Source organism: Rousettus aegyptiacus, unplaced genomic scaffold (assembly GCF_014176215.1).
Source record: "Rousettus aegyptiacus isolate mRouAeg1 unplaced genomic scaffold, mRouAeg1.p scaffold_m13_p_6, whole genome shotgun sequence".
Taxonomy (NCBI): Eukaryota; Metazoa; Chordata; class Mammalia; order Chiroptera; family Pteropodidae; genus Rousettus; species Rousettus aegyptiacus.
Genome location: NW_023416309.1, coordinates 59,297,715 through 59,437,733, shown reverse-complemented (window position 1 = coordinate 59,437,733; position 140,019 = coordinate 59,297,715). Strand labels below are relative to the sequence as shown.

General features: G+C 58.7%; 2 protein-coding genes, 1 long non-coding RNA gene and 3 pseudogenes across 7 annotated transcripts; 3 read left to right on the top strand and 3 right to left on the bottom strand.

Moving 5' to 3' along the window:
- Window positions 1-63,306: 63,306 nt before the first annotated feature.
- GLRX3 (glutaredoxin 3) lies at window positions 63,307-91,588 on the bottom strand. Of its 2 annotated transcripts, none has more exons than XM_036222235.1 (11): window positions 91,551-91,588; window positions 85,857-85,965; window positions 78,809-78,883; window positions 77,793-77,994; window positions 73,007-73,179; window positions 72,710-72,771; window positions 70,619-70,676; window positions 69,033-69,085; window positions 66,612-66,651; window positions 66,434-66,526; window positions 63,307-63,584 (listed from the first exon to the last, which is right to left on the bottom strand). In XM_036222235.1, exons 1-11 carry the CDS (start codon window positions 91,571-91,573, stop codon window positions 63,531-63,533), a joined length of 942 nt encoding a protein of 313 aa, XP_036078128.1. In that variant the 5' UTR covers window positions 91,574-91,588; the 3' UTR covers window positions 63,307-63,530. The 2 variants fall into 2 exon arrangements, with proteins under 2 accessions (XP_036078128.1, XP_016013038.2); XM_016157552.2 differs by lacking the exon at window positions 91,551-91,588 and adding an exon at window positions 90,816-90,964.
- On the top strand, window positions 83,560-83,697 carry LOC118604253 (annotated as a pseudogene).
- Window positions 84,918-85,036, top strand: LOC118604235 (annotated as a pseudogene).
- Window positions 91,589-96,072: 4,484 nt separating the features above from the next.
- On the bottom strand, window positions 96,073-102,451 carry LOC118603799. Its single transcript, XR_004951280.1, has 3 exons — window positions 102,375-102,451; window positions 97,063-99,256; window positions 96,073-96,810 (listed from the first exon to the last, which is right to left on the bottom strand). It is a non-coding gene; the product is annotated as an uncharacterized LOC118603799 (long non-coding RNA).
- Window positions 99,889-100,007, bottom strand: LOC118604830 (annotated as a pseudogene).
- Window positions 102,452-103,118: 667 nt separating the features above from the next.
- Window positions 103,119-129,264, top strand: CUNH10orf143 (chromosome unknown C10orf143 homolog). 4 transcript variants are annotated; one of them, XM_036222239.1, is made up of 7 exons: window positions 103,119-103,262; window positions 111,107-111,271; window positions 111,378-111,437; window positions 115,733-115,860; window positions 121,129-121,265; window positions 126,303-126,451; window positions 127,882-129,264. In XM_036222239.1, exons 1-7 carry the CDS (start codon window positions 103,146-103,148, stop codon window positions 127,999-128,001), a joined length of 876 nt encoding a protein of 291 aa, XP_036078132.1. In that variant the 5' UTR covers window positions 103,119-103,145; the 3' UTR covers window positions 128,002-129,264. The 4 variants fall into 4 exon arrangements, with proteins under 4 accessions (XP_036078132.1, XP_036078131.1, XP_036078129.1 ...); XM_036222238.1 differs by lacking the exon at window positions 127,882-129,264 and adding an exon at window positions 126,948-127,661; XM_036222236.1 differs by lacking the exon at window positions 127,882-129,264 and having other exon boundaries at window positions 126,303-127,040.
- Window positions 129,265-140,019: the final 10,755 nt, after the last annotated feature.

Genomic DNA, 140,019 nt, shown 5'->3' with positions numbered 1-140,019 from the left:
AAGTGGGTGGATGGATGGGTGGATGAAAGAGTTGTGTGGATGGGTGTGTGGATGCAATGAAAGGTCGATAGGAAGGAAGGAAGGAAGGAAGGAAGGAAGGAAGGAAGGAAGGAAGGAAGGAAGGAAGGAAGGAGGGAAGAAGGGAGGGAGGGAGGAAAGAGAGAGAGAGAGAGAGCGCGCGCAGGAAAGCAAGCAACGGCAGCACATCCGCTCAGGAGAAACGCCGCCGCACCCCGAAGCCGTGAGGGAGGGCGGTCGCGGCACCAATGAGCACGGTGGCCACGACCTGCGGAGCAGCCTGCTGGCCAGTGAGGACGGATGGTGAGGCATCTTCAGGCGACGCACTCTGACGTCACAGGAGAAACAGGTAACTGCATCACACACAAAAACGCGTCCTTCGTGTAAGAGGACGCGCTGTGCGCCCAGGAGGACAGCCCGCCAGGCCAGGCTGGCAGCTGGCTGTCACGCACGTCCCGCACGTGTGCCCTCGGAGCCCCTCCTGAGGGGGTCCCGCATGGCCCCCGGGGCGAGGCGAACTTCGTCGCCTGCGGGGGTGGTGGCCGCGCGGCTGTGCCCTGCAAAGGCTGCGAAGCTGCACACTTACGGTTAGCATCCTTCACACACGTCAGAGCTCAATGAAAAGAGACAGGTGTCCAGTGCACCTGTTATCAGAAGAGCACAATATCCACAAACATCAAAACTCCAGAAGAATATTTACATTAAAACATTGATATTTGGTCGACTAGGTGCTAGATAGATTATGGGTGACCTTAATTCATTTTTTAAAATCTACATATCCTTGTTTTCTCCAATTCTATGAAGAACTTGAGTTACTTGTGTGATTTTCGTGAACATTTTTAAAAGATTCGTAACGCCGTTTTCTGTCGAACCCACACTCTGCACTGGACCAGGCCGTACGAACACGGCTCCGGGTCCACGTGCCCCCTGATCCTCTGTGGGCGTGAAGCAATTGACATAATGACAAACATCGAAATGCCACGTACACCAGAGCTGGCTGCTCAGCTCCGGTGCGGCTGGTGGCTGCTGCGGGCGCACGGGGCACGCCGCGCGTGTGACCCCAGGCCCTGCCCGCAGCAGGTGCCGAGAGCAGAGGCCTCCCCGACTCCTGCAGCCCCGCCCCACCTGGCACTCCCTGGTCTCCCTCTTAAACGCGCGTCCTTTGGAGCAGGCTGGAAGTAACCACGGCGACTGGCTGGCTCTGAGTTCCTATCATTAGCACAATGTCACTTTAGGGGCAAAGAAGGAAGAAAGGCCCCTTTACTGCTGCCCACGCTGGCCGCCCGCCGCCTCCTCTCCTGCGGCGTGGCTCGCTGCTCACTCTCCCCTCGGGGGCGACTGGCGAGTTACGGCCACTTCTGTTTACTGGAGCAGATAATTCTCACATCTCATAACCTATTCATTTCGTTTGGATCAGCACAGTTTCACAGACTTCTTCTCAAAGCCACGAGCAATTATTTCTACATCCTCCCGTTTATAGCTTACTGTCAATGGACTCAAAACAATTCTTTGACCTGCAGCGTTGGACACGAGATTCTCGGGCTGGGAATTCAGGCGGGGGTTACGGACCGTTCGCTTGTGAGAGGGGGAATTGCCCGAGCTCTGCCGGCCCAGGTCATTGCATTCTGCATTTCTGGATTATTTCAACAGGAAATCTTACCCTGTAATGGAGGATGAAAGTCTCCTAGGAGTCAAGAAACTGCATTTATTGACTTGCTACAAAGCACCAAAAAGCCGATGAATAAGTCCCTCTGATCTTATAAAAACATAGAATTCAGGGTCTGCACTTTATAGAAAATCTAGCTGCGGAACCTCATGGATCTTTAAAGAAGCCATACATTAAGTCTCTTTTAAAAACAAACAAACGTGTATTGACGGGGTCGTAGGTTTCGCCTGGAGCCCAGCTCAGGAGCCAACGGCACCACATGAGCCAAAAAGGGGGACCGCGCCCTTGAAAGCAAACGAGGGGCTTGGTCGCCGAGAGCCCATCTGCCACGGACCCCGGCGGGCAGGAGCCGTCATCGCTGTGCGGCACCAACATCCTGCCTGGCTCGCTCCACGCAGAGAGTCAGGGAAAACGTAAAACCGACCGCGGACGCCGGGGGACCGAGGCCCCCGCCCCAAAGGCCGCTCCGTGACGGTAACCGCAGAAATCGGCCGGGCGCAGCTTAAGGGTTTCGATCGGAATGACGGACGGTGGTCGCTGGGCAGCTTATCAACGCGTTTAGAAACAAACGTCTTTGATTTTTTTTTTTCCCTCAGGAGAACAGAAACCGGGAGGTCGGATGGCGCCGAGGACGCCCCGGCTGGAAATCTCTGCCGCAGCGGAGGGGACGCGCAGGCCGCTCTGCGGCTCCCGGAGCGGCCCGGGAGGAGCCCGGGGGGCCCTGCGCCCCGTGACGCGCTCGGCCGACCCCTCACTTCGCAGGCCGGGGAGCCGGGGCCGCCGGGGACCTCGGCCGCCAGGCGGGACAGCCGCTCAGGCCGCCGCCTTGCCGGCCCCGCCCCCCCGGAACCCTCCAGAAGCTGTGTTCACATCTCATTGACTGAAATGAAGGCAACGCACTGACCACAAGTAAGGGACGAGCCGAGACGTGAACTAGAAAGGACGAAGGGAACGCAAAGCCACGCGGCCAGCCCGGCAGCCGGGACGCGATGCGACGCCGGCCGCCCAAAGGGGCTCCGCCCCGCCCCTCCGCCCGCCCCGCCCCTCCTCTCGCCTCCGTGCACTTGACAAAGACGATGGGGTGCCACCCCCCGCGTTTTTCCTGTAAACACACCGTGAGAACTTCATGAAAGGAAGTTCAGCGAAAGCCTTTCGGCTCCCACCTCGCTGGCACTTTGGATCGACACGGGTCACGGCTGCTCCGCCCCGACCGCTGGGTAGGGGTGCGGGGGGAGGACACAAGACCCCCGACCGCACCGTGCGGGGGACGCCGGGCCCCCCACCGCGCCATGCAGGGGGACGCCGGGCCCCAAAGGCAGTGAGGGGCGGCACCTGCTCTGAGGCTGGTTTCATAGTCCTGGGCCCTGTGCCCCCGAGCGAGCCCTCCAGCGCCCTCCCCATCCCCACCCCCCGCGCAGCACCTGGTGGGGGGTAGGGGCGGCACCAGCTTCCCGTCGCTGCTGTAACAAGTGACCACGAGCTCGGAGGCCGGAAAGCATGCGCAGACTGGCTCCCTTCCGGGCCTGGAGGGCAGAGCTCTGAAACCCGGTGTCGGGGCGTCTGGCCCGCCTGTCCCTGGCCTCGTCTAGGCTCCAGAGGTGCCTCGTGCCTGGCCAGGCTCCCCCTCCACCTGAAGCGCGCTCCTCCCGCAGAAGCAGCCTGGGGCTTCACCGCGGGGCATCACCGGCCTTTGAGCCTCCTGCCGCCCCGTGAAAGGAGCCTCATGGTCACGCGGGGGCCACCCACGCAGTCCAGGGCCACCCCCGGCTCAGGTGTTTAGTCCCATCTGCAGAGCCCTCTCACGGTGGAGGGTGACAGTCACGGGTTTCAGAGGTTGGGGTGAGGACACGTTTGGGGGGGCCGTCATCCCATCTGCCACAAAGGCAGTGCTTGGTTTGGGGACTATCTGTCCTCCCAGGTGGTGGTGACGGGCGGGTAAACTGACGCATGCCAGAGACTATGAGCAAAGCAGGCGGCCGCGAGTCAAGAGCGTTCACGGAACCCAGAAAGGAGGGAGGCGCCCCGCCCCCGGGGGCCCGGGGGTGCAGCTGAGTTCCACAGGGACCCTCCTGCGGGGGGGGGGGGGGGGCACGTGCCCAGCAGTGCGGCCGTCCACACAGTGTCCCAGTGCGGCGCCGGGGACCCTGCCTCCTCCCCAGAGGGCGGCCGAGCCAGGTGAAACGGAGTACCGGAAACCAAGGGGGGCACCTGCGTGGCCCTCGTCAGGGCGGGAGCGGCCGGGGGCGCGGCGCGTCTCCACGGGAGCCTGGGGTGGAGCCCGGCGCATCCTCTGCGTGTGCCCGCGAGGCGGCCGGGCCCCAGGGGGCCGCATTCTCACGTCCCAGCCCAGCTCAGGGCCTCCCCAGCACCGGCCCCCGCGTGGGGACCGCCAGCCGCCGGCAACCGCGCCACGGCGTCCGCGGAGAATGGGGATGGAGCCCTGAGCAAGCGAAGCCTGGCAGAAGTGAGCCGTCGGCCCGGCACCAAACATAAGGTCCTGAGCCTTCGGGGCGCGAGGCGCAGCCTCCATCCGGGCAGGGTGGGACGGGGTCGGGGGCGGCGGGGGGGGGGGGGGGGGATCACGCCCCAGCAGCGAGGCCACCCGTTGCGGTTTCTTCTCATTGAGCAAGTAAATTGCTGTTCAGAATTTGTTTCTGTAAGTGATTTGTGAAGCTATGTTTCTCTTGTCTCAAAATTCACAAGTTTGGAAGATGCCTCGAAATGTCTTCATTAACGACTGTCACCAAGAGAGGCGTGAACAAGATAAATCCGTCACTGTGCAAACCAAGCTCGGGAGGCGTGAAGGGGATGGCGGTGGGGGCCACGGGGTGCAGGAGAAGCGCCCTGCCGGCTGGTCAGAGTGGTCCAGGCTGGCCCCCCAGGGAGCGCTGGACCGTTCTCGGGGGCATCAGCTCCCACACGTTTGTGAACAGGCTAAATCCAGGCTGCGGGGCTCGGGACATCACCATCAACACCACAGCACGGGCAGAGGGAGCAAGGGTGGCGAGCGAGCCCCTCGCGGGTGCTCACCGTGAAGCGCACACTGGCGCGGGCATCCTCACCTCACGAGGCGCCTGCTCAGCACCCAGGTGAGGACGTTGAGGCCTGGAGGAGGAAGGGGCTGGCCCCCGGCCCCGCAGCTGGGAGGTGGCTGTGAGTGGCGGCTGCCACACCCGCCTCTGAGTTCTGAGCCCGGCGCTTTCCGCCCGGGCCATCACCTGCATGAGCAGCACGGTCACTGTGAACGGGACGGCGGGAAGCTCGAGGGGGGGCAGCAGCGTGTGCGCACGGGGGTGTCCACGCAGCCCCTGCCCCGCGCACGCCCCGTCCCGGCTCGGAGCTCCAGCCCCGTGTGGCCGAGTCAGCAGGGACTGAGGCGCTGAGCCCGCAGACCTCGCCGAGGTCAGCGCCCTGCTGTCCTCTGCGCCCCCCCCCCCGTCCCTGCGTCTGTTCTCTCTGTGTGTTCTCATCTCTCCTCCTGAGAGCAGCAGTCACGGGATTCCGGCCCCGAATCAGACGGCCTCGTAGTAACTACGCCCACGAAGACTCAGTTTCCAGCTGAGATCACATTCTGACTCCCAGGGCGTGGGACTTGAGCACGTCCTGGGGGACACGTTACAGCCCGCCGCAGCAGGACAGCGGGGCTCGTCGCTCTTCCCAGTGCTGAGGGCTCTGGGAGGCGGTGGCTCCTGCTGCTCCCTGTCTTCTCTGGGACACGAGGCTGGGGACCCCAGACCGCCCCCTCATCTCCCCAGAGGCACCCAAAGCCGACCTTCTCCATGCCTCACGCTTCCACGCGGTGTCCGGGGGCCGCAGCCGGGCGTCCTCCCCAGGAGCCCCCGGTCTCCCCTCCGGCTCGGGGTGTCTCATGAGCTGACCCAGGTGACCCCCTCCTCCCACACGCTGAAGCTACGCCAGAGACAGGAGGGCTTCGGGCTCCCCTGGCCTTACGTCCCACCAGCCCTCCGCGAGGCGGCCATGGGCCGAGGCGGCCGGGTGTCTGCAGAAACAGCCGGGGAGGCACGAGCGAGGGGGGCAGGGCCAGGCCAGGGCACCGCTGAGGAGGGGGACCCCGGGGCCTGGGGACTCACTTCTCCGTTCGCACTGACTCCCAGTGTCACGGGCCCTGGAGACCTCTGCCCCAAACCGGAGCCGAGCTGGAAAAAGTCGCGCTTCGGCATAACACACCGGAATCGAGGTGCTGAGCTCAGAGGAGGCGTGAGTTCATTCCGCGCCTCTCGAAAGCCGCAGACGTCCCAGGTTCTCTTTTATTTGTCAGATACCGAGTTCCCACAGCTGACTGCCGCTTGACCCTGAGAAGACACCGGAACGCTAAAAAGATACCAGTTTGGTTCTTTAATTTAATTCAAAATTTGCCAGTGTTTTATATATAAAGAAAACATGAAATTTACTGACACCAAAATGATTTGAGAAATATTTTACCAGAAATATGTTGATGTTTATGAGCCCCTTAGATAACTATACACACACATGCAAACACACGTGCACACACATACATGCGCACACATGCATCGACACAGGCGTGCACACATGCGTACATATACGTTTGTGCACACACATGCACACACATTGAAAAAACGAAGTGAGGATCCAGGGAATCCAGGTTTGGTAAATTAAAACAGCAAACAAATAAGTACTATCAGAACAATCTCAGCTTTCTAATTCCCTTTGGCATAAAGGGGAATAATAAAAATTGTTGTTTATTAAAGAACAAAAAAAACCTCCTGTGGAATTGGAAAGGCCCGAATGAGCCGAAACGACACTCGCGAGTGCCGGCCGCCAGCCGTCCCATGGGGCTTGGCCTCTGAAGTTTAAGGCTTTGCGTCCTCGCACCTGCCTCCGGGTGACAGAGACCAGGAAGGTGTTTGGCGGCGCAGCGCAGGCCCCAGACCTGCCCCCGGCGACCGTGTCCGGCTGCAGCTCCTCCGCCCTGACCACGACGCTGGCAGAGGCCGAGTGCGACACACGCAGCAAACAGCGCCCGGCAGTGCTGCTCAGACCCCGCGGAAGCCCACCCGCCGCTGACCCAAACCACGGCTCCCCGGCCCCGGCTCAGGGGGAGCATCGGGTCCTGCGAGTGCCGCTGTGCGTCAAACGGGGACCAAGCTCCCTGTGAAGGGGGCCCCCGTGCACGGCGAGCGCCGGTGCTGTCACTCGGGCTGCGCGTGGATGTGACTTAAACCGTGACTTAAACCGCTGTGAGTGAGGAGGCGTCGGCCTCCAAACACCATCCTGCCAGCGACATAAGGTACATTCAATTTGCTTTAATAATGTGGATAATTACGAGCATTTCAAATTTAATTAAGAAAGATGCTTCTGGCTTTATTTGTGTGGAGCTTCGTATCCCCACTCATCTAAGACTTAGGGATTAACAAGAAAAAGGAACTGTTTACACAGAATCCTTGGGCACCGGAGAGCACGATGCCTGCTTCTCTGCAGCGAGACAGCCCCCTCCTCCCAGCGGGGGACGTGGCGCTTCCTGCCTGGGGCTCCAAGTGTAATGGGGAGGCTGGCGAGGGCTCTGGACAAGGTGCTGTGAGTCTGGGCTTCAAAGGAGGGTAGGGGGCCCATCAGATGGGAGGGCGGGGGAGGAGGAGATGGATTCCAGGGAGAGGAAAAATTCTCTGTAGAAAACTGGAAATTGCGGGACACTTTTGATCTGACCTCTTGGGTTCCCAAATAATGAGATGAAGGTGGGGGGGGGATGTGAGAAACGTCATCGGCCTCAAGACACCCAGAGCGTGCCACACGCGTGGTGGCCGGCAGGGGTCCTGGGCTCTGTGACTCTCGCGAGCAGCCTGCAGGTCCGCACAGCATGAGCTCTTGTTCAGTCGCCTCCCAGTTCTGCCTCCCTGCGTCCCCGTCAGAACCCAGCTGACCAGGGGGCAGGAGGGGAGCTCCTGCTGTTTACCCCGAAGGCACCTTGTCTGGGGTGGGAACCCACGAGGCTCCTGGGATTCTAGCTTACGTGAAGGTTCAGAGACAGCGAGTCACTGAAGTTCTGCCTGTTGGAGGGCTGGCTGCGGATGCGGAATGGAGCAGAGGTATGAAGCAGCAATTAGGCGGAAGCCTAATGTAATAAAAGCCAAGCCGGTTCTGCAGACCAATATCCAAGTGCATTCTGGGAAGCTTCGGTGTCAGATCTGGAGCTTGAACTAAAGAAAGGAAGAGGCGGGAAGGGCGGGGAGGCCCTCGACCAGGGCACAGATAACAAACGAGCAGCTGGGGCGGGCGTGAGGGGAGAGCCAGAGGGGGGAGGTGGGCGGACGGGCGGGGAGCCGCAGGGCGCGAGCCAGCGGATCAGGGGCCCCGGGGGCTGGGGAGGGCACTGGGGGGTTGGGCTCAGGCGTGCTGAGTGGGGATCAAGATCGGGGCGCGCAGGCGGCGCTGTCGGCTTCAAACACAAGTGAAGTGAAGCCTGATGCTGCAGCAAGGGAGCCCCAGGCTCCGACCCCGCCTGGCCACCCCAGCCACAGCCCCGGCACCTCGAGACCGAGGCGAGGACGGGGAGGCCGTGAGCCCCTGTAACCGGGAGCTGGCGTCACCACCGCCGCAGCGGGTCTGGGATCCATGGCGCACAGCCCAGAGTCACAGCGCGGGGGCCTCGAGAAGCCCAGGGCGAGGCGGCGGCCGGTCAGCACCACGGAGAGCGCCCGGGCTGCAGCGGGCTGGGCGCGGCGCATCCCGTGCTCCACGCAGGGAGGTCGCAGGGAGGACGATGGGGAGGCAGAAGGCGGTGGTGCCATGAGGCTCCATCAGACGGGAGGGGTGACCAGGTTGGGTGCCTGCCTGGATGCCTGGTGCCCGGCTCTCGCTGAGACCCCAGGCCTGTGGCTGCCTTTTCTAGAGCCACCCACGCAATCAGGCCGGGGGCGCTGAGGTGCCAGGAGCAGAGCCAGCCACAGGTCTCCTGGCCACCCTCCACACCTGCACCGGCCGCGGCGGGAAGCGGCTGCCCGGATGGATTGGCGCGACCTGCCGCCCCGCCAGCTCGGCTGAGTGGCTGTCAGACTGACTGACAGCCTCGTTTGGAGAAAGAGCCTCTCCCTGGGGAGAGCCGCCGTCTCTGACCCAACGCCCTGGCCTGGTGCCCGCTCCGGAAGAGGAGCCTGGTCGACTGGCCTGGCGGAGTGAGGGGGACGTACCCCCCCAACATGCCACCGCAGCACAGGAGAGCGCCAGTGATCCGTGAGCACCCACACGTACCGCGCCCGGCGCCCGGTGCGCCCCCGAGGCCGGCGTGTGCTCTCCCAGTCACGCCCGCAGCGCCTGCCTCGAGGAGGGGCAGCGACCCCGCACAGCAGGGCGACGTGGCCACTGCCGGCCTCGGTCACCTTGTTTGGTGAGGCCCGAAAATGCAACACCTGATTTAGAAAGTCACCTGCCGAGAATTATTCTTTAACCGATGCCGGCGCTTAGAAGAAAGCTGCCTTTTGCCTTGTGATTCAGATCTCGGGGGACAGCACCTGCTCGCGGACACATCTGCCAAAGGGAGCCCGGGAAGTGGTGTGAGGCCAGGGTCCCCAGCACATTAACGGGGCTCCCCCAAGGGATGGAGAGCTGAGCTTCAGGCCACGGCACGGCCCCTCCTCCCTGGGGTCAGGGTCCCAGGCCACGTGGGCTGCCACCCCCTTCCCCAGACGTGGCCTTTCCAGGGACAAGACAAATGATGAGGGGCCTCACCAGGGAGCTTCGGAAGCTCGCCGGGGATGAAGCATCGGAAGAGGACAGCCAGCGAGCGCGGGAGCCACAGGCCCGCAGGGCTCACCCCCGTCCCTCCCAGGCGGGCCCCCCGAGGCCGCGGGCAGGGACCGGCGGCGGGACCACAGACGGCTCCCGGGACGCTGGGCTTCTGGTGCCCCCTCCGCTCAGCTCCCGGGAAGGGGGACGCTGGTCTCCACACCAAGTCCTCTGATCTGAAAGGACATCCCTGCTGAGTGCTCGTCACACACACACACACACACACACACACACACACAAACAGGAGGAGGAGGACTCAGAACGTGATCTGTGGCGAATGAAGATCACGTTCCCGCGAATTCTCAACAGGATCCGCATTGTCTCCCATGTTATAGGTGTCCTGGTAATCACTCGTTTTCACGACGGTCTCAGAAGAGCAGGTGAGGGGGGCCGTACTGAGTTCAGAACCTCCTTCCTGATCGTCGCCATCGCTGTGCGGAGAAGCGCCACCTTGCCCAGCACCCCGCAGGCAGGAGCCTGAGGGCCGGAGCCTGGCTGGCCACCCCGTATCCTCAGTGCCCACACCACCCGGCACGTGGGAGACGCCCAGGCAAAGGTCGGAAGACGCAGGGACGGCCGTGCCCCAGACGGGAATCGCTTTCCTAAATTCATGCCCAGAGGTGACCGGCGTGGTCCCGAGCGGCATCGAAATCCACGGGAATCCCGCCTGCCCCCCAGTGTGCCCCCGGGGAGGGGCTTGATGGACACAGGATTTACGTCCCTGCGCCCGGCACACCCGACCCCGGGTGTCAGTCCTGTGACCTCGCCCCCCACCCTGCAGCCCGCCACGGCTCTACCCGCTCTGGCCTGGGAGGCTCGGGCCTGTGGGGACACACCACACTCGCGGCAGGTTTGGGGTTTTCAGGCTATTTCTGCCAAAAAAACTCGTCACTTGATTTTTCTAAAATTCATATTTAAATAATCACACGTGGTAATTGAGAGCATTAGAAAACATGCTGCGTGCCAAACAGTTAATTAAAACTAGGAAAGCTTGCAAACTGGAAAGCTCTGTCAGTTCAACACTTCGCGCCGTGGGCGGTGGGCGGTCGTGCCAGGCGGAGGCAGACTCGCCGCACGGGGCCTGCCCCCCAGGTCATGCCTCCCCCCCCCCCCGTCGCTGGGGCGAGAGGCGCGCGTGGGAGGCTGCGGGGACCGGCGGAGGGACGGCCGCTCCCGCGGGTGCCCTCCGGGGCGAGCCCGGCAGTGCGTTCGCTTTCTGAGGTTGCTGACGAAGTACCTTGGGCTTGGTGGCTTCAAACGAGAGGTCTGTTCTCTTGCCACTCGGAAAGCCCCAAATCGAGGGGTCGCCGGGGCTGCCGAGGGAGACCCCGCCCACCCCCTCCCCGGCCTGCGCCCCTCCCCGGCCCTCGCCCCTCCCCGGCCCTCGCCCCTCCCCGGCCCTCGCTCCTCCCCGGCCCTCAAGACCGCAGAGGCCCCTCCTTGGCTTGTGGCCGCTTCTCTCCGCCCTCCGCCTCTGGCATCGCACGATTCTCTGGGTCTTCTCATCTTCTCGCGAGGACGCGGGCCGCTGGATCTAGGGCACGCCCTAGGGGACAGCCTGACCCGGTGTGGCTTCGTCTTAGTCACGTCCGTGGACGTGGGTTGGGGTAGGGGCACACTGTGCAGCCCGGCACTGGAGCGAAGGCAAAGCACGAAGGTCAGAGGATGGGCGGCTCCGGGCAGGTGGACCGCGACGAGGTGTGAAGAGGCGAGGGACATCACAGGCGCATTGCTCACTTTAGCTTCTGCAGGTTAGGCCGAGTGGCTCCGGGAGAGCCTTCACGCCTAGGCGGGCTGGGCCCACGGAGCGTGACGTCACGGAGGAGCTCCTGCCAGCCAGCCCCGCCCCGCGGGTCTGCGCCCAGCACCGCCGGCTTGCGACGCCCTGGCCCCTGGCCCCTGCGTGGCCGAACCTGGCCCCACCGCGACGGGCGAGCGTCCAGGTCATGCCTGCACCTCCCTTAGTTGACAACCGCATGGCTACTGTCGCCTTTGGGAAGGGCACGGATGTCATGAGAAGCCGGCCGGAGCCCGCCAGCGATCCTGAGCTCTTGGCGGGTGTAGAAGACACTGCGAAAGGTGCCGCGAACTGGGGCATTGGACGGGCGCCTCCCGGTGAGAGACGACGGTCACCTCTCGTCGGCCTCAACACTCGCACGGCCACACGCCCAGGCAGGCGACGGCGCCACAAATCTCTCCCCTCTCGGAGGCGAGGCGTAAGTCGGCCATTACCATGGGTCGGCTGGGAAAACGGACCGTGCTCCACCTAAACAGGTCGTCATACAGGGGTGGCCCAGAAGTCAGAGTGGATCTGCCAGGTCGCCTAACGGGGACGCGCCAGCGTGCCGCGATGGGCAGTTTCACCCGCCCGCCCGACGGGGCCACGGGGGCCCCGGCGTGGTCAGCACGATTCCAGGGCTGTCGCGAGGCGTCCCCGGGGGAGCGCGGCACCGGAGGCAGGGGACCGAGGGAAGCCGGCCGCCCTCCCGTGCGGTGGGCCTCGCCCGACCAGTGGAGGCTCCAGGAGAGCAGAAGGGCCGACCCACCCACGAGAACGAGGGCTCCCGCCTCACCGCCTGGAGCCGGAACTTGGTGTTCTCCTGCCCTTGACCTTGGACGGAAGCATCGGCGCCTCTGGGGCCCTGAGCCTGCTGGCTGAGGACCGGAATCGACGCCTCGGTTATCACTGAACTGGCTCCACACACATGTGACTCTCCGTAGGTCCTGTGTCTCTGGAGAAGCCGGCAGACGCGGTGGGTTCCGCATTCAACGATGTCACAGACGTCCATGAGCACCGCGAACGACGGCTGTCTTCACACTGAGAGCTGACCGTGCGTCCTCCAGAAACAGCACCCCGACCGCTCCTGGAAGCCGCCCGCTGCTCGCTCTCCGTCTGTGTGTTTGGCCGGGGGTTGACCTCATGCCCCTGGCCCCCCACGAGTCAGGGTAGGCACATGACCCGGGCCTGGCAAACCCAAACTCCCTTGCTGGGGCCACAGGGGTCGGTGTAGGCCTGGCCACGCGACCCAAGGTCATCCAGTTACAGACAACCCAGCACCCCAATTTGGAAGCATCGAGAGGAGACGCTCTCTGTTCCTACCGGAATTTCATAGGCAGACTCGGCCCACGTGGAGCTGCCCACAGGGACCGACAGGAGCCATGGCAACGCCGACGGAAGCAGAGGACACCCGGGGGCGAGGCCAGCAGCAGAGGCCGGACTCACCGGGCTTTTCAGCTCTCTGTGCAGGCACATTTTCTCCTTGCTGCTGAGAGAGGGGGGTCTGTCACTTACCGCCAAAGAGCCCCACTTTGGGCCAAGCGCCCAGAGATGCTTCGCCGAGCACTGGGAAATAAGACGGACTTCACTGGGCTTAACGGAGCTGAATTCAAAGATAAAAGCGAGTGGACCCGCTGTCCGGTACCACGTGTGTGTCCGAGACCACAGACCACCTGTCCTGTCCAGATACGGAGGCCGTGCAATGTCACGTGGCCAGTGCCCGGTCACAGAGCAGGAGGTGAACCAGAGATTCAGCCGAAGGTCTCCAGCGAGCGGGCCTCCCTCGCCACCCCGAATGACGATGTCCTGGGGAGAACAGCCAGCTCCTGCCAGGGGGAGACCTGGGGTCCGGATCAAGAATCCGGAGCCCGCCGACCGCGGGGTCCAGCGCGAGTCACTTCCAATCGCCTGCCACTGCGTCCCGTCTCGCTAACGCCACGTGACGTGAGACCTCCTTCTACCCAACGTGACGACCTGGGAAAACCAGGAGAGAGGAGGCACGGGCCGGGGCGGGCTGCCTTGGTGTCTTCAAGGACACGGCGACTGGCCCACCTCAGTTCCACGGGCGAGTAACCGATTCGGCCCTCGCCGGCTCAGCCTGCGTGATGAGCTCGCACACTTTTAACCGTCGATTTATTAGCCCAGTGTATCCAAGCTACTCGTGTGAGAGGCCTGTCTTCCTCAGCTCGGGACCTCCCTTTCATGAAACCCCGGCCACCCCACGGGGCTCCCCCGCCCACCACGAAGCAGGCGAGAAGCCGGGCAGCGGCTCGGTCTGCCGGGGGCCTGGGCGCAGGGCCCGCTGCTGGAGCAGACACGTGGCGTGGCCCTCGGCCAAGTGCCCAGCAGGGATCCCGTCCAGCCCAGCGCCTCCGAGCCGGCCCGCACCGCTGGCCGTGTTGGGGGCTCAGCCCTTGTCACTTGCGCCACGGGAAGCCAGGCCAGTGGGCAGCCCTCCACGGACAGTTCTCGTAATTGACACGCACAAGCACGATTTTCCCGCGGCGAGCCACAGTGCCCAGCGGCGGGGTCAGAAGCCACACCCTGTATTCGGACATAGGACATGGTTCCTTTCTCAGACTTTGGGGAGGGACACGTCCTCGGTGCCCAAATGGTGAGGTTGTTGGCCAAGGTGTGTCATTATGAGGGTGCCACCGTCAGCAGAGGTGGGGCGGGGGACAGGCGCTGAGGGGTACACTATTCCCGTGCCCACTCCGGGGAACCAGAGACAGCCCCTGCCACAGACGCGGTACCCCAGGACTCTGGGGGACCGCCCCTGCCACCCCGGGGACATCGGGAGCGACTGCTGCGTCTCCACGGCCCCCAAAAGACAGCCGCGATGACGACGTAGCGTGACGCCGGCCCTCTGCCCAGAGCCGGCGGCCCCGCCTGGGCCGGGGCTCACGCCGAGCAGTGAAGCGCCCGCTGGGGAAGGCGCGTCGTGCGCTCGGATGCGCCTCACGGAAGGCTCCGTCCCCGGCAGTGACAGCCGCAGGCCCCTGGGCCAGCCTCCCGGCTCAGCTGTTCCGCAAGGATCACATTTCATCACGTTTCCTACTAATCGGCTTCAAGAGCAGAGTGCAAAGTTAACTCGAAGTGCTTCCGCGCTCTCGGGGAGCCTTCGTCTTCCACGTGACGGTGCTTTGCAGTCGCTGCGTGGCCCCGCGGTGTGATGGGGGTGCCGGCCGCGGACGGCTCGGCTCGCACGCCGCAGCGGTTCCCTTCACCACGCCTCGAAAGCCCGTCTCCGTTTCAGCATCGCGCCCACAGCACGCAGCGCTCGCTGCTTCAGGAGCTTCGACGCTGCGCGTGTAATCGGCTAAAGGCCTGTTCTCTAAAGCGTGGTTCAATGAGTCGGAACCAATTTAAAAGACAGTCTGCCTTCAAATGCCGGAATCTGCCAAATTTAAGACTTGCAGAGGAGCATCGGACTCTTCCTTCAGGTAAGCGAATGCCGCCCCGTCGAGATCGGCACGCGGGTCCCAGCGGCAGCCGTCACCGGGCGCCGGGCGGGGCGCGCGCTCGCGGGCTGCGCACCGGCTCCCCGAGATCGGCACGCGGGTCCCAGCGGCCGCCGTCACCCGGCGCCGGGCGGGGCGCGCGCTCGCGGGCTGCACCTTGGCTCCCGCACGCCGGTTCGCTCCCGCCCACCAGATGTTTAACCCGCATTTGCCCGAACTTGTCCCTCGAAAGCCAGCAACGAAGCAAAGGACCGCCCTGCTTATGGGAGCTTAACAACCATGCACGTAGGTAAGTTCTGGGGTCCTGGACAGCCCCGTGTCCCCGTCAGACACCAGAAGGACGCAGACATCGAGACGGAACGGCGTGGGCGAAGCCGCCTGAGCGGCACTGGCAGAAGGGGGGGGGGGGATGGCCGCAGCCCGCATGGAAACCGGCCTGAGTGGCACCTGAGTCCCTCCCTGAGAAAGGACAGCCGCCCGGGCAGGCGCTGGACAGCGAGGGCGAGAAGCGTGAGCCACGGTCGGAAGTGCCTCCCGGCGGGCGGCGTGCTCAGTGCTGCCGGCCGCCCCAGGGCTCGGTCAAGGTGGCGCGCCCGGAACCCACCAGGCAGGCGGGGACCTGGTTTTCTGGGGACGCGTTCCCGGCACACAGGACTGTCGGGTTTAAGTCGGGGAAGTCCGGGGCATAACCTCCACCCGGTCATGCTAACCCAAGGCCACCACAGTGACCTCAGACTCTGCCGCCGAGCCCAACACGGCCCTTCTCCGCGAACTGTGGCCCGGGGAACTCCTGCCGGCCCATCCCCAACGCGCTGGAGCAGCCCTGGGCCCGGGAAGCCACAGGCGGTGAAACATACCTCGCACCCGGCGCGAAGGTGGAGGCCCCGACGCCTCGCTCCTTCCGCGCGGCCCGCGCCTCTGTCACACTCCAGCAGCTGCTCACAAGTGGCCGAGTCGTGTGCCTGCGCCGGAGCCTTCCGGGTCGCTTGGCCTCCGGGAGGCGGCAGGCAGCTGAAGGCATGGACCCCCAGGGTGGGCCCCATGTCTGCTGTTTACTTTGAGCAGAGTAGCAGGGATTCATTTTGCACTCCAAAAATAATAATAATAATAATAATTACAGCTCCGGCAGCATTAGCATTTAGGTATAAAATACTATGGCACCGATGTCTAATTAACATAGTAATTAGACATATTAATATATTTCCTTCTTCATTTCAAATCCATAATCTACGCTAATTGCTTTTAATGTACTCATTTTGGATGGATGCTGATATTTTCGAGTGTAAAATTATAACCTACTCCATTAACTAACGGCCATGGCAGCACAGTCGTCCCTAATGCGATTACACTTCTCGTCTGTGGCGGTACCAGCCGGCGGTCTGGAGAGACAGGGATGTTTGCATTTGCGACTTACCTGAGCAGCACGGGGGATTCGACTGGGTCCGCGGTGGGCGGAGCGTCCGAGGACACCAGGTGCGGCCGTCTCTCCCCCGGGTCAACGGCAAAGGAGCAGCACGGCCCAGAACTGTCCCCGTCGGGTTCCTGAAGCTTCCCCAGGCCCTAAGGGGAGGAGCAGGCCGCGAGCCTCCGGGACCGGGGTGTCGGGTCGTGTGCGGCTGACGGTGAGCCCTCTGCAGTCCGCGTCCCGTGTGGCTCCTTGCCACCACAGACCCGCGCCGCCCCGGCGCCTGGCACCGCACCCCCCACCCCTCTGACGACCCTGCGGAGCCGGTCCTGGTGTCTCGGGGTCTCCTCGCCCCTCTCATGCGTGCTCTGGGGGTCGCTCCGCCGCTCCCAGCTGACTGACGGGCCCCCTCGGGGACAGGAAGGTCCCCGAAGGCGAGGACCCGGAGCCCTGCACTTCGGCGGGGACACCGAGCCACACGTCCCCCGAGCCGCCTGAGCCAACCACACATTCACCTCCCTGCCACCTGCTGAGGGGCTTCGTCCTGCACTGAGGGCCACATGGCCTCGGAGCCCAGGACCGTCTGTGAGGGAGGCTGACCTGACCGCCACCGGGAGCACCCTGCAGGGAGCCTGCCGAGCGGCCGGGGCGCCCTGGCCCCAGAGCTGGCACTGAACGTGACCCCCAGCATGCCCCTTCTCCTCCCTGAGCCTGTGTGCTCATCGGGAAAGACGGGGTGCAACAGAGGCCTCCGGGCGCCTTCCTATCTTCACACTGGCTCAAAGGCCAGCTGACCCGTGCGTTCATTCCTGTGGCCCGGACAGGCTCCAGGTGGGGTCGGCCCCTCCCTCCAGCACACTGGGGCTCCTGCCTGTGACGCGCCTGAAGTGACCCTCAGCGGGCGCATTTCCTGCGGGGCCGGGCCCCATGCGCTCCTGCAGGGGGAAAACGGATTCTTCGACCCACCATCGGTCCCCCCGGAGGCCTGGGCCCTGTGCCCCAGACAGAGTGGCAAGAGACAGAGGCGCAGGAGCTCCGTGACTCGTGCGTGCGCACAGGGACCCTCAGCGAGGACCCCTGGGGGGCGGGCGGAACTCGGGCGCACACGGCGACGTGAGGGAGGAACGGCACGTTCGCAGAGACAGGGCGAGGGGAAGGAGCAGGGCTTTTCGGGGCGGGGGCCGCGTGGGGACGGGGACTGGAAGAGGGGGCTGGCAAAGCTTGCGCTCGTTTCTCGGGCCACGCGGGTCTCGAGTCGTTCCAGGCCGACGTCCCGCCGCCAGGGACAGGGAGCGAGGACAGAGCTTACGCTCCCCCGCCGTCGTCAGCTCGGAGCAACTGCCGCGCCAAGGCGGCCGGCTCCGCGGCGGCGTGTCCGGCTCCCTTCGGGGCCTGGCGCAGAGCCCGGGGCCCCGGGCTGCTCGGCACCGGCCTCCGAGGAGTGTGTGTGTCCATCACCCAGCCTCACTGTGCAGATGAAAATCCGCTGGAAGTTTCTCCTCGTTCCCTGACGGGCTGCCTCAGACCCTGTGAGTCTCCGCAGCCAAACGCTATGCTAATGAACCATCGGCGCTCCAAGTCCACCCTCTGATGTTGGCGAGGTGCATTTCATTTTTCAGTTAAAAGCTGATTTTCAATGATCTTCCTTGTTCCAAATCACCACTGCCTCTTTAATTAATTTAGCATCTCTCCGCAAGCGGTTGCTAAACTGCCCAAGCAGAGTTGGGGACAAATCTGAAGGGCCCCCAGCCCAAGGCAGCCCCTCTGAGCCGGGAGACGGCTGGCCCTCTGAATAAGAAAGCGTGCATCTGACGACACTTGGCTCAAACAGCAGAGGTCAAAGGAAAAACGAGGCCAGCAAAGGGCCAGTGGCCGTGGGGCCAGCCAGGGGACCCCTTCCGAGGCCACACCTCGCCTAGCACTGAAACGGACGCTGAACCAGCCCCCGGGGGAGGCCAGCGCTGGCATTTCTGGGCTCTGCCGAAGCCCTTCTCAGCACTCCTCGGGGTGCTTCGGCTCTGGGTTAATCCTTTTTTCTTTAGAGCAACAGCCCTTCGAGGCCAAGTCAGAGGAGACGTCGCTCCGAGTGGCCCAGGCCGACAGGCATCTGGGCTCGGCTCCACCGTCTGCTCTGGTCCTGTGGCCTGGGAGGCTCTGGACACGAGTCCCAGGGCCACTCGGACCAGGGTCTCCGTTTAGAGGGGCCGCGGAGGCGGCTCGCGGCCCCACACCAACCCACATCCCAGCCACTCTCCTCTTGTTAAAAAAGAGGAAGAGGCTGTGCCTTAGCGGACACGTCAGAGCCACCGAGTTGTCAGGACGAAGAGGCCCGCTGCCCGCCCAGCAGCGGCGTGCCCTGGACACTGGGCGTGGAGGGAACACGGACCCCCACAGGACTGCACTCGGAGCCGCCTCGGACCAGACTCCGGGTGCAGGGCCTCCCCAGACCCGCGGGGTGGAGCGGGTCCCCACCGGGCATGGCGGAAGCTCTGCGGTGACTGCAGTGTGCAGCCGCTGCTGAGACGTCCCCACCAGGACAAGCCGGCCCACCTCCCCCACTCACCTGGGCAGGTGAGGCTCCGCGGCTGGAGAGGAACCCCACACGGCCCCCCACCACCACCCCACACCAGGACGCCAGCCCCTCATCGGGAGGCATGGACCCCTGCTGTGCGGACGCCCCCCCACCCCCTCACCGCCCCCCTGTGCCCACGCCGAGGGCCCGCGGCAACCTGCGGCCAGCCGGCCAGGTACGCCAGAAGCCTCTGCCCCCTGCAGAGAGGCGCGCACGTGCCCCACCGGCCTGCCAGCTGGGCCTGACTCTTCCACCCTCAGCCCAAGGCCTGCCTTCCTCACGATCGAGTCTCGTCTGCTGCAAGTTACAGGTCACTGTGCGCCACTCTACGAAGTGCCGGAGACTCTTAACGATGCAGGCAATGGAATGCGAAATGAGTTTAAAGCACAGACCCGCGGAATTACAGATGAGGGCCGAAGACAAAACCATAGTTACGCTGCTTAATTGGTGCTGAGCTTCCTACCCATCAACGTGAAGGGACCGTGTTGGTCGAACGTCTGTCCTGGAGGAGAAAGCTCCGGGGCCACGAGCAGGCAGGGGTCCCCGCCTCTGAGCCGCACTCCCTGGCCCCAGGGCGCCCCCTCTGGGAGCAGCGCCACCTGGCGGGCACGTGCTGCTCTGCAGCCGTCCACAGCCGGAAGTGCTTCTGCAATCACCATTCTCCCACGGATTGGGTTCAAGGGGAACCCAGGTAACCCCGCCCCCTTCCAGTGCTGCCCAGGGGCTTCCTGCTGGGTGCCCCCTCCTCGACCAGGTGTGCAGGGCCCCCGCCTCCTCCAGGACTCACTCTTGGCCTGCAGGCTCCAAAGAAGGGGCTCCCACGTGGACTAAGTTAGGGGACTGAGCAGAGCCTCATGGACCAGATGCGATGCCAACCTCACCCAAGGGCACCCTCTCCATGTGCTGGTGGGAAAAAGCTGGCAGGGCCTCTGGTCCCGCAGGTGCCGGCACGGGGTCCAGGGTCCCGCAGGTGCAGCATGGGACACCCGCGCTGGAAGGCGGCAGAGGGTGACGCGGCGGGAGAAGGGCCGCCAGCTCCGAAGGCCGGTTCCCGCCCTGGTGACTCCCGCTGACATTCCAGCCGCACCACTGTTGGGACCCCGGCCGCTGGGCACAGCCGCCCGGCCAGCCAATCCAACGGCTCCCTCGGCTCCCTCTCCTGACCCAGAGGGACTCGGGGCTGGTGCCCCAGCTGGTCATCTCGTGGTCACGCCGGGCCCCGGACAAGACCCCCGGTGCCAGGCCTCGAGTGAGCCAACCGCTTCATTCCCTCCTCCCCGGACCCGCGAGCTCAGACGCTCCGGCACGACAAAGGACGGGCGGAAACCGGAAGAGCCGCGCGACAGAGCCCGGAGCCTGCGTGGAGACCCTGCGAGGCCGCAGGGGACGCGCCCTCGGGCGTGCGAGACGCGGGCGAGGCCTGCGACGAAAGGCCCATTCGCTGTCTGGACCGCCGAGGACCGGACCCTGCTGGCTTCCTGTCCTGCCTACCTGTCTACCTGTCCCGCCCTGACCAGTGCGGCCAGCGCGCCCCAGCGCCTCGCGCCGATGCACAGAGGTGCGCACACGCCCCGCCCACCCCAAGCCCCGCCTTTAGGAAAAGGGTGTCCAGGCGCCAGGTGGCTGCGCCCCGCGCACAGCCTGCAGCCTGCGAGAACTGGCTCCGTCTCTGCTGACGACGGACCCCTGATGATCACGGTATCAGAGAAAAAGGGTCACTAAAAGCCTTAAAAATCCATGTTAAAGTTTCAGAACAAAGCATTTAATTAGTTTTCACACACTGTGGCAAATTTCATTTTAAAATGGCCTCTGCATTAATATGAATTCCTCCTGGACGCCTCCGGTAAAAATATCCTTGTCAAAAACCTCTCTCCGAGAAACATAACCAGAACTATCACGCTGTCACGCCATCTGCAAACCTGCCTCATCAGCCCCCGCACAAGTGTATTTACGAAGCCATTTCAAACGCACGAAACCTGGAAACAATACATCGCTTCTTACTGAGGCCCAGCAAAGGGGCGTAGTAAGGATCCTCCCATGCTGACTTTTCTGAAATCTCTCAAATTCCCTCTCTCCAAGGAGAAATTGGTAAGTTCACCTCTGCGTTCCCATCCTATAAGCCAAACGAAAATGAATGAGGTTTCTGAAGAGTTCAATTGAGTTTCGTATAAAGAGCATCAAAGTTCAATGTCTTTATAGAAAAGTGTCAACACCAATTTCCAGGAGAGGAGGAGATACCCAAATGTCAAAAAAAATTATATCTCAAAGTCCCCAATAAAAAGGGACATGGTACGGAGCAGAGCCAGACGGTGTGGGTGGCGCTTTGAGTTTTCTTTGTAATATGTTCTCAGCGATCACACTGGATGGATGCAGGAATCTTACCATGTTCACGGGGCATGCACCCCGCACCCGCCCCGCGCCCACTCTGCGCCCGCCCCGCGCCCGCCCCATGCTCACTCAGCACTCCCCGCACTCACGGCACACTCACACCCACCACGCACCTACGCCACGCTCGCCCGGTGCCCACCCTGCACGCACCCCGTGCTCACGCCGCACCCACGCGCACCTGCTCTGCGCCTGCCCCGCGCGCGCCCCGTGCCCGCCCCCGCTCACTCAGCTCTCTGCGGGAATGAATCCCATACATTTCACCAACACCAGGAGAAATCAAAACACTCACAAACACATAAAGCAGACCTGAAAACTCTTGCTGAGGTTATTTTTAGATGTGAAAATATCCCATAGGTTCTTTAAGCTGATGTGAATAATTTAAAATGTAAATATCATACATAGGTCAAATAATTTGGCTTTAAAATACAACTAAAAATATCTAAGGTAGAGATGCCACATAAATCTGAAAATGAAGAGGCAGTAGCTCAAGACTGAAAGGCCGCGGTGACAGCCCGCGGTGACAGCCCGCGGTGACAGAGGATACGGGGAAAATGGGGAGGAGAAAGACTGTGCCCGGGACCAGCCTGGAAACGAGACAAACGAAGCTAAAATGACAATGAACTAAAGCACCCAGGAAGCCAGGAACCATCCGGCAGACCCCAGTGACTCAATCAGAAGCCGACACGTCTCTGCCATGATTCTATATTGTACGGATCAGCCACACAAAGGCCTTCCTGTTGTCACATCTCGGCTCAATGGAACAGCAGGAGACCCTCAGAGAGGCTGCGAGAGAGCGAGGCAGTCCCCTGAGTGACGAAAGGCTAATGCAGAACCTATTCATTCCGCTGTTTATCACATTTGACAAGAAACGGAATGCCAGGAGACAGAAATCATAACAAAACTAACACATTTCATTAGGGGGAAAGCTTAAAGCGTCGGTTAAACAACTCATCTGCCCATTTTCAATTTCTTCTGAGATCTTTGTAGGAGCTACAGTGAGTGGAGAAGGAAAGAATTGTGAGTTTCAGTGAATTGTGAGAGTCATTGGGGTTTGAAATTTGCCAGCAAGAAGTCCTAGGAGACAGAAAATTGAGCCTCAGAGGCCGACGGAAGAAGCACGCAGCACGGCACACGCCCAGCGGAGGGAAGGCGGGTGATGAGATGCTCACCCGAACTGCGTGGCGGCCGCCGGGGAGTCGGACACGCTGAATGCAAATGACAGGGTGCTGGGATAATGGGAACGGGAGGGTCACCCGCACTTGCAAAGGGCCTCATTGCCAAAGCCGGTGAACAGTGGCACAGAGACCCGAGGGCAGAACGCGGTTCGGGAGAAAATCGTGTTTAATTGCGAGGGAATTAGAAATGGCCCTCGTGCCGGCCACGGGAGGGGCGCAGCCCGCGTCCGCCCCGCACTGCTGAGGCGGCGGCCTGCGGGCGGCAAGGCGGGGGCCGCCAGCGCGTGGCGAGGGTCGCCCATGACGGACGCGGCCACCCTCCGCGAGTCCGGCCGTCGACACTCGCGGGAGGGGCCGGCAGGAGGCTGCGGTCAGGTGGCCTTGCCGGGCCCACCGGGGCAGAATCGCCACGCGCTTACTTCCACCCCGAACGGCGCCAGCGCCAGGACGCGCCCGTCTGCAGACGGTGCTCGGTGGTGGCATCTAACTCTGGACCACGCGGGGAGCAGGAGGTCACGTGATCTCCGTGCACGCAAACGGCGCCCAGCTCCCTCCCAAGCCCGACCGGGTGATCACCCTGCACACTGGCACAGTGTGTCAGCGCCGCACGCGTGAAGCGAGAGGCCAGCGAGGTCCAGCGGACCGACTCGACCCCCCAGCCAGCCCTGCCGGCCGCCCGGGATGCCGCCGGGGCCCAGAAAGACCCGCGAGCCCGGGCGCCTGCGCGCGGCCTGCGTGTGCGCCCCGCCCAGCCCGGTCTCAGCGCGGCCTTTCCTCCCGGCGCCCGAGCCCCGCGGCGCTCATCGGCCGGGCAGACTGGACCCCGCTTGCTGTGGCACAGGTTCCGCGCCCTGTCGCAGCCACGGCCACCTGCTCCGGGAGGGCGTGGGACGATCCAATCGGCAAGGAGAGGTTCCTCAGAGCTGGGGCCCTGGTTTCGAGCCCGGGAGAGGCGTGTTTTAGTAGGGACATCCCAGGAAACCGGCCGATTTTAAATTACATGGCAAAGTCACCTTAGCGCAGACCACAAGGTTTCCTGCCCCCTCCCCCCCTCCCCCGCCTCCAAACGTGGAGGCCGACGTGTTTCTACCCCCATCTGAGTTGTGCCAGCGAACAGGCAAGTCTTAATTTCATCGAACCCTTGAAATTTCTATTTCCCAGGAGGCCCCAGGCCAGCGTGAACCCAGGGCGGCCAGGGTGGCGGGAGGCGGGCGGCGAGGAGGCAGGCAGAGCTGTGGGCTGCCACCGGGCACTGCTCGTGGCAGCGGCCCCACCCGTGTGCGCACGCAGGCCAGCCAGGTGTGCCAGGAGCAAGAAGGCAGCCAAGCGCGTGACAGTGATAAACAGCGAACCCGGCTCCCCGCTTTCAGCCATGGGGGGTGCGGAGCTGTGCTGAGAGGGGGCGTCTGGGCAGGAAAGGGCCCGGGAGGGACCCGCGCCCTGCGCTGGGGCCCTGAGGGCTCCTCCCGCGCCGCCCCCTCCCCAGCGGGGCCCACCGACTCCTAGCTGTGCATGTCCCCCGCAGACGGACGCCAGGACTGCCCCCTGCCTGTCACCGGGGCGCCGAGGGCTGACCGCAGCCTGCTGGCGCGCCGCGGGAAGGCACCGAACAAGGACCCAGAGCTGTTCTCATTAAGCAGACGAGGCCCCCCCAGAAGCCACTCCGTTCGCTGCACTACAGTCACCGGAGAACCTGCTTGACTCTGTGTCACCAAGCAAGAGCAATGAACTAATTGTTCGGAGACTGCTGGAGCCTTGAAATGAAAGAGGATTTAACCCAGTGGGCGAGCGGGCTGCTCTGGGCGTCTGAGAGCCGGCCAGGGTCAGCAGGTGAGGACTGCGGGAGGCCCTGCCTGGAGGCAGCGAGTCCTCTGCAGAGAATCAGGGAAGCTGTGATTTGCATAAATGCATAAATTTGCATAGCATGTCCGTAGCTTCAGGCTAGTCGTGGTCAGTGGAAGTTAGCAGGGCAGCTCAGTGACATCGGGTCACAGCTGTCTCGGTGGCTCTGCGCCTCGTGAGGGTGGCCTTTTCCAGTCTGGGAGACAGCACAGGGACCCAGCACAGCTGGCCCCCGAGGGCCACCCTTGCCCACCACCCTAGGGCTGGGCCTTGCAGTCTCCCTACTCCCGGGCAGGGGGTGGGGGGCACCCTGCCTCCTCCCGGGACCCCGCCCACCAGAGGACTCTCCTTCACCTTCCCCAACTCTCAGAGACCCCTCTATGGGGGCCCCCAGCTCTGCACTCCATGGCAGAGCTGGGGGCCCCCACAGAGGGGTCTCCATGGCAACCCCAAGGACAGGGGCTCCCCCCTTTCAGAGGTGAGGGAACAGAGATTTGGAGAAGTGAGGTGATTTCTCGAATGGAACCCAGGACGGCCAAGGCCGCGACCGTGGGCAGGGCCTGCCCCTCCTGCAAGGCTGTGTCCCCGTCTGCCTCGGGTCACCGGACCGATGGGGACAGCCCGGCAGCAGGCCCTGGCGGGGCTCGAAGGCCCCTCCACACCCCTCCCCCCCACCAGCCTGCAGCCCAGCCCTCCGCGATGTCCCCAGGCTCCAGGAGCCAAGGTGGGGGTTGGGGAGTCACCCACCCATCTTATTCTGGGGCAGGAGGACTCTTCCTGTCCTTCACGCCATAGGCCACGGGAGCTACAGTGTGGGCATGCCAGGCCTTCCTGGGCATGGCGGGGGAGAGCTGCGGGGGGCCGGGCCCCCCAGGAGCTGGGGTGCTGCTTCGATGCCGCCCAGCCCAGCCAGGACTGCAGCTGTCATCGCCAGGTGGAAGAGCCACAGAAGGGCACCCGTGCCCAGGTGCAGCCCCTGCCCACACAGGCGAGACCCCCTGGGATGCTCCCCAGAAGCTCCCCTCCTCCTACCCAGCCCAGGGGGAGGAGGGGACTGGCCCTTGCCTCAGTTACACCTGCAAAGACCCTGACGTCCGAGCAGACGTATCTTTTGGGGGCCACAAGTCAATCAGCTACGGTCTGCCCTGTGGCCCCCAAAACTTCACGTTTGTCACGTGTTGGCCGATGCCACGGTAACCTGCTGACAAACCCGTGGCAGCCCTGTGTCCACTCTGGGCTATGTCGGAGAGACTGCGAGCTGGCCCACCCCCGCCGCGGCAGCGGCCAGCCCTGCATCCGAGGGGCCCGGGGAGCACCGGCCGCCGCGCCTCTGAGCACACGTGTCCTGTGCCACCTCGCACCGGGCCGCCCAGTCCCAGGGCTGGCGCTGGAGCCGCTGCAGATGGGGGAGCTTGGGTCCCCGAGGGAGGACCACATGGAGCGGAGGCCTCGCCAGTGTCTGACGGAGAAGCAGAGGAAGTGGGGAACGCTTTAGGGCCACGGAGACCAGGGGGCTGTTATTGCCACGCTGACACCTGGCCTCGGCCGTTCCCTAAGGTCGCACCTCGCTGCAATGCCCTGGGCTGGCTTTCTGGTGACCCACGGGAGTAAGAGCTCTTTCACCAGCATCCAGGTGTTCCGGGACCCGAGGAGAGAATCGTGTGTCCGTGTATGCGTGCGCACAGCGCAGGGGATGCGGGTGATCACGGAATTAACCGGGTGGAGCCTGCGACATGAAGCCACGTGACTCGGGAGCCCTCAGCAGGAATGTCCTGTCGGGGGAGTGGTCACGCTCCTTCACATTCCAGCCACAGGACACCCAGAGAAAGCCCCGCGCCCAGCAGGCCCCGGGCGGCGTCGGCACACGCTCCGGGGCCGGCCGGCCGCCGGTTGTGACCAGCAGCCTCCCCCGTCCTCCGCCTCACGTGGCATCGTCTAATTTACGGGGCGACTTGCTGATTCCTTAGCTCCGTCTCACCCTCTCCCTGCCAGTCCCGATCGATTTGGGAATAAATTGTGTGTCATCCCTGCATTACTCCGTGGCCATGAACGTGCTTTATTCATTAACTCTGGTTTTTAACTCCCAGACTGCTAATTACAGAAGAAAAGTTTGAAGAGCTGTCTCCATCAGCTACGTCACTTTGTCATGATGTTGGCGCCTTGCATGCAAAGTGCTTATGACAGCGGGAAGCACCTACATGCCACCGAGAAGCGGCCTCTGTGAAATGAAGCGGTCCTCGCCTTTACAAAGGACGTCATGCCTCGTTGTGGGAAGCCGGATTCAAAAGCTGCGAGAGCCCAGGCGGCACCGCTCCAAGGCCCCAGGGCGCAGTGCCCCGGCGACCTGGGCGTCCCTGGGCTGCTGACGCGCCCCTGCCTCCAGCCCCTCGGTGCCCTATCTCCGCGGCCGCGTCCCCGCGCCTCTCCTGAGCAGCCCCCTCGGAGCCCACCCGAAGCGGGTCTGGCCCCTGGCCTTCACCGGCCCTGGCCGCGGTGGCCCTGATTCTGAGTAAGGCCACATTTGGAAGTCCAGGATCATGAACTGCGGGCAACGCCCGCTCTGCCTGGGAGGGACTTCGCAGATGGAGTTGAGTTGCCAGGCAACCGACTTGAAAACAGGGAGCTGGTCCTGGGCGTCCGGCGGGCCCAGCGCCATCGCAGGAGCAGAGCGAACCGCGGAGGGAGACTGGCACAGGCGGCGGCCGCGTAACAGGGTGACAGGGGCTCTGAGAGGGAGGGAGGGGCCCGGAGCTGAGGGGTGCGGCCTCTCGGACCTGAGGTCCACCCGGACCCGTGGCCCGGGGGCCTCAGCCACAAACCCGAGGCCCCGGAGCCTGCCAACGCCCGAGCGAGCCCGGGAGCGTACGGTCCCAGGAACCCAGCGAGGCCCCAGGCCGCTGCGGGGCGCCAGCTCGCCCGTGAGACGCCGGGCAGACGACCGGCGAGACCCAGGCAGAGGGGGGGCCGGGCTCCCGCCCGCGGAGCCTGTGGGGAGGGAGGTCAGCACTGGCGTAAGCTGCCGGGTCGGCGCTCACCTGCTGCTGCGCGGGCGGAACACGAACGCACACGGGAAGCGAGAGCCGCGGCCGCCCCTCGCGCCCCAGCACACGGACCCAAGTGCCCAGGAGGCGGCCTGGAAGAGATGCATCCCAAAGTCCCGGCAGCGGTGACGCGAGCGTCTGCGGCCCGGCGCGCAGGTGTGAGGGGCCAGGCCCGGGGCGGGGCCAGCGACTTCCTTCTGTACATCTTTCCACACCTGAATTTTTAGAACAATGTTATATTCCTGTGTTGTATATGTAATTGTTTTTTCTTAATTTGGGAAATAATGGCAAACACTTGGGGAATGATCGCAATAGCTCTTCAAAGCAGGCACTGTTACCACCCCTATCTATTACCACCCACGACAGATGGGGAAACTGAGGCACGCAGTGATTAAAGGGGCCTACTCAAGGTCAGCAGCGGTCACAAGGTTCAAACCCACATCTGTGGCTCCCGAGCCAGGCTGCTGAGCCCTGCCCGCAAGGCTCTGCCTACAAACCCGATTTCACGTTTGGGTGCGGCCTGTCTCCAGCACCTGGACCACAGCAGACTCGGAGTGGGAGGCAGCCCAGGAAGGGTGGGCCTGCGTCCAGGGCTCCTGCCTTTGGATAGGGGGCAGAGGCTTCTCCAGGGGCCTGGGCGCCCACTCCTCGTGGGGCCCTGCCCCCACCTGTCAGGCGCATGGACCCTGGGCACCGACTCCGCGACTCCTCGTGGGGTCCATGCCCCCCACCTGCCACAGGCACCGCCCCCACGAGCAGGGAGGGGCGGTGTACCCCTGTGAGACCACCGTGTTGTCGGTCAGAGTCCAGGCATGAGATGCTCCCTCCGATCCAAACACCACACTGGGGCTCAGCAAGGCTGAGAGGGGCTCGTGTCCACCCGAGTCCTGACCGCACCCCCCAGCTGTCCCAGCCTGTGCACCCCTTCCAGCAGGAGGGGGAGACACCGCACTCCCCAAAGGGTCCAGGCAGGAAGCAGGGCACCCCCGAGTTGCGGTCAGCCCGAGAGCGGGTCCCGAACCCAGAACCGGCGGCTAAGAGAGCCGCCCCGCCCCCCCCCCCCGCCCCGCCCCCGCGAGCTCCGTGCTGTTTCCCTGCCACACGGAGCCCCCGGCAGCCCCCCGACGTTCACGCCCGACGGTTAGTGGCAGAGACACCCCCGTCTCCACTGCGTTCGGGACCCGCTGACCCGGAGCAGCACCCTCACGGGATAGCATCACCCCTGCCGGGCCGGCCCCACGTCCACCCCGGGGACCACCCGGCGCCACGCAAATCCTGCGACTCATCCGCCCCCCTCCCCTCCCTGCCTGAGCACCGATGCCAAGGGCGCCCCTCAGTCAGCCTCCTGTCCTCGGAGCCCCCTGGCTGTCCCCGTGCTGGGCTGGCACTCCGTGGCGTGAGTGAGCGGCTGTCAGGGCATCTGGACGGGTCGAGGTGCCCACAGCGGGCGCGGCAGGGAGGGGAGCACCCAGGAACCCCCCAGGGAGCTCCCCGAGGCCACTGGGACCAAGGAAGGTGGGATGGACTGAATCCGCCCCCCACCCGCCCCGCGGGCTCACAGAGGCGCCTTTGGGAAATGGGTGCGTGACCTGAACGAAACCAACGGAAGTCGGCAAGGCCGAGTGCTGGGAGCTGAAAAGGGACGGAAAGATGAGGAAATGGGCCACCGGCCACCGGCCTGGGGCCGCAGAGCTCAGGGCCCTGGGACGGCGCCCTGCCCACACCCCACAGCTGCTCACCTGGTCCCCAGCCCTGGGGGGGGGGCCCTGGAGGCCCACAGCCAGGCCTGCCCAAGAAACGGTCCCCAGGGGGTGATCAGGGGCCTGCACTTGCTGCCAGATGCGCCTGGGGCCTCGGGACGCACTGCCTGACCATCGCAGCTGCACCGTCTCCTCACGAACGGCCAGATCGGTCACTGTCACCTGCGTAAGACTTGCCCTCGGCGAGCAGCCGCCCCGGGGGGAGCAGCGCTGTGGGTGAGAATGTCCACGTGCACCTATGGCCCCTGCGCAGATGGTGACGTGTCCGCACAGCCTTGGGCGAGTGGGCAGTCTGGGCGCCTCGCGGCCGGGAGGAAAACGAGGGGTGACGCCCCCAGGAGCGGTTCCCCTGTGTTAAGGGTCGGGTTGCTCGGAGCCATGCCTGCACGGCCTGCCTGGGGCCCCGCATGAGCAGCCCACGTGGCTCGCCTGAGCTGAGAGGCTTCGCTGCCCTCCCGGCTGGGGCGGGGGCAGGAGGTGGTGGCCTGACCTTAGGGGGAGAGCATCCAGACCTCGCGTGCGCCCCCTCTGGTGGACCACGGCACCTTTCCTGAGAAGTGGTCATTGTTCAGCATGGCACTTTCCTGAGTCTCAAGTCGTAGCAAGTTACTGAACCTATGGGGGGTGGGAAGGGGGGGGACCCTGAACTTGCAGCGGAGTTGGGCAGATGTGTGGGTGGCCCGGGGAGCCCCGCGTGGGGCTGGCGCTGAGGCAAGGTGATCCTGTGGGGCCCTGACCTTCAGCCGTGGGTCCATGCTCACCCCGGGGACAGCATTGCACTGAGCAGCAGGCCCCGCGGAAGCATTAACTGCAGCGCGAGTCACATCAGGAGGCAGATTCGGCCCCGCCCTCAGTTCCCCCCTGCTCCCCCATCTCTCAACGGCTCCCCAGACTCCGCTTAGAGATGCTGCTCCCTCCAGGGCCCAGCCCGCCGGCAAGTGGAACCTGCCGGGGCACCGGGATTGTCCACAGGTGTGGACCTCTCGGCATTCGAGGTCCAGGGACTCGCTTTGGTGATGCGCGAAATACGAGATCAAAGCTCCATTCCAGTGACCGAGGGTGACAGCAAAGGAGACTCCACTCTTCCGCCGAAGTGACTCCACTCTTCCTCCACTCTTCCGTGCACCTGTGAGACACCGGCCAGGGAGAAGGGGCATGGGGGACGGCCACGCTTCCCTCTCAGGCCCACGGGGTTCCCACTAGTATTCCCAAAATTCGTTAATTAGACCTAACTAGTTCAGTCTCCCCAGGGCACCGCAGGCCTGAGAATTCTCAGTGTCGCCCGAGGGCTGGGAAGTGCACGGCTCCACGACAGGGCCTCACTGGGGGGGCGGGGGGGAGGCGGTGGGCGGGGGTTCAGCCCGCATGTAGCTGCACATACCCGGCAGCCTGCAGCCCCACAGCCCGTAGCCCCGCAGCCCGCAGCCCGCAGCCCGCAGCGGGGAGATGAGGGAGGAGGCCTTGCTGTCTCTCCAGCCAGCACCAGGGCAAGCCGCCCGGCCACCGAGAACGACATGTATTCCCATGGAACGGCGCCCAGGTCCTCCGAGGGACGGGGATCCGGGTCCCCGCAGACGCCCGGGTGTCCATCCACACCCCGGATCGGGCACTGAGTCAGCGACGCAGCGCGGGACAGTCACCGGGCAGCTTCGAGCCAAGGCTGACCCTTGTTTCTCACATTTTCTGTTTTCCCGTTGTCAACTCTTATCCATGTCATTGATTTCACAGACTATTAAATACTCAATTAGTCTCGATAACACACACTCCAGCGTATTCCAAGTCACATGTTAACCACCAACCTTCTTTAATATTAATCACAACACACACGGGGCTGGGGGCCTTCGATCAGCCGGAACCTACCCTCTTCATAAACTAAAACGGTTTCTCCCTCGTGCTGGGGTGGCCGGGGGGAGGGACCGCCACCACCTACGCCTCTTGACTTTCTACAAACCTGTTGCTCTTGACTGAAGAAGAAATATTTGGAGAATCAAAAAAAAAAAAGGTAGAACATCAATAGATCGGTTTTTAAAATTCATGGCATTACTCATTTAATCAAAATTATAATGTGATCACAAGAGCTCCAAATCAATAATTATTTGCACCTCTTTCTTTACTTCTGAATAAATTAAAACCACTCAGGCTATATCTTTTCAAAAATATTGTCAGTATAAATTAATCTTCAGTTGAAAAACACATAAAACATAAGGTTTTTAAAATGCGTTTAAAATAGGTTTTTCTGCTGCCATAATGAAATTTGTTTTCCAGAAAAATGTTTGTATCCTTTAAAAAATATGAATGCTGAATAGACTTGATTTTAACTTTGCCATCATGTTAGAAAAAAGTAAATCAATGAGCAGAACGCCGCCAGCTGGGAGGAGGGGGCAGTCCCCAGTGACGAAACCCACAGCAGAAGACCCGGAGGGACAGGCCCTGGCCAGGCCCGAGGGCTCCCACGCAGGGAAGCCGCCCAGAGCTGGGGAGGGACCCCGCTGGCTGCGCGGCGCCGCCTGGACGGCCACCGCGGGGCACACGCACGCGGCGTGGGGCCCGGGGCTGGAGGCCCTCGTCCCGCGCACCCGCGGAGAGCCTGGCTCCGCCTCGCTCCGTTCTCCCCCTTCCCAACAGCGCTGTCAATTGAAGAATGTCGCCATCGGAGGATCTCGCCAGGCGCCTGTCCTGGGGGCACCGTTACTTCTGTGATGGGTTTCACGCTCCAGGTGCAGCCCAGCTAGTTTCCTGGGCCTGTGATGAGCCCCAGGTGGGGGCCGCAGGCAGGAGGGGAACGTGGCAGAGAAGTCGGATCCTCGCGCACTGCGGCCAGCACCGCGCCTGCCCGCAGGCCGGAGCCTCTGCTCTGACCCGGCCGCGCTGGCAGAGTGGGGTGGGGGTGGGGGCGCTGCGGGACAGCGCAGGGCCGCGCAGGCGCAGGAAGGCTCCGCCGGGCTGGACCTGGGCGCACCTGTCGCAGCCTGGAGACGGCCAGGAGCTCAAGGCTTCACGGGGACAGAGCAAGGGGCGTCTCTGCTGAGGGGACCCCACCCAGGACACTTGCTGGCACCTGCCACGGACACCCAGGCTTCTGCAGCCGGGCGTCTCTGCAGCAAGCCCGGCTCCCGTCGAGCTAGCAGGACAAGGTCGGCGAACACGGGCAAGCTCGTGCAGGAGCGAAGTGTCCAGCCTCCGAGCGCGTCCAGACCGCGTCTCAGGGGAAACGGACAGAGTGGGCCGGACAGGCAGGCGGGATGCCCGGCTCTGAGGGGTGGGGCCTGAGGTCCCATGCGTCCTGGTTTAGGGACCAGGGGACAGGACAGTCGTCAGCTAGAGGTCCCTTCATTCAAACAGAGGCCAGCGAAGGGAGCAGAGAGGGGCCTCCAGGGGGGGCCAGTCCCAGTGATGACCAGGGAAGGCTGTGACCACTGGCTCTCCCCGCGACGACCGTCCCTCCAGGGTTTGAGAGACTCATGTCACTAACGCTGCCATCTCTGATCTCCCCCTCCCTTCCCCTCCACGGCTGCTCTCTGCCCCTCCCCCACACACCCCGCCCATTCCTCAGCAAGGCCTGCTCCGAGGCCGGCAGCCATGATCCCCCCCCCACGCACAGGGGTCCTTCTCCACGCAGATGCGTTCGCTGGGCTTGTGCACAGCCCTGCCCGCCGCTGGAAGGAAGGGCCCTGGCCGCCCCACGGCTCCCCAGCCCCGTCTCCACCCCACCCGTGGGTGTCCTGACCCGCAGCACTGCAGTCCCCAGCACGCCGAGCCTGTACCCGCAAGAGCCCGGCCTGGAGGACCGGAGCCCCCACCCTCCACCCTCGGCCAGCCCCATCCCCTCCCTGTGCTTGTCCAGCAGCCGGACCCTGCCCTACGGAGCTGTCGCCCGCAGACTGTACAGCTTCTCCTGTCAGCTCCTGCAGGCAAGGACCAGTGGGACCCTATGGGGACCCCGGACTCCCATCACCCTGAGCAGTGATGTGTGTCCCTCCTACTGAGCAGGGCACAGGAGGCACAGTGAAGAATCACAACTTTCACCACCACACGGCAGTGACGAGGCCACCTCCACCATAGTGACAAGGCCACCACCTGACAGCAGTGACGAGGCCGCCTCCACCATAGTGACGAGGCCACCGCCACGCAGCAGTGACGAGGCCACCTCCACCATAGTGATGAGGCCACCGCCACGCAGCAGTGACGAGGCCGCCTCCACCATAGTGACGAGGCCACCGAGGCCACCACCTGACAGCAGTGACAAGGCCACCTCCACCATAGCGACAAGGCGCGCTCACCCCTCTAGTGTCCGCGGAGGCCAGTGGGGACCTGGGTTTCTACACCCCCCAGGCAGCGCTGAGGCAGCACCCCACCCCTTGCCCTGCTGGAGGGGGCCTTTTTTTTTTTTTAGGACAGTTAAAACAGAAAGTTTAATAAGATACAAAGACTAACAGCATAAAAAAAAAGCCCTTATTTCAGTAGAAAACCATTCATCATAACAAGAAACAGGAACATCGCAAACTCCGTTTTATGAAACTAGCATTACCCCTGACACCAAAACTAGACAAAGAAAATATTTTTTAAAAGGAAGCCTACAGACCGGCAACCCTCATGAATACAGATGCGAAAATTCCCCACAGACCGTCCTCAAGCAGAATCCAGTCATGTGTAAGCATAACCAGGCACGGCGACCAAGGTCGCAAGGCTGGTCCGACACCGGAACACCCCTCGGTGTCACCCACACGTCAGCAGCTGAAACACAACACCCCCATGGCCATGTCGGCCAAACAGGAACAGAATCTGACAAACTTCCACACTCACTCGCGGTGTTTTAAAAACTCTCAGACACATAGGAAGGAGGCGGAGGAACTTTCCTCAGCTCGACGAAGAGAACTCAGCGTCACACCCGGCGAGGTCTGCCCTCGACACTCTCACTCTAGACAGTGTAGGAATTCTTAGCCAGTGTAATAAGACGAGAAAAGGAAGCGAAAGGCATATGGATTGAAGAGAAAAATAAACTATCCCTATTTGCGGATGCCATAATGGTCTACATAGAAATTCCCATTGAATCCATAAAAAAAACTCTTATAACAAATAGTAGATTCAACGATAGTATAGAATGTAAGATAAACGTTCAAAGTCCAATTTATTTCTGTCTACCAGCAGTGAATATGTGGACACCAAAAGTAAAATTATGAAAAACATTTAGAATTGCTCAAAAAATGAAATAATGAGATATAAATCAAATAAAATATGTAAAGGACTTGTATGATAAAAATGAAACCATGTTGATAAAATAAGTAAAAGAAGGTCTGAATAAACACAGCGAAATCATGCTCGTGGGTCGGAAGAGTCAGCAGAATAACAATGTCAATCCTTTTCAAATTAATATACAGATTTAACACGACTCCTATCAAATCCTCGCAAAAGATTTTACAAATACAGACAAGATTCCTCTAAAATTTATATGAAAAGGCAAAGGACCTGGAATAGCTAAAGGAGCTTCAAAGAAAAATAAAGTGGGACGAATCGGTCTACCTGATTTCACGACTTATCATGTAGGTACAGTGATCGAGACTGTGCTGGCCGACGGACGGACACACAGACGAAGAAGCAGAACAGAGCCCACACACAGACCTGCACGGGAGGCCAACCTGGTCTTCGACAAATACACAAAACAATTCCATGGAGGAAGGACGGCCTTTCCAGCAGTGGGGCTGGGACGCCAATCCATAAAAACATATACGTATACGAGGAGAGACTTTGACCTGTCTTGCTCCTTATACAAAAATTAACTGCAAACGGATCACAGACTTAAATGTAAAATATAAAAGTTTTATAAAATAAAACGTAAGGGAAAATCTTCACTGTCTAGGACTGGGAAGAGCGCTTACACTTGACACCAAAAACATGATCTATAAAAGAAAAGGATACGGATTAAAGAGAAAAATAAACTATACTTATTTGCAGATGACTTAATTGTCTACATAGAAATTCCCATGGAAACTATGAAAAACTCTTATAACCAATAAGCAGGTTCGAACTTCATCAAAATTGAAACTGCTGCTCTGCGTAAGACCCTGTTAACAGACTGAAAAGACAAGCGACAGATTGGAAGGAAATATTTGCAAACGATGTATTTGACAAAGGCCTAATATGTCTAAAATGAATACGGAGCTGCCAAACTCAACAGTAAAACAACTAACTAATTAGAAAATGAGCAAAAGACATGAAGAACATCTTACCAATGAGGATGTGCAGTTGGCAAATAAGCCCATGAAAAGATGGTCACTGTCACCTGCCACCAGGGGAGCGCAAATTAAAGCCACAACTGGATCATCGCCACACACTGACTGGAATGGCCAAAGTTACCAACAGTGACACCACCGAATGCTGGCCGGAATTCAGAGAAATTGGATTGCCACAGACTGGTCGGGCCACTCTGCAAGCGTTTTGACAGTTCCCATGGAAACTAAATGTTCATAAAAAGTAAACACATGGCCCGGCAGCTGAACTCATGGCCACCCTTCTGGAGAAATGCAGGCCGGGGGGTGAGACGGAAACCCATATGCGAGTATTTACAGCATCTTCATTCGTGACAGACAAACACTGGAAACAGCTCGGATTGTCCTCCAACGGACGAATGACCTACTCTGTCCGCACCGTGGGTCGCGACGTGGCAACACCAAGGGACCGACCACCCACCGCCGCGGGCGCACGCGGCGCCTCGTGGGCTCCCCAGTAAAGTCCTTTCCGTGGAAAGAGCTCGTCCCGCAGGGTCCGCACTGCGCGATTCCGCTCACACCGTGTTGTCCAAATGGCAAAAGCCAGGGGCTCGGGGCGGGGGTGAGGGGTCTGGCCGTGGGCAGCGGGAGGCCCCCGCGGTGTGGAACCGGGCGCTGCCCGACTACGCGGGCGTGGGCACCAGCCGTGACCCAGCACCGCCGTCTGCGGGACGCCTCCAGGGGGCGGAGGAACGGGACCGCGCCGCGTTGCTCCCCGTAACCGCAGGCGACTCTACGACGATCTCCAAGTAGAAATATTATTAACAAACAAGCCGACGCTGCGGCTACAACCACAACGGGCCCTGGGAACGAGCAACAGCCTTTGCCGCCCCACAAAAACGGCGGGCGGGGAGCAGCGGTCGCGACTGCGGCCGGCGGCGCACAGAGGAGCTTCGGTGCCGCGGCGAAGCGGCGCCCTGGGCAGCCGAGCCCCTGGGTCGGCAGCGGCAAAGCCAATGCAGGTTGCAGGACACACGGCTGGGCATCGCCTGGCGTGAGAACCGCACGCGCGCGCGCACCGCAGTCACACGCGCGCGCGCGCACATGCACACACACACGCACACGCACACGCACACACACACGCACACGCACACGCACACGCACGCACCACAGTCACGCCGAAGCCGGGCGCTGGCGCCGTCCGTCCAGCACGGAGCGGCCCAGACAGCCGCCCGCGCCCCGCGCAGTGCTGGGCTCTGCGTGCGGGGGGCCGGGGCCGCCGGACCCCACCTGGTCAGGCCGGACGCGGGGTCCGGGGCATGAACGCGCCGGGGCGCGGCGCAGAGCGACCAGCCTCGGGCCCCGCACGTCCGGGCGGACACCGGACGCCCCGCCGCGCCGACGCGCAGGCGCAGGGTGGAGGCCCGCGCACGGGGATGGCGGGGCGGGGTGCAGGAGCGATGTCGCGGGGTCCGAGGGGCAGGCGCGCGAGCGGGGTCACGGGGTCAGAGCCAGCACCCCGAGCGTCTCCGCCTCTATCAGGCCCGCCGAGCGCTCGCGGCCAAGGCGCCCGAGGTGCCGACACGAGCGGGAGCGACGCCACGGACGCGAAAGTGACGGCGTCCACAGCTCGGCCCGTCCAGCGGCTGTTTGGCCGCAGCGCCGAGAGCCTCAGAGCTGACCCGTCATTTCTCCTCCGAGAATTTCTGCTGAGGAGCCGGGACCGCACATGGCCGTAGGATGCCCCAGGACACGCCGCAGCGTGGTGTTCTAAACGTCAAACACCCAAAACAAATTAATACCCAAAACTAAAAGGAAAATGCCACAATCGGTCAAGGCAAAGTATTACGCAACCACTAAAAGTGACGCCGGGGGAAATTTGGAAATTTGTGAAAAATGCCTATGCGTGTGTGCGCATGTGTGTGCATGTGTTGCGTGTATGTGTGTGCATGTGTGTGAGCATGTGTGCATGTGTTCATGTGTTGCGTGTGTATATGCATGTGTGCATGTGTTCCGTGCACATGTGTGTGTGCATGTGTGTGCATGTGTGCGTATATGTATGTGCATGTGTGTGAGCGTGTGTGCATGTGTTCGTGTGTTGCATGTGTATGTATGTGTGTGCATGTGTTGCAGGCACGTGTGTGCGTGCATATGTGTGCATGCGTGCATGCGTTGTGTGCATGTATGCACGTGTGTGTGTGTGTGCACGAGTGTGCATGTTGAGAGGGGAGCTGGCGGGTCACACTTCAGAACGTGGATGCCATGGAAGGGGTAATAAGCGAGGTCCTTTCTTAAGAAAAAGTCAAAGACCCTCATTTTACAGTTGGGAGATGGAAGTCCGCACAGCGATTTTCCTTAAAAGGGCCTTCGACTGCATCACGGCCTCTTCTCCCAGTTCACTGGAGGCCAAGCCCCCAGGGGGCCCCGGACACACGTAGCCGAGTGGCCGCCCAGCCCACGGCTGTCCGTGCAGGTATTTCGTGCAGTGGGGCCCGGGGCCCAACAGTGCGCCTCGCTCTGCGGGTTTGGGGAGGCCCACCTCCCGTCCCCCACGCGCCAGGCAGAGCCAGCCCAGAGCGCCGCCTCCTTGGCAGATAATAATGGCTATGGCAGCAAATTGTAGAAACGAAGGTCAAATCACTTCACTGCAAGGTTTTTAAAAACCCCAATTTACAGATCATTTGCCTCCCACTCCGCTGGTGGGCTGACTGCCTATTAGCTGCCTGTTCCCGTGATGGGCGACCCCACTCATCATCTGCAGCTGTGGAGACAGGCGAGGGGTCACCACGGGAGGGACCTCACAGGCTGCGGTCAGCGGTCTGCCGACAGGGGTCAGCAAGAACATTGCCCTGGCCTGAGGGCGGCGGGGCACGGAGTGTCCTGTGCCTGAAGGAAAATGGCCAGGAGCCAGGGCAGGGACAGTGACTGCCCTGGGCCCCGGCTCCCAAGCCTTGCGACTGGAGGGACAGCGGAGTCCAGGGCACAGGCCTCAATGCGCCAGGCACACGTGCCTCGGTGGCACGCGCCCTCGGGGCACAGCTCGGCCTTTCGCACACAGGTCCCGAGTCACATGCTGGGCTCTCACTGTGCAAATCCGCGTGGGAAAACCACTGAACCCCCAGTTGCCCAGAGGAGGGTGCGACCAGAGTCTCCACTCACCAGGCTGCAGGACCTGGGCACAGCCGCGGGGCACCAGCTGGCGGGCAGCGAACAGAGCGGGATCCAGAGAGGCCGCCGTGAGGAGACGGCGTCCGCAGGCCGTGCAGAGAGGCCTCGGGACGCCGGCCCCGCGGGCCCTCTGCGCGGCGTCCAGCCGCCGGGCCCCTGAGGGTGACTCCCTGCTGCTTACACCCGGTCTGCAGTGCTCGTCCCGGCAGCGCCAGCGGGTGGCACAGCGGGACGCCATGCGCGAGCGTCCGCCCTGCCCTGGGCAGCGTCCAGGGCCGCCCTGACCGCACCGCGCCTTCCGGGCGGGAGCACAGCGCAGAGGCTCCGAGCTCGCCCCGCCCCGCCGCGCCGCGCCCCGCCCCCCCTCACCCCGCCTCCCCTCACCCCGCCTCAGGAAGGATGCACGCGCCCGTCACTCGGTCCTCCACCCCGTGAGTGTGGCAGGAGAGGCCTAGCGGGGCCCTTGTCCAGCTCCCCCAGAGACGTCTCGAAACGAAGTGCCCGAGACCCTCGGCTGGCCCTCAGGCACGGGGAGCCCTATCGGCCTCCCGCCCCCGCTGATGGAAGGCGCCTGAGGAGTGGGCCGGCGGGGGCCGTGTCCGGCCGCGCGGGGGGAGGCTGTTTCCCTCTGCTGCTGGCCCCATCTGCCTGGCCACTCGTCCTGACCCCAACGAAGGCCCCTGGGGGCAGGCACCTTGCCCTGAGCAGCGGGGGCGGAACAGAGAGCCAGTGCGGGGAGGCGGCCGTCCCTGCCCAGCAGGCCGGTGGCCTTTCGTCCCTACGCCCCTGCGCCCTCCAGCCACGCGGGCTCCTCGCTCCTCGGAGCCGCGGTCCTGCAGATGGGACGCGAGCCAGGCGGGCACCGCGTGGCGAGGGGCAGGGCCGCTGAGCCAGACGTCCTCCCCGCGTGCCGCACTGTCCCCAGCCAGGCCGCTGTGCCGTCGGCCGGCCGCCCGGGCCGCTTCCCACGGCATCTTCTTCTCATAAGCTCTGCTGATGGCCTTCCTATTACTGCTTTCCAGAGAAAAGATTTAGGGTAGCGGAACATTCTATGAAAACAGAATATTAGGCTCAGATTGACCATAACAAAATTATGATAAGAACTGAGCTATGAAGTTCATACTGTGTCGTTAGGCGCACACTCTGGGGGCCGCTCGGCAGACCAGCAAAGCGAGCGTGCAGACGGGATTTCGATCTCGGTGAGCAATAAACCCCGCGTTTTGCATAAACAGATTGCGCAGACTGTTTGCTCTGGCTGCCAGGCGCTGGGCTGCAGAAGCGGCAGAGGCCCCCCTGCTCCGGGGCGCGGGCAGCAGGGAAGGAAATCGTCCCTCGAGTCGGCCGGCACAGGTGAGATGGGCTGCGAGGAGGGTGCAGAGTGGGGGTTTGGGCCGTAAAGGCCGATGTGCACCCCGAGGCCCCTGGTCTCTCCCGCCCACACGCCCGGGACCTCCTGGGCCGCGCGGGCGGGACCCGAATCGGTGCACCCCACCACCCCGGCTGAGGCGGGGGTGCCGCCGGTGCGGGTGCCTCACACCGGGACGCAGAGCGAGGAGGAACAGGCCTGAGCCCTCCTCCCTCCGGCCTGGGCGGCCTCCCCAGTGGGCGCTGGCCTCTTCCTGACACCGACTGCGGAGAGACTCGCACCCAGGCCCTTGCCAGCAAGAGACGTGAAAATAGCCAAGGAGCACGGGCAGCCGCCGGGCACCCGGCCACGGCCGGGAGCCTGGGAGTGAAGATGCCCCACCCCCCCACGAGTGGACACAGGGGACATGTCACAAAAAGCGGGGCCACAGCCGTGAGCGTGCGGCAGCCCATCAGGGCACGGACTGGCCGGACGGGAAGGGGCAGGAGGAAAGTCGTGCCCAGGGCAGAGGCCGCCGGAGCCACGCCCGGCCGGCCGCGGCCGGAGAAGGCAGCGGAGATGGTGTCCTGCGGCCGCCATAACCGATGACCGCAAACCAGGCCCCTGAAGGCTGCGGACATTCCTCCTCTCGTGGGCTGAGGCCAGAAATCGGAGCCCGGGAGCGGGCAGGGCTGGGCTCCTCGTCCCCGGCTGCTGCTGGCGGCCGCGGGTGCTCCTCGGCTCGTGCCCACGTCAGCCCAGTCCTGTCCCTGGCGCCACGTGGCCTTCCCTGTGCCTCCACACGTCCTCTGCAGTCTAAGGACACTCGTCCCTGAACTGAGGGCCCACGGGGTCCCGGCGACCTCGTCTTGACCTAAGTTACATCCGAAAGACGATTCCGGGTAAGGTCAGATCGCGGTGGCGGGAGGCGGACTTGGACTTGCCTTTTGGGGGACACCATGCGCCCCCTGCCACCAGCACTGTTGTCGCCCTCAAAGTCACCTGTGTCCTTCCACTCACATGGTGGCACTTTGTGGCCCAGGCTCCCGAGCCGGGCGAGCAGCCTGCAAGTCCCCCCCAGTCTGTGCCCGGACAGGGAGCGGGTCCCACACAGGGGAGCTGCGTGGGACCCAGCGTGGGGGGCCGACAGCTGCTCCCTGTGGGAATCGCTGATCGCCCCTCGCTGCACCTCCCCGCCCGGAAGGGCGGCCGCTCTTTACCACGCCGGCGTGCAAACCCGGAGGCGTGTGGGTCTCAGAGCGGGGACCTCACCACATCTGTCACCTGTGCGGCCGGCACGTCCCGGAAGCCAGCGTGCTCTGGGCTTGGCGTACACTGCTCCGCACGCCAACCTGTGCGGGCATGGCCACCATCCTCGTCTGCAGAAGAGGGAGCGAGGCCGGGCACGTGGCGACTCTGCAGAGGCCGCCAGATCTCACTCCCGCCGGCAGGACGCGAGAGCCCACGTCCTCCGGGCCACAGCCAGCCGCAGAACTAGAACCCGGCGGCCCCGCCCCTCCCACAGCGGGCAGGGGCCTTCGTGGCCCCGCCGGGCCCGGGCAGGCTCAAGGACCAGGGCGAAACCCCCTGTGACCGTCCCCTGCTGTGGTCACCCGGGAGCCAGGACGGCGCTGCCCCGAAGCAGCTCATCCTCACAGCGTCCTTTTCAGGGTCGGGTCATGTGTCCCACACGGGCCACCACCTCAAGGTCCAGCTCAGCTCTGGGAACGCCACAGCGAAAGGCGGCGCCTCCCCGATGAGGTGACATCGTCCTCTTTCGGAAGAGGGAGATCAGGGCGCGAGGAGAGAGGCCTGCGCCCCCTGGGGGCAGCCGGGAGCCCTCGGCCAGACCCTGAGGACAGCGCCGCGGGGCCCGAGAGGACAGTGCTCTCCGGGGCACAGAGCAGAATCCGGTCTCTCACGGCACGGGGTTGAGTCCAGCTACGCGGAGCGTGAGGCGACAGGATGACTCAGCAGTCACACATGGGTGTGCGCCCCACGGGGCCTCAGGTGCCGCGAAGCCCAGCGGGCGGCTCCAGCGGCCTTGCGTGGGCAGGTCACAGGGCCCAACGTCAGGTAGCAGCCGCCGAGCCTTCCAGATCTAAACTACCGAATAACGATTGAAAACAGCCCAAGCTTGTCCACCTCGGCATTGGGACTCCTCCCTCTCCAGGGATAGTCCCGAAAGGGACCCCCAAGACGGCGAGCACGAGCGCCCTGTCCCCCCGCTGCAAAGACGCAGGGAACCCCGGGGATTCGGGCAAAGCGTGTCCGTTTGCAAGTGTTTCTCGAGGGAACCACCGCGAGCCCAGGGGCCGCAGAGGTCCAAGAGACTTCGGGTCGTCGGAACTAGCGGCAGGCCTTCTCTCAGGAGCCCCCGCGGGTCAGGGGACAGGTGTCGAGAGAAGGGAGGCCACAGGGCGGGGTCCCGGTCAGACTGCGCCCGCCCGTGATGCCACCGCGCGGGGAGCGGCTGCAGCGCCAGCCTTCCCGGCCGCGACGCGGGGGAGGCGGCGGCTTCCGGAAACACCGCTCTGAGGACACTCGGCGGTGTGGAGTTTACTGTCCGTCTCACGCATGTTCATCCTGCTTTTCGCTGCGTTTAGCGGCAAAAGGGTCCCCTCAGAAAGCCTCTTTATTCTGGACGATTCGTCATCATCATTTAATGCCGAATTAACGTTCAAAAGCCTTTGTGACGCGCGAGTTTTTCGCTCTGTTCGTTGGAACTCCGGGGGCCCCCCACGATCGCACGCCGCCCCCCTTTTCAGCGGCATCATCCGGCGCCTCAGAGCAGGTGGGGAGCGAGGCGTCCGCCCTCCCGGCCCGAGCGCACGCATTTGCACTTCAAACGGCGACACGGAGAGAAATCGCTTTCCGTAAATGATAGTTAAAGCCAATTACAAATGTGCTGTTAAAATCACACTAATTCCTCTTCGAAGCATGAAAAACAATTAAACTGCGTTTTAAAGACGCAGCGCGCCCACCCGTCTCTGCAGCTGCACACGCATCTCGGCGGCTCTGGGCGCCGCCTCCCCGCCCCCGCCGGCAGCTGGGCTGCGTGAGGATTTGGGGGCGAACGCCTCCTGAGTTCCGCCGGATGTGTCTGTCCCATCCCAGGACAGAGAGCAGCTTCGACGGAGACACGAACAGTAACCGCTACGATCGCGACGATAACCTAGGGACGCACGATGGCGGCTAGCTCTGCCTCGGTTTCCCCCGTGCCCCGCACCCCCCGGGCGAGCCAGACGCCTTGCTCCGCACCCTCCTGGCAACGCCTCGGGACTGGAGGGGGCCACAGAGCCGCGGGGCCCAGGGGCCGACGCAGGGCCAGCGAGGGCGGCCACCTCCTCGGTTCGCCGCTCGGACGTTGGCGGTAGGGGCTCCGCGTTGCTTGCTGGGCGACAGTGGACACGTCCCCTGCCACGCCGAGTCTCGGTCTTCTCGCTCATCATGTGGGCGGCCGGGAGCCACAATCTAGAGGAGGAGACGGGCTTGGAGCAGCAAATGACGTGGACGTGCCGTGTGACTTTTACAGCACGCGCATTTATGACTTTCATTAAAAAATAAAAAAATTACTGAAAAACAAGGAAGAGCGCAGATGGGTCTCGAGCCCCCCGGGCCGCCCGCGTCCGGCTCGCGTGGGACGCAGCCGAGGGCTGTTTTCCTTTGCTGCTCACGACGGACGGACTGCTCCTTAAATTCCAGCGGGGCTCCCAGACGCTGAGGAGTGCTGACTGGGGGGCCCCGGGAGCGAAGCCTCCCGGACCCTCATCTCCTTCGGGTTTCTCCTGACAGCGACCACGAGAGGTACCCCACTGCGGAGGTGGGGACACGCCCCGGCTGGCCTGCGGGAGGCGCCGGGCGCGAGCCCAGGTGGACCGCGGGGAGCTGCCCAGGCCAGCCTGCGAGGCCCCCGTCCTCAGAGCTGGAGGGAACGGAGGAAAGCTCGCCGCCCCTGCCCCCCACCGCCCTGACGTCCTTCTACCTCCCGCTGCGACCACGAACTTTTCAGGCAAAGCCGGTTTCCTGCCCACCGGCCTTCGTAAAAGCAGCTTTTATTTTTAAACGCTCTGGGGCATGCTGTATTTCATATTATTCACACCATCATAATTCCGTATTATTAAACTCTGGTTGAAAAAAAGCCCAGTTGGTTATAAAAACAAACGAACAAAATAATGCCGAGGAGATACAATAAAAGGGAATAACAAAAAGGATCCCAAACGTGGCTTTGGGGGATTAACACCTGGTAGCCGGGGCTGATCACACCCACGGCCATCCCTGCACCCCCGAAGCACGCGGTGCTCTGCAGGGGTCTCGGCTGCGCCCCCCGAAGCTGGAGGTCAGCTGGCCACTGACTGCCCGCCAGGCCCCACCCCTGCGGGAACACGAGAGTCACAGGGCCTCGGCTGGGCTCTCCTGGACCCTTCGTGGAAGCGGCCGAAACAGGAAGCGAGGGAGGCGTCCGCGGAGCCGACTCTGCCGGCGCAGCCCCCGGGCCGCCCACCCGCCCTCTGCCGTCCACTCGCAATGCCTGCTGGGCCGGGCCTTGACCCCGCGGTTAGGCCACAGGCATCTGTTCAGACACTAAAATTCCTCCTTTAAGCAATTTTGTGCGTAAAAGAACTTTTTCTAGTTGATCCACCCTTAAGCTAAATATTTTACTTATTGTCAAAGGGAGGCGGGGCCTGGTCCACGGAAAGCCAGCCGTTACCCGCGCGTTGAGAGTGGTCGCCCGGGAGCTGGCGTCTGCGGGAGCGGCCAGCATGTCCTCTCCGCGGCTCCGAAGGCGAGACCGCCCGCTGTCCCCACGGCAGGCCCTCCCCGTCCCACGCCGCAGAAAGGGCATGACTCGGCGCTGTCACTCAGAATTCCCCACGCTGCCGAGAACACTTACAAGGAAAATATTTTACCAAATATTTTATTCGTCAGGAAGACATCCACTTAATAATGGGAGAAATACAGGTTTGTGCCTGTCAAAATTATTTCCTTTGGGCTTCATTATAAATTTCTCTGCCTCGTCTTGAAGGCTCAGGGAACTTGGTATAAAATGACCCTATTTCCCCTCTAAAATCTATGTGGCCACATCAAAGTTAAAATTACTTTTTCAAATATCTTATTGCTTTTTCGGTTTGCTCTGCTTTATTAATAATACATCGGGCAAGTACAAGACTTCCCTGCCAGCTCTATTTCCTAACTCGAATAATTTGAAAATAACACTGAAACCTTTGGCCAGACACTCACGGCGCCGTGTAAGGGGCGCTTAAACGAAACGTGCCCCCCCCACCGCCAAAGCCCCCGGCACGTGTGCACCTGGATCGCGTCCGCGTCCACACTGCGCACGTGTGCATGCCCCTACACACGCACACGCACACGCACACGCACACGCACACGTGTGGCCGCCGCACCCCCCTCCCACGGCCGATCGCGGGGCGGGGCCGGGCACTTCACGCCCTCGCCCGGCTCAGCCGCTCACTGGCCCTGTGGCCTCTCTGGGCCCCAGTGGCTCACCTGTAAATGCAGGTGACACCACTGCCCTCGGCGGTTGCCGGCAGAGTCACCCGGACGGGGGACGTGGTGCCCCCATCACGCAGGCGCTCGGCTCGAGCTAGGCCCGCCCGGGTCCCCCGGTCCCCCGGCCCCCCTCAATCCGTGTTCCCCCTTTCTGGAAAGCGGCCACAGGCCACCACACTCTGGGGGGGAAGCAGCAGCCTTATGGGGCGTGGACCACGTGCTCGTCGGCGACCAGGCACTTACCTGCTCTGTCACATGGCAGGTCACGTGACACACACAGACCTGTGGGCGCGCAGTAATCTGAGTTCCCAGAGATCACCCATTTTTTAAACTCACTTTCCAAAACAGCGTCGAAAGCACCCAGTAGGTCTTCGAGTCCTGACACGAGGCTGTGGTGCCCACCGTTCCCGTCGGCCGGAACTGGCGGGGCGTGTGGGGGAGTGCGCGCGGCACCCCCACTCGGGGACGCGCACCCCGCTTCCTGTGCCCCTCCCCCTCCCCGGCGGAACTCCCGGAACCCGAGCCCGTGGCCGCCGCGGCGTGTGGGCTGCCGGGCCGACCACGCGGGGCTCGCGGGGAAGCCGGACATCCATTTACTGCGATTCTGGGCGGCCCGTGGGTAGGACGGCGTCTCCCTCAGCACCAACGGGGAGCGAGGCCCAGGACAGCCTGCGCGGCACCCACGGGGGGCAGCACGGGACGCCCCTGCTTCCGTTAATCCTACGCGCGCGCACACACGCCGGCACTTGTCCAAATGATGCCCAGGCCCCAGGGACGCGGCTGCCCCCGGGAGGCGCTCGGGCTCTGTGACGGAGGGCCGTGTCCTGACGTCTGCTCCCAAATCGGTGAGCGTGACTTGTTTGCCCACCTGGCGAAAGCAGACGGATAAGCCATCCGCTCGCTTGCCGAACGTGACGACCATTAACAACCACGGAGTCACGAACCCCGCGAGCTGAAGTCGGCGCCCTGGCTCGTGCGCTGTGGGGTGCAGCCCCTCCTCCACAGAGGCGGCCTGGAAAGGGGCTGGTTTAGAGTTCACGTCCTGGCGGAGATGTCGTGCTGGGGGGCGGGGGGCTCACTTCTCCTGCAGCGAAGGTCGGAGCACAGGCCCGTCCTTCAACAGCGCTCGTGTGAAAGACCCCGGGCTGGCGTAGCCCCCCGCCAGCCCCCCGGATCCCCGTCTGTGACAGCACGCCGAACTCCAGAGTCTAAGAGCCACACGGCTGACGAGGACAGACTCCAGCCGCCCCCGCTGGCCCCGCGTGCGGGAGGCGGGGCCGGCCAGGTGCAGGTGCAGCTCTGAAAACCCAGGAAGGCAAAGTCCAGACGAGGCCGTTTCCCTCAGAGGCTGGGAGAGAGTACCGTGGCTTCCTCGGCAGCGATGCGTGTCTAGGGAGGAGGAGTGCGACCTGCGGCCCCCGGACACCGGGCCGCGCGGCCGTGTGGCGATGCCCGCGGTCTGGTCGCCGCTCGGGCCCACGGCGCCTGCTCCTCGGGCTGCGTTGGGCTTGCTCTCCCCACGGCTCCTCTACGCGCCGCGGGTTCGTCTCGCTCTCCGCTGACCCTGCAGGGTGCCACCCACGCCCGCGTCCCGCAAAGCCCCAGCCCCAGCCCCAGCCAGGCCTCTCCCTTCCCTGCCCTCCCCCCCCACACCCCGACACTGTGCCACCGACAGAGGCCGCTTTCCGGTGGCTCCCGGACTGGGGGCTCAGGGCTACCCCCCGGTGTGCCCTGGGCCCAGGGGGGAGGCTGCGGCTCCCTCATCCCCCGGTGCGTCCGTGACCCCGGCCGGGCCGGCCGCAGGCCCCGTGGGGCAGGCCTCCAGCCGCCACTTCTATTGCCACGATTATTAATCTCGCCGTCACCCTCCATCGATAACCAGCCCACAGCCGACTGGTCTCACCGGGCGTCCGCTGAGCTGGAGCAGAGGCTCCGGCTAAGACCCCCCTCCCAAGGGCGAAGAGAGCGTCTGGATGTGGCGAGAGCGGAGAGTGAAACCGGAAACCCGGAGGGTGGAGTGCAGAGCGGGTCAGCCTAGACCCCGCCGCCCCCGGTGGGGAAATCGCAGCGGAATCGGCTGCTCGGGCAGGTGCCTCGGCCGCCCCCATCTGCGGCCGGCGGGCCGGGGAGGAGCAGGGGGCGGCTCCCTTCAGGACAGGGTCACCCTCCTCCTGCTCCCGCTCTCAGGAAACCCCTCGAAGATCCCGCTTCAACTGCCAATTCTCTAACTTCGTGCCTAGAAAGCGGGACGTTGGGAGCGTGGTCCCGCTGGGCTGTGCTGGCGTGCCGGGGACCCTGGGGGGACGGGGCAGGGAAGGGGGGAGGTGTGCAGACCACGGGACACACCCGGCCACTGAACGCATGGTCTCCTTCAAAAGGCGGTGACAGACTCAAAGGTCATCAGTGGCAGCGGGAACCCACGAGGCTCGTGAGGCCGCCGGTGCGTCTTCCCCCAGAAGCCGTCAGCATTTGGACAGTTCCTAAAAGGTCTGCCGCTTTCAAAGCAAACTTGTTTACCACTGCGAATCCCTGGGCCATTCACCAGGGAAGATGAGAGGCCGCACCCGCCTCTTATCTTCGAGATGAGACAAAGCACAACTCAGGCTGCAGAGGAAGCTGGGTGTTTGCGGAGAGCAGAAGAAGTGACAGTTTATTAAAAAATATAGGCTAAGCCGGGGAAAAAGTAATATTGGGTTTTATGATTATTCCATACTGGGAATTGTTACCTAGTTCCATGCCTGTTTATTGTATAACTACAGATTGCAATAATGTATTTCGTAGCTTGTAAAGTTCTGAACAAGCAAATTTTACATAGCTACGTTTAGTAGGTTGTTTTTTTAAAAAAGGGAGGAGGAAGCTCACGTCAGGAGAGAAAATAAGCCTTCGGGAAAATTAAAGCTACAATATTTTCCCCCGTAATTTCCTTGGCATCTGACAGACCCTGTCGTGATGGTGCTTCTCGGACATGTCGCTGTACCAAGCAGAGCTCTGCGAGGTCACAGGGTCACACGCGGTGGCCGGTCCTTCATGGAGCTTCTGACAGACCGATGGCCAGCCCCGGGACCCCTCGGGGCTGCGGAACTGCGGGCATTCTGTGTAACTTATTTGCGATGTTCCCAGGCTCCCCCTTGGCTGGGCGCCGCGGCAGAGACCCCCCGCCCCCGGCAGACACCACCCCCCAGCCACGGCCGGGCACCGCGGCAGACACTGGGCTCACAATTCTGATGAAAACGCAGAGATGCCTGTTCTAACAGCGCACAGGTGGGCAGGAAACACACATCCTTCCAATAAACCGCACGCCGTCCGCAAACTCACGGCCGCGCTCACTCCCACAAAGGCGAGCGCCCGGCGTCGGGACGCTGACGAGGCATCGGCCAGTGACCCGCCGCGTCGGGGTTCTGACCGACTCCAGCCTCGGTGCCCTGGGGCCCGAGTCTCTGCACAGAAGACGCTGCTTCCGCGAACGGCAGCATTTCAGCACAACGCGCTTTCGGGCCCAACGCGGCTCGACCCCGCCTTGCGGGCGCCTGGGCTCCTTCGGCGCAGCACCCACGGAGGAGATCGGAAGCATGCGGTGCGGCCCCACGCGTGCGTGACACGGTGCTGCAGGCGAGCCGAGGGCCAGCTCGTGGCCGAGTCCGTCCTCTCTCCACCGCGACGATCGACCACGCCCCGGAAACAGGGGCTTCGCCGGCCTGGGCCTCGGCGACCACGGCGAGGGGCAGAGCCACCGCTGGCTGGGACAGGCACGGCGCGGGAGCTCGGGACAGACCTGCGCCGCAGCGGCCCCGGCGGGAGGCCGGCTTCCACGGCGAGACACAGCCGGCCCCCCCGCCGCTGTCTGGGTGTGCGGCGAGCAGTGTGATTATTACACACGACGTGGAGCACGGTGATCGTGCTGCTAGGGACCACGATGTTCAGGGCGAAAGACAAGCAAACGCGCTCGTTTCGAGTGACCGAGTTCAAGGCCTTCTAATCCAATTTTAATTGTAGGGGCTCGTGGGTTTTCCCCTTATACGAAGCATGACTTCCCTAACCCCGCTCCCCGCACAGGCCTCGGCCGGCGACGAGCCTGCAGCATGGGCACGTAACGGCTCGGGTCGTGGCCTGCAGGCTCCGCTTCTCACTGCAGGGAACCGAGTCCCTAGAATAGCTTGTCCCAGGTCTGGGGCAAGAAATGCTCAAGATGAGCCCGAGAGCATCTTCCTGGCCTGCACACACGCACGCACGCACGCGCGTACACGCACACACTCAAAGGTCACTAGGATTTCATCTAAATGAAAGTCAGCTGGATGGGGCTCTCCCTAGAAGGGGAAAAAAATTACATCCAAAAGATAAATGTTAAACGCAAAGCAGTAACTCAGATTGGGTCCCACAGAGAGAGATGGAAAAGCTGGGGAAATCCCCTTGTAAAATCTGGAGTCTGGTTAAAATAATCGCGTGCGAAGTTGTTTTTTGTGCGTTTGGCAAAATGTATGGGACCGTGAGGAGGCCGGCGTTGGGGAAGCTGAGTGAAGGGCGTAGGGGCCTCTGAGCGAAGCTGTGGCAACCTTCCCATAAATCTAAAATTATTCCAAAATAACGAGTATATTTTTAAAACTGTAAGTGGCTCTGATGGATTAAGTTATCACAGATATAAATTTATGGATTCATAATGATACTGCAAAAAAAAAAAAAAAGAAAAACGCATTGGCCATCTCTGAAGGTTGCTAAGGAATCAGCTCATTTGTACAAATTTCAACAAATAACGGAGGAAATATTAAGAATCCACATTGCCATTTTTGTGGAAACTAATTCAGGTGAGTCGAGGAGTTAATGAGCGCAAGGTCACCTTCGCCGGCGGTCCAGTCAAACCACACAGCAGTCTTAAACAACCGCGCCGGTCCGCGCCTGCGCGGAAGGTATGGGGACATGGGGCGCAGTCACCCTTTGCTCCGACAGCTGCACCCGCAGAACCCCACCCCGGTACGTATCAGGCACATGCGCCCAGCTATTTAGCAAAGTGGAATTAGTAACGGGAAAAGGCCAGAATTCACTCAAACGTTCGTTAGCAGGGACTGTTTGATTAAACAACAGTGCATTCACAAAATATACCACGCGGCTGTGAAACAGAAAAGAAGAATCTCTCTCTATATTTACGTGGAATGATCTCCGGGATGTTATTTAGTGGGAAAATAAGCAAGGTGAACAAAAATAAATACGGTACGCACTTTTATGAAAGACGGAGATGTTTTTAAGTACGTAAGTATGTATTTGAACATACAAAATAAAGCAAATAACAAACCAAGTAAATTAATTTAATAAATGTCTTCAGTTAATAAAGTAAAAGAATTTTTAATGGTTCCTTTTTAAGAGAAACGGAAGGGAAGCCCAGTTTTTACGAAGATACCTTGTTTATAGTTTCACCTTTGCAAGCAGGTAAATATTTCATATTTCTGTAAACCAAAACTAAATTAAAATCAATCTTTAAAATCCAAAGTAAGTCGAACCATACGAACACAACTGAGTTTATGGCATAACCTCTTGGGGGTAATTATTTCAAGTAATTTTAAATCACGGCAAAGTAACCGTACCTCCCTAATGGGCTATAGTCCAAGGACAAAAAGAACTGGGAGGAAGCCCTTAAACAGAGGTCGGGAGTCGCGTGGCCGGCAGCGGCAGCTGCGCCGGAGGGGACGGTGACCGTGGACGCATCCGAGGCCGCCGCGCGCGGGGCGAGGCAAACCAGTCATTACGCTGGCGGGACTGGGAAATGGGATTTTCAACTTGGGAGCCAGGGAGACACAGGGAGAAGGCGATGAGGGTCAAGTGAAAATCCTGCATCTTTAGCTTTAATTCAAACTTCCGGTGTGAGTCTATAGTTTACTTATCGCTGAAAACGTGTGTGTGTTTCCCAGCCGGACCACTGAAAATGTCTAAAAACAAGGCCCCCGGGGCAGACGGCGCCCTGCGTCCCGTGGGATGCCACACCCCACGGAAACCGAGCGGCGCCTCTCAGGGCAGCGTCCGATTCCGCCAGACAGAAAATGTGCAGGATGCAGCTGAGACAGTCCGTCTTAGCGGGAAGCCCAGACGCTGTCATCGGGCCGCGGGGTCCCCTCGAAAACATTCAGGCTCCGACGCGAGGGCGCTCCCCCGGGCCACAGGGCGAACGAGTTCCGAATCCGTAAAGAAAAGAACTGCACCGACCTAAATGCACCTGTCGCTCAAAGCCGAGGTCATGACGTGGGTTTTAAAGCCCACTGGTCGCCTCTGGAGCGTGCTAGCGAGCCGAGTCGTTATTCGGAAAGCCGCACTTCCCGCGTGAACTCTCCCTTACAATAACTAGACAATTAACGAGAATTTTCTTTTTGTAGAAGTAGCACATCCAATACAGGAAAATTTATATTACCGGGCCGCAATCAGCTCCTAATAAATGAATGGACTGGGGCGAAGATCCTCGAGGGCTCACGACAACATAAAAAGAGAGAGCCAGACATCGACCCCTCGGGATGGCAGTGCACACACATCTGCCTGCCGCCCGAAAAACCCACCGCCCGGAATCTGATGGAACCTCTAGATCTAATTACCAACTTGCCGGAAATACAGGGGAACATGTACCACACACTCACACTCTCTCTCACACACACACACACACACACACACAGGGTGCAGTCAGCGAAACCCGAGCTGCGGGAAATGTTTTTTTTTTATCGACAAATAAATTGCAACGGGTGTGAGAGAGTGAGGGAGATGACGGGGGGCAGAAAAAGAAGGACGAGAAGAACGAAAACAAGAAGGAATTTGCAGATTGAAAGAGGTGTGTCAGCTGGTTGCCATGCATTAAGTTTATCTGGGTCAACCATTAAAAAATGGCATGAGGCAAAACGGGAAACTCTGAACTCTGACAGGACGGATTAAGGAATTACATCCTTAATCCTGCCGAAATTTTAGGTGTGATCATGGTGTTGTGATTATGTTAAGAGAAAGAGAAACGGTGAAACTACGATCTCCATTTTGACACCGCTAATGGCCCAACAGATCAAGGGAAGTCAAGAGGAGACGTCACAATAAACCGAAGAGGCTGATTGATCGGCGGCCTGGTCCCAACGTCCCCGAAGGTGGGACTGTCACACTCGTTCCTGGAGGAAATGACAGACACATGCCTCCTGGTACCCGCCAGGGTAGGGACACCCTGGATGGTCTCCTTTTCACAAAGGACAAGGATGAAGCCGATCCAGACAAGACCGTGGGTCTCGCTTCCAATTTACAGGAAAGACCTGGTGAAAATGGAACATGCTAAACAAAACCGCGAAACACACTCACCGACCCCAGGGCCCGGGGCATGCTGCAGGACAATGTCCCCGTCCCTACGGAGGTCGGCGGCATGACCGAAGGGGGAGGGAGCCGTCGTTTATCAGCAGTCACTCAACAGATGTGACTGTAAAAATACATTGTCTTAGGGAACCGGGGAGACTGAGCACGGCCCGGTTCACGGATTATAGTGAGAAATCATTTTAATTCTGTCGAACGTGATAACGAAACGCGGTCACGGTTTTCTTAAGTCTTCATCTGTTGGAGAGAGAGCGGTCGCAGGAGGTTTGGAAACTGAACTTGACCGAAACCAGGAGGACATCAGACACGAAAGAGGACACGGCTCCCGAGGCGCCCTGTCCTCTTCGTGGGGCTGCCACCCGCCGAAGCTGGTGCCGTTGGGTCTGCCATCACTGCTGGTGGCTCGTGTCAGCAGATGGGGACGGGGCCCCCAGGGCCACAGAGCCCGGGCGGGGAAGGCCCGCCACCTCCAGACAGGCCCCACCGCGGACCAGCCCCCCCGCCCCGGGCACAGGCTCTGCTCGCTGCTCAGTGCGGAAGACGAGGCCGGCGCATCCGCGCATCGGCTCGCTGCTCGCAGGAACCTCGGCTTCTCGAGCCGCAGTTTTGCCCAGACCAACGCCCTGACGGGCAGGGGCCGCCAGGTGGGGCTGCTCACGGGCCTGGCGTCGGCACTCCGAGAGCGGACCAGGTCCCCACGCTGCGCTGGCTCTGCGGGAGGCAGCCAGGGGCGAGGCCCACGAGGCCCGGCCTGCGGAGGGGCCCAGCCCCGGAGTCCTTACAGGAAGGGGGGCAGCAGCACCCCAGAGTTGGAGCCGAAACAGGGCTGGGGGAGGCCACGTCGAGGAAAGCAGGGTGGGGGGGGGGCCTCCACTCATCTCAGCGTGAGACACACACGAGGCCTGTGGTCCGCAGAGCAGTGACCCCAGAGGACGTGTGTCCGGATCCCCAGAGCCGGGGCACGTGCGGGAGCCCTCACCCGGCCGAAGGCGCTCTGCGGATGTGACTGAGCGAACGCTCCTGGGACGAGGAGAAGACCCCAGGTTACCCGTGGGGTTGGTGAAACCAGGAGGGGCCTTATGAGAGGGCGGCGGGCGGGCCGGAGCCGGAGGACACATGAGGGCAGAAGCAGAGACGGGGCGCCAGGGGGCGCAGGCCGGGGCCGGGGTCGGGGCGCCACGGGGCGCGGGTTGGGGTCGGGGTCGGGGCGCTGCGGGGCGCAGGCCGGGGTCGGGGTCGGGGCGCCGCGGGGCGCGGGCCGGGGTCGGGGTCGGGGCGCCGCGGGGCGCGGGTTGGGGTCGGGGTCGGGGCGCCGCGGGGCGCGGGCCGGGGTCGGGGTCGGGGCGCCGCGGGGCGCGGGCCGGGGTCGCAGGCCCCTCTAGAAGCTGCAAGGCCGGGGGGCGGTTGTCCTGGGCGGTTGTTCCGGGAGGAGCGCAGCCCCCCGACCCGTTTGGAACCGGGCCTCCGTCATTTGTGTTGTTTCGAGCTGCTAAACTTAGGAAACCAAACAGGTCATCGGCGGCAGCTCTCGGCGGCCTCCGGCCTGGGTGGCCTGCCCCGCCCCGGCGCCTAGGAGGGAGGGTGCAGAGCTCCTTCACCCAGTCCGGCCCCCACGGCCACTTGCCCCCTTACTAGCGTGGATGCATCCTTCCCAATTAAGGAAATTCAGCAAGGCCAGGCAGTGGGGCGGGGCCTCGACGCCCAGGGCCAGGTCTGCAGGGTTGACCCCGGAAGTATTTCATGTGGGCTTTAGAGAGAGTGGGTGAGAGGGATCTGGGCGGGGGGGCGGGGGGGCGGTCCGAACCGAGCAACACGAGGCCTTCCCCAGGCAGATGTGCCCACCCCACCTGGGGACGGGGGCGGCAGGCGGGGCCGTGGGCGTCCATCCCTGGGTGAGACCGAACCCTCCCTCCAGGACCTCGGGCGCTTGAGCCACCCTCTCAGCCTCACCCTCCTCTTCATGTCCAATCCCGGCCCAGGGGTGCTAATTACACCAGCACCTACTCTGCAGAGAACACCTGGGAAAGGCGCCGGCCGAAGCCCAAGAACAACTCTCCAGCGGGGTCGCTCAGGTGCCCCGCTCTCCCACGCCCATCCCCCTCCCCACCCCCAGGGCCCAGAATGCCCTTGAGGAGCCCTCATCCCCGACCCCACCCAGAGCCTGAGGGTGGGGGTCCCAGGGCCAAGGCCCTGAGAGCATCACCCCAGTCTTTGACAGCAGGAACGACCGACGGTGATTTGCTCTGGAAGTTTCTCCCAAAACAGAGAGAATGAAACAAACTTCTTACTAGGGCGACATTGGTTCAGCATCCAACAAACAGAAAATCACCCCTGGCCTTTAAAGGGGTGCCTTCGCCCCCGGCGGCCTTTCCGCGTGGATCGAGACGCACGAGGGCGTTAACAGAAACGCAGCTACTTACCCGAGAGGACAGAGCCTCCCGTCCCGCAGCTCGGTCGCCGACACTGCCGAGAGGGCGGGCTGACGGCAAGCTGTGTTTCCCATAGGCGAAGCCCGTGAGGGAGGACTGCCTTCGATCAAAGAAGGTGCGTTTGGCCGGCCGGAGTGCTGGGTGCGATGTTTCCCGCGCTTCATTTGCATACTGAGTAAGAACAGGAGTCACACCTCGAGTGTGCGTAAACGGCCCGAAGCCCCGTGGATGGTGCTTCTGTGAAGAGCAAACGCCCACGGAAGCAACCGCCGTCGTTCCAAGGCCCCGCGCCCGAACGTCCCCCCGCGGCTCCTCGAATCGCACGCGCAGGTCTGCACACTGAGTCTCACCCCGGCGGCAGAGACCGAGGCCGTCCGACCAGCTTCCGCGGGAGAATCGCAAACTGAAAAAGAAGACAATAACCGACTCTGAAACGCACATGGGAACATCAGAGACCATCAGGTTTGATTAATGAGCACCATTTTTCAGAAATCTGCCGTTTCCAAACCGGGCTTGGCGCCGGCTCGCGAACGACAGGAACGTGGAGAGATCGGCACACACGCCACCGTGTTTCGTCCCTGCCACGCCTCAGCCTAACGAAGCCTGAAAGCACCGAAGGGCGCGTCTCACACCGCTGCCCGAAGCCGCAGAGAGAGCCGTGGTCCTCGCCACCTGCGGCCGCACGGCGACCGCGCCCGAAATGCAGTGGCTGCAGGCGCGAAAAGCAGCCGTCACCACCCCTTGGTGTGCAGGCGACCGGGCTGGGCGGCCGGCCCCCGTGGGGCCCTTGCTCGCACACTCACACTCCTGGGGGCGCCCACGCCGCCTCTCCAGGGGCCGCCTCCCCGGCGCGGCAGGACGGCCCCGCGCCAGGCGCAGGCTCCCCGCGAGCAGCGGGTGTGAGCCTCGCGAGGCACAGGGTGCCCCTTCCACCAGGCCGCGGTCCCCCCAGGGCCCCGTCTCAGCGGCCGCGGACTCTAAGGGGAGCATGTGGCCACGGAGAGCCGCCCCGGGCCGTGCTGGGGACACCGCCTGCTCAACGCACGGCCCAGCATGTCACCAGCCGGTGCCTCCGTCTGGAGCTCCACAGCTGCACAGCCGCCGTCACTCCATCCCCCATGAGTGCCCCGCAGGCTGCAGGAACCCCGTTCCTAAGTGCTGGGGCTCACTACGCCCCCCAAAATTCATGTGTTGAGCTGTTGCCCTCAGTACCTCCCAGTGTGGCTGATTTAGACACGGAGTGTGGAAGGCGGGCACGTAAGCCGAGGTCGCACGGGCGCCCTGGTCCGGCGTGACTGGGGTCCTTGTGGACACAGAGGCGCACAGAGAGACCGCGGTGTGAGGACATGGGGAGGGGCGGCAGATACCGGCCAAGGCGCAGGCCTCGGGGGCGCAGCCCGCCGCGCCCCACCTCAGCGCCGGCTCCAGCCCCGCCGGGGACACAGGCGCCTCGCGCTGCAGCCGCCGGGCTGGGCATCGCTGTGGCGGCGGAGCCGGGCGACAGGCCTGTCACACTCGGCTCCTCCTGTGCGACCTCAGACCACGGGTGCGGCTCTCGGCCAGACGCAGAGCCACCAGGAGCCGGGGCGGGGGGCAGGAGGGGTCCCAGGAGGCCCCGGTTGCTGACCACTGTCGCGACCGCCCCGGGCCACTCATACGGCCGACGAACCCTGGGCATGGCAGCGGCTGCTACACGAGGCCGACGAGCATGGCTGGGAACAGACTCGCGCCAGGCGGAGGTCGAGGGTGGGAGCGGCTCCTCCTGGGCCCCGGCGGGGCGCCAGCGACTCCTGGGGCGGCGCTCGAGCAAGTCCAGGGAAAGGCGGGAGCCTGCTCTGAACACTCTCCACCAGCCCAGTTCACACCGCCAGGGTCATCGAAAGCGAAGGACGCCTTAGAAACTGTCACAAGAGGCACGGAAGGGGACAGGACAAGCCAATGTGACATGGGAGGCTGGGGGGGGGGGGCCGTGGGAGCGGGAAGGGGCGTTAGGTGAAAACCGGAAGTCTGAAAACCTTGTGCTGTGCCAAGGCGGGTTCGCCCCTCATAACACCGGAGCCCTGCTGACGCAGGGGGCTCGCCCGGCCGGGGGAGGGGGTGCACGGGGCCCTCCAGATTCTTCTGTAAATCCCGTACTAGTCCAGTATTCATTTGGAAACACTAAACCTCAACTGTCCCCACTGTCCCCTAAGGTCCCTCGGCTCCCTGCTTTGAGAGGATAATGATGACTTACTGGATCTAATAACAAAAACCTCACGGGGGAAGCTGACCCCTGAGAGGCAGGAATGACATGGGGAAAAGAGGGCTCACAGGAGTCTCACTGGCAGAACCTCGAAAGCCACTGGGCCCCTCGGGGCGCGGCGCCACCACCTGGGCTCCTGGGGGGCCCCTCCCGCGGCGGGGCGAGCCGAGTCGAGGCCCCGGGGCGCACGCCCTGCGGGGGTCCCTGCCCTCCCCCCGCCGACACTGCTGCCGACCGCGGCGGCCTCCGAGCGCCCAGGCGCGCGGCCGGGGTCGCCAGGGGACCGGCCCGCGCGCGCGCCTCGCAGCGCCCTCCCGGGGCCGCGTGCCGGGGGCGGCCGCGCGGGGCCGCTTGGAGCCGGGGCTGGAGCCGGGCCAGCGGGAACGCCCTGGCCCGGCTGCCGGGCGGCGTCCGTGCCCTGCGCCGGCCGCGCCTCCCCGGCCCGCCCCTCCCGGCAGCCCGGCATCTGGTTCCGCAGGGGAACCGGGACCGCGGCCCCGCGCGCCCAGGGTCCAGGACGCGCACGCTCCAGGGCGCGCTCGCGCTCCGCGCACCGGCTCCAGCGCGCTCCTCGGTCGTCGCGCGCCCCCTGGCGCCCGGTGTCCGCCCCTGCAGCCGGCGCGGGTCGGGCCCGAGCGCGGTGCGCAGCGCCCTCGCGTGGACACGAGCCGTCTCCGCATGCCCCGCGGGTCCGCGCGCGCTGACCCCTGGAATCCAACAGTGGCCTGGGAGCCAGAGCACTGGCCCTTTGGCATTCGAGGGAACTTGGGCTTGAGAGGTTTCCAGTGGCTTTTTCCGCATAAGGCGGGCAGTTCGCACCCCCGCCCGCCCCTTTGAGGTCCCCCGGGCCTCTGCCGGACTGTGGGGCGGGAAAGCTCTGCCAGCGTCACGCGACGCCCTGGCCCTACCCCAGAACTGGGGGCAGAGGGGCACCCCTGTAGCCTCCATGGCCGCGGCAGGGGGGGCGCCGAGGACAGGGACCCGACCTGGCCAGGCAGGGCTGGTGACCTGCTGCGAGCCTGGCATCTGGTTCCAGGGCCGGACGCACGGCGCGCGCTTCCCGGGGAGAGGAGCTCACGGGCCCGGCGCGGAGCGTCAAGTCCGACCCCTCCAGAAGGGGGTGCTCTAGGGCTTACCTCTCCACAGGTGGGTGCACTGGAACCGACCCCTCCAGAATGGGGTGCTCTAGGGCTTACTTCTCCACAGGTGGGTGCACTGGGACAGACCCCTCCAGAAGGGGGAGCACCCAGGCCGACCCCTCCAGAGCGCTGGCGCCGTGGGCCGGACCCAGCGGGCCAGGAGGGGGCGCGCCGCGAGCCTGCGCACTGCTCCCGCCGCGCCCGCCCACCCGAGCGCACACCGGCCAGAGCTTGGGTGTCCGGCTGGGCGTCCGCCCACGTGCCGCACACCTTGAGCACATCGAGTTGTAAGGGGGGTGGCTGGCCCGGGCCAGGCCTTCCAAGGTGCCCCAGAACAGCATCGGAGGACCAGTCATTCTGAGTTCAAATGTGCCCACCCCCGACCCCCCATCATTAGCAGGGTGCATTGTCCGGGGGACAGCGCCGTTGTAACGTTGTTTGCTTGATTCAGCGCTTCAGCGTTCACACACGGGATGTGAGGCTCGCTCCCTGGACACAGGCCTGCCCCCCAGCCCGCCCCCAGGCACGACCTCACCCCTCTGGGGCCCGGGTTACAGTGTCATTCAGGACCCACAGCTCCACCCCTGAGGCGGGAGGGGCCTTGCCTCCGCCGGGCTCCAGTCTTCCCACCCCAGCCCTGAGCACAGCACCTGCTGACCACAGTGACCACCCAGGAGGGCCAGGTCCAGCCTAGTTTGAACTCTGGCTCAACCACTTGGGCGAATTCAGCAAACTTCCGAACCCCCCGCCGGCAAAAAGCACCCAGGACGCCCCCCACCCCCCTCGGCCCTCGGCTGGCTGAGTGACAGGCACGCTGCCCCCAGCGGCGGCGGCCTTCACGAGGGCAGCCCCGGTGACGGTCAGCTTTCCCTCCCGCAGCCGGTCCCCATGCCCACCTCCCGCACTGGCCCCCCCAGGTCAGGACCCGCTGGGCCTCTCTGGGCGCGCCTTCCCCTCCCTCCCAACTCAAGGGGGAGGAGCCCGGTCGGTGACACCACGTAGGGTGACCGGGGCCAAATCCCAGCTCCGCCCGGGCCGTGGTCTGGGGCCGTGGTCTGGGGCAGTGTGCTAACGGCTGCCCCCTCTGTAAAGTGGGTCCCGTCAGAATGCAGTGGCTCACTGTGCCCAGCACGGAGGCCAGGACCTGACACGCATGAGAGCCCGGTGTTCGCTGCTGCCCCGACACGGGGTGCGCCCAGCGCTGGGGACAGCGCGGCCATGGGAGGGTCACCGGCTCGTGTGCCGAGAAGCCTCGTCCGCAGGGCGGCGGGGACGCTGCGGGCCGGCCCTCGACAGCCCGGGGCCCTCGGACGCGCGCTGACCCTGGGGCCCTCCCCGCCGAGCGCCCACGGGCCCTGTCCACGCTCCGTGCCATCACTCTGAAATCCGTAACGTTATCCCCGGACGTGTCGCACGTGAGGTCAACAGGACCACAGCGTGCGTGTGGACAGATACACGCGACACGTGTGTCCGCCTGTGTTCCTGGCACCCCGTTCGCACACAGCACTGGGGTGCCCTGTGAGCACAGGATTCCGGGGGCCCCGTGGTGGGAGGCCAGTGAGACTCGAAGCGAGCACAGGTTTAAAAGTCGGAGTCGTGATGAGGCACACGTTAGGGGACGAAGGTCAGCACGCAGTACCCACGGCCCCCACCCAAACGCGGCCCTCCCGCCTGGCTGGCTCCCTAGCGCAGTCCGCCGGCCAGGAGGGGCACTGTGGGGTGGGGCATCCCCGCCCGCTGGGAGCCGGTGCTTCTGGGTGACCCGCAGGGCACACAGAGGACAAGCGCCCCAGACTGCTCCACACCCCATGAGGCGAGGCCTCTGCTGCTGGCCCAGAAACAGCCTGGGCCTCCTCCCGGCCTGCATCCATCTGGAACATTCTTCCAGATGCGGAGAAAGGAAGGGTGGGGGGAGAGGAAGGAGGGAGGGGGGTTGAGGGGCTCTCTGAAGGCATTCGGCCTAACTTTTCACTGTATCACACAGTCCTTTATTAAAACACAGGGTAACAGCACAAAAACTACTTCAACTCCTATAAAAATGCCAAACTTCCCTCCCTTCTGAATGGACTCCCAAGTCCGATTCCAGGCCTGGGTCCTGAGGCCGGGCGGCACCTAAGGGAGACACCCCCTTACGGCTGCCACAGGCAGCACCCCCAGGTCCCCGGGAAAGGGCGGGCCCTCTACAGGTTCCCAGGAAACCTGGAGCTCCCTCAAACCCAAGCCGAGGCTCTGAGATTAAAGGTCACCTGCAAATGACCACCGTCCAGATGCAGGCGAGGGCACAGCAGGGCCTTTTGCAGTCACAACTCGCTGCATCCGTCCAGGCACCTACTTCATTTTTAAAAACTTGCAATGGCCCCAGTGAGGACGGAAAAAGTCCTGTCACTCCAGAAGCGAGGCTTCTGCATGAGGCCTGAGCGCCCGGCGGCCGGGTGGAGGGTCCTCGGGGTGGAGCTCACTGGCCAGCGCCCAGCCCCGGGCCTCGCGGGTGACTCAAGTGCACTGCGCATCCTGGCACACGGGACAGCACGGCCCGAGGGGTGCGCGTGGCCGCCTGGAGTCACGCCACCCCCACCCCCCGCCCCCGGGTCCCCGACTCCCAGGCGCTGACGGAATGCTCGTCTTCTGAAGTTGGGCGTCTGGAGACTCCGCACCCAGGGTGGCGGCTCCGACGGCACAAACTTGTCCCTAAGTCCGCCATTCTGCGGAACGACGCAGCAGAGGGCTGCCGTGCCTCCCACCCATTCCCGGAACTCGACCCCCGAAACGCGCGCAATAAAATGAACGTACCTGCCAAGAACCAACTCACTTTTATTTAGGAAAAAAAGAAAAAAGGCTTTTATTTTAGTAACAAGTACCAACTGTCAAATTTCAGAGAACTGGAAAACTGATTTTAATTAAAACATCGAATCGGAAACGGCGTTCGAACTCCGGCCACCGGCTTTCGCGTTCTCTGGCCGCGGGAGGGTGGGGCTGACGGGGCTCCCCCGCCAGGCGGGCCCGGCACCCCGCCCAAGGGCTTCGAGCGCGCTGCGGTCGGCTTTCGGAGGCCAGCTAAACCTCCTGCAGGGCCAGAATGCCGCTTTCCTTAAAAGAAGTTATTAAAATGAGGTTTTTTTCATTGTAAATATGCTATTTTAAAAAATGTCTCAACTTTTGTAGATTTCAAACGGAAGATCATCTTTAGCTGCTTCTTGAGCAGGTTAATGATCAGTCAGGATGGACAGGGCCTGGAGTTCGTGACAGAGGCCCAGAAGGGCGCAGCCGGGCAGGGTCACCGTCCCACGGAGCGACACAAGGTCTGAGTGGCCCTGCCGTCCAGTCTTCACGAGGCTGTTTTACTGGTGAAGCAAGTTGCAACACATCTACCTACTGGGCCTTCTTCAAATCCGCCCTGGACTTTAGGAAGGACACAGGTCGTGAGGGGGAGGGTTAAATGCCCTCCCCAATGCCCGCGGAGGGACAGACTGCAGTCAGAGCCACCGCGGCAGTGGCTAGGCCACCCCCATGTCCTGCTCCAGGCAGGAAAGGAAGGCGTCGAGGTGGTGACCCCCACACCTGGGGGCGCAGCCCCACGGGGGTGGCGGGGAGGACACAGACGGGAGCTCGGGCTGGAGGGTCACAGTCCTGGACGACAGAGGTGGTGACTCCCACACCTGGGGGCGCAGCCCCATGGGGGTGGCGGGGAGCTCGGGCTGGGGGGTCACGGTCCTGGATGACAGAGACCCTCTCCAGCCGGACAGCTGTGCCCTGGGACGAATGCGCACATCCCCGAGCTCCCGCCTGCACGCAGTCCTAACTCCTTTCGCTGGGTTTATCTTTTCTTTCCATTTTTGGTTACCAGGTAAACCCAGAGTTTTGAAGAGTCCACTCCTGCAGGCGTTCTCCCCAAGTGGACACCGACTCCCTCAGAATTCGTCCCTCGTCCCGCCAAGGACGTGACCTCCAAGCTGGACACCCATGTCCAGGGACCCCCGCCCCTCGTCTGAGGCCTTCCTGGCCCATGGGCCACCCCTCTACCCGCACCCCCGGGGAAGGGCGACCCCGGCGGGAGGCTGAGCCTTGGTTCCCGGGGGTTAACAGATTCAGTCACGATGCCAGTGGCACCTTGCAGACTTCACTGCTGGCTCCACAGCCCCTCAGGACGCCGCCGCGAGCTCCATCTCACAGGAGGCTGCAGAGGGCAGCAGAGCCGACGCACAGAGGGCCGGCTCCCCAGGGCCGGGCAGTGCTGCCCAGCCCCGTCCACACGTGGGCCCTGACGCCCCGAACACGCAAGCTCGCTGGAGCTCTCCCACCGCAAGTCCCAACAGAGCCGAGACATGGGCAGGGAGCCCCCACGCTCAGGACAGGACGCCAGCGCCCTGGGGGAGGGCTGGCCGTCACGGAGCCACGCGCGTGTGCGCTGCCCCTTACCCAAGCTGCCGGCTTCCACGCCCCAGTCCCCACCACTGCGTGGCGATCCGGGGAGTCCTAGCTGCCCAGGTCGACAGGTGGGGCAGGGTTAATGACCGCAGCACCGGCCGCAGGTACCCCCAAGTCTAAGGACCGTGGAGCTGGACTCGGCCGTCCTGTTAACGCCTAACAGAGCAGCTGTTTCTTAAATATGCCGGACTCGGGGTCGAAAACGCTGCTGAAAGTCTCGTGGGCCTCAGGATGTTATCGACCCATGCGAGGGCGGACTCGGTGCTTCCGACAGACACGAATGAAATAAGCCGTGATGCTCAGCGCCACCCGACGACGCTTTCCGCTGTCACGGCCGCACACTGCCTCCCGAGCGTCCCCGGCTCGCACGGCGCTGGCGTGGGAAGGAGCGGGTCCCACGGCCCACGGCGCCTCCACCTCTCGGCGCGCCAGAGGACGAGGCCCGCGCCGACTGTCCGAGCTGCGAAGAGGCCTCTGGCCAGTGACGGGGGCCATCGGCTCGGCCTGCGAGCTGTTCCGACGCAGCCGTGGACCGACCGGCCCGGTCTGCCGCGTGGAGACGGTTTTCTTAACCGCTACGAGACACCCACGCAGTGTGACAGGGGCTTTAACGTGGGGTAATCACAGTAACGTGTGTTTGACTTCACTATAAAGATACACTTTTTTACACAGTTATTTTTAATTGAATTTGAAGATGTTTATTACATTCTATTTTTGGTGGAAAAAAAACGTAACATACATTGATGTAGCACAAGCTCGTGGAACACACAGAGCGAAACCGGGGAGAAGGCCCCCCCCCCCCCCGTCCCGCTCTGAGGGCCAGCTCGCGAACGGCTCCACTCCGACCGAGTGTTTCTCGTGACAGCTCGGCACCAGGTTTAACATTTACTCGTTTCCTCCCTTCAGGACAGGCAGCAATTCGCCATTTTCTTTCAGTTCCTAAAAATTAAAAAAAAGAAGAAAAACATGTATATGTACATATAAAAAATAAAAATATCAAAATAATTACAGAACTCGTCTGTCAGAGAACAGAATTACAAAATCGAAGGGAAAAGGGATCCTGAAGCCGACAGATGACGCGGCATTCGCGAACACGGCGGCCGGAGCGCACGGCGAAGCCCCCTGCTGCAACGACAGCCAGAAAGAAGCTTGAGAGGGCGGCGGCGCGCGTGCGCCCGTGTGGACACGGGGGCCAGAAGCCAGCGAAAAGACGTACGGACTGTGTCCCTTTCAGAATTAAAACGTGGAATGCAGAACCAAGTGTTCGCTGTGACAAAGAGGGTGAGGTTTTCTAGTTTACCGTGTCAGGTGATCACTAAGCAGCACGAACAGCCATCAATCGAACCACTCAGACCCACTCACACGCCTCTGTAATTAAACCCAAACAGTTGTGATGCTGTCAAGTGACCTCGGATGGCCCTCAGGGGTGTCGTGGGGTCTCCTGCCCACATAACACGCAGAGGTCCTACTGCGCCAGGGGACAAGCAGGCCTCGGCCGAGCGCCTGACTCGGGAGGCAGGAGATGAGCAGCACCCAGGAAAGGCCGGCTGCACCCGGGACAGCCTGGGCGCGCTGGGACACGGCCTGCCCCTCCGCCCGCGTCCCCGCCGCTGCTGCTGGAGGCCGAGTGCGTCTCGAGCTGCGAAGCGCTACCGCAGGGCGTGCCTGCCCGTCCCGACACGGGGCGAGATGCCAACACGGCCACCACGGGGCACTGCCGGGGACACTGACCGGAGGTTCCAGCACGAGCTGACGAAACGCTCCAGCTGGCCGCCCAGGCCCCCGGCCCAGACGCTGCGCTGGCGAACCTCACGCCTCGGGGGGCACTGACTCCCCGGCATGGGGTAACAGCAGCTACTGTTCTTGGACGTGAGGCTGAGTCACTGAGTCAGAGTCACAGTCAATTCGCTTATTCAATCACTCATTCCACGAAGAAAGCGCTCGGCACCCCTGCAGCGGCCAGCGGGACAGGCCCCTCTGGAACACGCCGGCGCGCTCGACCGACGGCGAAGCACTGCGCTCTGCAGAAACGGACGGACGGGCAACCGGGCAGCGAGTCCCCAAGAGCAGCAGCTGCCCTCTCGGAGAAAGATGGCAGATCACGGATCTCCAGACGTGTGCGTTCTCAGCAGGCGGACGTAAAAAGTCCTGTTACGCACCCAGGAAGAAGCTGCTCGCTCAGCTCAGCTGTGGCGTTAAACGAGACTCATCGACGCATCTTCCCAGGAGTCACCGATGGCCCGGGACACACCAAAGAACGTTTGGACAGGAACGGGCGCAAAAGTGTCTGGGGTCTGAAGACTGTCTTATAAAAAAAATTATGTCTACACGCACGCATGCACACACACACACACACACACACACGCACGCAGGTCCACCTTTGCTGCTTCCGGGCACTCAGAAGCTACTAAGTTAACCCTTTCTTTCCCACCAGGAAAGAGACCGCTTCCTCGGAAAATGCCTCGCTGGCTGGCTGACGAAGTGTGGCGTCGGGCCTGGACCCAGGCAGGGGACACCTGCCTGCACGGAGCACACGCAGGACCAGCACCAAGGCCTGTGCTGTGAGCCCTGCCAGCCCACGGTGCCGGTGCCACCCAGCGCGGGCCGCGTCCTTCCGCCTCACCAAGTGCGCGCCTCAGACTGCTCGGACCGCCACCCCACGGTGACTGCCGGCAGCGTGAGCGCACCAGCCTCCGCTGGGAGCCGGAGCTCCGAGCCCGGAACTCGGCCCCCCGGCAGCCCGGCAGCCGCCCCCGTGGAGGCCTGCAGGCCACCAGGCCCCCTCCCGTGCCCGCCACCGCCACCCGCCTCCAGCACCCGGGACGCAGCCCGGGCAGGGTGCGGGTTTTGAGGACAGGAAAGCTCGGCTTCCCTCTGGGGTTTGGGGCTGGCGGCAGGGCTCCAGGGCACAGGGGTGCTAGCGTGAGGCTGGGGGAGAGGGCGCCCTCATTTCCACACTTCACGGCCTAGAGAAAAAGCCACATCCATTTAAAATGTAATGATCTTAAAGCAAAGCAAAGAAGGAAATTAGTCATCAAAGACGTGGAAGAAACCGTCCCCTTGAAATGTGCGTACGACCTGATGGAGCCGCCCGACTTCCTGGCATGGGAGCCAGAGGGGCCCCGGCCATGATGGAGGACCAGCCGCACAACTCTGTTAGGAACCGGCGGTCAGTGACCTCGGGTGACTGTGGCACTGCCAGCAGGGTCGGGCCGCCGCTGGCACTCGGGCCTCCTGCCCGCGGCCTGGTGCCCTCGCTCTGGCACCCGAGGAGAGCACGTGACCGAGGGGAACAGAAAGACCTGAGGGCACCACCCAGTAACTGTCGCAGTCCGAGCGCAGAGGGCGCCTGAGCCTCAAAGGACACGACAGGAGGCTGACAGTGGGGCCTGCGAGGCCGCCCTCGCTGAAACACAGAGTCCTGCCAGGTTTAGGACAGCAAGCAAGACCACACTCAGGGCTTGGCCGCAGCTCCAGCTTCCGGAGCCCAGGCTCCAGGTGGTCCCTCGGGAGCTGAAAGAGGTGAGCGAGCGAACAGGGCCAGGGGACGTCCAGGAGGGGGACACGGGCCAGCCCCGGAGAGACCCAAGACGGTGTGATGCGGCGGGCCCCGTGACGACGACAGGATATGACGGTGGCAGAAGGGTAATACAGGCCTAGAAATGCTGGATCCGAGGCCGCCGAGGAAAGGCGTCGAGGACAGCCCCGGGTTTCTGTTCAAAATGACCGTAATTTTGAAGCTCGCCCGACTCTCAGCTCGTGAGGGCGCCCGCAGCCGCCGGCCTTACCTTCACAATGTCCAGGCCTCCGATGAGCTCCCCCTTCACGTACAGCTGGGGGTACGTCGGCCAGTTGGAGTACGTTTTTAACCCTTGCCGAACCTACGGAAACAAGCGGGACCCTGAAACCTTCCGACCAGACCCTGGTGGTCAAAACGAGACATAGGACGCAAAGCACAGAACTTACTTCTCCGTCCTCCAGGATATCGAATGTCTCGTATTCAACACTGCGAAAAGGAGAGAACGTTTTAACAAGAAATACGGGTTTAAACAAAAATTGTAAAACTATTTTCTTTTAAATATGTCAAGTAAATAAATCATTATATTGCTAACAAATTTTATTGTGAAAAAATCAAAACTGATATTACCTCTTAATCTGTCAAAAACTACAAAGAATTAAGTCATCTCAAGATACAAATTTATCTGAGTTCTCCTCTAGGCCATATTGGGGTAGACGGGGTCGGCAGACTTTTCCTTCAAGGGTGAGATAAACGTTTAGGCTCTGCGGGCCGTGGTCGGAGGCTGGTGAGCATGGGCTGGGCTGGGCTGGGCTGGGCTGGGGCTCCCCAGCCAGGAGGAGCACGCTGCCAGCAGATGCCACCTTGTGACGGCCCACTTCCAACACAGAATAAAGTTATTTCAGCGCATACACGCCATTTTCAATGTGTATAAAACCAGTGAAAGTTGTGCTTTATGCTGTGTGCTGAGTGTGACTCACATAAATGAATGAAAAACTGTTTCACAGAAATCCGACGTCTACCCAGAAGGATTTCACGATAAGATGGTTAAGGAATCAGCAGGAACGTGTGGCTGAGCCCCTGCAGGAGACAGGGCGTGTGTGCACTGCCAAACAGTAGCCAAAGGAAACGCCACACATGGACACCGAAACCACTTCGCAAGGAAATCTTGTTTACTTAGCAAACAAGTTCCCCAGGAAACTGTCCATGGCACAAAGCAATTAAAAAAATAAAAGACAAGGTCAATCAGCAACAAATACCAAAAAAGGAGGGTTCAAAAGAGCAACAAGGGATATTAAAAAAAAGGTCCACACGACATAAGTCTCGCTTCAAGCTGAGCGGAAGGACACAGACCTCTCCACCTAAACGGTGTGACAAAGTGACGAGCCACAGGATTCCCTCCACGGGGTCTAAGTGCTGGGCACAAGTGCACATGGTTGTGTGGGGACCCAAGACCTGATCGCCTCCCGAAAGGGTGCCTCTCACATCTCAGTGGACTCCTGGGACTCAGGCCTCAGCATGTGACCTGTGGTCGGCAAAGATAAGACCAGTGCGGGAGGGGGGTGGCTGGGGGGAAGGGGCAAACGGCCTGGAGCTTTCTCCTCATGCTATGACTCCCAGCAAGGCCTTGAGGGTCCAGCGAGAAAACGGTGGGGGTCCACAGGGATCCCCAGGGCCTCTCAGGCCAGAGGGGTCAGCCAGGCCAGGGCCGGAGGGCACTCTTTCCCAAGACGCCTGTGCTCTGGGACAGCTGGTCACTCCCATCCCATCTGGACAGGCAGGCATGGGGCAGAAAGGAGAGACGAGGCAGCTTCCCCCCAAACACGGGAGCTGAGACGGCCGGTGTTGTCACGTCCTGGCCTCAGGAATACGGAGGTGTGCCCGAGGGGACAGGCTGAGGCCAGGGAGAGGGGAACCGAGTGTCTCACTGTGGACCTACGGCAGGAGGAAGACAGGGAAGGGGGCCATAGAACCGGTGGCCCGAAGCGAGCCAGCCTCCCCCCCGCCCGCCGGTGGGGAGCCAAGGGGCAGGCTGGACACCACCGGAAAACGGGGCGGTCAGATTCTCCTCCACAGAACGGCACGATTGTTTGGGGAAAAAAAATGATTTTTTTATGTACCTAAAAGCTGCATTAAACCCCACGCTACTCACCTGACTACTTTCAACTCTGCCCAAGAATGTCAAAATATTTCAAGGACTATTTTACTTTCCCTATAATTTCACAGTGTTTACCGAATCTACTTACAGCTATGATTAGAATATAATATTAAAAAGCAATTGTGAAATAAGGAATAAGGGAAAGAAATAAGCAAAAACGTGCCGTTTGTTAAATCTCTCCAAATAAGCGTTTTTGTTTTTTAATTTTTTTGACTGAAACGGAATTGATATAGAAAGTGATTTTGTTTCTAATCACAGAAATCAGCCCCAGTCTCCTTACCTGGCAGCTCCATCCCTGGGCAGGGCGAAGGCTCGGGCGCGGCGCCTGCACCGACCCCCCGGGCCCGGTGCCGGACCTGCGCCTGTGCCCTATCGGTCTCGGGAACTGTTTAGAAACTAGAATAGTTTTTTTTTTTTTTTTTTAAGAAAATTAAAAAGCTCAAACATGCTTCCCCTAAAACATCTTTATGCCTGGTGAGCACTCAGTTATGAACGTCGACGGTGCCTGAGAACCGCAGGGGTCCCCAGGGCCTCTATGTTGCCAACAGGCTGACACTGGCCAGAAACCCCGACTGTAACCTAAGTTAAAGCATTCATAAAACATCACAGCAAAAATAAATAAAATACACACATGACAGCTAGAAGACACCAGCGGCGCAGCCGAAGGGCTGCGATTTCTTAAAGGTGCCATTCGAAAATAAGATGTACTTACCCAGTACTATTTAGTATTTCCAAAATCTGTTTGCTGAATCCACATTTAGCTTCCTAAATTTAGAAAAACAAGCTTTCAGATGCCCTGCTTTTCCCCGCGGCCCCGGCGTGGTGGGGCCGCGCGCCCTGCCCAGCGGACTGCGCGGCCCAGCGCCACACGCCGACAGCCCCCCGGCGCCTCTGCACACCAGACGCAGTCGGCGGACGCGGATCCGGGGGCCGGCTGAGCCCCGCTGCACCTCGGAGTCCCGGCCCATCCTGACGTCATCCCGACACCAGCCCACACTTCCTGCGGCCACGGCGGCGGCAGGTGCACTCGCGGCTCATCGTCTTTGGGGTCAAAGGTCTCCTACACCAAACCTCCTCTCCACTCGCTCGCCCGGCTGATCTCACTAACTCGGCCTCGCTGCAGTGAGCGTAACTGTCATTTTCCTGTGCCATTAGAGATAAATGTAAATTTATCCTTACATTACGGAGTATCACACTTTTTCGAGGATACGGAAATCTTACTCTTTTTATGCCGCAGGATCCCACATCCCATCAACCTGTGGAAGGGACCTGGCGCCAAGAATTCCATTCCCAGAGTGTACGAGTACTTCCTGGCCTTCCAGGAAAAAATGTTTTGAGAATAAAAATAATCACCAAGAAGGAAAAAAAAAAAGACGACTTTTTTCACTACTGGGAGTCATTACCATCCTCCTTTTTGTTTTAATAAACAGTGTGAACCAGTCAAAGGACGTAGGTCCTTGTCCAGCGATCACAACATGCTGAAATTCGCATCACCTTTTTCCTAGTTAAACTGCTTTTGTGATAACAGTCATGTTAATTAATTCATTATGTAAACTAACTGCTTGCACTACGCTAGTTATATTAACTTCCGCACAAGTTATCGCAGCCTCACGCTGAACAATCCTGTGGGCGCCTGGCCATCTGCCCCGCCGTGTGCTCACGAGGGAGGAAAGGGAGGCTCCGGGAGGGCGAGCGACAGAGCTCCAGGAGCTGCCCCACTGCACAGAGAGGGACGACATGGGGCCCAGGATGCGGGGGAGGTCGGACTCTGCGGTTCTGACCACTTAGGGGCAGGCCCTTTGAGAACGTGATGCATGCTGTTTTTAGAAAAGGAGGAATAGACAGCCACGCGGAAGAAAAAAAAAAAAAAAAAAAAGCTGCTTCACTCGTTCGCCAAACACGTGCCGAGCACTGTGAGGTGGCAGGTCTGTTTCTCCCTCACGGACATCTGGACGGAGGGTCAGGAGCTGCACGTGACAACTACAGGAAGTGCAGTGACCAAGGTGCAGGCTGCTGGGCCAGGGGACACTCGGATGGCCGCAGACTGTGGGGACCAGGGTAGCTGACCACGCCTGGCAGCAGAAAGCCGAGCTCCCTGCTGAGATGCCGACCACGCGGCCTCCTCTTGCGGTCTCCGTAAGCGCCGCTGCGGCCACCGCGGCCACCGCCGCCTGGCTGACTGCGCGATGGCGCCACAGCCTCGCGGGCTGAAGCCAGGAAGAGAGATCCAAGTGTCCCCTTGTTGCCAACATTATCATCAAACGAAATTACAAGTAAAACCATTTTTGAGTTCTTTACCTGTTTGCTTCCTTTCATAAAGAGCATCACAGAAGCTTTATTTGTCAGTACTTTGAGCCTAAGGAGAGAAAATTGATATAAAATGCCTCAGCTCGATTATTAAACACCACTTCTGCTTGGCGTCAGGCGCCGCACGCACATCTGAGGGACAGAGGGATGACAGTTCACAGCTCTGAGTGGCATTAAACAAGCAAATGCATTGATGTTTCCCTTATTTCCTTCTCTCCCTGAGCCACTGTAAAGCACGATACGGCTTTCTAAGGCAACGAATGTTCCGTCGAGTTGCAATTTGAGCCCATCAACTCGCAGTACTAAAAATATAATAATAACCGATTCAATAAAGAACTGTTCACAAAGGGGCCCACATTCAGAGCCTGTGCGGAATTCCCAGGCCCGTCCCGCGAGTCCCCTTCGCTTGGCGAGGCTGTGCCCGGCTCCCCGCCCGGAGCTCAGGCCGCCTGGGTGGGGAAGCGCGAGACCCTGGAACACCGGCTGCTAAAGTGCCCTCGTCTGAATTTTACGTTTAATATTTCACACGATCTTTTTTCAAACATCAAAGTCTAACTTGCTGTCAGGAATTTCCGCCATCCGCACGTTAGCCCGGAGGTCGGCAACAGCTCTCAGGACCAGCCGGCGGGGGGCCTGGGGGCTGAAGAAACCCTCCGCCCCTGGCGGGCCCCGCGCCGTGTTCTCCCCTTCGGCTTCTCTGGATCATTCGTGGCTCAAAATCTCCTCACAGAATAAAGTCATCACCAATGAAACCGCAAACCACGCACAAAGCTACGTTCAATATAGTACTAGTAGTTAATTCTCAAAAAAACAGTAAGAAATAAAGAACACAATGTTGATCCTGATCACTCACCTTCTACCCCAACTCCCTGGACCAGAGAGCCGGCAAAGGCCCACCTGTCCCACTCACAAAGGCGTCACCGAGCTGGGACTTGGGCTCCTGCACTGTCTTACTGGGAGACTTATTTATCACTCAAAAGACACTGAAGTTTCCTTTCTACATAACTCTAGACAGTCACCTTTGGGTGCCTGAAACCACAGGAGATACAAACACAGCACGGGAGGAAGAGACAGGGACATAAATAATGAGGCGTATTCAGCAGAGAAGAAAATAAACAGAAAACAAACGTGAGCACATAGAGAGCACGGCCTCGGCCAGCCCCGGGGCGACCCGGCGGGGACGGGGGCGGGGGGGGGGGGAGTCACAGAGCGGGAAGCAGCAGGATCACTCCCTTACCAGGAAGGGCAGGAAAAGGTGTAAATCGTTGGAGAAAACGTGGCCCTACAGGTCAGTCTGACGTATATGGAATACTCTTTATGAGGATTACTTTATTAACCAAGGACAGATAAACATTAAACATTTTTAGAAATTCTCAAAGGTTAAATGGCAGTTACAACAGGAAGTTTTACTTTACAAACTCAAGCCCTGGCAACGAATGGCTGATATGCTGCTATACTTCAAAATAAATTTCTTTTAAACCTCTACATTAGTTCATACTTATTACAATAAAAATCCCTGTAAGTCTCCCTATAGGCAAAGTCCCGGAGTTCTGTAGATGACTCTAACGGCTGCTGCAGGCCTTCCTTCCCAAAAACGACCCCAACCCCCCGGACTCAAGTTACCGCGGCTCAGAATGACACGAGCGCCATACGGACAGCGCGTGCCTGTCATACTCGCCTTCCATGGTGACAGCAGTGGCGTCTGGGCTCCGTGTAAGAAAACACAAGTAACCAGACTTACGCCACGAGCAGGAGCCGGGACTAAAACCCGAGCACCGCACAGCTGGGCGCCCACTCCAAGTGCGGAGAAAGCTAAAGCCTGGCCGGCCCATTGTGACAACGGCATCTCCATAAAAACAGTGTCCTCCACGTAATCACTGAGATGCCGCGAAACTCTCCCTGTCCAAATCAGACCTTCCCGGGTTTGCATGACTAGTCTGACTGTGAACAACACGATTATGATCCTGGCATACAAAATCAGACCTCTGACTTCTACACAGAAAAGCGATGCAAAAACTGAGAACTCGAAAATATGTTTTAAAGAATAAATGATAGATTTTTAAAAACTTTTAAAACACTTACCTTTCCTCTAATTTAGGAGCTTTAGGGCAAATTGTATCTAGTTCTTCAGATGCTTCTAGCTCCTGAAAGAAACACACAGTAAGTTTAAGAAAATATTCACGATAACGTAAATCTCCTTGGCCATCTATAACACAGAACGCCGATCAATCGTCTCATGAGAAGTACTTTGTAAGTGTTCCAGATTCATACTGGTAAGTGCAGAGATTAAGAAATTTATACTTTACATTTGTTACAGCACTTATAAAAGTGTGCTCTAAATAAAAGCTCTTTCCAAGGTCCTGACTTCTCGATTCTAACCTTAATTATGTCAAGTCCTCCAATGAGCTCTCCAGACACATAGAGCTGGGGATAGGTGGGCCAATTGGAATAGGTTTTGAGGCCCTGACGAACTTCTTCATCTGATAAGATATCAAAACTGCTAAACTGGATATTGTGCTTGTTGAGAATTTCCACCATCTGTTTGCTGAAACCTGTGTACAGAAAAAGGAAACAAGGAGCTTAGTTTCTCTCATACATGCACACACGCGATTTAAGCAGAATCAGAGGACGTAGCACCCACAGAACACAGACGCCCCCGTGTCACCGGCGGAAGAGCACGTGAAGAGAAGACAAATCCCGAGAACCCCTTATCTGATCCTGGACCACACGCCGCGCGCTCTGCTATGACTTAGCTTTTTAACACACACACGAGTTAAAAAAAAAAAAAGTGTGTGCGTGTGTATCAAAGTTCCTCTTCAACATCAGGTCCAGTGCTGCCCGAGCGCGGAGCTCCCCGGCCCTGGCCCCTGCTCCATGCACGGAGGGGATGCGCAGGTAAGCCCTGGACAGCCGCCTCCCCTCCCTGTCTTCGCCTGTCAACGAGGGGACCGACCTGGACACCCAGGACCGTCCCTCCCAGTTCTACTGTTTTGTAAATCTATGGGAATCAGCACTGGGTGGAGGAAAACTCTATGATGGTCATTTTTAACTCCGACTTATTCGAGCTGGAAGCCCCATCCTGTTCGGTTTCTCGCGCCCTCTCTCTGCCTCCTGGGTATCTAGCTCAGCAGTTCCCAGCCTTTACCATCTCTAAATAGAATAAATTAAAAATCAAGGAGGAATGTGTTCTCCTTTACTCTGAAATGGGTATTTTAGAACGGTGAATTCCAAAGCCATCGTCTCTGTTGTTATACATGAACTGTCAATAAACTAAGGGTGTTCTTTCTCATCTGGTGTCAAACTTGACAGTTTCTTTTTTAAAACTATTTACATTTCCCAAAGTACATTATGCGATTTTTTTTTTTTACTACACCGTAGTGACAATCTTATGTTCCACGATTTTACTATACTTTCGTGATACATTTTTGTTCTGTACTTTTTTGACGTCACCTTCTTATCATAACATTAGTACTGAAAGGTAAGGGTGTGACCATCAGTCTCTCATAAAGCTATTCGTCCTGTCTGAAAAGAGGATGTTTCTTTCCATGAGCTGATTCTTCCCAACTGTTTGTCAGCATCTTCTCTTCATACACTCGATTGTCACTGGAAAATTACCTATTCTTCAGATTCAAAATTCCTATAAGATTTAACAGCATCAGCAATTTTTCGTAAATAAAATCAAATCATAAAATTTGGTAAAAGACTGATTTCAAGAAGAGGCTTCACCCGATGTCATACAAAAGCACTTCTACTATGTACCGAAGCACAGAGATTTTACCACTGAGCTGCGAACACCTCCCGGGCCTGCGGTTTCCTGAGCTGAAGCGCCGCTATTTACTTGGATAGTATATAAGTTGCTTTTCCTACAACTGAAGTGTTAAGTTCATGTACAGCCTGAAGTAACACACTGATTCTAAATTTTTTTTCATTCATCTGGGAGTTCATTAGTAAACAGCTAACGGCTGATTGCTGGTGGTTATTCTGTTGCCAATATATTAGCTCATTTCTACTGTAACTGGCTGAGAAAAAGCTTTCTTTTAGCTTTAGGCAATTACATGCAGACTAGAAAGATTGATTGGTACCGTTTCATTTTTAAGGGTTAAAGTGTCAGCCTGAAAATGTTATGCTTAAGGATAAAATAGTAAGAAAGCTTTATTCTATAACAAAATATTTGCACACGTTTTAAGAAAAATGCATGCACGCATGCAATAAAAATATTTAAAAGTACAAAAATCACATTTAACGGCCAGAGAACCACTATTTCTAGCCATAGTCCTTTCTCCTCACGACACGTGACATGAATAACACACCCAACTGGCACCTTTCGTCACCATTTAATAACAATAGAATCACGAAGAACACTCCGACCCTGTAGTGTTTTTGTGTCTGACTTAAAAAGTGAAACCCAGTCAGACGACTCCCACGGCAGGAGAAACCTCTGTGCAGTGGCTGGAATACCTCTGCTTTGCTAACAGCTTTGTTAACCGAAACAGATAGAGAATTCCCAAATAACTTAAGTAACCCGCATGTTCAAGGTTTTAACATTGTTTAAAAAGATGTACATCTCAGTACGTCTTCCTGAAACGTGCGTGCCCTCTTTCCTGCCCTCCTGAGAAGCACAGAATGAGGATCGTCTAATCCTTTGACAACCGAGGCCCTATCAACATGTCAGGCTCATGACACACGGCACAGCTCGGGAGGCAGGGCCAAAGGCCAGGTTAAGAAGAGGGAGGTGTGACGCACGCAGGGCTGGACGCAGTCCACGGAGCCTCCGGGGACCCTGGACCAGCCTTCCGGGTCTCCCCGATCGGAAATTTCAATGCCACTCACTGTTTTCTGACTAACGAAAGGGAGGTGGGGGCGCCAGCTAATCAAAACTCAGGCCGAGCGACTCCACAAAGGGGTCCAAGGGGGATGACGAGCATCGCCGACGGCAGGGCTGCCACAGTGTCCTCTGCGCAGAACACGGAAACAGCAGCTGCCTCCACGAAGGAGCCCTGACTGCACGTCACCGCCACCAGCCGGCGGCCAAGCGAGAGCCGTGTTCCACTAAGCAGACTCAGGGAGGAGAGGGCAAAGGTCGCCTACGCACGCGCCTGTGAGAAAGCAGTTTACAGACAAAGGCACAGGAAAAGGCAGACAGAATCGGAGCGGTTGACGAACGGAGTGGCAAGGCACGGTCACCGAAGAGCCGCCTTCCACCTGGTCTTTACGCAGGTATTTTATTAGAGAATACAACACTGCGAATTGCCAATGGACCTAGTTCCTCTACGAGCCATTTACTGTTTACTATAGAAAGACGTGTTATAAAAGAAAATGAAATATCAGGAAACAGAAAAGCCTATTAAAAATGTTGTTTCAAAATTAGAAAGAATAAAATAAGTACTTGTACGGAACGAAACTGTTAAATTGTATGTATCTAAAAATCTCTCTCAATTCCCTAGCGAGGTCTCTTATTATCTAAATGTCCGTAATACCGTGTTTTTCGGATTGCTCTGAAATGTTTTAAAGCTCCTTTTTAAATTACAACTTGTTTGTACTGTCTTCCAAATGCCAGTTACTATAAAAATGGCTCTAAATGTATCATAAAGTCGGTCTAACGAAATAAAAGGCAGGCAGGAAGAGGAGATTTCTAAGCGGAATCAGAGACTACCTGAACGGAGAAGGGTCTCCAAGACCGGCTGCAGCCCCCGCCGCCACCGAGGAAGAAATGAAGACACACGGGGGGTGACGGACTTGCACCTGCAGATATCAAGGCAGGTGGCGCGGGACAGTCGTGACATCTGTGCACGATGCTCTCCAGAGACCAGTGTCCCCTCTGGTGCTTTGGTGCACCTCCGCCAAGCTTCAGTGTGACCACCTGGCACTTCGTGAGGTTCTCACTAGAAGACGGGGAGAATGCGAGTGTCCGAGCCCGGAGAAGAGCACAGTCTATCGGCTGTCCTGCAGCCTCTCTAGGTGTCACGTGCCACACGGGCCCAACCAGTCACAGCCAGTTCTCCCGCACGCCAGACTTCCGTGCCAGGGCTGATGTTGTAGGTCACCGTGTGAAATGCCAAAAATGATGGCAGAGAGCAAACCCCCGCAGAGAGCCGGCTGCTGCTGTTTTTAGTGAACTGGTGTGGACTGTGTTACCTTCCCACTGCGCAAGGGCAGGCGTCTGGCATGCAGACACTGCGAGGACATTGTATAAGCTGCACTGAGAGGTAAAGGAAGCATGTTTTTATCAGAATTATGACAATTTATTTTTTTAAGTAGACTTTTTCATAATTCAGTATGTAATTAGCTAACCATACAGGGAAGAATTGACAATTAAATTTATTTTGGAAGCTTGGCTGTTTCTACAAAGCCACACTAGACATGCAGGGACCCCATCGATAGCACACTCGGTTTCCCTGCCACCTGTCTTAATAAACTCCCTCTTATGCGGCCAACGAATACTCTGAGATTGTCGACGCGTCACCAAAAAGCAGAGCATGCTCCAGGGTGCAGCACGATGATGCTGCACGAGGCACAGGAGAAAGACGACAACCTAAACCCGACACCAGAGGCTCGCAGAGCTCCAGCAATTACTCGAGGACAAAATCACGAGCACGCGTGTGGTTCGGAAACCAAGAGTGACTCTAAGCCGCAGAATGAGGGCTCTTTAAGTTATCAGAAGCCGCCCGGTGGCAATGAAAAATACAACCATCAGACGCTGAGAGACGCCGGGGAAGGCAGAAGGGCCCAGGGCAGACGCAGGGACCCTGGCAAACCCTGTAAGCCCGTAAACTGCTGAATCTGGACTAGAGGAATGAAAGGAGGCCGCAAGACATAGAGGATGGGTGTTCACGGCAAAATTAAACCGGCAAAAAGCCCGTTTGTGGAGCCAGAAACAGGGTCGTTGGAAACGGATCGGGCTCTGCTACCAGGTGACCCTGAGCGCGCTGCCCTCCCATCTGCGGTACTTACGTACACAACGAAGACCTTGGATCAGACGTCTGCTCCCGTGCCTCCTGGTTCCGACATCCTCCGAGTCCACAGTGCAAACGGAGGCACGTCACCCTTTTTGATTTTCCGAACCCAAGCGCGAGACGGGCAGCCTGACAAGCGCACGGGCCCCTCGCAGGCACCGACCCTGGCCAGGCGCCCCGCCCCGCTCCCCGGTCGGAAGGTGGCTCCTTACCGCAGCGCGGCTCCTGCGGGGTCCCCTTCATGAACAGCATGCAGGGGGCGGCGTGCGTGAGCTTCTTCAGGCGCAGGCTGAGGTCTTCTTTGGGGTGCTCGTTACCACTGGGTGGGAGGGAGCCCACAGACGCATGTCGCTGAACTTTTTTGGTCAACTCTGGGGCATGTGCACCATCTAATCGGTCAATTTTCTGAGAATTCTGAAGTTAAAAAACTCGTTTAGAACACTGTGGCGTGCCTCCACCGTCTGTATTTTAGGCTCCGAAACCGTAACAAGTACGAATGCACAGTTCTCGCCAATTTGTAAAGGGGTAAGGACTATTATCGGAGGTTTAAAAAAATCTAACCACCAACTGCCTGCAATGTACTTTGATTTTTAAAATACATGTTTTCTTTTTCTTTCTTTTTTGGAAACATACTAGGAAAACACCTGTAAATTTCCAAGGATCAAATCCCTTAAAAAGTACAGTACACAAGTTTATGACACATTTACATTTAAATGAGACTCACCGGCGGCTTAGACACCCTTACGTATCAAACGCCAGCCAGATCAGAGTGGAACTAAAACAGAAGAGACCCCCCCGCCCTGGCTGGGTGACTCCTTCTGTGAGTACGAAGGAAGTATCGGGGAGCGGCGGCGACACCCGGAGGAGCCCGGAAGCGCAGATCTGCAGCGCTTCCTGAGCGTCACTCATCAGGCCAGAGCCGGCCGGCCGCACGCCCCGCCACCCCGCTCGGACCAGCCCCGGGGTGCTCGGGGTCCATGGCAGGTATCTGGATTTTCCTCAGGAAGTTCCGGTTCTGGCTGCTAGACCTCCACAGTCCTTGTCACTTCTCCGGGATCCCCAGGGCAAGCAAACAAACAAAGAAAGGGAGGGCAAAGCCGGAACAGACCAATGCCCAATCCCCAGGGGTGGGCGAGCATAAGGGACCAGAGCAGACACCTCCCCCATCCCCACCACCACCACAGGCCCAAGACAGATGGAGAATCTCCTATGTCTTTTTTAACCTTACCTTGAAAAACAGAAAGGTGGGAACTGAACTAATTTCATATTTTTCAGATACTTCAGGAACAGCTTCCGCTTCCAACTTAAAAATAAAAGAATTTAAGCTTGATTATAAAAAAGGTCCTTTTTTATACTATTCAATAGGTAAATCAGTTTCCTGTGCATTATCCCTTCAAGTAGCTGACATTTTTAAAGAGTACGGTACAAAAGTTTATGACACATTTACATTTAAATGAGACTCACTGGGCTGGCATGTCATCCACTGAGTCTGCAGTGTCAAAACAGGTTCAGAGGTTTTTATTTTGTTGCACATTTCAAAAGATGCCCGGAGGCTGTGAATAAAATTTTTGGTGCACTAGTGACCTAGTAAATTTTCAATCATATGCAGCGACTACTATATTGAAATCCATAAATCACTGACCCCAGTTATGTCATGATTACAGTGCTTATTTTCTGCCCACAGCAATTCTGGCTGTTTGCTCTATTGACTAATTTCAAGAGGCAGTACATCATGACTGACAGTTGCAGCCTTCTGCAAATTATGAGGCGAAAAGGAGTATTTCTTCAATAAACTATTGATGTCTGATAAATTTTACTTTTAACTCCTGCAGGGCTGCAGGCGCTGAGCAGACAGTGTGCTGGGTTCCTTGCTGTGGGTCCCACCGCATGCGCATTAAGTCAGATGACCGCGCGGCTGGATGATTTCCCCTCAACGAGACACGATGTGACGGCCGACACACGGATCTAAACATATTTAGTAGCCCAATTTCCAAATAATTAGAACCCAATTACTGTGAGCTATGTACACTGGGCTTTATAAACACTGCACTTTGAGAAAAATCAAGATATATTTCATCTTTCTCTCATAGGACTGTCAATGTAATATAAACTTTTTAAAACCAATAAAAATCGGTATTCACGTTATACCTGTAGGAAATAAAATTTATTGATAAATGACATTGTTAAAATTTTTAAAATATATCTACTGTATTTTTTCAGGAGTGAAAGATTTCCACTGGGCCTGAAACGCTTTTCTCACCGAGAGCTTGAACGATGCAGTCTCTCGACCCCAATGAACCCCGGTGAGTGTCCTCGCTTCGTGCCTTCTGCCTCGCATACTCTGGGGTGCTCTTTCACTACCGTAATCCCTTTTTCTTAGGAACATCGTTTTGAAAGAATATTTTCAATTATTTTCATTTCCTTAAATGTATTTTTGCGAAAAATATATGTATTTTAAATCAATGTCAACTGTCCAATAAAAGTGAAAAAAGAACAGAAAGACACAGCATGCGGAGATAGCTATCTAACACAGACCGTAAAGTTTCAGAAACTTTGGTGATGTTTTCGCTCACACAATCCCCGGCAGACCAAAGAGGAGCGAAAAGGCGCCGACGCAGGCAGCTTGTTATCTTCTTTCCTTCCGCTGAGATCTAAGGCGTTCTCGGGCACTGGGCCTAAGGCTGGGCTCACTGCAGAGCCCCGCCTGACAGAAAATGCAAATCGAAAACAAGGCCATACTAAGTGGAAACCAGATAAAATGGTCTGGAAGCAGAGGAGGCAGGTAGCATCCTGACTCTTAAAAACAAATGCTCTATGCTGAAAGCTGCTCTCCGCTCGACATCTGTCTGCTGGTTTCCAGCAGGGCCCCTTACTGACAGCTCTCCTGCCGCCGGGAGGGCCCCTGCACGGCGCCCCGCCCCCTCTGTGAGCTCCCAGACTGGAGCTTAGGAAGACAAAGGCAGCAGTGGCAGACACCCCCCTGGGCACAGGCCAGGAGCATCACTACAGGCAAAGCCACTGCGCCATCCTTGAAACCTGTGTGGCACTGTAACTCTTTGGAAATACTTTGTTGGATGTGAGTTACAACAATGAGAACAGAAAATATATAAATGATGTGCATTCAGAAGAGATCAAAGACGGTGCAGATCCGTCTCCCACAAAGGCCTGCTCTGGGGCACAAAGCGCGGTGGGCCCTCGCAGAAGCGAGCCTAGTCCACACACACCCGGAAAGGCTGTGGCACACCACTGTCGCACCTCCACAGGTGGCTAGGCGTGCGGGCAACTTGTCCAGACACACGGCTGCTAAGCAGCTGGGCTGAGAAGCAAACCCCAGTTTGTCTGACTACAAAGTCTGTGCTTTCTTCACTATTATTATGGTTAACTTTTTTGACCACAACAATCAAAAAGAAAGATGAGATTTCAAAGGCAGGATTTACACGTGACTTCGGGTCCAGCAAACGAGCATACTTCCAGAACGGAATCCCACGCAGAGTGCCCTTGGTGGGGACCCCTTGCTCCCAGGCCCATGCACCGCAAACGAGGACCCCTCCCACGCGTGTCTGGGGAGAAGGCGTGAGCGAAGGCAGGGAGGGAGGTGTCACCACAAGAGAAATCCAGAGGGAGGGGAGTCTCTCTCAAGTCCACTTCAATTTACCAGGGGTCACCGAGACCACCGGGAGAGCAGGCCAACGGCTGCTTTCGCTCAGGCCAGGCGAGGTACGAGGTGCGTCGGGCGTACGGACGCCGATCGGTACTGTCACTACGCTCATCTCGTGGGAGAGGCCGGGACGCCAAGTGGCTGGGCAACGGTCCAGATCACAACGGTGCTGAGCGGCGGCACATGGAGGCCGCCTGGCTCCACGGCCCGCCGCCTCTTACCACGCCGCACGGTCATTCGCTGTGCTGGCCTTCCGGTGCCACTCGACAGGCACGATCACATCCACCTTCCGGTGACCCCTGCACTCGGCTCTCCAGGTTCCCTGTTCTCCCCTCTAACTCGCACTCATCTCGGGCCTCTTCCTTCACCTCCGGCCAACCGCCACGCGGCCACCTGCCCCACGACCCGGCTCCGAGCCTGCCCGTGCCCTACAGCGGCCTCGCCCAACCCCACAGCTCCGGGGAACCTCAACACGGCAACGACAGCCAAGTTCTACCCAGGCCGGGCCTCTCCCCCACCTCCAACGACACACTCAACCGTCTGCCATGGCCTCCCCCACTAAACCTGGTCTTGTCACTTAATCCGCCCAGTTGCTCAAATCAAAAAGTTAACAACTGTGATTAACCCACCTCCCTCCCCCAGACACCCGCGCCATCGACAGGTCGTCTGGGTCCTCCCGCCGAAGCAGAAGCGGACTCAGACCGTCACACCGGCGCTGCCTCCCTGCTCGGGCCCGAGGCCTCTCCCGCCTGGCACAGTGCACCCGCCTGACCGGTCTGTGCTCTCCCACGCTTCACGCCATTCGCCACTCAGAAGCCAGAAGAATCCACCTAGGAGCTGGGCCGGGTTTCCAGGGGAGGGAAGCCCCAGCCCCACCCCGCCTGCCTCCCCCCCGTCCCCTGCCGCTGGCCCGGCCGGGGCCGGCTCCTCTAACCGCGTGGCTTGCCAAGCCTCTGCCGAAAAGCTCTCCCCAGCTCTTCCAACGACTGCCTCCTTCTCACTGCTTAGCTCTTTCCAGCCCGAGCTGAACAGAACAGCCCACTACCCAGGTCCCCGTCTCCCGCAGCACGCCCGTTTCTTTCTCTGTGGCACTTATTACCATCTCGATACTATGTGACCCGTTTAGGGTCTGTACTCTTCCTGCTCTGTATTCCCCGTGACGAGCATAATGTGTGCCATGTAAGTGTCCAGCAAATAGATTCTGACAGACGTGAACGAACGGTGGTCATTATTCCTGCGCCAAGAACGGGAATGAACGCTTGCTGGTGGGAGCTGAGCCTTCAAGGCCGAGGGGGGAACAATCGAGCCTACATTCGGGGACATTTGCTCAAACCTCAGAGGCATCTTTCTACCCTGTGACATACGATATAAAGGACAAGTTTTTTTAAAAAATCAAATTATTTGTCAGATAAATATACATTTCAAAAGACTTAAATTAACATTTTTGATAACTTTTTTACAGACTTTTGCCAAACTTGGCAAAGTACCAGCTAATAAACTGTGTTAACTGCATTATTTTTTATTACCACAACAGCATAGATAAAAGCTAGGATATTTTTAAGATTTAATAATTCTACTAGAATTATCCAAGAGGCATTTTTAGAATTCCTAAAAAATCAATCTTACATATGCTAAGATGCTGAATAAGCTGGTCAACATCCTCGGACGTGGAAAAACAGGGACTCAGCTAGCTAGTGCCCTTCTGGAGACTGCCCTACACTTTCTGCTCACACATGCTAATTACACAGGCATTTAGAATTATGCAGTATGAGCTACAGAAATGATCTATACTGATCATACAGATCTGCAGAAATTAAAGTGTGAGCTATAGCTGTAATATGGTTGCATATTTGAGAAGAAATCAAACTATAGACTCCTATTTTTTAAAGAATAAAAAAATATATAAGTTTAAGTATATAACTCCTTCTATACCCTTGCCCTTATATATGAAGTTATGGTAGGCATAAAATTCAAGTACAGTAGCTATTACACAAACAAAATTAATATTAAAGGAAATACAATACAATAAAATCTCCCCAATCAGATGGCTGATAAGCCTGACTGATAATTTGGCACCAAAGTGCATCGTGTGGTAAAATGAGCACCAGAGCCCAGTAAGACCAGGGTGCTAAGCTGGCAGAGGGGGCAGGGGAGAGAGGCTGGCAAGGGAGGTGGGAGCCACCTACACAAAGGAAAGCAATTTAAAAATAATGGCAGAGTAAAGGTTCCTACCCCAAGCCCGACCACCTACCAAGTCCTCCATGGTCCTTACCGCCCTGTAGTCAAAAAGCCAATCAAAACAGTAATCAAATGACAAAACAGTCTACAGCCACGCCACCCTGAACACCCCAATCCCACCCTGAACACCCCAATCCCGTCTGATCTCGGAAGCTAAGCAGAGTCGGGCCTGGTTAGTACTTGGATGGGAGACTACCTAGGAAGAGCAGGTGCTGCAGGCATATGCATGCATGTATGTATGTACACATGTACATACGCACGCACGCATGTACACATGTATAAATGAATAAGTGAATGGAAAAACAAATAAGACTAAGAAATCAAATTAAAAGACACAGAAGGAGTAGAACATCAGTTCTACAGCTCAGAAGCTTCAAGAAGCTTTCATTAGGAAAAGAAAGCTGTTCTGATGAGCCATGCGCCTCTTACGAGGACAGGCCTGCAGGCCTTGGCCACACTCAGCTGTCCAGCAGTGTGGCCTTTAAATTACCCGCCTTACCAACTCCATGCAAACTGTCTTCGCCCTTGATGACGTCTAGTGAGAGGAAACTACACCATCGAGAGACTACCCGGAAAGTGACAACACCTGGACACACGACGCGTGGACACTGCCGCCCCCCCCCCCCCCCCGCGACGGGCAGGTGCAGTCGGGTCAGGTATCCACAGCAGGTAGTTGCTTCCCAGCCCCGGGCTTGCTGAGACGCTTCAGCACTTGGCACGCCTTAAAGCCTCGCTGCCAAGTCTGGTACCAATGTGAGAAGTAATCCCATGGTCACTTTCCATAAATCATTCAGATGGTAGTGAAGAGCAGCGTGTGACCTGAACCGGTAATGCTGCACTCACAGAGCCGACTTACAACAATCACCACCGATCCTGATTAATCTCATGATTCAAATGTTTAATCATTCATCCCACTTGTAATCATTATCTTTTATCACTGACCAAACATGCAGTTTTAATGTCCCTTTCTATTATTTATAATGGACATTTTAGGGTTACGTTCTAAGGTTACATTACACATTTCATTTGAACTCTAAATGAGTCCTTAAATTTTAAAAAGCAAGTAATTATATTTATACTTGTTCTATCTGTGTAAAAAATAACAGAAGGACTCATACAAACCAACACGGGCAGTTCCGTCCGGAGCGGGACGAAGGGTGACTGGAAGGAGCACTGAGCCTTCTCGCTGCACAGCTTCTTGCCCTGCTGTGATTTCTGAGCCACCTAAGTGTGACCCCTGTTCGAAGCACACTTACCTACACAGTGACTGTCTGAAAGTTACATCCCTACTGTACAAACAAAATTACCCTGCCCGAATTCTGTGTTTACATAAAAAGTGGCATACAAACACAGCTGATCTCATTTCGACCCCATACACAGGTATGCTTGCCAATGTGTCCTATGAACTCATAAATTCTGGTTTTAAAAAATAAGGCTTTAAGTCTACAGCCACGCCACCCTGACCGTGCCCAATCTCGTCTGATCTCGGAAGCTAAGCAGGGTCGGGCCTGGTTAGTACTTAGATGGGAGACTGCCTGGGAATACCGGGTGCTGTAGGCATTAAAAATGAATGAATGAATAACGAGGCTTTGGTTGTTGGTTTGTCTGTTTTAAATCTAAGGATTCAGATTTTGAATACAGGGTGTGCCTCCCTTCCCAACGATTCATTTCTAAGAGCCTCAACTCACATTTTGGCTTTGTTGCCTAAGCCAGCACCACGTCCTGAGTGATAACGCTGTGTGTGCTGCCCCAAGGGAGCTAACCCGGCCGCAATCGTCACTTCCTAGTGCCCACCCACCCAACAGGGACACTGGAAGCACGCGGCATGCGAAATGGACCCCAAACAAGGAAGGCAACGTGTAAAATGAAGTACGAACACAGAAGGTAAGAAACTGTCTGGCTTCCTTTTTCCTGTTTCCTGAACAAGCTAGAAAAAAATTTCCGTTTCTCCTGTAGCTCTGCCCAGTCCCAGACAGCAGCGTCAACCTGTCCCCTGGCTCCTCGCACCTTACACATCCTTCCTTAGATGACTTTTCCACTTTCCACATCACACTTCGCTTTTCAATGAAACACGTCCCATTAATATTTTTCCTATATCCAAACCAAATTATCCAGTGAATGACCTGCTTTCATGCAGACCCCCCAGACCCCCTGGGGCCATGCGCTGGTCCACCCTCCCTCATGCGCACATTAGGGAAAGTGGGATGAGTCTTAACACTGCTCGGTACTTGAGAAATACAGAACGACTTTAAGATTTTTAGGAATAACTGACTGCAAAAATAAAAGAGCCCAACACCTATCATAAACATGCAGAACTGCACACCACTCCTCTCATAGTTGAAATAAACTCAGGAAAGACATGAGGCTGAAGCCGAAATACCTTAACGAAGGAAACCTGGGGGTGCTCTCTGGCTAACTCCGCCATCACGCCGTTCATCTGATTGCACTGTGGAGCCCATGGTGCCCAGAAATGGACCACAACGAGGGACCTGTAAGTCAACAAAATGCAGCTTTTAAAAATCACGGTATCTTTAGAAATAACCAAATACTGATTCAGATTAAACTCCATCACTAAAACAGAACCTTTATGAGAACTGCCTGAACTGTTTTTGCACTGCTAGAATTTTGTTGCATTAAACACAGACTGAAATATAAGGACCTGCACAGTCTTGAGAATCTTTTAGATGAGTTTTCAAGTTAATGACGTTTCTTGAGTCAATACTTAGCTCACATGAAGCGATTGTGAATACACTTCATACCAAGTAAGAGTCATGGAAGTGAGCTGCCTGTCCAGACCCTTAGCAAGGCGGGGACTAGACCTCTGCAGCTGAGGCACAATGGCTGCGAAAAATGGCTGCCGAAGCACAGTCACCATCAACGCCAGTGTTCGCCTTTTTAAATGTGGTACTAACATGAAGGTGCAAAATCTCGTCCACGGGAACAGAAATAAAACGTTGAAAACAAAAGCATGCAAGCTGAAAACCCAGGGAAGATGGACTTGCTTTTTACGAAGACACACTTTTTTAGGTAACACTACAAAAGATTTTGTAAAAATTGATAGTAAGAACAAACAGAACAGTGGACAAATTGGCAAAATTCTTGGGAATCTCTGTGTATACCTATCAACTATTTAAATATAAAATTATCTTGGCAAAGATATCTTGAAATCCACCCTCATATCCAACTGAAAAACCGTTCAGTTTTAAAGGATTCTAAGTTCAAATATAATCTTCCTAACCAAAAAAATCTGAAATATCAGGAAGAAAACAGGTTTCAAAATACCAGAGAGAGAGAGAGGAACCAAGGCCAGCTAACCCGTGGGTGAGGAAAGGCGTGACAGACACACTGGAAAACCCGCACGGTCGTGCAGCTGAGGGAAGGCGCCCGCCACCAGGGCCAGGAGAGTGGGAGTGAAGGGCGGCGCTGGGGGTTCCCGAGGCGAGGGCGGCGCGGACTCCGGGCTTCTGGCTCAGGGACTGATGGCTCTGCTGGCACCAGCCAGGAACTGCAGTACAAACACTGCCAACCCAAGGGGGAAGTAAAGCCCAGGGGGGCTGTCAGTGATGGCCAGGGGCTCAGGAAGGAGGTCTGCACTTGGTCTGCAGATCTGGGAATCAAAACCCTCAGGCCGCACTTGCCAACGCCGCTGCGGGACAGAAAAGAGGCCGCGGGCAGAGGCTCCAGGGCTCCTTGACACTAAGTCACAGGGCGCATGGAGGAAGAAGAGGCCGGGTAGTGGGCCAGAGAAGGGGCCTAGGAGGGAACGCAAGGCTGGGGGCCTCACGGAAGTCCAGAAGGAAGGAGTGACAATCTCCCAACGCAGCAGGAATGGACGACTAGCAATGGAAAGAGCGGTCCCAGCGGATGGTCGGACAAGTCACATGCAGCGCGTGGAGAACTGAACTGAACGTGAGGAAGGAGAGACTGCTAGAAATCTACTCTTTAAAAAGAGATTTGGCTGTAAATAGAAAGAACCAAGCAGATCAGGATCAAGGAATGGGCTTTTTTTAATGAGAAAGTCTGGCGAGTTTGCGAGGGAACAGTGCCAATGGACGGAGAGGCTGAAGACGCCGTGAGGGCCGGGTGGGGATGCGAAGTCTTGGTGGTGGCGGGGCAGGGGACACCTAGAGTGGAGAATCCAGCTTGGGAAGAAGGGCTGTCCCTGCTGGGGATCAGGAGCCTCAGCATCTACGGCAGACACGCGTGTCTGGCGGGGGTGGGGGAACTTCCAGCACTGTCTCCTCTTCCTATTGGGCAGACTGCTAATCTGCCTTTCCGAGTCTTCCTTGCAGCTGTCAGGGGCCCTGCGTCTGAGTTCTGGCTGGGGGCACGCAGGCCACAGTGATCCCGCCCTCCGGACCCTTAAAGCCCTCCTGCAGGAGCCTTTGTCTAGGCCAGCCTCACCTTGCAGCGCCTCTGCAGAGCCAGCAGGGGGCCCCAAGGCTAAGTCATGGTGAGGAAAGACAGGCCCCCCAAAGGACTTGTGCGGGACTTTTGCAGCAACCTCGGACACAATGGCCAAATCCTGAAATAACCCAATGTCCACAAACTAGAGAAACTGTTGTACATTCATTCATACAACGGAATACTACTTGGCATTAAAAAGAATTCACTACAGATGCATGCGACATGGGTGACTCTTGAAAACATACTGAGCAAAGCATGACAGACAGAAAACCAGGAGCTGTGTGACTCCATTTACACCAAGTCCAAAAAGAGGTGAAACGAGTCTAGTGACAGCAAGCAGACGAGTGGTGGGGACGGCTGGGAAGAGCTAAAGAACCTGCCGGGCTTCTATCCTCGTTTTAACGTTGGTTACTTGTGTGTATACAATTGTTAAAATTCATCACACCTAACAATTAAGATCCGTGTATTTTATTATAGTATGTAAGTTAATGTCTCAATTTTTATAAAGTTTGAGACAAGCACTTCCATATCCAGCTGGTTAACATTAGATTGAAACCTGTCAGAAATTCCTTGCACACTTTCAACTATCTATCCTAAAAAGGTAGAGACAAAGGTTTATGTGTATGAATACTTTCTCATTATTTTCCATAGGAAATAAGTACAAAAATGTTGTTCAGCGATATCGTTTTTTTGTCACATAATAAAATATTATAAAGCCATTAGAAATCACATGTCAAAGAATTTTTAATGACATGGGAAAATGCTCGCAATTACATTTTTTTAAAAATTAAAATAGGTTACCAAACTTTTTAACAGTATGACATGCAAGAAAGAAAGTTAAAAGTACACACATACAACTTAAATTTCATTACACTTAAGTGGCTTTGAAGAATAGTTTAACTTCTCTTAACTTCCAATTGTTAGCAATAACTAACACCCTGGGATGTTGGGAAGATAAACAAAAACATAAAAGCACTATGACAATATTGAAGAATGACACTAATGTGAACTGTTATTTTAAACTGGCCACCATATTCTCATGTTTAGGGGTTTAACTTCCAATTCCCAATTAACTACATTATACCTAACATCACAGGGACGTAAACCTGAAACAAACATAAACGCCATCATCCTCTCTTCGATTAGATGCAACAGCATTCTCTCCATCTTCGTGCATAGCCCAAAATGCAGGGTACAGGCCAGGTTCAAATCCTGAGTAATGTGATTTTAGACAAAGTAATGAACCTCAGTTCTTCATCAGTAATTAGTGTTCAATAAATGCTGTTTCTCTATTATTGCAGGTACTCTGATCCTGCAGTTATTCACCTGAAGATAATACCAACTACCGCTCATTAAACACTATCACATACTAGACTCTATTAAATATTTTACAGATGGGCAAGACCTTAATTACTCTGCAAACAGGCATTAATATCCCCATCGTACAGCCCAGCTCGTGGGATTAAATGATTTAAGCAAAGAAAAAATTTTCAATTCATACAAAATTTTAAAAGTGAGAAGATTTGGAAAGCAGACTTTAAATGATTACATTAACAAATGTCTGCGGCGATGGGTTCCCTCCCTGAAGGCCGGCGTCATTTCCACCGCACCCATTAAACTGTCTGTTTTCCACATCATTTCAAGCACTGGCCAGTGGCAAGAACGCATCCAAATGGTAATGACATTTAAAGTTGTCCGAATGTGATATTTTAAGGACTTTTATGTCTAAACAATGAAACAGAAAAACAAAAATGTCAAATACACGAAAAGCAAAATAGACTCCCAGATGAGGGTAAGTTCATTTACTGGGGCAGGTCCACGCAAGCCCCGCTCATTGTGAGAAGCCACCTCTGGTGACTCCCTAATTGCCCTGATCTAAGATGAGCAGAGCGCTGGATGAATCAGAGCCCACCTTTCAGCAATGCGTAAACGTCATTCCCACTTTTATTTTTTAAGCCAAAAAAAAAAACTCTCCTTGTAACCTCGAAATGTCAAGGAGCTGTTTCGGTTAACGCTTGTAACTTCTCACCTCCACAAAGCACGGCCCTCTACAAGTAAGACAGCAACTGTCACCCTTCCCGTTTTCAGCAAAGGCCGTAAACCCCCATGACACCTGATGTCCCCCTCGGCCGCTGTCCCACTGAGTAGCACCTGTGTCTAATTCACTTTCGTCAGCAAAGTTCCACCGCACTGGGGTCGGCGGGCGTTCCTGAGCGCCACGCGGGCATCCTGCCCCGCGCTGGACCCTGGGGCGGGGGGACGTCGCGCGCTCCTCACGCAGGCGTCCGTTCGTTTAACCCTCTCGACCCTGAGGTGGGCGCTGCTGCCACCCATTTCACCGCCGAGGACACTGAGGCCTGGCGGAAACCTGCCCGGGGGGACCGCGGCTAGTAAGAGGCTGAGCAGGGGGCTGGCTCCCAGGCCACCGCGCTGGAGCGCCGTGTCACCCAGCGGTGACACGTCGAGAGAGCAGCCCGGTCCTCGGAGGGGGCCTGCAAAGCGAGGCGCCTGTGCGCGCCTGAGGACTGACCCCTGAGCGCTGGCCCGTTCGGGGTCCCGTCCCCCCCGACACGGCCTCGGCGTCGCTGCGGGCGTCCTCGTGGCGTCCCCGTAAGGGCCCGGACCCCGGCGAGGCCGGCCCACGAACAGGAAGTCCCCGTCCCCCGCCGCGGGTGGGCTCTGAACGTGAGCGCTGCCCACGCCCGGCACGCCCGGGGCGCTGGACGCGGACGGAGCACGACCGCACGGCCCGGCCGGCCCGCCGCCGATCGCGGGGGACACGGCGGGAAGGCGCCGCACGGGGCCGCGGCGTGGGGCCGGACCCCGCTCTCCGCCCGGGTGGGGCGCAGGGCCCAGCCGCCCCTTCCGCCCGCCAGCCCCTGAGGCCGGCCTGCGCCTCACCCCTCACCCTGCCGCCCGCGGCCCCACTCACTTGGCTTTGAGGCGCAGAAGCTCCTCAAAATCCTGAGCTGAGGCGACCTCCACAGCCGCAGCCGCAGCCGCCGCCGCAGCCGCCGCCCCGGCCGCCCCCGCCGCCATGCTGCCGCCGCCAGACAGGAGCAATCGAGCGCGGGCGGCGCGATGGGCGGGGCCTCCGGCGGCTGCGCGCGGAAGCCCCGCCCCGCGCCTGCGTCTGCGCCTGCGCGGGACGGGACGCGCCAGCGGGGGCGGGGCTTCCGGCCGCGCAGGTTGCGACCGCTGGACTCTCGGTGTCCGCGGTGATGTGGCCCTCGGGGCTCCCGGCCGCGTACGTCCCCTCGGCTCCCACTGCTGTTGGGGAAGGGTGTGCGTGTGACGTGCGTGTAAGTGAAGTCAGGTACTTACGTAACGAAACAAAATAACATTGCACCGAAGTGGGGGGTCGGGGAAAGGGACGTCGCCTCGTCTGGAAACCTCTACGCTGACTGGGAGCCTCGACCTCGGGCCTGGAGGACCCGAAACCGCGCCTGTGCGCGCCCGGCCTCCAGCACCCCAGCGGCGCACCCGTCGCCCGTTGTGACCTCGGAGCAGCACGGCCTGGGTAGGGTCGCCGCCTCCCGGCCCCTCAGCCTGGCTCCACGACCGCCACACCTCTCCCTCCGGCCCGTCGCCGGCTGCCCTTGGCGTCCGCCTAATGTTGACTCGCCCGGCGGTGCCCTGCCCCCACACACTCCCCGGCCTGACCCACCTCGTCCACGCCCGGTCTCCCATTCCGCCGCAAGCCCGTCCGCCCCCTGGCCCGGCAGGCGTGTGCTTTGGGGAGGGGCGGTTCCTGGAGGTCCCCAGACCACACCGGGCTCCCCTCCAAAGCGCCTCTGCTCCTGTAGCTCCCATCCTGCTGAAAGCCGCGCGCCCACCCAGGCACGAGGGGCTCCTGCCGGATGGCCCCGGACTGCTGGACCCGCCTTGGGGCTGGGCGCATGGAGCCTTCCCTCGGTTCGGGGCACCTGGGCCGCTTCCACCACGTGCGTGCCTCGCCGTTTTGGAACGGTGCGCGTCCCCTCCAGCAGCCCAGTTCGCATCCGGGGCAGGACCTGCCTATCCGTGTGCCTGTGTCAGAGCCAGGCCTAGTGCAGGTGCTCAGTACACGCTCAGAGGTGCGTGCAGCTGGTGAGGCAGTGAGCTCCGGGAATTTCAAAGATTTCGTAATAGGAAAGAAAAAAGATCTCGTTAATAGTGTTTATATTAATGCATGTTAGAACAATATTTTGGGTTTTGTGAAATATTAAGTTTACATGTATTTACCTTTTTAATGAGGTTACTAGAAAAGTTTTAACTACATAGGTGACTTTCATTTTGCGGCTCACACTGTATTTTCCCCTGGCAGCACTGATCTAATACTCGAAAGGAGCTTGTTACATGTGTGCCTCACCCTGAGAAGTAGATGTTCCTGAAATGGTAAATTACAGTATTTAAAATGCACTGGGAGAGCCACAAGGAACTGTTTTGTATCCTGATTGTGATGGTAGATACACAAACCTAAACATGTGATAAAATTGCATAGAATACAATGAGACTGGGAAATGAGTACAAGTGAAACTGGGAAATCCGAAAAACGTGTGGGTTGTGTGACTATCCTGCCTGCGACGCTATCCAACAGTTTTGCAAGATGTTATCTTTGGAGGAAGTATACAGATCTCTGTATCGTGACTCACGCCTACATTTGACGACGTTATTTTAAAATGAGTTTTTTTTTTTAAGTACAGAAAACTCAGAGATTACTATTTAAAAAATGCAGTGTAGCATGTTGTGAAACGACTATACTCGAACAATTATTTTTAAACAGAATTATATTTAAATAAAATATAAGTATAAAAAGCTAAATGTAACGTAGGTAAAGGTCTTCAGAAGAATGTTCCCCAAAATGTTAGGAGACCGTGCCCCCTGAGAGTGAAAAAAGGGGGGTTTTAAAGGGAAGACCTTCACTTTTTACATTACACAGATTCTTAGTGTCATTTGCATTTTTTCAAAGAAGAGGGACTGGCTTTGTAATTTAAAAAATAATGAAATTTTAATACACCAGGGAAATGTTCTATGTGAATCTTAAAAAAAAAAAGCAATAATCACCCTTTGAATGTGGCCATTTTAAAAATCCTGGTTTTTCCTTTAAATGGAATTTGCCAGTAGCAGCACAAACCAGCCACAGAACACATTCCGTACTTCAAAAAAAAAAAGAAAAGAAAGAAAGGAAAATTCCAGGACAACATCTCCAGTTACCACTTTTTGGTATCTATAGGCCTGACAACAGATGACCTCTGAACTTTAAAATACTCTGACTCGGGCAACAAAGAGGCCTCCATTTAGCCTTGAGCCCCAGCCACATTCTAAGTGACAGCCGTATAAGGGTACATGCAGATATGTAGTGCTTTTCGGCCTTCCACAGTCCTCGCACACACATGCCAGTATTTATCATTCTGTGCTCCCTTAAGCCGATGTAAAAACACCTCTGCCTACATCGCTTTGTAGCTAAGGACACTGGCCAGGCCCACAGCAAGGAAGGGCCAGCCAGGACTCACCCCTGGGCCTTCCCTTAGGCCTCAAGTTCTTCTAGAGAGCCCAGTCCTCTCAGGCTGTTCAGGCCCTGAGGTAAAATCTCGCCATGTCATACTAAACTGGTTTGGCCTGTTACAGAGCCTCTGGACTGGCTTTTCCTTTCGCCTGGTTAATGCTTGAAAGCTTAAAAACAAAAGAAAGCGGGATCCTGGGCCTGGCTGTGGCCTGTGGGCTTCACCCAGGCACTGACCTTCTGCTCACTCCTTTGGTAGCCGTCATTCAGCCACAGCCTATTCCCTCTTTGGGGAGGGGGCCCCCCTAGGGAACCCAGCGACGCTTCACCTAAGTGCCCTCTGGGGAGGTGCCTCTCCTGGGCTCCCAGGACCCTCACTGCCAGGAACCAGGAACAGTTTTTCCAGGACCGCAGCACAGCCCCGAAAAGGATGGGACACTTCAGTTTCCCTCAGGGTGCAATGTGGCACTTCAGGGGCCAGAGCATGGGGACCCGGAAGCTGGGGCTCTGGGTCCTTGGGAATGAAGCCCCCGTCTGGGCGAGCCAGGCTCCGGAGATGGCTGCAGGGGCCTTCCCGCTGTCTGACCCCATTTTAATGAGGAGTGTGTGTGTCTGCTTGTGGGATTTCCTCTGGCTGATGACAGCTAACACCGCTTATACACAGGCGAGGGAGCCCTGTGGCCACGCCCTTCTGCTGCGGCATCGTTGCCCATGGTCAGCAGGGAAGGTGTGCCCTGTCCCAGCACCGTGCTGAGCCCCAGGCAGCACGTGTAACCCGCAGTGGAGAGGGACGATGTCAGCGGCGATGAGGATTTGGAATCGCACCCCGGCGCGTGGCGTCGTGGTCCACCCTCCCGAGGAGCTGAGGGACCGGGTACTAGAAGGGGAGTGACGAGATGGCACGTCCAATGGGCGAAGCTGGCGCCGAAGAGTGTCGTTCTGGCAAAGTGGCCGCCGCTTCCTGTCTTTTAAGAGAGACCCTTAAATTCCAATTATTCTGCCCCCCAAAAGAGCAGTTGAGAATAATGGCAACCAGAGGGAATGAATTTCCTTAGGAATTTCGCTGCTAGGAGATTAATGGAGCCCCCCACAAAGGAACAGTAAAACCAAGCACAGCGGATGTTCACTGGAAGGGTACGTGTTCTGATTTCTGTCCTCAGGCTGCAAGGACATCGGCCGGAGCTACTATAAAAAGCATAAACACCCCCCCCCCCACTGCCGAGAACTTGTGGGCGGGGCTCCCCAGGAGAAGTCCAAGCCTAGCTGGGGACACCTGAGCCCCCACAATGCCAGCTCAGGCTCTGTCCAGATGGCAGGGGGCCTAGGGGTGCAGTGGCCAATGTGCACTCGCCTCCTTGGGAGCCCCCAACCAGTTGACCAAAGCCCAGAGCAGAAGGTTCTCCTAAGCCCACCACAGTCCCCACACCCCAGCTGGCCACCAACCCAGGCACCACCCTCACTGAGGGACCGCCAACCAGGACACAGGACAGGGGAATCGTGAGGTAGTCCGCATCCTAACCTCTGGAGCCCTGCGGGGAATGTCACTCCGCTGTCCATCAGCGGACGGGCCTTGTGAAAGGTTGAGGTAAGCCAGACACTGGGTCCAACCACACAAGGAGCCCTCCGTCTCCATCGCCCAAGGCCACCCTGCCAGCCAAGGACTAGCCCAGGATCAGGAAGCGGGGAGGGCCGAGAGGGTCCCTCTGTCAAGCCTTGGGAGCCAGAGCTCCGTCAGGCCCGAGTCACTCCACTTGAAGAGCTGCCTTCCCCTCCAGGAGCCACTTTGCCTGGAAGAGCTCCGTGCACGCGCTGGCACTCAAGGTGGTTTATGCTGTCATAGCTAGATCTTTATTGGTTGTATGTTTGCTGTACTTGCTCGAAAAATAATTATTTTCAAAGAAAGGAAGAATTACATATCCAGTAAACTAAACAAGACTCATGTTTGTTAGGCACCTCTGACAGCTCCTCAAACGTGAAAAAAGATCTCGAAGCAGTGAATGGACAATTTATGTGCAAGTTTATTTGTAAAACAGATTTCAAGACATACTTCATCTCGGCTCTGCCAATAAAAATACATTCCATTTCTTTCCAGAAGTGTGTTATCTGACGCTTTCACAGTAACCCAGCTTCCTGTAGGAGATAAGACTGCCTGGATTAGCAGGTGCCCATCGGCCTCGTCTGAGGTTCGGGTGAATGTTTTGGGGTTGTATACGTGGGGGAGAAAAAGATGTGACCACATCCCATAAGGTATTCTCTGGAAGAAATATAAGAAATGTAGTTCACAAATAATAATCCAATTGCTTCGTTCTCCAAAAACACTTTATTCAAAATCATTTTTAAACATGTTTTTAATTGTTTACAATTGATCAGGGAAAAATTTATCCTGAGAGTTGACTACCCATTTCCATTCTGTCCATAACTCTAATGTTCTCACCCACCGAGGACCAGACAGGGCGGCGGGCAGGTGTGGGCTGTAGAGCCGGTTTCCAGGCTGTAGGTGGCATCAGCCGCCTCAGGCTGGAAAGGAGCATCCTTTGTTGAGTGCTTTCTTTATTCACCCTAAAGAGGCCACAGTTCAGGATGTGCGCACACTGACGCTGGGTCTGTAGACACTGATGATCCACCGAACGTGTGCTGTTTTCTCCCCACCCCGCCGGCCGGTAACACCCCCCCCCACCCCCCCACCCCCCCGCGCTTCCAGCGGCTTTGCACGGGGATCCTGTGAAATTTACCAGGGCCGCACTGTGCACGTGGAAGCGTGCGGGCAGGGAAGGGCCAGGGAAGGGAAGGGGGCATTCTGCGCCTTGTCGCCGGCACACACTCCCACGTGCATCCCCGCGAAGGACCAGTTCCCCACGTGATCACTCCAGGTGCAGGTGCGGGCGGGGGCTCTTGACCTTGAAGACGGGTGATCGCCGCGTTTAGGTGCAGCTGCATGCCGTCTGGAGTTAAACATTTCACATGAAGACACTGGTGTGTGCGTCCACGTCTGTGTCTTTATTTTCCAGGTTCACTTGGAGAATATTTTCTGCACTTAATTGTAGTTCTTGTTTTGAATTTTAGAACTAAGGACCCAGATGAGTTTGTCTCCGTGTCACAAATAAGATCGCTTATGAAGTCAGAGTAATTCTTTTTCTAATTTACTTTTAGCAAATAAGCATGTGTTTGGTAAACATTTCTGATATATGCTTCTTATTAAAATTTCTCATACACACACACACACACACACACACACACGCACGCACACACTCCCCTCCCCTATCTCCCGACCACCTGGGCCCCGCCTGGAGCACAGGCCACTGTTACCAGTTTCTTCTATCTTCTTACCAAAGTACTCCATGCGTTTACATATTCATACATAGGGAAATCATTGCTTTTCTCTCAAATGACAGCGTAGTATACAGCTGGCTCTCCATCGCTCTGTGGGCTTTTTTGTCTTTTTCTAATTTTAAAAAGTTAGACATTTATACAATCCGTGAGGTGATTCCCCCCAGTTACTCTCACACCCACCTGGGATTACACGCAGCCATTACAATAAGATTGGCAATATCCCCTATGCTAAGAAGTGGTAACCGGGCAAGACCCTTAAGGCTGTGTGACTCCAACCGGTCACATCTCCACGAGGACCCTTCCAGACACTGGGTCCCCATGCACGCTGCCTTGCTCAAGCTCACAGGTATTCCACCCCGCTGACCTTGGTACTCTCTCACGGGCAGCTTTTACACAGAGATGTCACCTTGCGGAGTGGACGTCTGGAGTGTCCGGCGGGCACCACGAGCAGAGCTGCCCCTTCCTGTCTGTGGGAGGAAGTCAGAGTCCAGAGGTGTGAGAACACTGAGGACACACACACGCCCCTTAAAGACACAGCTGTGGCCAAGGACAGTTGATCACCGGTTCTCTCACGCGGCGGAGGGCTCCCCGACTTGGAGGGCTCATCGGTGTAGCCTCAGTTAAATCAACGGCCACCGCAGTCCTACGTTTGCCACAGTAGCTCAAGGGTGCCACGGTGTCTTCCTCCCCATTCTCTCTCTCCTCGAAAACGTAACAGTGACATTTCCCCCAGGTGCAGGTCAAAGGAATAAAGAGAATTTTTTTAATGATCTGACGTTTGCATTCCTGAGCCTCTTCCGGAGCTGTCCGGCCTGGGCTGTGTGACGCTGGCTGCCACGGTGGCCCCGCTAAGGTCCACTGAGCAGGACAGGGCCGGACCGTGTGACGCTGGGAGCCCCGCCCCCCCCCCTCAGTCAGTGGTTGGACCCCCGTGCCCAGGTGTCAGTCAGCTCCCAGGGAGGCTCAGGGGCACTTCAGGAAAGGGCAACATAAGAAAATAACCCCGAACAATGTGGCCAGTTTGGATTTGTTTCAAATTCTGCAAGGATTCCAGTTCAGAGGGTCTCCGAATGCGACTGCCCGCTTCGATTCCGATGGCTGGGATGATTTTTCTGCGGAATGATCGCTGACTTTAAATTCTTTCCTCTATGATGTGTAGGCCCGACGCCCTGTAGGATGCATGTGAAGTAAACGGGTCAGTACTTCACGTTCTCATGATACCGCAGCAGAAGTTCAAGTGTCTGCTTGCATCCTCCCATCAGAGCAAAGCAGAAACTTGCTGGTGACTCCATTACCAGCCTGAGACCACGCTAGTGCCTGTCATTCACTCACTCCTGAGAGAGACGCACGCTTCGTTTTGATCGGAAGACATTTCGACACCAGCCGCGCCTGCGGTGTAGAGTCTCTTTTCAGCTCATATCTGTCAAACTAAGATGTGATTAGCAGGAGATGGAGGGGGAGCGTCTTCCTGTGCGCGAGGACAGACGTGCGGGGCCCCACGATGGGTGGCCATTGCTGTCACGGGTCTGTGGTGGGCAGTGCCAAGCCACACTGACCGGTTCTGTACAGCCAGCTGCCCAAGGGCCAGGGGGTCCTCAGGGGGTCCTCAGTCACAGGTAGCCTGCTACCCCCACACCCTCAGCCCTCCTCGTGGGGAGTACCACGTGGCCTCATCTTCTAAACCGCCGGGTCTCATTCCTATCGTCCTAAACGCTCAGGCCTTCCTTCCGCACTGATGGGGACCGGGAAGGACGCTCTCTCACGCACTGGGGAGAAATGTGTGTGTTCTCGTTTCTGCATGCTCTCTGTCACTGTGTCACAGCTAGAAGTGACTGGACCCCTCTTCAGGGTACGCTTGTCAGTGGATTCCTGGCCACCCGGTTCCCCCTCTCTGTGAATCAGGTTATTATCTCATTCCTTGCCCAGAACCAAGTTTGTATTGGCCATATCTGTATTAACCCTACAGAAATGTCCTTTTATAATGAGACATACATATTAAAGAACAGTGATTCAGAATGCTCGATCACTGCCACAGCAGGAGAAAGCGGAATTCCAGATGAGCCGAGGCCTGTCTTCTGCTACCCTTCAATGAAACGTCCTGTTTTAAGGAACAGCCATATAATCTTAAAGACTGTTTGGCGATCTTGTTGGAGGAGGTTTGTTTCTTGTTCACTGGAGGAGGTAATATGTGAGTTTGCGTGCCTTTGCTTTTGTTTTGTAATTTCAAACAGTCAGAAAATCCTGCATTCACTGGCAATCGATTTATTTTGACTAATAAAAAGGGGTTAATAAAACCCCCCTTAGAAATAAAAAGGTGAAGAGTAATATATCTTTCATGGTGCCTTCTTTCGGCTGTGCATAGAGAGAGCAAGGTTCTTTACTTCTCCCCGATAAGTCTTCTCCCCTGATTTTCTATACCCAGTGAGTCATTTATAATCCTCATTATTTCCGACCCGCACGCCAATGCGGCATCGGTCATATTTCCACGCGCCGGGGTTTCTCCGTAGTAGGCTGCGAGAGCCGAGAGGCAAAGCACCTTGTAACTCATGCGGAAACACCTGCCAAGAACGGATTATCAAACATAACCAATGTGACTTCATGCGCTTGTAAATGAAAAAATTTTAGGACGAAATATAAAACATGCTAAAATTTCCATCTATTGTTGAAACATAGCGTAGCACAGATTGTACAGTGGTGTCTGCCGTTTAAGAAACATTACGGAGAGAAGAGAAGCAGGAACGAGTTAGAACAAGATACAATTATCACTTCCGGTCAGCCCTAAAGCTATTGGTTTTAGAAGGTGTATTTGTGTTTTATTAATATTTTTATTTATCTACAGCACCTACGAAGAAAACGCAGCAGGACGTAAGATCCTCGCTTTCTGTGTGTAGTGAGCATTTACAGTTACTATAGGGGGTGAATCAGGGCACAAGCTTTACCCAGGATCATGTAAATCCCTCACTGGGCTGGTCATAAAGTCTTTCAATAGTAAATAATGATCTATTTTTGGTTATCCCTGAAGAGCACATTTACAACAGCAGGAAATAATTTACGGCACTAGCTTAGATCACAGTGGTCTCCATGTAGAGAAATTGTATTATTATTATTTCAGACGAGGCAACCCTCGGTTGACCTCACAGGCTGCAAGGACCTTGTCAGCTTACAATCTCTTATTTTTTTTTATTTTTCACGCCTACAGCGCCTGGGCTTCCTAGGTGGTCTCCCATCCAAGCGCTAACCAGGCCCGGCCCTGCTTAGCTGCGGAGATCAGACGGGGTCGGGCGTGTTCAGGGTGGCGTGGCTATAGACTAGAAAAATTATTTTGACAGTTTAAAAGCAGTAGGTCATTTTATTTTCTGCCATAATAAAGTAGGCCAGATCATTATAAAGATTACATTTAGAAAATCTTATACTGTCTTGCCATAAAAAAAAAAATACAACCTGCGCTAAAATGACATTGGAACAAAACCGTGACCCTTTGCAAAACGAACACACGCTGACCTTCCACGGAGAAGAGCACCCTCCAGACCCTAGTCGCCCTGGGGTGGGGCACCCTGTCCACAGTGAGCGGGCCGTGCGGCTGCCTGCGCACTGCAGAGAACACCGGGGCAGAAGACAAGGGCCCTGGCGACAACCCTGACCGGCCACTCTTCACCAACGTTTTGACTTGATCATAGACATATAAGATGTAACTGCAGAGACAAGAGGTGGACTCTCATTTTATAGAAATTTTATACTTTTTAAAGTTTTTAAAAATTTAAGATAGTAAGAATTTAAAATCCTGGGTAAATGATAGGAGCAGTTTGGTATACATGCGTGAGTGATGTTTGGTAAACCGTGTGCTAAGCCACACTGCATCTTTCTCAATATACCTACTGCTGTATACAGTGTTAGGAAAAAAAGTGCTCATGAGGCTTGTTAAAAAATGGTAAGGCGGACTTTATTCGGAGGGACCATGACAGGTATAGCGACCATTGCAATGGGGTGTGCAGTAGGCGAGTGATTAGGGTCAACTCTGAATACAGGGCCAAGTGGGTGTTTACAGCCAAGGAGCATGGTTGGTTGGGGGTAGGGTCAGTGATGGAGGATCGAGAAGAGGAAACATCAGAGAAAGGGGAATTCCTGCTAACCACCCAAAGAGGACTCTTGCTGAAGGTAGGCCAGAGATGAGACATCACCTGGAGATGGTGGGGCGTGAGGACCCCATCAGGTCTCAAGGGCAGGGGGCTCTAGTTAGGCTGACTTAGCACGATTCTCGCTAAAACTGGACAAAGCAGAGACGGAAGCCCAGAATTCAGGGCCTAGTTTAGAGTTCAGAGGAGTCTGAGTACAGTTTGGCCAAGGAGAGAATCTGTGGCCAGTTCAGGGGCTAAGCTCCGCCCCCCAAGCCCATTCCCCAGTGGTGGTTTCTAGCACAGGTAACAGTACAGGTGCAGTACAGGTGCACAATAGTATTATTTCAATTCTGAATTGCAAACATTCTGAAAATTAGAACTTTTTCCCAAAGTTTGGAGTAAACTAATTTGAACTGATATGAGCATTTCCAGCTTTTAGATAGTCCACTTAGGGTGACTATTTGTCACACGTCTTTGCTTCAGAACTATTGTGTTGATTATAGGCTGTTGTCCCAGACCCCGCTGGAAATGTTTCATACAGGGTTATATACTGCCCTTTCCAAAAAAATTTCAAAAAATTCTGAATTCCAACACATCTAAAAACAAAGAGGTTTTCCCCCACCCAGCTTTACTGAGATATAATTGACATAGAACACTGTGTAAGTTTGCAATTTGATACATGTACATATTGCAAAATGATTACAATAAGGTTAATTAACACATTGATCAACACATTTATAGCCTCATATGGTTACAGGTGGCAAGAACTTTTAAAATCTACTCTCAGAAACTTTCAAATATACAATGCAGTATTGTTAACCATAATCACCATGCTGTTTATTGTATGTCACCCTAAGAAGATACCTATTAAGAGGGGCTATTGGTGGCTTACTGGGTTCAAACTTAAGAACAGAGCCTACCAGTTGGGCCTCTGCAAAACCATGTGTCCCAGGAGACACCTGCACCAAGTTGTCTGCCCGTGGAGCCAAACTGTCCACCTACACTGTGTTCCCGCCAGCTGAGCCACTCATATAAAGGAGTTCTTGGAATTATATTTCAACCAATGTGGCCGGGACTTCCCCCAGTTGGAGCTGCTACAACTGTAGTCCTCATCAACTTCACTGACCAATCGGGACAGTGCTTTTTGGGCCAATCAAACTGTGAGAACTTGGGAGTCTTCCTTTGCTTGAGGACAGACAATCAGGGGCCAGGAGAGGGGACTTGTCTCTGTAAGTCAGCTCCTGTGATTTGAAAAAGAAGTATTTGCCCCACCTCTGGAGGGGCGCTTGCCCCAGAACCTCTCACAGCCTCCGCATTTATAGCATTTGCTGAGTACTTAGTTTGAGTCAGGCATTGTTTAAAGTACTTTATATGTAAACGCCTCATTTAAATCCTCACAGTACCCTATTAGTCATTATCTTTTATAAATGAAAACTGTCAGACTAACTACTTAATTTGCTACCGATCATGCTGCAGGCATGCCTGCCCGACTGAGTAGGGCTTCGTGCATTTCACCAAGTTAATAAAGGAGCTTTAGACTGCAGTAGATTAGTGAACTCACGGCTACTCGACACAAGATGTCCGGAGACGCGTGGGCAGTTGATTTCTGGCTGGTCAGAAGCGCATGTTATCCCGGCCTATGTGTTTCCTACTTTCCTCTAGGTTTCCCACCACTTGCCCTCATGGTGACAAGGAGGCTGCGACAGCTTCAGGAAGCTTACACCGGAAACAGCAGGAAAGAATGAGCCCCCCACCCATCCATTCCCAGTTTAAACAAGAAGGAACTCTTCCCCAGATCCCAGCCCCTAACAAGACTTCCTTTACTTCCCACTGACGAAACTAGGTCACCGCCCATCGCTAGCCCAAGCAAAGGACTGGCTTAGACCCACTTTAACTAATCAAAGTGGGTTCCGGGGCTGGGCCCACGCGGTGGGGAGGGTGGCGGGGTGCGGGGACGACCGAACCTGAGCACCTTCCAGCCTGAACAGGTGTGAACAAACTCCAGGACCTGAGGAGCCACGGCGCGGTGCAGCAGGGCCCAGCGCTGGGGCGCCTGCGGTTTGCGAAAGTCCGACGCAGGGCCCCTGCTCTCGAGGCACACGGGCCGAACCCTAGAACAGAGAGCGCGGGAGGAGGCCTCGGATTCCCTTCTGTCCAACCTGCAGAGAAGTAGGAGGCCCCCGAGCCTCCGACCCGGAAGCCACCGTGCACCCGGGAAAACCTAGCTGGAGACCCCAGGACGCCGCGTCGCCCCGGAATCCCGCTTCCAGCCGGAAGTGAGGCCGCCTGCTCTGGACTACAACTCCCAGATTTCCCCTCTGCAGCCTCGCCCATGCTGATTGGCTCCCTGTGCCGTGTACCAGCCAACCAGCTACGGGAAGACGACCGCCCGAGGCTCGGTGACCAATCACAAGAGCGAGGAGGCGGCCACTTCTCCAGCCGACCCAAGGTCTGTAATCAAAGCGTGGCGGGACCCATAAAGGGTAGAGTCTTCGGAGCCTCACAGCTGATTTAGCGATCGGAGAGGTGATACTCCGGCTCTGGTTGAGAAACAACGACCTGGGAGAAACGTCCCCTTCTGTCTGGAAGACTCCGGTCTCCCTTACTCCTGCCTGCGGTACTTGCCGGTAGGACTCACGCGGTCCTGCGGAGCCCCGCCCCCGCCTCTCATTGGCTTCCCTGGGACACGTGGGGTAGGGGGCGTGGACGCGGCGGCGTGGGCGTGGCCACGGCCTCAGGTTCGATGAGAAGCTTGCGGACTCTGTCCTGTGGGCAGAATGGAGACTCTAGCGCTGGGCCGCTGGCGAAGGCGGAGGCCGGAGGAGCTGCAGGTGCTGGGGGATGCGGTGAGTCTCCCAGGGCCGGGGCGTTAGGAACGGCAAAACGGCATCCTTGGTGGGCCCTCAGTGGGCTTCGCGTCTCCCATCGGCCCTGTCCGGGAGGAAGCCTGGGGCGAGCTGCCCGCGCCCACCTGTGGGGCGGAGCCAGGGGTGGGCGGGGCCCGAGTGGCGGGCTCTCTGGCCGCGCCTGCGCAGTCGCGCGGGACCTTGACGTCTACGGACCCGTACGCTCCCAGGGACTGGACACCAGCGACCGTCAAAAGTGCGTGCAGCTCCCTGCAAGACCTGAGGGACTCGGCGCGTGGGCCTGGTGGTGCCCCGCGCTCTGCACGCTGCGGTTCCAAGGGCGGGCGCTGGGCCGGGTGAGCGGGGGCCGAGATAAGCAGACGTGTCAAGCCTGGCCAAGTGCCTTGTGAGCACTAATGAAACCGCCGACGACCGTTAGTTGGTCACGGTTGCTGTGATTGTTGAGCGGTGCTGTGTGCGGCCTTCCGCAGGTCGACCGTAATCCTCTTGGAAGACGAGTCTTTCCTTTACAGACACACACGGATCCTTGCCTTCGGCCCAGAAATGACAAGCGCCAGCTTTTTTCAAAAGGGCAGGTGATTTCAGTTTCTTGGTCTGACGAATAGCTGCCCCCAAATGAGGACCCGAGGGTATTTTATATCCACTCTGCTCTAACTTTTAGACCTACCTTTGCTAACACTTGAAAAATTGTCTTGCAAGGTAAGCAGCCCTTGTCAGCAGAACGGCTGAAACGTGGATGGCTTCACCCCATGCAGGTAGCCCTACGGGGCTAACTTCCACAGTGAGAAAATTCAGGTGCGTTTTCTTGGTTCGCCGAGTAGGATGGAGGTTTTACAGCTCTTCCGCTGGGCGGGATCCTCACTGGGGACCTAATGCGGACCGCTGATGACGCAGACCCCGAGGAAACTCCGATTTTGCCTTTCCGAGGTCACTCTTCACTCGAAATACTTGTAACCCACTTCTCAAGAAACAAGTTAATTCTCTCACTCATTTTTCACATTAATAATAATCTGCTGAGCTACTTCGCACTGTCTGAATGCAGCACCCTACCATTCTGATAAAGGAAACTTATGATCATTCATCTTTGCTCATAACTGATACACCTGCTCATGCTGCCAACTACACATAGCCTCCCTTGGTCCTTTCTTATTCTTGGCAGATTACGTATGACCCGGAAAAGTCAAAACACGGCTGGGGCTGGTCAGGAGGCAGTTTTCCAGGGTTGGAGGCCCTGGTAGGTGTCTGTCAGGCTCAGCAGTGACTCTGGAAGGACTGTGACTTGGAATCTGCTCCTTTAATTACTAGGTGCTCAGACCAAGTGAGGCACACAGTAAGTGTTCGACAGTACTTTTTGGCTGATGAACACGTGAGGGCGTGTGCAGGTGTTTAACTGAGAGGTGCACTAACCATGCTGCCGGGGGTTTCCGACGACCACGCGTTCAGGAGAAATGACCCTTCGACCAGCGAAGCCTCAGTGGTGGGCCCCTCATCCCCCTTCATCACCTTGACTGCGGCTCCCACCTTGGGGCTCGCCCTTGCACTTACCAAGACCGCCTCCTTTAGCTTTCTTCAAAGTGTACAGCGAAGCGACTTTTCATACATTCACAGTTGTGCAACCATCTCTGCCCAGTGTTAGGACGTTTTCATGGCCGTTTGCAGTCACTCCCGTTCCCGCCCAGCTCCAGCAGTCGCTAATCTACTTCCTGTCTGTCCACGCTGGCTGTTTCTGCATTTTAGGTAAATGGGATCATATGATATGTGATCTTTTGCAGCTGGCTTCTTTCACTTAGCAAGATGTTTCTGAGGGTCATCCACGATGACGCATAGATCAGCAGCTTGCCCCTTTTAATTGTGAGCTAACATTCTTTGGTGTGAATGCGCTGCATTTGGTTTACCTGTTCATCAGTTGATAGGCATTAGGGCTGCTTTTCCTTCTTGGATTTAAAAAATAGTGCTGAAAATTGGGAAAATTTCCGTATAGATCACTGTGTGGACACGTTTTCATTCTCTTAGACTCCTAGGACTGGATTCGCCGGTTCCTGTGGTAAGTTCATGTCTCACTTTCTAAGAAACTCCCAAACTGTTTTCCAAAGTGCACCCCATCAGGGACTAGTGAGGGTTCCGAGTTGTCCACCACTTCATCCCGTCTCTTTTTGATGACAGCCACATAGCCATTCCAGTAGATATGAAGTTAGGGGTCTACCGGTGGCTAATGATTTTGAACAGTTTTTCATGTGCTTATTGATCACTAATATCTTTTTTGGTGAACTGTTAACATTTTTTGTCCTTTTTTTAAAAAACTTTATGTATAATTTGTGTAATTAAAGTGCACAGGTCGGTGGTTTCCAGTATATTTATAGAGTTGCGTAAACATCACCATAATCCGATTCAGAATATTTTCGTCACCTCAGAAAGCTGCCGGGGACCCAGCAGCAGTTCTTCCCTGTTTCCTCTCCCTGGCCCTAAGCACCGGCCAGCTGATTTCCCGGCTTTGGATTTCCCGTTCGGGACAGTTCATTAAATGGAACCCCAGAATACTTAGCATTTGGCCTTTGTGACTGGTTTCTCCCACTCAGCATGGTAACGTTTTTGAGGCGCATCCATGTTCAGGGGGTATCAGCACATTCTTCCTCTTCGTCCATAGCTGGCGCTCCACTGTCTGGGTAGGCCACCGTGTGTGTGTCCATTGATCAGCTGACGGATGCTTGGGTTGTTGGCGCTTCTGGGATCTTGTAAGTGATGCTGCCTAGCACGTTCATACACACGTTTCGCATGGACGTACGTTCTCATTTCTCTTGGGTACATACCTACCTCACTGTGGAATTGTTGGGCCGTATGGTAAGTCTATGCTTAACACTTTGAGGAATCAGCAAACTGTTTCCCAGAGCAGCTCTGCCCGTTCCTTCCCGCGAGCAGTGGGGACGCGGTTCTGACTCCCCCACATCCTCGTCAGCACTTGTTACCGTCTCTTTCTGATCAAGCCATTCTAGGGCGCGGGGAGTGGTATCCCATCGTTGTTAATTTTCATTTTTCTAATGGCTAAAGACATTGAATATCTTTTCATGTATTTATCGTTATTTTCTGTATCTTTGTTGGAAAACATACTACTCAGTCCTTTGCCCATTTAAAAATTTTGTTGTCTTCTAGTTGAATTACTTCTTTTTACATCCTGGATCCAAATCCTTTAACATATATATGATGTATAAACATTTTCTCCTAGAATGTAGCTTGACTTTTTACTTTCTTAATGGTGTCTTTTGAAGCCCTAAAGTTTTGGATATTGATGAAGTCTAATTTATTCATTTTTTTTTTTACGGATCATGCTGTTGGTATCATAGCTAAGAAATCTTTACCTAACCCAAGATCACAGACATTTTCTCCTATGTTCACTACTGAAAATTTTATGTTTTCAGCTCTGACGTTTAGATCTCTGATCCATTTCGAGTTAATTTTTATAGATCATATGTGATAGGGCCCTAAGTTCCCCCTTTTGCATGTAGATATTGCATCCAACCAGCACCATGTCTTGTAAAGAGTATTCTTTTTCTGTTGAATTGTCTTGGCATCCTCGTCAAAAGTTGATTAACCATAAATGTATTTTTGCTTCTCAATCCTATGCCTTTGATCGATTTGTTTACCCCTGTTCTTTTTTATTGTAGACTTATATCGAGCTTATGTCACATCAAGTTTCGACATCTTTTTCTTACATCGTTTAGTCTTTAGTGCTTCCTTAGTTGTTTTTTTCAGCCTTGTCGCCCCAGTCGGACTGAAAGCACCTGGCGACCCAGCTGTTGTTTCGGATCGCCCGGGTCTAGGCAGGCCAGCTACGGGTTTTCGACTTCATTTTCCTCATTTATGAACTAGAAATAAAATTCCCTACCCTTCCTATGGCACAGAATTAGTGTGAGGATCAAACGAGAGAACAAATGTAGAAACTCTGTAAACTATAGTTATGAGTATATTTGTATGCCTGCTTTCTTGAGATCCTTAATGTTTTTTAGATTAATTTTTGTTACGTGTGTCCGGGTGACCTCGGGTAATACAGTGACGTAGGTTTCAAGTGTACAGACGATAACGTGTCATCCGCGTGTCGTTTGTTCACCACCCACGGTCGGTCCCCTTCCCTCGCCGTGTGTTTGACTCCCGCCTCCTGCCCCTTCCCCCCCTTTCCTGGTAACCACCAAACCGTCGTTCGTGTCTATGAGTTTTTGTTTGTGTTGTTCATTTGCTGCTTTGTTTTCTCTTGCACATGCGAGTGAAATCATATTGTTCTCAACTTTTTCTGTCTGGCTTATTTTGCTTAGTATGATTGTCTCATAATCCATCCATGTTGTCACAGATGTGGCAGTATTTTGCCTTTTCTTACAGTTGAGTGACACTCCGTTGTATATATGTATCACATCTTTATCCACTCATCTATCGAAGGATGCTTCGATTATTTCCAAGATCCTTAAGTTTAATTGGGAATATTGTGCTTGGTAAATATTGCAAGCGTAAAATTAATTCTCACTAAGTCTAGCGTGTACATTTATGTCTTTTTACTTCATTTGGAAGGGAAAGTGGGTTTTTTGCTCTTCTCTGCTGCCTTCCTCTGGGTAACTGGCTCGTAGAAGTAAGCCGGCCCTGTTGCTTGTGGCCACCGGCTCGCTTCGCTTGTCTCCTCGTAAATTGCCTTCTCTTTGCCAAGCTAGATGGGTCAGGGGTGTGGACGTGCACAGTAAGTTGAGGGGTCTTAAAAAGTGGTCACAGCCGGGTAAAGCACAGCATCTGGATGTCACAGCCATTCAGTGAAGGTCCTGTGTGCCCGGTGCCCTGGGAGTCGAGGGCAGGGACCCTGGCTTCGGTCCTCTCTGTAGTTGACGCTGTGGCAGATTTCCGTGTGTTGGAGAGCGAACCTCCCAAGCGCAAGGTCATTTCCCACATAAAAGTGTCACCAAGGAGGACTCTTTACTTGATGGAAACTATGATCCTTTTCTGGCCGGCGTCCACGGGGCCTTGTTAACCCGGCTCGGGGCGTCAGCGTCCGCCCGGCGGCGGCACAAGGCGACTTTCTCTGCTGTGGTGGGGTCGAAGCTGAGCTAAGCTAAAAGCCTCGCTCAGCGAGCTTTCTGGTGCAGGACTGAATTAACCAGCATCGCACATTTATAACGCACATGATCTTCCATCAGGCAGTGAAAGTCCTTCGAATACCTTCAAAATGAAAGGGGCGCGTGTGCGCGTGTGTGTGCATGTGCGTGTGCGTGTGCATGTGCATGTGCGTGTGCATGTGCGTGTGTGCGCGGAGAGGGGCGACCACAGTTGTGTTCTGAGCTCTAGTGGTTTGTGTTGGGATTTTAATTCACGGTGTATGTGCTTAACTCACATACTAGCATATATTTTTATATGTTTAATTCAAAGCTTAATGTTTAAGAACGTGGCGTTTTCTTGCTGTGCCTGAAGAGAACACGCAGCACTTTTCTGTCCCGAGGAAGCTGCTGTCTTGGTCCTTCCTCTCCGCGTCCTCCCCGCAGTAGACTGAGAAATGGTTCGGGGTGGAACGTGCCCGAGTTGCGCCCCGCGCCCAGCAGCCGGGGTTCCCCAGGGCCTCGCGGCCATCAGCGTGGGAGCCGAGCCCCGGGCTGCGCCTCGGCCGCTGTCCAGCCCGTAGCCCTCACGCAGCTCCGCGGCACGCGGGGCCACCACTTCCGGTGAAGGACACTGTCCCTGAGGCAGCGCGACCTGTGTTCTGCCTTTCGGCTCCTGCATCTCATCCGGCCCTCTGCTCCGTGGGCCTGTTTCTGTGCTCTCTGGGGAGGTCGCTGCTCGGGCGATCCTCTCAGTTATTGCCAAGTGATGGGCTCTTCGTGTATCCTCGAGATTTGCGTTTTGTTCACACGGTGCAAGTGTCTTTTTAGTTGGGCGGTGTATCCTCGCCTGCCGTTATGAGGAGAGAGTGACAGAGTGAACCACGTGGCGTGAGCATCAGACTGAAGCTTGTGCAGCCTCGTTCTCCTCTGGTCCAGGCCGGTCTCCAGCAACTGGACTGTGTGCCAAGTGTGTGTACGGTCAGTGCCGTGTGCAGCCGGCTCTCAGCATCCACAGTAAATGGCAGAAAACACGAATAATTTAGTCTACTCAGCTGGCCGAGGGCCCCCGAGCAGGTGATCCCTGCATTCCCTGGAGGGGCCCAGCCCGCACCCAGCACCTGGTGTCTGTGCATCTGTGGGGGCCTGAGCCCCGGCCCCCGAGCCACCTGAAGAGTGCTGGCGTGTCCCCCTGGGTGATCACAGGTCTGCTGACCTCGAGGTGCCAGGTGTTGTGTGACCCCACACAGAATGGTGGGCCTGGGGTTCCAGAGCCTTTTGGGTTTTATCCGGAGAGTATGGATTCTTCCTCGCGGTCACCCACCTGTGCCCCGGGCTTTCCTTTCTGGCGAATCTGCTGCCATTCAGAAAGGGCAAGGGAAATACCAGGACTTTTCCTGGCCGACCGTGACATCACTGCTGGGGAAAGTTGAGACCTGAGACCTCCGTATAGAACGACATGGGGCGTGGGTATCGTATTTCCACGTCCTCCCTATGGCACAGATTGTTAAAAGTTGACAGTAAACCGGTTTTAACACCTCACACATCTTAAGTTTATTGATGACGTCGGCTAATGACGTTAATTAAATTTCATGATCTGACGTCCGTGTGCTGTATCATGCGCTCACCGCCAAAGGCTGGTCTCCTGTCACCATGGACTTGACCCCTCTGCCTCTTCATCGTCCCCCACCTCCCCTGCCCTCTGTCAGCCACCATTCCGTCGTCTGTGTCTCCGAGTTTGGGGTTTTTTTCGTTCATTGCATTCCGTTTTACATCCCGCACGCGAGTGAAGCCGCGCCGCTCTCGTCGTTTCCCGTCCGGCTCGCCACGCCGAGCAGACGCTGTCGGGGCCGCCGGCCGTTGCCGGGCCGGAGCACGTCACTTCCTCCCACCGCGCGCGTCCTTCTCCCGCCTTCCAGGGAGGCCGCGGGCCGCTTCCCTGTCTTATCACGCTAGGGACTGAGCAGAAACCAGGTAACCAGAGATCCAGGTCCTTGATCTTTTCTTCTTCGATACTGGCCTTTGGTGTAGGTGAAGACGCAGAGGGCCACGCTATTTGCAAAAGTCACGAAAATGATGAATGCGATGAGGATAATATTTGGCAGAACGATTGAATAAATTGCAATACACTTGGATACAACGTGGAAATCAGATGAAATTTAATGAGGGGACATGGGAGAACGTGCAGTTAAACTTAAAGAAGAAGGACACTCGGTGCCAGGGACGAGACAGTGGCTTTGCATGGAGAAGATGCGGGGGCTGTGGGGCGCGAGGCTCTTGGGGACACGCGTGTGACGTGGTGGCTGAAACCACCCACCCGAGTGTTTCAGGAGGCCGTCTCAGTGAAGTTTCGTTTGTTCCAGAAGCGAGCACGCAGGAGCCCGGACGCCACCGCACAGGACTCGGGCCGACCCCAGGTGACGGCCCGGCGCAGCCCAGGCCCGGAGGCGCAGCCCGGAGGCCGCCTCCCCGCAGGCAGGCCCGACGTCAGCCAGGGGCCACGGAGCCAGGGGCCACGGAGCGCTGGGGTAGGTTCCTGTCCCTGCTGAACAGCTGGGGACCCCGTGAGCGTTTCAAGGGGAGGGGCGAGTGTCCGCTGAGCTGATTCCCCTGTGGCTGTGATTTGTCGCACAGGCGCCTCTGAGCGGCGGGAGCGGAGCCCGGGCCTGCAGGAGGTGCGCCGCGGGGGAGTCAGTAAGTGCAGCTTCTCGCCTGACCAGAGACGCGCGCTTAAGTGTCGGGTCCATGAACCGAAGTCGCAAACAGTGGTAGTTACGTTTCCAAGGAACGAGGAAGGTAGAGGAAAAGGTGCAGATTGATGCAAGCTCTTCGTAGCCTCCTGCCGGGGCGCGAGCCCGTGTGTTTCCACTTCAAGTTAGAGAGAGAAATTGAAAATACATTGACAATTCTTTCTCAAAGCCTGGTTCAGGGAGGGGAATGGGCCACGGGATGGGTCGAACAGAGGACTTTTGAGGACATCTGGGAAAAAAGACCCACCCTCATTTAGTTATCCACATAGAGCCCACATTGTTTTATTATCTCTATTTAAGTTTTTCTTTCATGTTTCCGTAAACTTCCCATACACCACACTCTTTAAGAGAAATGCAGTATTCACACCATTCATTCAAAGTAAGGGGAGGTCTAACGGGCCAGAGTCAGGCCGTCAGTCTGCTGTGTCAGGCAGACTGCGGGAAGTGTACATTAGCATAATAATACCTTCCTTATTAATTTTGAGCTTATTTAAGAACAAGTTAATATATCTTTGATAACCTCTGTAATTCTTGGGTTTTTCTTAAATTTAAAATTTGGAATCTTAATACTGCAATAAAGTAGAATTGTATTTAATTTCCACACAGGAACCAGGAGTGTGTGTGTGCGCGTGTGTGTGTGCGCGTGTGTGTGCGTGTGCGTGTGTGCGCATGTGTGTGTGTGTTTCGGCTCTTGCCCCCTACAGATTTTTAGAGAAATGTATTGCTGTGTTTTTGATAACCACAAGACAGATCTTCAGCTGACACATTGCAAGCTACTGTGTTTTATAATGACAGGCAATGAGTTTGTTTCAAACCAAGAACTGAAACTGTGTCAATTGTCACCTATGGAAACCTCTGATTATCTGGACTCATTAGACAAGTATGAAAAGAAAGTCTCGAGTCAAACCCCTCCTCAAGGGTGTGTTTTTCCATCTTCAGGAGAATCTCTGCAGTTCTATTGCAGTTCTGCACAGTAGGGAAATCAGAGACCCAGAAATTTGAACTTACTGTACTCAGGCGGACTCAGGTGACTGCCAAATGTCCCTGCAATGCAAGCAGATAGTATGCGGCCTGAGAAATCTGACCCCGTGCCGGGCGCGTGGCGCCAATGCCGGCGGCTCCTTGTTCCCACACCACGTCAGGGGAACGTGTCTTTCAAACCCGCCCCCGTCGGCAGACACCGGGAATGAAACGTGAATTCCTAGTGCTCTGAGAGCGTGTGTCTGGCATGAATGGCTGAAAGCGAAAAAAATTTGGCTCAAGCAACTGATTGGATCATTTTGGCTAATGTTCTGTTTGAACAACAGTACCTGTTTGATTAGGGTTTTACCTTCCTTCGTAACTCCCCAAGCTCACCTCTTTTATGTTTCATAGGAAATGAATCTATGAACAGAAAACCTATATTGATATGTAAATATATCATTTTTTGGTTAATGCTTGATATTCTTTTTCATCTAAATTTCAGAAACCGACTTTAAAAAATCAGTTTCTCTTTATTTGTAGTTATTCTCAATAAAATTTCACCGCAGCTTGGGTGATTTAATATTTACACCCACCATTTCTAGAAGTCTTATGTAAATAAAGATTGAAATGTGAATTTGAAAAGTCACACCTCTTGATATTTGAACAGACTATAGCTGCGTATATCTTCTTTTTCTAATAATATGGCTAGTTTCCCTCCTAAGCTTTTAAAATAATAAGACGCTATTTTCGTATTCCAGAGCACCGGAAGTTCAGTGCTAAATACAAAGCAAATAGTGTTTTTAGCGGCGCGGGGCCCGGGGAGGAGCTGAGCTCAGCTCTCCGTGGGCAGTGGCCGCGGCCTCCGACGGCTTCATCCGGCACGCGGCCCCGGGCGCAGGGCGCGCCCCAGCCCCGGCGTAGATGACCCAGGGCGGCGACCTCGGGTGGCCTGCGACTCAGCTTACGTGGGGCTTCTCCCCAGGGGCCGCCCCACCCCGACTCCGGGCCTGCGTCCCTCCGCGGACCTTGTCAGCTGCGCTCTGCAGCCGCGGGTGGCTGTCTCAGTCATCGGCCGTCTCGCGCAGGCAGGCGCTTCTCGGACCGCCTCAGACTCGTGTTCCCAGTCGCCAGGTCGCTGGCCGCTCTGGCCCTGGCCGCAGCCCGCAGGCCCGCAGCCGCTGCCGCCTCGGTTTCCCCCAGGGACCGCCGCGGGGCCCGGCTCGTAGCACCTCCTCCTGGTCCCGAGCCACCTGCTCACGGTACCGACAGAACGCGGTGGTGGTGTTCGGCATGTCCGCCCCACCCCCGCCCGGGCCCGGCCGCCGGCCGCTGCCGCCATCCCGCACTGCTGGGCTGCCCGTCCTCCCACGGGGCGTGGCAGAGCTGGGCCGTGACCTGGGGGCGGGCATCCTTCAGGCCAGCTCAGCCTGTGGGGTCCCAACCTGACGAGGGAGCCATGCACCCGTCAAACGAAGCCTAACGAGGCCACCCAGGGTCTCCAGGGCAAAAGGACACGCGAAAAGGGGGTGGCTTTGTGACGGAAGACGACAGGGAGCGCGGATTCAGGGCGCGGTGGGGCAGGCGTGGGCCGCGCGGCACCCCGGGTTCCGTGTGGTGCCTGCTCTGGGACGCCCTAGCTCCTGGGGCAGGGGCCGCCGCGGGGGTGAGTGGGCCAGCGTGACGGGCAGGCGCCCACGTTCCCTCAGCTCCGTCCCCAGCCCTGTGTCCCCTGCTCTGTCTCGGGGAGACACTGGGCAGGAAGCCGGGCGCCCCGCTTTCCCCCCTTCCCTCCCGCCCGGCCTCCAGGGCCACAGCGCCCGCGGGGGTGGCCCTGTGGTCCCCGCGCTTGCTAGCGGGGCGTCGGGCCACCTCGCCCTTCCGTGTGGCTCCTCTGTCACCGCTTGTGCGGCTGCCTCGCGTTGACGCCCCTCCCTCGGGAGTACCCCGATCGGGTGCTGTTTCCTGAGTGGCCCCTGCCTGGGCTCGTCAGCCAGCGAGTGGCCGCGCTCCCCCGGAGGAAGGCGAGATCGCCGTTTCCGGCACAGGACCCCGGGTCTCGGTCGCCCTCCCCCGGGCTCCGGTGCTGGCAGAGCCGGGCCCGGCCGCGCGTCACACGGGCCGTCGTTGCCGCCTGGCGCCGGCGTCCCTGTGCTTTCCTTCGTCCGGTTTCTTGGGTGTCGTCACCCAAACTGGCAGCGAACTGCCACCTGAAAGCAGCAGGGAAAAGGTGACTTTTTGGGGACGCAGACCAGCTCCGCCCCAGCTCCCCGCAGACTGGTGCTGGGCGCGGGCCTGTTCCCCGGTGCCGAGGGCGGACGCGAAGCGAGCAGTCTTCGTGAGCCTCTGCCTCGCTCACCGTGCGGCCTCCGCGCCGTTGCCTGGCAGCCCCCGGGGCGAGGGCGGGGGCGGTGGGCCCGGCCTGTCGCTGGCTTCACGTCTCCTCCCTTTTCCCCTGTAGGGACAGCAGAAGGAGCCCAAGTGTGATTTTTATGCAGATTCTAAATGGATATATATGTTTTCTTCGTACTTTCATCTCCAAATGTTCCATTTGCCGGTCTCGCTGGCGATGGCTTGGTCCGTGCGTAGCGCCCGCAGTGACAGCAGGAGTCCTGCCTGTGCTTGATGCATGAGGCCAGGTGTCAGGCCGAGGGAAGGCCGCGGATGAGCCTGCGGAGCCTCGATGTCGGTTGAGAGCACGACTCGCGAGGTCCGCTCTCCGGGTCCTGCGGCGGCGGCGGCCGGTCTCGTAGCCGCCCTCCTCTCCCACGTCCGGGAGGAGAAACGCAGCCGTGGCGGGGCCAGCGGGCTTTCCTCGGTCGTCTGCACGGACCCCGTGGCGCCGAGTGCATTCTCCCCTCGGTTTGTCGGGGAACCTAGTGTTCACGGCCTCGCCCCATCGGTTCACAGATCCCCTTGGGGGTTACGCGATGCGCCCGCTGGGCCCCGGGTTGCCGGGGGTCCGGGCCGCGGCCTCCCCCGCCCTTCTCGGCGGGGGGCAGCGACCCGCCCTGACGCCCCCCAGGAGTGCAGCGAGGAGGTCACGTCATCCCCAGACGCAGTGGGAGCCTCTCGGCCAGGCCCCAGGGCCGGACCGTTCAGGCTGGAGGGATCAACGGGCCAGCAGGAGAGCGTGGCTGGGCCCTCAGCGACGCGGTCGAACGGGCTTGCCGACAAAATCTGCAGATTGAGCTTCTGACAGGAAACGTTGTTTCTCTTGTGTGAATACCAGAAAAGTCGTGTTATTTAAAAATTTTAATTCATTCTGATCATTTCCAGGCTCTGAGGGAACGGAGCCTTCAGATGATGAGAAGAACAAATCAAAATCCCTTCTCTAGGAACGCGATCTGTTCCGCCGTGAGGGGACGGCGAAGTGGAACAGAGGTCGGCACTTGCGGAAAGTACAGGTCGGCCTCCTCGCGCGCCGCGAGACCGAGCCGGTGCAGGCGCGTCCGCACCGCTGCAGGGCAGAGCGTGAGGCGCACGGTCGATGGCGCGCGTGGGGGGGGCGCGGACAGCAGTGGTACGCGCGCCCCTGTGGCCGGCCTCGCGTCTTGGCCCCGGACTGGGCCAGGGGCTGGAGCCAGAGCGCTGATGTCCAGAGATGGATGTGACTTAGCCCGGGGGAAGCGTGGCAGCTAGAACGGGGACCCTTGCATGAAGTTCAGAGCCCGAAGGTCTGCTCTACTTTGAAAGGGGATTAGCAGCTAAAATGCCAGGCCGCACGCGGACGTGGGCTCCCATTCTATTCTGTCTCAGCGGTAGAAGAACCAAAAGCCACGGCATTAGCATGGAAGTAGTTGCCACTGCTGAAGTCCTTAAGGTCTTGGGTAGTGGCGAAGGCAGCGCTGTCCTGTGGGCTTCTGCCGCCCGGAGCACACAGGACTCGGAGACAAAGCAGCTGCTCTGAGGGTGACATACAAGGACAAAACCACGTAAATCACCGTGGTTTGCTGGAGGGGGGATCAGGAACTACAACAAACAGGGGAATACAGACCTCCAAGGCTCTGGAGTGATGAAAAGAAACTGAAGTTCACTGTACATGTAAGTATTTTAATTTTTGAAAGTGACTAAAGAAGAAATGAAGCCACAATGCAAAAAGAGGACAGTATGGAAAAAGTAACTGGAAAGTTAAAAGAACTTTTAAAAGTGAATGATGTTGTTATGGAAGTTAAAAAATCAGGTTAGACGCAATTAAAGACAGAATTAGTGAAGTAGAAGATAGATCTGGGGAAATCGTCCAAAATACAGCAAGAGAGATAAAAAGATGGAAACTATGAAAGTGTGACTAAGAGTCCTAGAGGAAAGAATGACGAGGTCCATTAGGAAATCCAGAAGGAAAGAATTTAGAAGGGGAAAATGTGATGAAAAGATTTGAGAAGAATTCCTTTTGAAAAGATAATGGCTGAGAATTTCCTAGAATTGAAGAAAACCAAACAGTTTTGAAGCAAAAAAAGAAAGTGAGGAAGATCACCCGTCAGATGTCAAGGTATGTTACAAAGCTCTGATAATTAAGATGATGTTTTATTGGCCCAGGAATAGACAGATAGACCAGCGAATAAAACCAAGGGCTTTAAACATGCATATGGCAGCTCGATATGTTATAGAGCAGATAGTACAGGTCGGTTGAGAAGAAGGTACTATTTAATTTGTGCTAGGACAATTGGCTGTCCATAGATGAGGAAAAATAAAAATTTGATCTCTGCTTTACACGAACATCAATCATGGGGGGTAGGGAAAGGTTGAAGAACCTAAATTAGCAAAAAAATAAAGTTAAACCGTTTGGTAGAGAATATGGGCGAATATACTTACGAAGTAAGGTAGATTTATAGACGTGATAAACCCATGGGTTTGTTTTCACATATTCGTGCGCATCAAGGTTGCATGTCGGAATGCCCCCTCGCTAGCTGCGAATGTGTCATAAAGCGGGGAAGGCATTTGCAACACACAGGATAGAAAGGAGCAGATACATGGGCAGAGCATATGAATGGGCAAGCGGAGAGGAAACCCAGTTAGTAAATACAAGCAGATGTTTAACCTCAAGGTAATTAAAGGCGTGCCAATTAAAGAATCGGATTAGCAAAAGTCAAACGTCTGCTGACAGTGTGGGCGAGGATGCAGGGCTGGGGGTTCTGTCCACTGTGTCGGAGGCGCGTCACCTGGCACAGTGACTTGGAGGGCACGTACCTGGTATGGAGATGGCGGGCGTTCCCTGTGGCCCAGGCGTTTCAGGCCCAGGGTATACCCAACAGATGTCCGAGGAGGTGTGTGCAAAGGAATCGTTGTAGCATCGTTTGCTTCGCAGAACCCCAGGAACAGCCCAAACAGGTTGCCCGTTAATAGGAGAACGGATGAGTAAGTTGGGGTACATTTATTCAATGAAATGTTATGCACAGCAATGAAAACGCATCAACTTAAAAAAACTACGTAAGGATACGTATAAAACCATCTGCAAAGTTTTAAACGTGTGAAATAGTGTTGCACGTTACATGAAAGAATAGCATTCCCGAGAGCGATAAGCGTCCAGCGGAGGACGATGAGGCCGTGTCTGCCGAGGGAGAGGCGCGTTCCGCTGACAGCTCCCGTTCTGCCTCGTAAGCCGTGCGCTGGTTCCTAGCTGTTGGTGGTGTTGCTGTCCGCACTTTTTCGTACGCCTGGGGAATTACCGTGCGTCCTGGGCGCCATGTAGCCGCACGTCCATTGTGAAACTGAAGAGCATTGAAGACAGAGAGAAGACTGTGGAGCTGTGGGGGGGAAGCGACCGGTCAGTCACTGAACTGGCAACGGGCCGCTCATCGGCGACGGTCGACACTAGAAGTCCTTGAGGGACGCCTTCGAAATACCAAGGGGACCACACCTGCGCGTGCACGGGGGCTGCCTGTGCAGGACGCAGCTGGGCCATCCCAGGTGGTTTTACGGGTGAAAGATAAATCCTACGCGAAGGAACACCCGGATGGCTTCGTCCCATCAAAAGAGAAAAAGCGAAGGATCATCTTAACAGATGCAGAAACGGTGTTCTGTCACCTGCAGATCCCGCTCATGACGAAAGCCTAGCGAACCGGAAATGGAGGGGGCATCGTACTCGGTGGAAGCATTTGTGTCGATGAAGAAAAAAGACGCGACTGCCTGCTGCCCCCACTTCTTGGCGCGCCAGGGTTTCTGGCCAACACGAGACAAAGAAGCAACAATAGGTGCAGAACCGGGGAAGCCGAAAGCTAAATCCCTTCCAGGTGATACGATTCTCTACACAGACGGTCCACGAGACGCGCAGGTAAACTCCAGACCTGATATTCCTCAGGGCCGTCGAGCATGAAACGAAACGTGCAAACGGAACCTCATTCTTCGGTAACAATTAATTAGAAAAAAATCCCGTTCACGTTGTTTCGTTTCTTCATGTGGATTCGAGTTGCTGTCTGGTCTTCAATTCCAACCCGAAGAGCTCCTTTGGTACATCCTGGAGGGGAGGCCTGCCAGGGTCAGGGTCTGTCCCTTCGTTTCTCGGGGGATGCTTGATCTCCCAGTTTTGAAGGCTGGCTTCGTTAGCTATAGAATTCTTGATCGACGGTCCGCCCGACGAGGTCATCTCTTCGCCTCGCGACTCCGTCTTTCTGATGCGACGTCAGCTGTCGATCTCGTCGGCGACCCTGTCTGCAGCTGTCTCCTCTCTGCTGTCAAGATTCTGTGGTTTTCGACGCTGGGTCAGTGAGTGAGATGTGTAGCCGTGTGCCTTGCTGTTCCGGCCAGCCCCCCAGACGGGCGAGGGGGAGCTCAGGCAGGACGTTTTCAGTGAAAGGGGGTTTCGGAAGGGCTCGCGAGCTGCGGCCAGCACCTTGGAGGGAGTCCTCACGGGGGTGAGGGGAGGCAGCGTCGGGCTGTGCGCACAGAGGGGCCCGTGAGGAGCCGGGAGCCCCTCGGTGACGGGAGCGGCTCACCTCTGCACCCCCCGCCCCGCGTCCTGCTGCCGAGGGTCTCCTGGGGAAAGCATTCGAGAAACGCACCTATTCCCCACTCTTCGGAGGCTTGGTGTGCGTTAGGCCGTTGGAGACCCTGCGCGTCACCGTAGAGACGGCTGTCGTGAGCGTAAAACGCCCTTCGGGGAAGAGGCACCTGTCACGCGTGTGCGTCCGAGGCGAGTACGTGCGGCCCCGCCCCATCACGCTGCCGGGGCCTTCCACGGGCGGGGCGCAGCCCGACTCCACGGACAGGTCTCCCGTCCCCCCCGCACGCGCCTTCGTCACAGACGGACGGATTCTCCGGCCCGGGGCAGTCTGACCTCATGCCGTTCTCACGGCCCGGGACGCCCTCCCCCACCTCGCAGGACTCTGCTCCGCCCTCGTCCAGCCGGGACACCGCCCCCTGTGTCAGGCCTTCCCCGGCCCCTCAGCTTCTCGTTCCCGGCACCTGGATGGGTCACCCGTGTGGAGTGGGCCCCTGGGCGGAGGTGCGCTTGGGGCCCGCCTCCCGTGCTGTCGCGGAGGCCTGAGGCCCTCCTGTTGGGTCGCGTGTCTCAGGGCACCGCCTGCCTTCCAGGACAGGGACGCTGTCGTCTAGTAACTCTGTTGTCCCTGCCGCTGGCCCAGCCTGCCCCTCCCCGCCGCTGGCCCAGCCTGCCCCTCCCCGCCGCTGGCCCAGCCTGCCCCTCCCCGCCGCTGGCCCAGCCCGCCCCTCCTGGCCTCAGCTGGCGCAGGATGCCACCGTGGTGCGGTCACGGCGGGCAGGGCTGCCCTGGTGGCCTCTGCCAGCGGGCCACGGAGCCACGCTGTTCTGCCCCAGTGCAATGGCCAGCTGTGACAAAGGGTTTCTGAGTTCCGGACGAGACCTCTCATGCCACGGTGGCGCAGCGTCTGGCCGCCTCCCGCAGCAGCCATCTGGCTGCCGCGGTGGTCCGTGCGGGTGAGCGTGAGGAGTCTCGCGGCCTGCCCCAGGACACGGGGCGGGGGCGGGCGGGCAGCAGGCCCTGAGGACGGTCACGGAACCCCGTCCTTCCGCATCCGACCCCCGAGAGGCGCCACCGCGCTGCTCCTATGCCGAACCCCAGTTCAGGAGTCGGACAGCATCACACAAAGGTCTGTTTCATAGCGTCTAGATGACATTTTCATTTTTTCCCTCGCAGCCAAGAAAAGAAATAACACTTATCAAGAACAATCTATGTAACAGCCACTGTAGGAAGCGCTTTGAATGTCTCGATTGTAATGTTCCTGTGTTTGCAGCCACACCTCGTTTTATTGCGCTCAGCTTTCTGATGCTTCGCAGATGTCGCGTTTGTTTTTAACAAATGGAGGGCCAGACGCTCCACTAGCAAAAGATTATGACCCGCTGAAGGCTCAGATAATGGTTAGCAGTTTTTGTCAATAACGCATTTTTTAATTACGATATATGCATTATTTTCTAGACACAATGCCATCATCGCCCAGGTCACAGACCATAGTATAGTGTGAACAGCTGTGACATACCAGGAAACCGTGAGGTCACCTTACTGTGGGGCTCACGTCGCTGGGGCACGGGGGAGCGAGCCCGCCCCGTGCACCCTGTGACTGGCCGGCCCTACGGAGCAGCCTCCCTCGGGGGCGCCCGGCCGCCTGAGGCGCAGGGCCGCGTTGGCGAGCGCCCGGCCACGGTGGCTGGATCCAGCAGACAGAGAGTGGCCCCCACCATGTGCTGCTCTGTCGTTTCAGGGACATTTTAACCACGTCGAGGGTCGTTAGAAGATGCGAGTTGGTCGAGGAGGATTTCAACTTTGGCTTCGAACCTCCATTTGACGGCGAATGTCCATCTCACGATGGCCGTGGGCGTCCACCTGTTCCCTCGTCAGGTAACCCAGCTTCCTCCGTGCTCGAGCCAGGAGGCCCCGGCCCCTTGCGGAGTCCTGGCTGGGACGTGTAACAGACGTGGGGTCGGACTTCCGGGGAGGCCGAGACCCCCGAGGCCTCCGGAGCCACGCCCAGATGTCGCCCCACCGCTGCCCTCCCGGTGGTCTCGTGGGCTATCCAGGGCGGCCTATGTATCCTTCTTTAACGGGGAGACTTATTTTTTGTACTCGAAATGCTCTGGGATCGTAAGCTGAGTTTTGCCGAGTGCTGGTGCCCAGCCTGTTCCGTGTGCTGCTCGCCGACGTCGCCAGGCACAAGGCCCCTTCGACATGAAATGAAGGTTCTCGTTTCCCCCCGTGTTTTCTCGGCGTCTGACTGTGGAGACTGACTTCACGTCCCCTGCACTGTTCCAAAGAGACATCTTAAAAGCATGATCACAGTACGATTACCGTTCCTCAAACCAAAGTTACAATAGTTTCTTGTATTATGAAATCTCTGGTCTCTGATCACATTTTTACGTGCTTCATCAGTTTCATAAATGATTGCTTGTATTTTGCTTCGTTTTTACAATTTACTTGGGTCGGGACCCAGGTGAGGTCGATCTGGCCCCGCCCCCCCGCCCCCTCCCGGCCCCCCCCGCTCCCTCTCGGCCCCCCGCAGTGTGTCCTCAGGACCCCCGCCCCCTCCCGGCCCCCCCGCCCCCCCCCGGCCCCCCGCAGTGTGTCCTCAGGAGGCCAGTTTGCCGTCGAGTCTCGCTCGTGGCTTCCCTCGCGCCTCACCTGCCCCTCTGACCTCCGTACGTCCTAAAACTTGGTAGTTGATCCAGAAACTTGATCAGGTTCACTTCTGATTTTGTTGGCAAATGTCCCTTCCGATCCTTGCCATTCCAATCTTTGCTACTGTGTTGTGTTAATTTGCGTCAACCTCAAAATCGGGTCCCTCAGTTTCCAGTCCCTCTGGGGACAAACAGCTCGGCACAGAGCCAGGGTGGCTTGCAGGCGTCATACGGTGCTGGCCCTGAGCGGTCGGAGCGCTGGACTAGGTGCTCAGAAAGTGGCCGCAGACGTCCTGCACCCCGGCGACGCGTGACGGGCCACCACGGCGACTGGCGGGGACAGAACGCAGAGCGCGTGTTTGCCCTGCGGCTGTCCCAGACCCCGCCGGGGCTCCTGTCAGACCGTTGGGGGCCCTCCTGGGACTTTGGGGCTGACACCTCCTTACGGTCACTGTGGCGGTCGCTGGGCGCCTTGGGCGAAGCGCCTGGCGTGCCCGCGGAGGACGGTCACCGTGCGACGGCGGCCACGTTCGAGCCCGTGCGAGGTCCTCAGGGTGAACCCCTGTCCTTCCGCTGCAGCACGGCCATGTCTCGGCTCGTGGTGAGGACGCGCGTCCGGAGGCCACTCTGCGCCTGAGCCCACGCGCCCGTCCGCGTGGCCCGCTCCGGTCAGCGCAGGCCGGTCACGTGTGCTGAGTGCCACGGACTCGAGCCCCAGCTCCGGACAGAGAGGCTTCTTCACGGACATCGAAATCCACGCACGTGAGAACAATTACAAACCGAAGCCACGTTGGTCATGACCTTTATCAAAAGGAACAAAAGTACAAGACGCGGCCGTCGGCCACAGACGCGCGCGGCAGCCGAAGGGGCGTGTGCCGCTTGCTCGCCTTCGGGGGAGGCCGGCGCGTGGAGCCCTAAATCTCTTGATTTTCTCAAGCATTCCTGACAGGCCTCTCGGTAGTCTGAAGAAATTTAATCTTGGGTCATAAATGCCTTTTGCAGCCCCTCAAAGTTGATCACCGGAAGTGACCGGTGGCCTGTGTGCGTCCTCTTCTGACAGGTGTCTAGTCAAGTCCTCAGTCCAGCCTTCACATGAGTTACCGGGTTTTGCCGTCGCCTTGTGAGAGTTCCTCACACGTCGTGGAGATTCGCCGCCTCAGCCGTGCGCTTCCTCCCCTGCCGCCGGCGGCCGTTCGCGCTGCCGCTCGTTTCCTCGCCGTGCGGGGGGTTCAGTGTGCTGTCGTCCAGCGCGTCTGTCTCTGCTTTTGTCGCCTGGGCGTTTGGCGGTGTGTCCGTGCCACCTCATTGCCAAGACCAATGTCACGCAGCTTTTCCTCTGTGTTTTCTTCTAGGAGTTAGAGAGCCTTGGGTCTCATATAGGTCGCTCTGAGTTCATGTTTGTTTATGGCGCACGCTGAGGGCTCAGGACCCTTCTGTCGCACGCGCGTCTGGTTTTCCTACCCCGTTTGGGGAGGAGCCCGTGTTCCCCGCCGTGCGGCCTGGCCGTCCTCGCCAGGGGTCACTGGCCGTGCGTGCAGGCGTTTGTGTCTCGGCGCGCTAGTCTGTTCCGTTGGTGTGAACGTCTTTGCTTACACTGGTACACACCCGTGTAAGGGCGTGATGCCTTCGGCAGGTGCGCGCAAAGATGCTCGCTAGGCGTCAGGGGACTGCAGGTCAGAACCACAGGGAGCCTTCACCTCACACCTCTTGGGGTGGCCGTGACCAAACACGCAACAGGTACGTGAGCACCGACGAGGACGCGCAGACGCCGGCGCCTGGGCGCGCCGTCGGTAGGGATGAAAGCGGCGCCACCCCTCTGGAAAAGAGCAGGCGGGTCATCAGGAAGTAGGACACGGACCCACCGCACGACTAGTGACCCCGCTTTCGGTCTGCACCAGAGGAACCGAAATCAGGGTCTCAAAGCGGCACCTGCACCCCGTGGTCACTGCAGCCCTGTTCCCAGTGGCCAAGACGCGGAGACTGTCCAACTGTCCGTTGGCTGATAAGTGGATAAAGAATGTGGTCTGTACACACACGGAACAGTGTTCGGTTAAAAAAACCGTGCGCGCGGCGACGTGGTGGACGCCGAGGACGTCACGCCGAGTGAAGTGAACGACACAGAAGGACGCGTCCCGCAGACCCCGCTCGTCGCGGCATCTGGGACAGCAGCGGGGACGTCGTGGGGCCTGCCGGGGCCGGGGAGGGGTCGCCCTGGGGCGCGGGCTGACTGCGCGCCCGAGCTCCGGCCTGCGCCATGGGGCCTCCAGTCGGCAAGAGACCCTCCGAGGCCGGGTCTCGTGCCAGGTGCTCTTGCCACGACTGTCAGGCAAGGCCGGCCTCCCGCAGCGGCGCCTGGCGGGCGGGTCACACCCGCCTTTCCACCTGCGTCACGGCGCTGCCGCGCTCCGTGGTTCCGTGGTCGCCACTGCCCACGGCCAGCGGTTTCCCCTTGCCCTCGAGCGCGGGGCAGTGTCCTGACAGTAGGGGCCTCGTCACGAAGCCACTTCGTCTCTCCAGGGGGCTCCGCTTACGCCGAGGTCTCACTGGCTCCAGGGAGTTGACAGACGTGCGCCAGACCCGCGGCCCAACGTCCAGGCTTCGGAGAAGCCCAGCGCGGCCGCCGTCCCCCTCCAGACCGCAGGCCCCACGGCCAGCCACGTGCCCCCGTCTCTCAGCCCACAGCAGCGTCCCGGGCCCCTGGCGCTGCTCCCGGGAGGCCCCGGCAGGGTCTGAGCCACCAGGGACGCAGAGGCCGGGGCCCGAAGGTCTGCCTCGGCGTCCCCGAAGCCGCGGGGAGGGCCGTTTCGGGGACCACGGGTCGCGGGGCCCCGCAGCACTGAGCGTCACGTCTGTTCTCGCGCTCGGCCGTGGCGCTCGGGGCCCGACAGCAGCCGGCACGCCGCGCGCAGGTGTGCGAGGTGGGGGCCCCGCCCGGGTGCTCGCCGGCGTCCCAGACACGCTCGGAAAACATTCTTAGCACGCGCATTCCTGCTGCGCGTCGCACGAGAACTCTCACACGCCGTGTCCACGCCGCGAGGCCGAGGGCAGGCCCCGGGAGCCGTCGGACGAGCTGGCCGCGGGTCCGTCGCCGGCGTCTGGTCCCGGCCCTGCCTTGATCCCGCATTCTCATCGGGGCGCTCGTGATGCTGGGACAGGCAGCGCGTCCCTGGTCGCATCGGTGCAGGGACGCCCCGACAGCAAGTGGCGGGGCTCCAGAGGTTCCTCGTGAATGCGAGGCCGTCGCCGGGGCCGGCGCCTCCCTGGGCGGCCTGCTGCGGCCAGGCCCGGCCCGAGGCCCGGGCTTCACCCGGCCGGTCCTGGCTGCGCGCTCCGGGCCAGCGCCTCGCCACCCCTGGGTGCTTCTGCAGAGCTCGCCCCCACGGTGGTCGCCATCACTCCCTAAGACCAGCAGCCCAGAGCTGACGGCTGAGCAGTGGTGAGCACAGACGCCTGTCCCCTGGCCTCCGGGTGCTCGGCCTTGCGAGCACCCCCGGGTGTCAGGCCTGGACGGCTCCCGCGGCGGCCTTGGCCCAGCTTCTGTCCTGCTGGTGTGGGGGGTCTGGGTTAGAGGGGGCGGGTGTGTGCTCTCGCTGCCCCCGGCCCCTCTCCCAGCCCTGTGGGGTCTCCTGGCTTTGCAGCGGGGGACCCTGGAGGCCCAGAGTACAGGCGTCTGGGTGACTCCCGGAGCGGTGGTCCAGGCTGCAGAGCTGCGGGCGCAGTCGGGCGTCGAGGCAGCCTCTGGGAAGGGCAGGGCTTCCGGGTGCCGGGGCCTCTCCCGTTGTCCACCTGCTCCCCAGTGAGCACCCGGCCCCCTGGGGCCTTGGAGCGACGCTCGGGCTCCCGGGTTGACCCCGGGCCAAGCGAGCAGATGCCACGACGCCCGGGCGACGGCGTTGGTAGCACTTCCCACGCGCAGCCAGTGCGCCTCCGGCCTGGCCTTCGGGCTCCTGGTCCCCGCGAGGCCGCGTGGCCACAGCCCCGCCCGTCCCACTCTGCAGGTGGGGCGCCGGGTCCAGCCCGGCTGCAGACCACACACAGTGCGTCACTGGGGGTCACGCGGCAGCTCTGAGGTCACGCAGCGGCTTGGGGCGCTGCTCTTGAAGCCCCCCTGGATTCTAGCTGGAGTGGAGACCAAGCTCAGAGCTGCGATGTGGCGGGCCAGGTGACCATCGTGACTGGAAGAGGAGAGACGCCCTCCCTGCGAGCACCCGGGTGAGAGTGCGAGCCCCCCCCGCAACCCCACAGTCATAGTGCCTCTTTTTAGGGTGCAGAGCCTCGAAGAGCACGTGTGCACAGTGTACGCCGAGACCCGAGAGGTGGTTCACGCTGCCCACCACCCTGCCCCGGACAGGGAGACCCCCCGGGAGACGTGACCGGCCTCTCCAGGGACGTCGGGGCCCCGCGCGTGCGGAGGTGCGTTGCTGGAGTCGGCCTCTCGTCGTGTTTCGGGCTCCTGACAGGTGGCGGTGGGTGTGGCTGCCGGGGGCCTCGCTCCTCGGGGACACGCCCAGCCTGTCGCGGGCACTTCCTCAAAGGCAGCAGCTCTGCGTAGTCGAGGGAGCATGGCCGGCTTCCTGTCTGAAGTACGCGTCCCCAGGGAGATCACCGCCATTTGATCTGTTTTTGATTAAAATGTAAAAATTAAAAATTAAATCAAATGGTAGCGCGGGTCCTTGGGGAAAACGCACTCCGGTTGTGAAGTGTTCCCTGCAGTAACCCGGGGACTCGGGCAGCGTTGTCTCGTCCGCAGGTGGTCTTTTTATGTCACGTAATTAAAACGAATTGCGGTGGGAACCCCCGAACGCCTGCCTTCCCACGTACGGTCCTGCCGGTGGCAGCTCCGGCCGCGGGGACAGGCGGGGCGTCCCGGGCACCTGGGACTCAGGGCGCCCACTCTTCCCCCCGCCAGGCCCCCCGGTGTGGCCGAAGGACCTGGCATCGCCACCCAGCGGGGCCCGGAGCAGGGGCCGCGGAGCTCCTGGGCGAGCACGTCGTCGGAGGCGGCCGGGACACGTGCCCGGAGGCAGCTTGATTTCCCGGGCCTCACGGCAGGTTCGGGGTCAGCCTGGAGCCGGCCCGGTGTTGGGCTCGAGATGCCACCACGCGACCCCGCCGGCCACTGCCACGCGCCCCTGCCGTTCGAGCCGGGCCGAGTTAGCCGCCGTGGCCAGTGCGGTCTGAGCCCGAGCGAGGCCTGTCCTGTCCTGGGAGTGGCCGAGTCCCCGTCCGTCACATGCCACAGGCGGCCGGCGGAGCCGGAGCGGGAGGGACATGAGCAGCGGGGTGTGCGCAGCTCGAGGGGCGTGGGCGGTGGGGGCTGCACCCCTTTCCAGCCCTGGGAGAGAGCCCCCCACTCTCCTCCAGCCCCGCCCCGCCCCGTATCTCATGTCATGGGAGCCTCCCCGTGCACCCCAGGGGGGACCCCGCCTGTGCCCAAGCCCGAGCCTGTCCTCAGGTGTCCCCTCGGCCCCTCTTCCCACGAAGCCCTCCTGCGGCAGCAGCCCCTGGCCGCTCCGGCCCTCGGCGGGCCCCACGGCCCTGTGAGCAGGGTGTATGCCGGTGGCCTGGGGTGGGGGGAGGCGGGGGGCCCCTGCACGCACATCCCCTGTGAGCAGGCTGCATCCCCACGGGCTGGGATGGGGGGAGGCGGGGGCCCCTGCACGCACGCCCCCTCCCCCGTCCCCTCCGCCCGCCTGCCCTCGCTGTCTTAGTCGCTTGGTGTGAATGAGGACGCAAATTAATTCTCATGGATTTTCTAAGAGTACCAAGATGTTTGTAAATGATGATAACCTACTAAGTCCGTCGGCCCCTTACCTTCCTCAACTTCTTGACTTGTTTCTCAGTATCGGTGTTGCAGGAAACCCAGACGTGCTCAGCGGAGGAGCCTGGGAGCACGCCGCCCGGCCACCCTCGTCCCCCAGGGCCTCGTTCTGCCGGACAAGCAAATCCCCGCATTGTCCTAGCTCACTTTCCAGTGCTCTAGTCTGTGTCTTGAACAGGGAAGGCCGTCTCGACATCTCTCACACCGTCATTACATCTAACAAAATGACAGTGTTCCCTGCTGTGATCTGACACTCAGTTGGTGCGGTTTTCCTCCGAGCGGCGGGGTCTGCCCCCTCTCTTTCCAGTCTCCTGCCATCGAACTTAAGCCGGGCTGGAGACCAGCCCACCCTAAGGGCACTCCTAGGAGGACGCGTGCTCTCCACCAGCTTCTGCAATTACCTGTGCCCCTCCTCGCCTCACCTACCCTTCCACAGGAGAGTAGGAACGGAGAGCGTGCATCCTCCTGGGAATACCCACGTCGGTCGGGATGACGAAGATGGGCGGCTTTGAGCAGTTAGGACCTGAGAGCAGAGGGGCAGAGACAAAACAGCAAAGGGCAGGCTTCTTTCTTTATTATTTTTTCCGCCTACAGCACCTGGTCCTCCTAGATGGTCTCCCATCCAAGCGCTAACCAGGCCCGACCCTGCTCAGCTTCCGAGCTCAGACATTGGGCTTGTTCAGGGTGGCGTGGCCGCAGACCATGGACCGCGGCTCCCCTGGGGCGCGAACCCAGGACCTTCTGGGTGTAAAGCAGACGTGCTGACCGCTGCGCTGTGGAACCGCGTCCGAGAACAGGTTCCTAACGTTGGGAGCGACGGGCTGAGGGAGGAGAGCGAGGGGCCGGAGTCGGGGGACGTTTCCACGTGGAGGGGCACGTGGTCACGTGGGCAGCTCAGGAGCCACGAGAAGCCCCCAGGCTTCAGCCTGAAACAGCGGGAAACGGGGTGTCGCCTCTGGGAAAGTGAGCGCGGGGACGCACTCACACGTACCATCCGCAGACTCTGCCGAGACTGTAACTTCAGCCCAGTCCACGGAGATTTCATCTTCTAACGTCGACCGGCCCTGCAGCCCTGGGAGCGGCAGCCGCCCTCACCCCTGGGCCGGCTCCGTCTCAGGGCTTCCCACCCGGTGCCCAGGACGCCCTGCCCGGGCCTGGGCCTGTGCGTTCTCACTGGAAGTTCTGAACTGGAAACTTTGGTCGGGACCCGGAGCCCCTTCCGGGGCCCCCCTGTCACCCCCCGGCCCGGATGCCTCGGGACCCTCACCTGTCCCCACGCTCGTACCTGCGGGGAGCTGTCACCGCACGCTCTTGTCACTAAAGAACTAAAGACAACATCTTGGGTAGGAAGCAATTGTGGAGGGCAGAAGTTTCTGGCCAGGCAAATAAATTGGATTTAAGTATATTACAGTGATAATCTTCTCTGCCTCTCTCCAGACGGTCTCTGTGCGTGGAGAAATGAGAACGTACTCTCAGACACAGCGCGGCCTGCGGGAGATGCCCGCTGGAGTCGGGGTTTTCAATAACGTAGGACAATAAAGCTTAGACTCCTAACCCGCCGCAATATGGTCGGAGTGTGAAGAGCTTAGCAGCCAATAACAGGGAAGGGGCTGCCCTCCTGCCTGCGGGCCGGGCCCCCCAGAAGGACGCTCCGCGAAGATCATGATGGGTTAGCGGGATCACGGAGACACGGGGCCCCTTGTTGACCGATCGTCTGGCAGGTGTCACCTGCGGCCTGACACTGATGAGCCCGCGTTGACTTCCTTGGGGCGTTCTGTCCCTGTAGCTGCTCACCCCGCTTCTGCGACCCTGCCCTGGGCGACGCGCAGGGCACAGTTACCCGATGGCGAGATGCACGTGCGTCACTCTCTTCCTTCCGGGGCGCGCCCACCGGGAGCCGGCCCCTCCCTCGGTGGGGGAGGGTGCCGGCAGTGGCCAGGGGAGGGCTCGGGGCCCGGGACAGGACCAGCTGCCCTTCCCGGGGGCCGAGCACCCCCACCCCTCGCAGCGGGGAGCTGGGGAGACGGGCTCCTGAGCACGTCGGTCTGTCACATACGTTCCTGGGGGGTTCGCGGTGCCAGGCCGCTCCCCAGACTGTGACGGGGCGAGCCGGGGGCGCAGGTGTGGCCGGGCTGCGTGGCCACGGCCGGCGAGGCCGCGGTGCTTGGTCGAAGTGCCCTTCCACGCAGAGCCCGGCTGCGCCGCGGCGCCCTGCCCGCCCGGCGCCTCCCGCGGTGCCGAGGGCTCTGCCCTTCCCCCACCCCGCCCCTCGCCGCCCCGACTTTCCGCAGACGTGACACCCACGGTGGCGGTTGCATAGAGGACTAGGGGACCTATACGGTTAGAAGGTTTCTGCTTTTCGCAAACGGTGGTGCAGCACTGACTCTAAGACTGAAGCGTTAGGATGTATGTTTATGTATATTTTACCCCCTAAGCAGCCACTGATAGTGTAATTTAAAGAGGTACAGCTAAAACACAACAGATTAAAATGGAGTTTTAAAAATATCTACATGATCCAGAATAAGGCGGGAAATGAGAGGCAGAGGACAAACGGTGAATTGACTCACCCACGTCCCACCACGTCGAACTCAAACACGAGCGAGACGAGCACGCTAACGAAGAGGCAGAGGCGGCCCAGCCGGACCGCGAAGAGCAGGAAGGACCCCGCCGGACACTCACTGGGTGCCGCGGTCCCAGAGCCCGGAGTGGCCAGCGTCGGGAGGCCGTGGAGAACCCGGAGCCCTGCGCCTGACGGCTGCGGCGAGCGGCGTGAGAGCCCCCGGGGAGCGGCAGCGCGGTCAGCGCACCCAGCGGCCCCGGGAGGGCGCAGCGAGGACCCAGGGCTGCGCGCCACCCCCGCAGCGGCGTCACCCGCGGCAGCGGCGGCAGCAGGCGGCAGCGACTCAGCCCTCGGGGGACGGCGAGACCAGCGAAACGCGGCAGGCGCGAACGGTGGAAGGACCTTCTGACGCCTGCCACGCCGCGGGCGAACCTCAGCGACGTTCGGCCGAGCGAGGCAATCCAACGAGCGGACAGACACTGGACACGTCGCCCATGAACTTCCCGGCGCCGGCGGACGCGGAGAGACGGGAGAGGAGCGGGGCCTTCGAGGGGCAGGAGGGAGGAGCCGAGGAGCCGTTGAGTAATGGGCGGAGTTCGGGTTTGCGAGGTGACGTCCTGGAGATGGTCGCCCGGTCACGTGACTATGCCGGGCACCAGCGGACGGTTCTCTCAGATGCCGAATCACACCGACGGTGACAGTGGTGCCCTCGGGGGTGAAGCGTGCGCTGCGTGTGATTTAGCACAATCCAAAATAAAGGTTACAAGGAGCAAGGGCCAGGCGTCATAGTTATTGCAAATAGTTAATTTAAATGATGAAAACCCCAATAGGCCGAGCGTAAATGGCCGGGGAAAGACGTGCCCCGTGACCGGTCAGCAAGAGGAAGCGGAGTGGCTTCGTGGTGTCGGGCAACCCAGGCCTCCGGACAGCGCGCGGAAGGAGACGTCTTGTAGCGAATCAGTCGCTGCTTCAGGAAAGCGTGAATGCGGGTGCCCCTAATAGAAGAAACGGACAGTTTCACGTCTTAGGGACTTTAACGGCCACCTCTCAGCGATCTGTAGAATAGAGAAGGTTTTACTTAAAATGCTTATGATGCGAAAACAGTATCACCTGCCTCGCTCTTATTGATAATTACCGTCCCTTACCACCTCAGAGTACACCTGTTCAGGTGTGCACAGAATGTTCTGCGGGATGGCTGGCCACGTGCGGGCCACTTAACGAGTCTTACTACGTTTGAAGAGCTGAGTTAATGCAGGAGATGTCACCTGACAGGAATGGGGTTGAATTGGGCCTGGATAGCGAAAAGGTATGCAGGAACCCCTGTGGTAGGCAGAGGGTGGTGTGTAAGACCCCGGGGTGTCCACGCCCTGACCTGGAGCCTGCAAGTGCGGGGGAGGGAAGGCCGCTGGTCAGCTGACCCGAGATCAGGGTGATCGCGCATCACCTGAGTTGGCCCAGCGTCGTCAGAAGGGCCCGTGGAGGTGGAAGAGGCCTAAGGGGAAGATGGGGTGACCTGCCGTGGCCCAGGACTGTGGGGGGGGGGGGGCGCTTCAGAAGCCGGAGCGGCCTCCCTCACCCCCGGAAGGAGCCGGCCCCGCCTGCACCTTGACCTCAGGCCGGTGGCTCCCACGCTGCTGTCCTGACTTACACAGCTGTAAAATGAGACGTTCCTGTCATAACCCTCTGAGTTTGTGGGGTTTTTCTGGTTACTACGGCGGCAGCAGAAAACCAATACAATTCTGAATTCATTCACTAGTGTCGTTACTTAATTAAAATAAAAATTACGGAGGTCATGCAGTAAAGGGGAGTCCGTCTCGGGGGGGAGCCTGCTCGTGGGCCCTCCTTCTCCGGGTCGGATGGGAGGGACGGCAGTGCCCCGGCTGTTCCCAGCTGGCCGGACACGCAGCCCCCATAGCCGTGGGGCTGGACAGTGTCCCCCTCCAATTCGTGTCCTCTCAGAACCTCAGGATCTGATGGCATTTGGAAAGAAGGTCTTTGCAGATGAAATCTAAGGTCAGGGTGAGATCCTGTGGGACCAAGGTGGGCTCTGGACCCAACGAGTGTCGCAGTAAGACGCAGGAAAGGCCTCGGAGACACCGGCGGGCACTGTGACGCGGACGGCCCCGGCGGGAGGCAGCCTGGACCGGCAGAGGGCGCCGAGGACGGCGGCCTGGCCGCTGTCTCCCTCCGAACCTCGGCCGCCCCCGCCCGCGCCGCGCCCTGGGGCTCCCGGCCTGCAGGCCTGGGCCGCAGACCCTTCCACGTCCGTCACCCCGTGGGTGGCAGTTTCGTCGCAGCCACGGGCCACCGATCCCCCGGAGCGTGGTCCTCTGGAGGACCGCAGCCAGAGCAGGTGTCCAGAGCCCGCGGGGGTCCCGGCCAGAGCACCAGGGGGCAGGGCCCGGCTTCTCGGCTTCTGTGCAGTCCCTGAGGGGCCCCCTCGCCCTCCGTCCTGCCCCGGGAGCGGGCCTGGCGCCTGCCCCTACCACCTGCTGGCGGTGCTCGGGGCATGTCGCCTGTCGTGTTCAGTCAGAGGCCACATTCCATCCGACTGGCACCCTCGGGGCACCCAGCCCCCGGGACGTGGCGATGTGGAGAGCAGGCCCACGCACTGGGTCACGCCATCCACGGGGGGACGGAGCCGAGGGCTTGTACCCAGCACCCCAGGGAGACCATCTCTGGCCGCCCCGACCTGCTCGGAACCCACTTCCCACTCGGCCCGGCGGTGGGCCTGGGAGCGGTGGACGGTGAACCAGCGAGACCCAGGCCAGCCCCTGGGCTCAGCCAGCAGCCTGCTGCCCGGGCTCGCCGCCCGCATCCCGGCTGCACCGCAGGGCCCGCGCGGGGCAGCTGGCCAGGCTCCCCGAGGACGGGCTTGGGGCCGTGTCAGCCGGGGGCAGGGTCACACCGCAGCCGGCCCCCGCCTCTGACCGTCCAGGTGGCCGCTGTGCCCCCCAGAGCTCCGTGGGCCGGGGCTCCTGGCCACGGGCACCTGTTTCTACTCAGTGGCCTGGGACTTCGTAGCCTCGGATGGGGGAGGTCCCCCCCGCGAGTTCTCGACGCCCAGCGGGTTTACCGGGGGAGGCGGGGAGCCCGGGGACCTGGGCCTGGCTCACCAAGCCGCCTGCCGTGCGCCTCACCGCCGGGCCCCTCGCTGCATCCAGCACGCAGGCGGGTCTCTCTCTCACTGGGGCCCCCGAGCACGTGGCCGCGCGCTGCTGGCTGGCGACCCCCGCCCCCCTGACGCGTGCCAGGGCCCGGAGGTTTTTATCGCCTCGATCTGCTGCCTGAATTGCCTGCTCATCCTCTGGTCGCAGCAGCCAGAGCTGGAGCTGTGATCCAAACCTGAACACTGGGATCGTTTCCGCAAATTCTTGGGAGCTGCGAGGGAAAAACATTTCAAATCAGGGAGAACATTCCAGCAATTGGGAGCACTCGGAATCCCCAACCTCCGCAGCGCAGCCATTTCCAAATGCATTCAAGAGAGGAAAAATCTCTCCCTGAACATCCCTCGAAATCGCCGGGCGGAGAGTGTGCGCAGGGGCACGTGGATGTGACCCACATGCCTCGGGAGAAGGACATGAGGCGCCCAGAGGTCCCTCCCGTACCGGGCAAGAGCGTGCAGCTCTGGACGCAGCCCCCATGTCCTGCCCGCCGAAGGCCTCACGTCACCTTCCGGCCAGGGGCCAGCGACCCCGCCGCCGGCAGCGCTGCGAGCCGCGTGGGACAAGCAGCAGGCAAGCGCGCGGGCCGGGGCGCGGGACGGGGGTCGGGGCTCTCCGTCCAGCTCCGTGGGCGGCTTCCAAGGTGTTCACGGGACCACGGGACCACGGGCCCAGGAACCGGCTCTCAGACTTTACGTGCCTCCCGGAACACGGCAGAGTGTCAGTCAGCGAGTCTGTGGGGACACCACACGAGAAGGGCAGCGTGGTCGGGGCAGGGCGGCCAGAGCCGGCGCCCGCCGCGGACCTCGCCCCCCGGGGAGCCCGGGCCGCGGGCCGCCGTCTGCCCCGGGGAGAGGGAGGGCGAGTCCCCGAGGGAGAGGGACGGGGCTGCTTCGTGATCTTCACGTGGCGCGGTCCGGGCTGAGGGGACCCCGGCACACGCCCGCCCTGCCTCTTCGTGGCCCTGGCGCGGAGGAGCAGCCGGGGCCGCTGGGGACGCCATCCTGCAGCCCGCGGGGTTCCTGGCTCCGACGGGCAGTGCGGTTGACGCCGGGCCGTCCGTGGCACCCTGGCTGGGGCCGGGTTCGGGGGAGAGGAGTGAGGCGGGGGACCTCCGCCTTCCTGGTTGCTCTCCAGCTCTCTGGCCTCCAGGCCGGCCCCGCCCCCCAGCTCTGCACCCCCAGCTCTGCACCCCCCTCCGCTGGGCTCCCACCCGGGAGCGGGCTCTGGCCCCCGCTGAGGGAGGGTGCCCCACCCACGAGGCGAGAGCCCGCTCGTTCGCTGTTGGGACAGGTTTTCTCAGGAAACGTGATGTGTAATTGCCCAGTCTTGGGGAAACTGGGTTGGGTTCCCCATCAGGACGGCAGGAACTGTGGGTGGGGGTGGGTGTCGCCCGCCGCCCTCGCCGCGGTGAGGGGCCGAGGTGGGCTCGGCGCTCGGCGCGTGGACGGGTCAGCCTCTCGTGGCTTCCTCCCTCCTGTGCAAGGACAGAGCCCGCAGGCCACAGGGGTGACGCGGGGTGCCAGGCCGCCCGGGACACGCGGGGCCTCGGCCGCCTCACCCATCGACGAGGCCCGAGCCTGGGTGCCGTGACAGGAAGTGACTCCGTCCAGGCCCCAGGAGCTTGGTGCAGGGTCGCCCTTGGTCAGGCTGAGGCCAGCAGGGGCGACTGCGTCTCAGACCCCTGCGTTGCCGGCGAAGCCCCAGCTGCGGCTTCGTTACGCGCACTCGAGGTTCAGCCTGCTGGGTGACCGTGCTTGGCGCCCCGCGTGTGCGGCGGCCGGGCCGCGGGTGGCCTCCAGGACCTCAACACAGGACAGGGAGGCAGCTGCAGGAACAGCGCTGGCCCCCTGAGGCCACCGTGGAAGTGGCCTTACGCACGGGCAGAGGATGCAGAAGGAGCTCCCGGGTCCAGGGGTGCAGGCAGGGTGGCCCCCATTTCAAGAGGGAATTTTCTGGGAAGGGAAGTGGCCCACAAAGCAGGAGACAGAGCAAGGGTTCTGCGTCGGGGGGTGGGGGGTGCCCGCTGCTGAGAAAGGGGGCACCAGGAGCACAGGGGGGGCACGGCCTCGGGGGGTGGGATTCCTTCTCCCCCCCACCCCGCCCCGGTGTCAGGGTCCTGGGGCTGTTGCAGTCACCAGCTGCCTCAGACAACGTGCGCTTGTTCCCGCCCCCCACACCCCCGGCCGGGTCTGGGGCGAGCCTGAGATCCAGGCGTTGGCAGGTCTCCCCCTCGGGGGGCCCCGAGGCGGGGGTGGTGCAGACCTCCCTGCGTCTCCCTGGTCTCTGGCGTTGGCGACTTTCTTGCCCTGCGGCCGCCTCCAGCCTCCGCGTCCAGCACCACGTGGCCCCCTCCCCGTGTGTCCTCTCCTCTTCTTAGGAGGACACCGGCCACCAGATTTGGGGGCCACTCTACTCCACTGTGACTTCATCTTGACTAAATATACCTATTGCAAAGACCTATTTCCAAATAATGCCATGTTCGAGGGTTCTGGGCACATGTGAATTTGGGGGAATGCTGTTCGACCTGTCCAGGAAGCTTGTTTCTAAGAGCACCCCGTTTGTCCCAGCTTGGAGAGACTTTATTTTTCACCCCCCAAGTCACACCCAAAATGCCCCCAGCAGCATGTGACGTTTACGAATGTCACGGGCGTTCTCTGAAGAAAACTGCTCTGGACGGGACTTCTCTCCAGGTCGACGGTCTTGCGGGCAGAGTTGCAGTGGGCCCGGCCCTGTGATTCACAGACACCCCACTCCCGGGAGTCAGCAGCGGCCGGCCCCCTGCAGCCAGTGGACTTCCTCGGGCCCCGAGCTGGCGGGCGGCGGAACTGGCCCTGCGACCACGGGACGCGGGACCAGGGCGGGAAGGGAGGCGCTGGGCCCCGCAGGCTGAGCCCCCCGCTGCCCCTTGCCGGCTCTCTCCTCGTTGACTTTGCGGTGACTTCCGACCGCCCGAGCCGGGTCGGACATAATAGGACTCAGTGGGACTCACTGGTTTGCGGGGAGGACGGGGTGGACTGAAGCCGAACGGGGCCACGGGAAGAAGCGTTGGGGTTGGGGGGGGGGGCGCCAGGAGCCTCGGAGCCCGAGCGGGGCGGGACTGAGCCGCGGCCGGCACGAGACCCAGGGCCGTGAGCGTCAGCAGGGCCCACGCGGCTTGCCCGCTCGCTTCCGGCACGTCGGCTTTCTCCGCGTGGCTGGCTGCCAGCAGCCGAGAGGGTCTGGCTCCGCCGACAGACTGAGCTCCAAGCCCCAGGCCCTCCGGCCAGGGACTGGCTGGTCAGGCGCCCCCAGGCCCCGGCGGCCGGCCGGGCACCGGGACCCGCCGTGGCGGCCGGGGACTGGCAGGCAGGCGCGTGGAGCTGCGCGGTGCCGCCGTGGCCTGAGGCGCGCTTGGCTCCGGCCAGGGCACTTGGGAGCCACCGGGCTAACGTGTGTCGTCTGGAAATCCTTCCCCTGCAGAGCTGGGCGCGCGCCTCGTCTGGAGCGGAACTCAGACGTCGGACGCACTTGGCTCCCGCCGCGCCGTGTGTGGGTGAGAGACGCGGAACCGCGCCCACCAGCGCCCCCCGGGGCCTCGAGGTGGCAGCGACCCTGCTGGCCTGCGCGCGTGGAGGGCCTCGCCCCGCCGGCCGGCTTGCCCTGAACGAGCCCGACGCCCCCCCCCCCGCCACTCCCCTGACGGGGGTCCAAGTCCAGGGGGGCAGTGCTGGCTTTCATCGGCGTCACCCCACCTTCCCACGCGCTTTTCAAATGCAGGGGAACCCAGCCGGCGCCCCGGAGAGCAGAAACGGGTGGGGGGAGGCAGGGGGCCGGTGCCCAGCCTCGGGCGGGACGGGACGCGGAGGAGCCGGAGCCCGGTGCGGGCAGGAGCGCGAGGCCGAGGCTGCGCCACCGGGGTCTCCGACGACCGCCCGGGCGAGCGCTAAGAGGGCCCGGAGGCCCGGCCGGCTTCCGGCGCGGAACGGCCCGCAGCGCGCGTCGGCGGACTCTGGCCGGGGCCCATCTGCTCGGCCACTTGTTCCTGGACACACATCTGTACTGGAAACGAGCCCGGACGTCGGCTTAAGGGCTGCATGCGTCTGTTTCCACACGACGCGGCGGAGTCGCGCCGTAGCGCCGAGGACCGCTGGCCGGCAGAGCCTGAGGCGCACGATCTGGCTCTCTGACGTGGAAGGCGTGCCGCCCCCCGCTCTCGAGCTGCATCGTCCAGCATGGGGGCCGCCGGCCACTCGTGACACTTGACGTGTGTCTAGTCTGCATTAGGATGGGCCGTGGGCATAAACCGTGCACACTTTCAGAGTCTTCGTGTGAGGACAGAGCTGCAGAATGATGGGAGTGCTTGTGTCTGATTGCTTGTTAAGATATTTTTTACTGTGTTGGACTAAATGAAATACACTGTTAGAACCAACTTCGCCTGCTTGTTCCTAGTTTTTCGGCTGCATCTGGGCTCCTGTCGTGTTTCTGGGGGACAGCGCTGACCCCGGAGCCCGCAGCCTTCCCGCCGCCACTCTGGTGGGCTTTCTGCACGGGGCAGACGCCGCGGCCGATGGCACCCTCTCCTCCAAACCGTAGGTCACAGCCCTTTCCCGGGCTAGGAAATCAATTCAGTAGCTCGTGGCCAGGATTTTCTAAATGAAGTAGCCCGCAGTAGGAAATGTTGGCAGTGAATTGCACACTAAAGATTAGAATTTGTTCACAAAACCTTTCTGGTTATGTGTTTCTCATTTCGTCTAAGTGCCATGTGTTGTGAGATACCCTGCAATTTCTTGGACAACCACGAAAGCAAACGCAGCCGGTTAAATCGCGGTGCAGGGTGTTGGCCGGCGAGCGTGCAGAAGGCCGGGCCAGTCACCCTCAGGACGCGGCGGCCCCGTCTCAGGATTCGTCCGTTTCTGCCCGTGGCTGCACTGCTGGGAGTGTCTCCGTCGCCACACGCGGCCAGGCTTCATCTCGCGGGCGTCTGCCCTTCTTAAGACTTGTGAAGCACTTGGTGGTGGTTTGGAAAAGCACGTGGCCTCACGGCCATTCTCCCCGTGAAGAGTGTTCGCTAATATCGAATTCGATATCTGATACCTAATCAAGTCAGCCGGGGTCCCTGGTACCTCTCTGCATACTCGAAGCCCGTTCTCTTCAGTGCCGATTCAGAGCGACTCTCTTCGAGGACGTTTTAACAAAGATGACGTCCCACCTGTACGGTACCTAGAAGGTGGACAGGCCGCGCGCCGTGGGGCGGGCCCGGGCGGCCGTCGCTTGCGGGACGGTGACTCGGTTGTCAGAGTGCATTCTCAGAGGTGCTAAGGTGTGACCAGTGTGTGTGCGAGGACGCTCGGTGAGGCACACGTGTGAGCGCTGGTCGGTGCGACACGCGCTTCCCGCTGGGCCGCGGGGCGGTGTCCAGAACCACGGCCGTGTGCCACGCTCCAGGGAGGACCTGGCCGCCTGCAGGGGCTCGGGCTCCGGCGGAACCGGCCCGGAAGCATGTCGCGTGCCCAGCGCTGAGCCGACCCCTGAGGTCAGCTCCCCACTCCACCCGGCTCCACGCCAGGAAGTTCGGGAGGTCAGCCAGACAGCGGCTGAGGACGCAGAGCTGGGCTGGACCGGGCTTCCCCCTGACCTTGGCGCCGCCCCGGAGGCCCAGGCTCCACGTCGTCTCGCGGGCCGTGAGTTTCGTTCACTGGTCCTTGCAGAGGTGCGGGAGGTGCTGGCTGAGCATCTGCCGCTCGCGAGGCGCCGGCGGCGAGGAGGGCGGCTTCGGGCATGGGAGAGCCGGGATCCTAAAGGGAAGCAGCCAGTTCTGGGACGCTCTGCCGGGCCGCTGGCGCCGCGGGGAGATGAGACCGGCTCCAGGGGCGGCTCCGGAAGCAGCGCTGGGCGGCGGGCGGGGGGTGCGCCTCCGGGTGTGTCAGGCGCCGGTGTGCCCGGCCCCCCGTGTCCTGGCCGTGAGCAGAGGCGCCCTGGGAATGGCCGGTGTCTGTGCCGTGGAAGGGTCAGCCTGACACTCTGACACCCGCGTCCTCTGTGCAGCTCCCCGGCGCCCCTGTGGGGGTCTCTGCACACAGCCAGCTGACCCCAGGGGCAGCCCCCAGGTCTGAGCCGGCGGCCCTCCCCGGCCCGCCCCTCCCCTGCGTGGACACGGGAGAGCTCACTTTGGTGAAGCCCGAGACCCTGTGAACTGAGCCAACAGTTCTGGGGATGCACGAAGCAGGCGAAGCCTCCTTTCCCGCTTCCCCTGGGAATGGAGGCGCCCCCACCCCCGGTCCCCAGCCCCCCGCATCATCTCACAGCCTGGATGTCGCGGCTCAGGCCGCAGGGGGACGGCAGCTTCGGCCGCGAGCGGGTCGCGCACAGCCGTGTGGGGAGGTTGGAAAGTCTGGGGCGACGCGTTTAATGAATTTCGTATCAAGACGATGCAACAGCGCATCTCACAGCGCTA

What these genes read in the sequence shown, in the direction of transcription:
- GLRX3 (XM_016157552.2), bottom strand. Translation starts at nt 90,922, where the DNA reads ATGGCGGCGGGGGCGGCCGGGGCGGCGGCTGCGGCGGCGGCTGCGGCT. An exon ending in GAAATACTAAATAGTACTGG is followed by an intron (nt 66,652 to 69,032) that starts GTAAGTACATCT and finishes TCCTTTTCGCAG; the next exon opens with TGTTGAATACGAGACATTCG. An exon ending in ATATCCTGGAGGACGGAGAA is followed by an intron (nt 66,527 to 66,611) that starts GTAAGTTCTGTG and finishes TTGTTTCCGTAG; the next exon opens with GTTCGGCAAGGGTTAAAAAC.
- CUNH10orf143 (XM_036222236.1), top strand. Translation starts at nt 103,146, where the DNA reads ATGCTGATTGGCTCCCTGTGCCGTGTACCAGCCAACCAGCTACGGGAA. An exon ending in ACTTCTCCAGCCGACCCAAG is followed by an intron (nt 103,263 to 111,106) that starts GTCTGTAATCAA and finishes CGTTTGTTCCAG; the next exon opens with AAGCGAGCACGCAGGAGCCC. An exon ending in GGCACTTGCGGAAAGTACAG is followed by an intron (nt 115,861 to 121,128) that starts GTCGGCCTCCTC and finishes CTGTCGTTTCAG; the next exon opens with GGACATTTTAACCACGTCGA.